Below are 144,179 nucleotides of genomic sequence, written 5' to 3' on the forward strand. Positions count from 1 at the left end.
GATTCGAAAGATCTTAATGCGCTTTCAAGTTAAAGCAACCTTACCATTAATCTGACAGTATTTCAGTAAGCACATTCTCACAGTTTGAATGCAGTTCTTATTACAAATGTGGTCTCACGCCTTGCACTATTGTCAGCTGTAGTTTTTCGTAATCCATTAAATTAAAGCAGGTTAAAGTGGGGGATGAGCGGTAAATTGTGCATGGGGGAGGGTCTGTTTGGATACAGTGTTTTTGATCCAAAAGAATATTGATAGTAGTTGTTATGGGTATAGGGAACGGTTTGCAGAGCTGTAGCAAACGGCATCCATACTGAAGACTATAGCAACAACGGATGAAAACGTGTCTACAGGAATTATCGGGAAACAACACGAACACTTCATTTGCTAACACAATGGTTTATTGTTCCTCTTCCTCTGGATGTTTTTCCAAACGGTTAATTTATTGGTAATTTTACGCTTTGGGTACTTTTTTTCCCCTCTGTGTTTACATGACGTAGTTTTCGAGTATCGATCGATACGGTTGCCTGATTCGCGGTCGGCGGCGTGTCCGCATTTTTCCCCTCGCTTTGTTAAATTTCCGATAGGACGGTGTTCAGTAAGCCGGAACCACGTGGTCGATACATCGGCGGGGCGAGCCGAGCCGAGCGGAGCTAAATCTGGCATTCCGCAGATACTCGCACCGAATTAAAACCGATACGACGCCTGATCATAATGTCGCCGAGAGGCGTTCTCCAAAATAAATGTCTCAGTTTTGGCGCGCAACGGCGCAGAAACCAAACTATCAGCCTTCATCGCCAAGACAGATTGAGGGCTTTGACGTCAGTGGATGCAGAGTGTGAGATACTTGTTGATAGTCGCGGCGTTCCAGGGAAATTCACGAAACTCTCATTAACCCAAAAGTTACGACATTTGAAATGGCAAAGGAGATTGTCTCAAAAATTAAACACTAAATTAAGAAAAATTCCACTTTCCTTACACGAAATTTGGTACAATTTATGTAGATGCAAAAAGAAAAAGAATCACTATCTCTCCGGCCGAAGTGGCCGACCGGTTCTAGCAGCTACAGTCTGGAACCGCGCGACCGCTACGGTCGCAGGTTCGAATCCTGCCTCGGGCATGGATGTGAGTGATGTCCTTAGATTAGTTAGGTTTAAGTAGTTCTAAGTTAAATCCCATAGTGCTCAGAGCCAACCACGATTTCAGAAAAATTGGACGATTTATTCAAGAGACTGAGATTCACAAGTTCTGTAAGTCTATAACGCATTGGCCCACGTCTGGCCCTCATACAAGCAGTTATTCGACTTGGCATTTATTGATAGAGTTGGATGTCCATCTAAGGGATATCGTGCCAAATTTTGTCCAATTGGTGCGTTAGATCGACAAAATGCGGAGTTGGTAGGAGGGCCCAACCAATAATACTCCAAAAGTTCTCAGTTAGGGCACAAAGGGCTTGGCAAGCACGATGTTAAGTTGCAGAAATCGTTCCGTGTGCGGTCGGTCTTTATCTTGCTGAAATGTAAGTCCAGGATTTCTTGCCATGAAGAGCAACAAAACAGGGCGTAGAATATCGTCGTCGTACCGCTATCAGTACGTGTGCTGCAGATGCAAAGCAGTTCTCCTATCAGGGGAAATGGACCACAGACGACCGCTCTCGTTTGTCACGCCGTATGACGGGCTACCATCAGGTTGGTACCCCACCGCTGTCCGAGGCGTCTCCAGACATTTCAGCAAGATAATTTCCGCCTCCGCACGACAAGAGTTTCTACAGGTTGCCTTCGTACTTGGCACACCCTACCTTGACCAGCATGGTCGCTGGATCTCTTACCAATTGAGAATGTTTTGAGCATTATGGGCAGGTCCCTCCAACCAGATCGGGAATTTGACGATCCAAAGCGCCAATTGGACATAATTTGCCACGATATCTCCCAGGAGGGCATTCTACAACTCTGTTAATAAGTGCCAAGTCAAATGACTGCTTGTATAGGGGCCAGAGGTAAACCAAGGCATTATCGTTCTCAATTTGTCAAACTCTATCTCTTGAAAAATTCATCCATTTTTTTTTAAATTGTGCTGACTTTTTTTGTATCTTTATATGTAAAGGGTGTTTCCAAAAGGAACTTCATAAATTTGAAAATTCATATAAATTAGTTCAAAGTACCTACAGAGGTGATTGTTGTGTCAATTTGTAGGGATATACATCAAGTTTTGTCTCGTGTAGCTCTCTAGTGCCGAATCGCACCGAAACGAGCGCTAGCGGCAGTTGCCCTAAAGATGGCTGCCTTCACTAGACCCCAGCATGCTAGCTGTTTATGTGTAAAGGGTGTTTCCAAAAGGAACTTCATAAATTTGAAAATTCATATAAATTAGTCCAAAGTACCTACAGAGGTGATTGGTGTGTCAATTTGTAGAGATATACATCAAGTTTTGTCTCGTGTAGCTCTCTAGTGCCGAATTGCACCGAAACGAGCGCTAGCGGCAGTTGCGCTAAAGATGGCTGCCTTCACTAGACCCCAGCATGCTAGCTGTGTGTTTTGGTTTCAAGAATCGAAGTCGCCGACAAGAGTTCAGCCTAATGTTCCGCACCAAGTACGCTAAAGATCCTCCTAGTAGGCCTACAGTTTACGTGTGGCATAAATGTTTTGGAGAAACAGGGTGCTCGGTAAGACATGGGCAACCATTAAGTCATCTGTGAGAGAACCATCAATGGGGTAGTGTATCTACATATGTTACAACAATTTTGTACACCACAGATCGATGAGGATGATCATGAACGAAATGTTTACCTCGTGTAAGATAGTGCACCACCCCACTGCCTGGCTGACGACCGGGATTTTCTCAGTGACCGCTTTCCAGGTCAAGGGACTGGCTGTGATGCGCCAATTGCATTGCCTCGACGTTCCCCGGACCTGACACCACTCGATTTTTTAAAATGGGGATTCATCAACGACATCGTGTTGGTACCTCCTGTGCCGGCTTCTCTACCTGAACTTTGAGCCAGAATTTATGCCGCCACTGGGCAAGCTTCACTTGCAATGCTACAGCGAATTTGGGAAGAAATTGACGTCCGATGGGATGTGTGCAAGATAATCCACTGAAACCACATACTGCATCTTTAGTTTAATATAGAAAAAAAACTTGGCGTGTTTCCCTACAAAATAACGCTAAACCCAACTCTATATCTTCTTTCATTAAATTTATATGAATTTCTAAAATTGTAAAGTCCTTTTCTAAACACCCTGTACATCGCAGCCACTGCTCTCCATACTATTCGGATAATTCCTTCGTGGTCTGTCGTCTTTCTGGTCTTAGAGTGTATTTCAGGAAGAGTTAAATGTAAAATAAACACACTGTTATTGAGTGTTTTGTTAAGATTAAATTATTATTTATCCAGTTCTGCCCCTTAACATCAAGAAATAAAAAAATAAAAATAAAAAAAATCGTGTAACCATCTGTCTGTCTGGCCAAGTCATTTCTTTTGTCAACAATGGAAAATTACTGTAGAGTTCTGAGTATAGTATTCCTCCCAACTCGGCAGTCACATGTTGGTACACGCAACATTGTGATATATACAGCATCGCCTTCAATGTTGTAAGACAGATTTCATTCTCTTACGAGAAGGGGTTTTCGACAAACGTATAATCAGCCCTCCATTCTCTTCCATTTCCAAACGAAGGTTGTATACGTGGAAGAATCCCGGAGATACTAAAAGGTATCAGATAGATTATATAATGGTAGAATCCCGGAGATACTAAAAGGTATCAGATAGATTATATAATGGTAAGACAGAGATTTAGGAACCAGGTTTTAAATTGTAAGTCATTTCCAGGGGCAGATGTGGACTCTGACCACAATCTATTAGTTATTAACTGTAGATTAAAACAGAAGAAACAGCAAAAAGGTGGGAATTTAAGGAGATGGCACCTGGATAAACTGACTAAACCAGAGGTTGTACAGAGTTTCAGGGAGAGCATAAGGGAACAATTGACAGTAATGGGGGAAAGAAGTACAGCAGAAGAAGAATGGGTAGCTCTGAGGGATGAAGTAGTGAAGGCAGCAGAGGATCAAGTAGGTAAAAGGACGAGGGCTAGTAGAACTCCTTGGGTAACAGAAGAAATATTGAATTTAATTGATGAAAGGAGAAGATATAAAAATGCAGTTAATGAAGCAGGTAAAAAGGAATACAAACGTCTCAAAAATGAGATCGACAGGAAGTGCAAAATGGCTAAGCAGGGATGGCTAGAGGACAAATGTAAGGATGTAGAGACTAATCTCACTAGGGGTAACATAGATACTGCCTACAGGAAAATTAAAGGGACCTTTGGAGATAAGGGATCTCTTGTATGAATATCAAGAGCTCAGATGGAAACCCAGTTCTAAACAAAGAAGGGAAAGCAGAAAGGTGGAAGGAGTATGTAGAGGGTCTATACAAGGGCGATGTACTTGATGAAAATATTATGGAAATGGAAGAGAATGTAGATGAAGATGAAATGGGAGATACGATACTGCATGAAGAGTTTGACAGACACTGAAGAACCTAATTCGAAAAAAGGCCCCGGTAGTAGACAACATTCCATTAGAACTACTGACGGCCTTGGGAGAGCCAGTGCTGACACAACTCTACCATCTGATGAGCAAGATGTATGAGACAAGCGAAATTCCCTCAGACTTCAAGAAGAATATAATAAATCCAATCCCAGAGACAGAAGGTGTTGGCAGATGTGAAAGTTACCGAACTATCAGTTTAATAGGTCACAGGTGCAAAATACTAGCACGAGTTCTTTACAGACGAATGGAAAAACTGGTAGCCGACCTCGGGAAAGATCAGTTTGGATTCCGTAGAAATATTGGAACACGTGAGGCAATACTGACCTTACGACTTATCTTAGAAGAAAGATTAAGGAAAGGCAAACCTACATTTCTAGCATTTGTAGACTCAGAGAACGCTTTTGAAAATGTTGACTGGAATATTCTCTTTCTAATTCTAAAGGTGGAATGGTAAAATACAGGGAGCGAAAGGCTATTTAGAATTTGTACAGAAACCAGATGGCAGTTATAAAAGTCGCGGGGCATGAAAGGGAAGCAGTGGTTGGAAATGGAGTGAGATAGGGTTGTAGCCTCTCCCCAATGTTATTCAATCTGTATATTGAGCAAGCAGTGACGGTAACAAAAGAAAAATTCGTAGTAGGAATTAAAATCCATGGAGAAGAAATAAAAACTTTGAGGTTCGCCGATGTCATTGTAATTCTCTCAGGGACAGCAAAGGACTTGGAAGAGCAGTTGAACGGAATGGACAGTGTCTTGAAAGGAAGATATAAGATGAACATCAACAAAAGCAAAACGAGTATAATGGAATGTAGTCGAATTAAGGCGGGTGATGCTGAGGGAATTAGATTAGGAAATGAGATACTTAATGTAGTAAAGGAGTTTTGCTATTTGGGGAGCAAAATAACTGATGACGGTCGAAGTAGTGAAGATATAAAATGTAGACTGGCAATGGCAAGGAAAGCGTTTCTGAAGCAGACAAACTTGTTAACGTCGAGCATAGATTTAAGTGTCAGGAAGTCGTTTCTGAAAGTATTCCTATGGAGTGTAGCCATGTATGGAAGTGAAACATGGACGATAAATAGTTTGGACAGGAAGAGAATAGAAGCTTTCGAAATGTGGTGCTACAGAAGAATGCTGAAGATTAGATGAGTAGATCACATAACTAATAAGGAGGTATAGAACAAAACTGGAGAGAAGAAAAATTTGTGGCACAACATGAAGAGAAGAAGGGACCGGTTGGTAGGACATGTTCTGAGGCATCAAGGGATCACAAATTTAGCATTGGAAGGCAGCGTGGAGGGTAAAAATCGTAGGGGGAGACCAAGAGATGAATACACTAAGCAGATTCAGAAGGATGTAGGATGCAGTAGGTACTGGGAGATGAAGAAGCTTGCACAGGATAGAGTAGCATGGAGAGCTGCATCAAACCAGTCTCAGGACTAAAGACCACAACAACAACAAATGCCATCTGCAGTGTCCATGGCAAGCAATGTAAAGTAATAAGACTGGTGTAGTACAATCAATGTGCCTGGAAGCAATCACTGCTAAAAGCTTCAAGGGGGCAACAAGAAACAACCCGTTACGTTATTCTGTTCCGTGTTGTCCGTATGCCAAAAAGATTCTTGCATGCTCCTGCATGCTGCGTGGCAGTTACACAGAAGTCATGAATACATTATGAATATATTCTTGATGAGTACCCACAATTAGAGTTATGTAGCATCTAATCATGGCATCAGGTTGTTCATGAAGGCCCAGGAAACTACGAATGGGAGCGTCGAACACGTGTAATTGTTTGAGCGACAAACATGAAAACAACGAAGGACCACTGGAAGATAAAACACGCAGCATGCAGTTCCTGATGTGAACGTTTATCTAAGTCCAGAGAGCACTGCGTCAGCTTTCGTCATGTCCGTGATGTCATTAAGTAGTTTAGCCGATCAGTTACCATCCTCCGCAACTAAATACGGGAGGCTCACCATTTTCACGACAGTCAGATTTATCCCCCTGAGTCACCGAAAGACTGAGATACTACCTGAATTTAAAGCGACAAGATAACCGAGAATTGGTTTCCCCAGTAGTTTCAATTGCTCTGGTGTTCTATAGCTGCCATCGCCTAGGGGACACATTTGACCACGAGCGCTCGGAACTGCGTGAAACTACGATTAGAATAACACTGGATCATAAAAAGAAACAGCGGTCTCTATCATTTCCATCCAAAACGTTGCATTCTATCACAAGTGACATTTTAATACAGAGAAACAAAGTAAGATAATATTAAGACGATACAAGGGAAACATAACTGAATGACGTCAGTGTATCACTAGATTTTCAATCAACCCTTGCTTAAAGTAACTATACTAGCGCAAAACACACAGGATCTACACACTACGTAGTGCTTCTATTATTCCTCATAGCGGTGATGTAGGATTTCGATGAAATGGTTAAAACAAAGTGAAAGAGACCAATGTCCATGCCTCACGAAAGCCACGCTTTTACGTTCAAAATCATTTTCGCATTCAAGAAGTCCAGTACCAAATTTCACAACAATTACATTATCAAATGATGATTTGCATATGTCAATTTCATAATCTGCCATTCGTCAAGCATATTGCTACATAGGCGTACATTTTGTGCAGAGAAATGACTGTAAATGTCCAACCATTTTAAACGCTTCTAGTGCCAAAATTTGCAGAAGCCCATAATGAACTTTGGAGCCACATGGCTTGCTCTATCAGATTACGATGTTACATGGTATTTTATCGTATAAGAGTGCGACAACCTGTTTGAAACAATCTCATGCTCTCCTTTTGCGAGACACATGATGTCGAATTAATCTGCAGTTTTATGTACAGTGCCTCCTAGTTTGCTATAGGAACTGAAGCCACGGTTGTAATAGTCTTCATGAATGTTCTCTAGTAAGCTGTCATCAGTACCTTCTACTACACTGGGCCTCGTCTGTTTTGGTGGAGACAGTTCGTACTCACTTCGACCGGACTCTTCCTGTTACTCTCAAGATGATCCTCGTGTACTGAATAGCCATCTTTCCTGCCCTTCAAAATCAGTATGTCTGTCCAGCGTAATGTCATTTATTCCTACGCCATCCCCACAACTTTACTGAATTACTATGTTGTACAGCATATTCACGAACTCTCTATCCTGGACCCCGTTTCATTTGAATATTAACACGCGCCCTTGTTTACGTGGCAAGATGTCTGGGTTGTCTGCCGCGGATGTTAACAATCTGCTCGGAACTGTGTGCTCCGAAACACTTGTGCCTACACCAGTAGCTTCACCGATACCGACATGCTCGTGGACCGTAAGTATCTGCACTTTGTCAGCCCCGCTCAGGATTCCGGCTTTTCCCATTTACTACCCGTATCACCACAGGGACTTGTCTGCTGTGCACCGAACGTTACTCAATCTCGCCGCAAGCTCTAGGTACGATATGTGGCTCATCCGTGTATGGTGATGTACGTGGTTACTCTATGTCCAAATTATACCTGTGAAGACTGGAAGCATAATGTCGAATTTCTAGACTTCTTTGGAGCAAGAATTGTTAGTAAACTGTTTAATGTTTCATTTTTTAAATGCAAAAGTGACAGCAAATAGGTGGAAAGAGTACACTGAAGGCATCTATGAGGGGGACAATATAATCGATAAAATGGTGTCAGGAGGATAATATAAAGAAAAGAACCAGGCGAGAACAATAGGAGAGGAAGAGCAAGAACGATGTGCGCGGATAAAGAAGGGCATGTGAGAGGATCGTAGACTTTCGCCTCTACTGTTCCATCCATACATCGAGGACGGAATGACGGAAATATTAGTAAGAGTCAAGAGGAGAATTAAAATTCAAGGTGCAAGGATACCAATGATAACATTCGCTGATGGCATTTCTGTCCTCAGTGCAAGTGAAGTAGAATCACAGGATTTGTTGGGTAAAAATTTGCTGGGTAAAAATTAGAGGTGAAGATAATATACACTCCTGGAAATGGAAAAAAGAACACATTGACACCGGTGTGTCAGACCCACCATACTTGCTCCGGACACTGCGAGAGGGCTGTACAAGCAATGATCACACGCACGACACAGAGGACACACCAGGAACCGCGGTGTTGGCCGTCGAATGGCGCTAGCTGCGCAGCATTTGTGCACCGCCGCCGTCAGTGTCAGCCAGTTTTCCGTGGCATACGGAGCTCCATCGCAGTCTTTAACACTGGTAGCATGCCGCGACAGCGTGGACGTGAACCGTATGTGCAGTTGACGGACTTTGAGCGAGGGCGTATAGTGGGCATGCGGGAGGCCGGGTGGACGTACCACCGAATTGCTCAACACGTGGGGCTTGAGGTCTGCACAGTACATCGATGTTGTCGCCAGTGGTCGGCGGAAGGTGCACGTGCCCGTCGACCTGGGACCGGACCGCAGCGACGCACGGATGCACGCCAAGACCGTAGGATCCTACGCAGTGCCGTAGGTGACCGCACCGCCACTTCCCAGCAAATTAGGGAGACTGTTGCTCCTGGGGTATCGGCGAGGGCCATTCGCAACCGTCTCCATGAAGCTGGGCTACGGTCCCGCACACCGTTAGGCCGTCTTCCGCTCACGCCCCAACAACGTGCAGCCCGCCTCCAGTGGTGTCGCGACAGGCGTGAATGGAGGGACGAATGGAGACGTGTCGTCTTCAGCGATGAGAGTCGCTTCTGCCTTGGTGCCAATGATGGTCGTATGCGTGTTTGGCGCCGTGCAGGTGAGCGCCACAATCAGGACTGCATACGACCGAGGCACACAGGGCCAACACCCGGCATCATGGTGTGGGGAGCGATCTACTACACTGGCCGTACACCACTGGTGATCGTCGTGGGGACACTGAGTAGTGCACGGTACATCCAAACCGTCATCGAACCCATCGTTCTACCATTCCTAGACCGGCAAGGGAACTTGCTGTTCCAACAGGACAATGCACGTCCGCATGTATCCCGTGCCACCCAACGTGCTCTAGAAGGTGTAAGTCAACTACCCTGGCCAGCAAGATCTCCGGATCTGTCCCCCATTGAGCATGTTTGGTACTGGATGAAGCGTCGTCTCACGCGGTCTGCACGTCCAGCACGAACGCTGGTCCAACTGAGGCGCCAGGTGGAAATGGCATGGCAAGCCGTTCCACAGGACTACATCCAGCATCTCTACGATCGTCTCCATGGGAGAATAGCAGCCTGCAATGCTGCGAAAGGTGGATATACACTGTACTAGTGCCGACATTGTGCATGCTCTGTTGCCTGTGTCTATGCGCCTGTGGTTCTGTCAGTGTGATCATGTGATGTATCTGACCCCAGGAATGTGTCAATAAAGTTTCTCCTTCCTGGGAGAATGAATTCACGGTGTTCTTATTTCAATTTCCAGGAGTGTAGTTAAAGCGTAGGTTCTGAATCGAATCAGAAAGAGAAGTAATTTCGGACGGAACTTGACTAAAAGAAGAAGTAGGTTTACAGAACGCATCATGACGCCTCAAGGAAACTTCAGTTTGGTGTTACAGCAAAGTGTGTGTGGTCTGGGTGCTGTGATGGGCGTGTAAAAATTGTAAATTTGTGGTAGGATCTTATGGGACCAAACTGCTTAGGTCATCGGTACCTAAGCTTGCACACTACTTAATCTAACTTACGCTGTGGACAACACTTACATCCATCCCCGACGGAGGACTCGAACCTCCGACGGGGGCAGCCGCACGGACCGTGACAAGACGCCCTAGACCGCACGGGGCAACCGCAAGGGTGTAAAACTTCCCTTTGAAAAATTTATACAAGACTGTGCTTAACCTTACAGACGAAACGTCCCCTTAGAAAAATTTTACAGGACTGAGCTTAAACTAACACACAATATTTTTTTTTAGCGCAACGCAATCTGACTTCCAATAATCCCTACAAAAGAATGGCCCTGACTAACATTAACCTATACCTTTCACAAATCACTTACCTCAGAAAAATCTTGGTTACTCGAACTACTGCAATACAGCGAGCGCCACTACTGCCAGCTAAATAAAAGATTCAAACTACGGAAGGCACTAACTACTGATAGGCATAGTTAGCAAATCAAAGATTATAATAGAGAACAAACAATGTATTTACCTCAATAGTGTTCAAAAGTCATAATGTATATAGCAGTTCATGATATCCAGTATTACAAATTTCAAAACTCCGCCATCCCTCTCCTCACATCCACCACTGCTGGCGGCTCACCTCCAACTGCGCAACGCTACGCGCTGTTCACATCCAGCTGCCCAACACTACAATAGCAGACAACAATGCAAACTAGCCACAGACTGCACACAGCACAGCCAGTGATTTTCATACAGAGCGCTATGTGGCTTTACCAATAGAAAAACCTATACAGTCTACTTACATAGCCCCCATCTGACTTCCAATAATCCCTACAAAAGAATGGCCCTGACTAACATTAACCTATACCTTTCACAAATCACTTACCTCACAAAAATCTTGGTTACTCGAATTACTGCAATAGAGCGAGCGCCACTACTGCCAGCTAAATAAAAGATTGAAACTATGGAAGGCACTAACTACTGATAGGCATGGTTAGCAAATGAAAGATTTTAATAGAGAACAAAGAATGTATTTACCTCAATAGTGTTCAAAAGTCATAATGTATATAGCAGTTCATGATATCCAGTATTACAAATTTCAAAACTCCGCCATCTCTCTCCTCACATCCACCACTGCTGGCGGCTCACCTCCAACTGCGCAACGCTACGCGCTGCTCACATCCAGCTGCCCAACACTACAATAGCAGACAACAATGCAAACTAGCCACAGACTGCACACAGCACAGCCAGTGATTTTCATACAGAGCGCTATGTGGCTTTACCAATAAAAAAACCTATACAGTCTACTTACAGGTGTAAAAATTTGTTGAGTTAGATCCGGGCTTGCCTACAGCACGCAGGTTAAAGCGGATTAGGCTCCAATAGTTATCCACAGGACAGACCATAGTGATGAGCGGCGTGAACCCAGTGTTCGGGAAGGAGCGCTCTAAACAGTGAGCTCGCCGTTAATCTCGCCTATCAAGCGCCCCGAGCAGTCCGTTGCGTAATTCCAAGGCTACGTATTTTATCTGCGCACGGCGGACCAACGCGTAGCGCCAGTCGCCAGTGTTGGCCTAGCAAACGGGCAGAGCACACGCGGGCTAAGGTGGTCCCCCTCGTCTGTTATGTCGCAGGAGACAAGTGGCGGCGAACCGTACACAACTTGCTGGCGGTCGGTTGGCTGCTTGTACGCCCTCACAGACTCCAGTGTCTCGGCAGCACCTGTGACGCTCAGTAGTAGCAATGACCTCCCGACTTTGACGAAGTGACTTCAGTGTACGCGCTAGTGGCTACATTGACAGGTGTCTCGTGAGACATCAAGTGTACCTCGGACTCTTTAGATCTGCCGTCTGGAAGCCATTGCTATTTAAGTCCGTGGTCCTCAGTTATTCTGGTGAAGATTCGGCTCTCTTCAAACATGTGGTGGTCTGTCAGTTTGTGGTTTACCCTCTCGATATCGACAGTCGTCATTGCTCTCCTGTACGCGTACCTGTCGTCGGTGAAAAACCACTGGAAGAGACTCGGCGTGCCCTACGTCAGAGGAGAGCTGTTATTCGGCAACGTCCGCCGCATGCTCTTCGCCCAAGAGGCGATGCCCGCCTTTTTCCACAGGATTTACCAGCAGCTCGGCGACGTGCCCTACGGAGGATTCCACATGATGCTGACCCCGTGCCTCATGATGAAGGACGTCAGACTCATCAATAGAATCCTGGTGGCTGACTTCGCCCATTTCACCAACAGGTAAGAGTGCATAAACTGCCGTGTCATCAGACCATACAGATTTCTACAGGTCATAAATAATCGCATTTTGTACACCGTCTCCGCCTACATCTGCATACATACTCCGCAAGCCACAGTAAAATTCACAGCTGAAGGAAGTTGGTATCACTGCTAGTCACTCACTCTTACGAGTTTTTCTTAGCGTGTCTTACAAATCTCACAATGACCAACATGGTACCAGTTCTGCTTATACTGTATTTGTGCTTTACAATGTGCGACATTAAGCAACACCTAGGGAGCGTCACATAACCTGAAATGCAAACTATAGCGCTAATTTAATTTGTCAGTAGTATGTTGTTGATGATGATGATGATGATGGCTGGTTTGTGGTGCGCTCAATTGTGCGGTCATGAGCGCCTGCACAAAGTCCCAATTTTTACGCAGTCCAAGCTTTGCACAGTCCAATCTAGTCACTGTCACGATGGAATGATGAGGGAATCATGAGGACAACACAAACACCCAGTCCACGGGCTCAGTAGTGTGTGTCATAGTATGTGGCTTGCTCGACGTAGGCACAGTCTTCGCAACGTCATGTGTCACACTCCGTGAGCGCTATTTGTTTCGAAACTGCATTAATAAAAAAAGTTAAAATATTGGTTTTAATGCTTCATGTACAGGGCGATTCAAAAAGAATACCACAACTTTAAAAATGTGTATTTAATGAAAGAAACATAATATAACCTTCTGTTATAGATCATTACAAAGAGTATTTAAAAAAGTTTTTTTTTCACTCAAAAACAAGTTCAGAGATGTTCAATATGGCTCACTCCAGACACTCGAGCAATATCAACCCGATACTCCAACTCGTTCCACACTCTCTGTAGCATATCAGGCGTAACAGTTTGGATAGCTGCTGTTATTTCTCGTTTCAAATCATCAATGGTGGCTGGGAGAGGTGGCCGAAACACCATATCCTTAACATACCCCCCTAAGAAAAAATCGCAGGGGGTAAGATCAGGGCATCTTGGAGGCCAGTGATGAAGTGCTCTGTCACGGGCTGCCTGGCGGCCGATCCATCGCCTCGGGTAGCTGACGTTCAGTTGATTGTGGAATTTGCAGCTCTCTGCTAGCTCTGCGAGTCTATTTTCCTGGGCTGCGAACAAATGCTTGCTGGATGCGTGCTACATTTTCATCACTCGTTCTCGCCCGTCCAGAACTTTTCCCTTTGCACAAACACCCATTCTCTGTAAACTGTTTATACCAACGTTTAATACACCACCTATCAGGAGGTTTAACATCATACTTCGTTCGAAATGCACGCTGAACAACTGTCGTCGATTCACTATTGCCGTACTCAATAACACAAAAAGCTTTCTGTTGAGCGGTCGCCATCTTAGCATCAACTGACGCTGACGCCTAGTCAACAGCGCCTCAAGCGAACAAATGTACAACTAAATGAAACTTTATAGCTCTCTTAATTCGCCGACAGATAGTGCTTAGCTCTGCCTTTTGTCGTTGCAGAGTTTTAAATTCCTAAAGTTGTGGTATTCTTTTTGAATCACCCTGTATTATACAGCAGTTCCCCTCACCCTTTTCAGCACACAGAAAATTCAAAGAACCAACTACGTTAAACTGTCAGAAAAGTCCTGTGGGATGTTGTTCAACACCCACATTACATTGCTCTCGATGTCGGTTATCTTGAAAAAGCTTTGACCCTCCACGTTAATGTGTGCACTTCGTCATTTTGTGGAATGTTCACATTGAAAACGCCAAGTCTCGTCACGCGCGATAATTTTTTTTCCAGAAAAGAATTGTCTCCGTTTTGAATTTCAGTCAAGTCACGGCAGTGTTCTCGCGTCGTTGTTTTACTTGGGGAGTCACGGTGTGCGGCAAAAAACTTTGCACACTCTTCTCTCTTCTTCAGAATACTCTGCAGTGTCTCTTGAACGCTTTATTTAGAGATCGTGCCGCAGTGCGATTTGCGTACACATCATCACTGACACACTATGGACGCACTGCTTGACACTGGCAGGTCAGAAATGACTAGTCTAACACTTGTCACCACCTAGCAGCAGTTAGTACCAGTCCTGGACCATTTTCTGAGCTTCAAAGCGAGCAGTGGCTACCTTTTGTTTCCGCCGGTCAGTTTGCACACTGTGTGTCCCTCCTAAGCGTTTCTCAGGTGTTTTGGCACATACAGGGTGTTTCAAAAATGACCGGTATATTTGAAACGGCAATAAAAACTAAACGAGCAGCGATAGAAATACACAGTTTGTTGCAATATGCTTGGGACAACAGTAGATTTTCAGGCGGACAAACTTTCGAAATTACAGTAGTTACAATTTTCAACAACAGATGGCGCTGCAAGTCATGTGAAAGATATAGAAGCAACGCAGTCTGTGGGTGCGCCATTCTGTACGTCGTCTTTCTGCAGTAAGCGTGTGCTGTTCACAACGTGCAAGTGTGCTGTAGACAACATGGTTTATTCCTTAGAACAGAGGATTTTTTTGGTGTTGGAATTCCACCGCCTAGAACACAGTGTTGTTGCAACAAGACGAAGTTTTCAACGGAGGTTTAATGTAACCAAAGGACCGAAAAGCGATACAATAAAGGATCTGTTTGAAAAATTTCAACGGACTGGGCACGTGACGGATAAACGTGCCGGAAAGGTAGGGCGACCGCGTACAGCAACCACAGAGGGCAACGCGTAGCTAGTGCAGCAGGTGATCCAACACCGGCCTCGGGTTTCCGTTCGCCGTGTTGCAGCTGCGGTCCAAATGACGCCAACGTCCACGTATCGTCTCATGCGCCAGAGTTTACACCTCTATCCATACAAAATTCAAACGCGGCAACCCCTCAGCGCCGCTACCATTGCTGCGCGAGAGACATTCGCTAACGATATAGTGCACAGGATTGATGACGGCGATATGCATGTGGGCAGCATTTGGTTTACTGACGAAGCTTATTTTTACCTGGACGGCTTCGTCAATAAACAGAACTGGCGCAAATGGGGAACCGAAAAGCCCCATGTTGCAGTCCCATCGTCCCTGCATCCTCAAAAAGTACTGGTATGGGCCGCCATTTCTTCCAAAGGAATCATTGGCCCATTTTTCAGATCCGAAACGATTACTGCATCACGCTATCTGGACATTCTTCGTGAATTTGTGGCGGTACAAACTGCCTTAGACGACACTGCGAACACCTCGTGGTTTATGCAAGATGGTGCCCGGCCACATCGCACGGCCGACGTCTTTAATTTCCTGAATGAATATTTCGATGATCGTGTGATTGCTTTGGGCTATCCGAAACATACAGGAGGCGGCGTGGATTGGCCTCTATTCGCCAGACATGAACCCCTGTGACTTCTTTCTGTGGGGACACTTGAAAGACCAGGTGTACCGCCAGAATCCAGAAACAATTGAACAGCTGAAGCAGTACATCTCATCTGCATGTGAAGCCATTCCGCCAAACACGTTGTCAAAGGTTTCGGGTAATTTCATTCAGAGACTACGCCATATTATTGCTACGCATGGTGGATATGTGGAAAATATCATACTATAGATTTTCCCAGACCGCAGCGCCATCTGTTGTTGAAAATCCTAACTACTGTTATTTCGAAAGTTTGTCTGCCTGAAAATGTACTGTTGTCCCAAGCATATTGCAACAAACGGTGTATTTCTATAGCTGCTCGTTTAGTTTTTATTGCCGTTTCAAATATACCGGTTATATTTGAAACACCCTGTATATGTAACTTCGCTTTTGCAACGTGCAGCTACAGTCAGTCCAATGAAATACTGCTCATAATGTCTTTCATGCAATGCCCATTGTCAACGGAAAGTACCGGTTTATTTCGCGTTACAGTGATAATTGTCTATAGCGACATTCGGTTTAGAGATGTGTATTAACAGAGAGCCAGTAAAGCACTGTAAAAACTTTGTTCGCCACGTCTTCGTTGCTCGTTTTACTGCGTGTCATCTTTCGCCCCGGCCCGTGACAACACTGCAACTGCCAAGCTGCAGTGCTGCTGATTGGCTACTGGAGCACTAGTCGTTCCACCAGTATTCCTTTCCCTGTCACTACAAGGTCTCTAGTGAAGGAGCACCTGATTTCTAAATTAAATATCTCAAAAACTAAGACCGACAGACGAGTGCAACAAACGGTATGTTTATTGTGAAAGCTGTAAGAATTTTAGACAGAAGTTATACAGAAGATTGGAAATCGTTTGGAAAATTGCTAAAAGAGGGCACTGTAATCGCAATACGTAGTGTCTGTACATAGTTCTCAGCATCTCAGAGCGATCAGTTCCACCGTTGAAACGAGAAAGCAGATTAACGTACCGAAGAAAGAGGTGAAAACAAGGTATTCCATTAACCAACGAATTTTTAACTTTTTTTCTGGTACTGACATACCACACTTTAGAATACATGCCGCGCCGGATTAGCCGAGCGGTCTCAGGCGCTGCAGTCATGGACTGTGCGACTGGTCCCGGCGGAGGTTGGAGTCCTCCCTCGGGCATGGGTGTGTGTTTGTCCTTAGGATAATTTAGGTTAAGTAGTGTGTAAGCTTAGGGACTGATGACCTTCGTAGTTAAGTCCCATACCATTTCACACACATTTGAACATTTTTTTTTAGAACGCAGTCCTATGGCGACAAGGCGAACTTTTCGCGAACACGATGTAATGCTCTAAAATGACTCGATGTGGAACCTACTTCCAAGCTCTTAGTGACATTCCAACGGAGTGACGGAGTGACGACTGATGAACCAATGGGGAATGTTACTCCTGAAAACGTCTCTGGAACTATTTAGCAAAATCCAAAGAAATCCGTCAGAAGAATTGCAGCAAAGACTAATATGATGCTTTCCAGAACGCAGAAAATACTGAGACAGAGCCTACATATCTTTATATTCAAAATCCAAGGCCACCAGGCTGTATCAAGCTGTCAGGTATAGCGCTGACTTTTCGAAATAGATTCTGGGAATGATTTGTACTGAAGGATTTGATGCTATCTACATTTCGTTCGTTCTCAGATGAAGCACACATCCATTTGAATGGAGTCGTGAATAAACAAAACTGGCAATTTTGGTGTCTAGTGTAAAGCGAGACCACTCTATACTCCAAAGGTTGCTATGTGGGCTGCACTATGCACAAGAGGCGTTACTGGTCCTATTCTTCATTTTTTTTATGCGAGAAGCGACTACCGGTGAACGTTACGTTGCAATTTGGTAACAGTTTGTTGCCACACAGCGTTGGAGGATCCACTAGGAGCCGAGTGGTTCACCTTAGATGGAGCCATACCACATCACACCCAACAAGTGTTTTGCTTTCTTGGTGAATACTTGGGCAACAGAGACTCTGGTCTGGATTACTGCACATTTACTGTCGCACGGACCTCCATATTCTCCCGATGTAACTCCTTGTGACTACATGTCGTTGTCCCCACTAAGAGATGTTGTCTACAAGAACTAACCCAGCAGGAGATTGAACCTGGAAATTCTGTGGCATCTGAATTCAGTTCCGTTCGGACACTGCAGGATGTGATGTCAACTTTCGTTGTTCGTCTGCGCGGCCTGTGTACTTGAATGGTGGACATTTCGAAAAGATTGTAGTGGTCGGGAAAGACAGCTGGCAGAGGACGAATTTAATTGCTAGCTTTGGTACTACACGAGCTGCACGGTGTACAGCGCTGTGTGGTAGCAGCTTTTCGAACTACGAGGGCAGTTCAATAGTTAATGCAACACATTTTTTTTCTCGGCCAATTTTGGTTGAAAAAACCGGAAATTTCTTGTGGAATATTCCCACTTCGTCTCGTATGGTTTCATTGACTTCCGACAGGTGGCAGCGCTGTACGGAGCTGTTAAAATGGCGTCTGTAACGGATGTGCGTTGCAAACAACGGGCAGTGATCGAGTTTCTTTTGGCGGAAAACCAGGGCATCTCAGATATTCATAGGCGCTTGCAGAATGTCTACGGTGATCTGGCAGTGGACAAAAGCACGGTGAGTCGTTGGGCAAAGCGTGTGTCATCATCGCCGCAAGGTCAAGCAAGACTGTCTGATCTCCCGCGTGCGGGCCGGCCGTGCACAGCTGTGACTCCTGCAATGGCGCAGCGTGCGAACACACTCGTTCGAGATGATCGACGAATCATCATCAAACAACTCAGTGCTCAACTTGACATCTCTGTTGGTAGTGCTGTCACAATTGTTCACCAGTTGGGATATTCAAAGGTTTGTTCCCGCTGGGTCCCTCGTTGTCTAGCCGAACACCATAAAGAGCAAAGGAGAACCATCTGTGCGGAATTGCTTGCTCGTCATGTGGCTGAGGGTGACAATTTCTTGTCAAAGATTGTTACAGGCGATGAAACATGGGTTCATCACTTCGAACCTGAAACAAAACGGCAATCAATGGAGTGGCGCCACAGCCACTCCCCTACCAAGAAAAAGTTTAAAGCCATACCCTCAGCCGGTAAAGTCATGGTTACAGTCTTCTGGGACGCTGAAGGGGTTATTCTGTTCGATGTCCTTCCCCATGGCCAAACGATCAACTCTGAAGTGTATTGTGCTACTCTTCAGAAATTGAAGAAACGACTTCAGCGTGTTCGTAGGCACAAAAATCTGAACGAACTTCTCCTTCTTCATGACAACGCAAGACCTCACACAAGTCTTCGCACCCGAGAGGAGCTCACAAAACTTCAGTGGACTGTTCTTCCTCATGCACCCTACAGCCCCGATCTCGCACCGTCGGATTTCCATATGTTCGGCCCAATTAAGGACGCAATCCGTGGGAGGCACTACGCGGATGATGAAGAAGTTATTGATGCAGTACGACGTTGGCTCCGACATCGACCAGTGGAATGGTACCGTGCAGGCATACAGGCCCTCATTTCAAGGTGGCGTAAGGCCGTAGCATTGAATGGAGATTACGTTGAAAAATAGTGTTGTGTAGCTAAAATATTGGGGAATAACCTGGTGTATTTCAATGCTGAATAAAACAACCCCTTATTCAGAAAAAAATGTGTTGCATTACTTATTGAACTGCCCTCGTATTTTGAAACTTCTGTATGAAATTCTTAAAGCTTCCACAATGAACATAACTTTAGTTCCACTCTTCTATCGATCTTGGTTTTCGAGATATTTGATTTTGAAACCAGGGACTCCTTCGGGGGACATACTGCTCATGGCGCTAACCGAATATCTTAAGCGACTACTGTTTGACTCTGTATCTACTGAGCATGCAAAAAGTTTTAAAAGTAATTTTGTTTGTAACTGGAAAAAAACCAGATGCTTTGACACTGGGCTTCATATGAAGAGACAAGCAATGAGCAGTAATCGTTGGCGCGACTCCACAACGCAAAAAGGAAATTGAGATATCTGGTGAAACAACAAAGATAATGAGCCCGAGAGGTCATCTGTTTCACAGTGTACAGTACGAAGCAACGGCTATAGAAAAAGTCAAACAAGCTGAAATGCTATCTGAACGGTTTATAGAATTTGTCAACTCATGCTTAACTCACAGTATGTGGCTTCCACGTAACCAATATAAGCCTATTCTTCGCAACGATATTCGCCCCATACAGAATACTTTCTTAACTGAAGAAGAGTTGTGGAACTCTATCTGACAGTGTGACCAGCCAAAAATATGTTTTCCGCTACGATCATACTCAAATGCCGCAACAATGTCACATATAATTTATAACGCAGCCTGTTGTTGTTGTTGTGGTCTTCAGTATTGAGACGGGTTTGATGCAGCTCTCCATGCTACTCTATCCTGTGCAAGCTTCTTCATCGCCCAGTACCTACTGCAACCTACATCCTACTGAATCTGCTTAGTGTATTCATCTCTTGGTCTCCCCCTACGATTTTAACCCTCCACACTGATCTCCAATACTTAATTGGTGATCTCTTGATGCCTCAGAACTTGTCCTACCAACTGATCCCTTCTTCTGGTCAAGTTGTGCCACAAACTTCTCTTCTCCCCAATCCTATTCAATACTTCCTCATTAGTTATGTGATCTACCCATCTAATCTTCAGCAATCTTCAGTAGCACCACATTTCGAAAGCTTCTATTCTCTTCTTGTCCAAACTATATACCGTCCATGTTTCACTTCCATACATGGCTACACTCCATACAAATACTTTCAGAAATGACTTCCTGACACTTAACTCAATACTCGATGTTAACAAATTTCTCTTCTTCAGAAACGCTTTCCTTGCCATTGCCAGTCTAGATTTTATATCCTCTCTACTTCGACCATCATCGGTTAATTTGCTCCCCGAATAGCAAAACTCCTTTACTACTTTAAGTGTCTCACTTCGTAATCTAATACCCTCAACATCAACCGACTTAATTCGACTACATTCCATTATCCTCGTTTTGCTTTTGTTGATGTTCATCTTATATCCTCCCTTGAACACACCATCCATTCCGTTCAACTGCTCTTCCAAGTCCTTTGCTGTCTCTGACAGAATTACATTGTCATCGACGAACCTCAAAGCCTACACACTGATAATATGCTATCTAAACAAAGAACTTAATATATAAATAAGTATATTCTACGCATTTCTAGCTTCGCCATTTGACAATCAATGAGACCATACTCGTTTAAATTGTTTATCTTCTTGCCACTGACGAGGCAACAAGGACGTCTGGAGAGTTTGGTGCCCAGCGGAAGCGTTTAAACTCTGTACCTGTGGGGTGTGCATTTTACTGTAGGAATTTCCCTAGTCCGTCGAAATGCACAATGGACATGATTGGATGCAGGTGATCAAACAGGATGCTTACGTACGTGTCACCTTTCAGAGTCGTATATAGACTAATCAGGGGCCCCAAATCACTCCAACTGCAAAAGCCCCACACCAATACAGAGCCTCTAAAAGCTTGAACAGTCCCCTACTGACATGCAGGATCCATGGATTAATGAGGTTCTCTCCATGCCCCTACACCTCCAGCCGCTCTATTTAATTTGAAACGATACTCGTCAGCCCAGGGAACATGTTTCCAGTCATCAACAGTCCAATGTGAAGAGTTGACGGCTCCAGGCGAGGCGTAAAGCTTTGTGAAGTGCAGTCATGAAGGGTACACAAGTGGGCCGTCGGCTTCGAAAGCCCATATCGGTAATGCTTCTTTGAATGGTTCGCACGCTGACACTTGTTGATGGCCCAGCATTGAAATCTGCAGCAATTTGCGGAAGCGTTGCAATTCTGTCACGTTGAACGATCCTCTTCCGTCGTCGCCGTTCCCGTTCTTGCAGGATCTTTTTCCGGCCGCAGCGATGTCAGAGATTTGATGTTTTGCGGGATTGCTGATATTCACGGTTGTTGTTGTTGTGGTCTTCAGTCCTGAGACTGGTTTCATGCAGCTCTCCATGCTACTCTATCCTGTGCAAGCTTCTTCATCTCCCAGTACCTACTGCAACCTACATCCTCCTCAATCTGCTTAGTGTATTCATCTCTTGGTCTCCCCCTACGATTTTTACCCACCACGCTGCCCTCCAATACTAAATTGGTGATCCCTTGATGCCTCAGAACATGTCCTACCAGCCGATCCCTGCTTCTGGTCACGTTGTGCCACAAACTTCTCTTCTCCCCAACCCTATTCAATACTTCCTCATTAGTTATGTGATCTACCCATCTAATCTTCAGCATTCTTCTGTAGCACCACATTTCGAAAGCTTCTATTCTCTTCTCGTCCAAACTATTTACCGTCCATGTTTCACTTCCATACATGGCTACACTCCATACAAATACTTTCAGAAATGATTTCCTGACACTTAAATCTATACTTGATGTTAACAAATTTCTCTTCTTCAGAAACGCTTCCCTTGCCATTGACAGTCTACATTTTATATCTTCTCTAATTCGACCATCATCAGTTATTTTGCTTCCCAAATAGCAAAACTCCTTTACTACTTTAAGTATCTCATTTCCTAATCTAATACCCTCAATATCACCCGACTTAATTCGACTACATTCCATTATCCTCGCTTTGCTTTTGTTGATGTTCATCTAATATCCTCCCTTGAAGACACCATCCATTCCGTTCAACTGCTCTTCCAAGTCCTTTGCTGTCCCTGACAGAATTACAATGTCATCGGCGAACCTCAAAGTTATTATTTCTTTTCTATGGATTTTAAAACCTACTCCGAATTTTTCTTTTGTTTCCTTTACTGCTTGCTCAATATACAGATTGAATAACATCGGGGAGAGGCTACAACCCTGTCTCACTCCCTTCCCAACCACTGCTTCCCTTTCATGTCCCTCGACTCTTATAACTGCCATCTGCCTTCTGTACAAATTGTAAATAGCCTTTCGCTCACTGTATTTTACCCCTGCCACCTTCAGAATTTGAAAGAGAGTATTCCGTCAACATTGCCAAAAGCTTACTCTAAGTCTACAAATGCTAGAAACGTAGGTTTGCCTTTTCTTAATCTTTCTTCTAAGATAAGTCGTAAGGTCAGTAATACCTCACGTGTTCCAGAATGTCTACGGAATCCAAACTGATCTTCCCCGAGGTCGGCTTCTACTAGTTTTTCCATTCGTCTGTAAAGAATACGTGTTAGTATTTTGCAGCAGTGGCTTATTACAATTTTGGTAATCATTTTTGGAAAGCAGTGATCAATTAATTGTTATATTTTGACTAAAGTTCAGTCTTGATCACTCATGTATGTTTTAATGATATAGGTAAACATTAAAACATACATGAGTGATCAAGACTGAACTTTAGTCAAAATATAAGTGGCTTATTAAACTGATTGTTCGGTAATTTTCACATCTGTCAACACCTGCTTTCTTTGGGATTGGAATTATTATATTCTTCTTGAAGTCTGAGGGTATTTCGCCTGTTTCATACATTTTGCTCACTAGAAGGTAGAGTTTTTTCAAGACTGGCTCTCCCAAGGCCGTGAGTAGTTCTATTGGAATGTTGTCTACTCCGGGGGCCTTGTTTCGGCTCAGGTCTTTCAGTTCTCTGTCAAACTCTTCACGCAGTATCGTATCTTCCATTTCATCTTCTTCTACATCCTCTTCCATTTCCATAATATTGTCCTCAAGTACATCGCCCTTGTATAGACCCTCTATATACTCCTTCCACCTTTCTGCTTTCCCTTCTTTGCTTAGAACTGGGTTTCCATCTCAGCTCTTGATGTTCATACAAGTGGTTCTCTTATCTCCAAAGGTCTCTTTAATTTTCCTGTAGGCAGTATCTATCTTACCCCTAGTGAGATAAGCCTCTACATCCTTACATTTGTCCCCTAGCCATCCCTGCTTAGCCATTTTGCACTTCCTGTCTATCTCATTTTTGAGACGTTTGTATTCCTTTTCGCCTGCTTCATTTACTGCATTTTTATATTTTCTCCTTTCATCAATTAAATTCAGTATTTCTTCTGTTACCCAAGGATTTCTACTAGCCCTCGTCTTTTTACCTACTTGATCCTCTGATGCCTTCAGTACTTCATCCCTCAAAGCTACCCATTCTTCTTCTACTGTATTTCTTTCCCCCATTCCTGTCAATTGTTCCCTTATGCTCTCCCTGAAACTCTGTACAACCTCTGGTTCTTTCAGGTTATCCAGGTCCCATCTCCTTAAATTCCCACCTTTTTGCAGTTTCTTCAGTTTTAATCTACAGTTAATAACCAATAGATTGTGGTCAGAGTCCACATCTGCACCTGGAAATGTCTTACAATTTAAAACCTGGTTCCTAAATCTCTGTCTTACCATTATATAATGTATCTGATACCTTTTAGTATCTCCAGGGTTTTTCCATGTATACAACCTTATATCGTGATTTTTAAACCAAGTGTTAGCTATGATTAAGTTGTGCTCGGTGCAAAATTCTACCAGGCGGCTTCCTCTTTCATTTCTTAGCCCCAATCCATATTCACCTACTACGTTTCCTTCTCTCCCTTTTCCTACACTCGAATTCCAGTCACCCATGATTATTAAATATTCGTCTCTCTTCACTATCTGAATAATTTCTTTTATTTCATCATACATTTCTTCAATTTCATCGTCATCTGCAGAGCTAGTTGGCATATAAACTTGTACTACTGTAGTAGGTGTGGGCTTCGTATCTATCTTGGCCACAATAATGCGTTCACTATGCTGTTTGTAGTAGCTTACCCGCATTCCTATTTTCCTATTCATTATTAAACCTACTCCTGCATTACCCCTATTTGACTTTGTGTTTATAACCCTGTAGTCACCTGACCAGAAGTCTTGTTCCTCCTGCCACAGAACTTCACTAATTCCCACTATATCTAACATTAACCTATCCATTTCCCTTTTTAAATTTTCTAACCTACCTGCCCGATTAAGGGATCTGACATTCCACGCTCCGATCCGTAGAACGCCGGTTTTCTTTCTCCTGATAACGACATCCTCTTGAGTAGTCCCCGCCCGGAGATCCGAATGGGGGACTATTTTACCTCCGGAATATTTTACCCAAAAGGATGCCATCATCATTTAATCATACAGTAAAGCTGCATGCCGTCGGGAAAAATTACGGCCGTAGTCTCCCCTTGCTTTCAGCCGTTCGCAGTACCAGCACAGCAAGGCCATTTTGGATAGTGTTACAAGGCCACATAAGTCAACCATCCAGACTGTTGCCCTTACAACTACTGAAAAGGCTGCTGCCCCTCTTCAGGAACCACACGTTTGTCTGGCCACTCAACAAATACGCCTCCATTGTGGTTGTACCTACGGTACGGCTATCTGTATCGCTGACACACGCAAGCCTCCCCACCAACGGCAAGGTCCATGGTTCATGGGGGGGGGGGGGGGATATTCACGGTACACTCGTGAAATGGTCGTACCGGGAAATCCCCACTCCATCGCTACCTCGGAGATGTGTCTCATCGCTCGTGCACCGATTATAACACAAGTTCAGGCTCACTTAAATTTGATAACCTGCCATTGTAGCAGCAGTAACCGATCTAACAACTGCGCCAGACACTCGTTGTCTTATATAGGCGTTGCCGACTGCAGCGCCGTGTTCCGTCTGCTTGCATACATTTGAATACCCAAGCGTATGCCTGTTTCATTGGCACTTCAGTTTAATATCTGTTGTTGTCATCAGTCATGACATATTGTATTTAATTAAATGCAATCTCTAGTGAAATTATTTACTATTATTTTATTAATGTTATTATTTGTGTCTTAAGAACGAATAAGCTCCACAACTACTCATTTTCTTACTAATAAGATCATTATAATTCAGCGTCAGACGATTCCAGCACCTGTCCGTCTTTGTTAGACAGCTCATACATACACTTTTTATATTTAAGGGGCTCCGGAACGCCCTATACTTGCAATGTTAAAATAACGCTTATAAATTACATCTTTGCTCACAAAGTATTTGAGGTAGGAAGTTGAACTTTTTACAGATTATTTATTGGAATATGGGCTACAACTTAACACAGGGATTTTACAAAATTTTAGTTCAGTTATTAAAGATGATCTTTTTTCAATTGTAATGAAAATTCACAACATTTTTTTGCAATTTTTTATTTATATATTCAAAAATATACAGTTTTTTGGAAAAAGGCTGTGTTAAATTATGCAGAAGGTACTGTGGAACATTTACTGGAAGTTTGAAACAAATATGTTTGGAAGATCCTTAGAAAACATGTAATTAGTATGAGAAAATAAAAGTTTTGGGAATCGAGCGACAAAGATTGGATTAACTTTTTAGTGCATTCCAGGTCCATAGGATGGATTATGTTCATCCTCTGCAAACTCCTCCTCCAGCTTCCTCTTGTACCTCCTCCTGTTTACTCTTGCTTGTATTTCTAGACTCTTTACAGCCCTGTCTGCAGCCCGAAGGCGTTCCTTGTCTAAAGCAAGCATCGCTCGTACCATGTTACAAACTATCTTCATTCCCATATTTCTAAATACCTTGCACCTTACAATGTTGCCATCATTGAAAGTCGCAACAGCATCATACACACCAAAGTGAATTGTTTCTATTCCAACAAATACAGTCTTGGGGATTCTCGACCATATAACACTATTTACACTTTCATTGGGGTTTTGAGTTTTTCCGTGAATACACTTTTTCAACAGTTCAGGTGCTGCTAAGTCTCTGAAAATAGGTTTAGCCACAACACATACTTTATCTCACATCACTAAAATGTACCTGATGAACACGGACGTTAATAATAACACCATTTGACAGCAGTTTAACAGCGCCACAGTGGGTCACGCCCATGTAGAACACATTTCAAACAAAATTTAAAAATAGTTGTAGTCTTCGGAATTGAATAAATTATATATCTATTAAAAGGTAATAGTCTGCAGATTCAGAAAACGCAAAAAAGTAAAAATTGAACTTTCCATGATTTTGAGCCTTTCCGGAGCCCCTTAAGGATATGTTCCTCCGTAGTTGCGTACTAAATACAATAACCGTAGTTGTTTTGCTTCTATAGTCGTACTTGTAACTAGCTTCTTTTCTGAGTCTATTACGTTTGTTTAGTTTTAAAGTTATCTTGGAGAAAGCGTATGCACTGAGGCAAGACTAGTAATATTTGTGCTGGTTTCTGAGTATTCGAAATAACATACTGGTCATCAACATTTTTTTTTATTTTACCTAGTGTACTTGAGAATTTGATGCTATTCTTAGAGCCTAACGCATCGTTTTCTCTACAGTAAATCTAAACCTTTATTTTGTTTAAAGCCCATAAGGCTCATAATGTTCATTGACTATCCTTTCATACTTCTCGAAATGTTCTGTTGTATTATATACGTTGTATCCGGAATGAGGACAGTTTTTGGATTCACAAATGACATGTTATTACATAAATAGCGGTTTACTGAAAACCTCTTGTAGGCATTACTCTCGCACTTCTGGTAAAATTTCATACAAACTAGCCTGAATTGTCTTCATCACCCTCGCTATTGTCTTACGGCTCTTCTACAGTTTATTCCATTCATTTATTACTTCATCACAGAGGAACACATCACAGTCATATAGTCATATTGCCTGATTTCTCGTCCGTGCGGAGGAAGCAAGGTCTGTAGAATCGGCCAAAATTCTTATGAATATTCTACTCTCTGTTCATACATCCTATTCAGAGATTTCCATTTACAGAAACATCACATTCAACTCACATTCAATTAATGGATCTTGAAGTTCAGAATAAATCATATCCCGTACATTATCCTTATCCTTGAATGCTGCTCCCATAAGCAGCTTACAACAACGTTCCATTGTGGCAGTACCCGATTTCTATATTGTATTCCGTTACCATAGTTTTAAAGTTCAGATTCATACATCCTATGCAAAGATTTCCGGTTACAGAAACATCACATTCGACTCACATTCAGTTAATGGATCTTGAAGTTCAGAATAAATTATATCCCGTACAGTATCCTTATCCCTGAATTCTGCTTCCCTAAACTGCTTACAACAACGTTCCATCGTTGCAGTACCCGACTTCACTATTCTATTCCGTTGCTATCCTTTTAAAGTTCAGATTCATAAGAAATGGCTTTAATAATAATGGTATAATAACAATAACGTCCATTTCCATAGGCTAAAGAGTACGAATTAAAAAGAAAATACTTCCTGTAACATCTGCCGATTTCACATTCGTCTTATGTCTCTGGGTTCAAATGCGGTTCATTAACTTACTTCTGGTGGCCACTAGCACATTACACTCTTTGGATTTCGCTTTCGCGTTGTCAACACTAACTGTCTGCATTTAACCATTCTGCGGAGATTAAATGTCCCGATTTTTTCTCATCTCGCCCAAGTTCACCCCTATATTCTGTTTTCTACTTTGGTTCTGAAGAGCCAGCTTTAGCACTCACTATTTAGTAGCCTCATGCCTTTAACGTTTCTATATTCTATTCACACTCCTACAATTCACACGACTTGTTGTCACGAATTAATTTAATAATATATAGACTGAGCATTAACGAAATCGACAAACAGCAGAGACCGATTCCTCTCTGGAAATGAAGGAAAAACGGTTCTATGAACATGTGGTGTCACCGCTAGGTGGTAGCCTTTAAATCGGCCGCGGTCCGTTAGTATACGTCGGACCCGCGTGTCGCCACTGTCAGTGATTGCAGACCGAGCGCCGTCACACGGCAGGTCTAGAGACACTTCCTAGCACTCGCCCCAGTTGTACAGCCGACTTTGCTAGAGATGGTTCACTGACAAATTACGCTCTCATTTGCCGAGACGATAGTTAGCATAGCCTTCAGCTACGTCATTTGCTACGACCTAGCAAGGCGCCATTATAATTCGCTATTTATCTTGTGATGCATGCACCGATGTTCACCAATTATGGATTATAGTTAAGTATTCCAGCAGCAACGTACCTTATTGGCTATATTAATTACATTGTCCTGTTCCAGACCTCACGCCAGCCTGCGTGAGCTTTAAACGCGTGCCTTTCGGCTACCGGTCATAGTGGCTTGGCTGTCTTGCCAAGTCACAACAGAACATGTGTCCGAAAATGCTTCGTTCCCATGGCAGACGGCGCTGACGAATGAAAATTCCTCCGACCATGTGCCGTGAGTTCCTTGACTGTTGCAGGTTGTGTGATTGACGCGGTCTACTTTAAGCAGTAGAAAGGTCCAGTGTTCATGTCAGGAACAGGCCAGGATGGTGTTTGTGTGCGGCCAAGCAGATGGAAACGGTCGAGAGTCAGCACAGCTGTACCAAAACAAAGAATCCTCACAGAGACAAACCACATCACACAACATTTCAAAGCCTTTTCGGGCGTCTGTGTGATCATTGGTTCCTTTCTTAGGAACAAACGTTTGGGCAGGCGGCGGACTGTGCGTGCACCTGATCTGGGGGACCATGTTCTACAGGATGTTGACACGAACCCTAGTACGAGGTCCAGGCAAATGGGCGCGCCCACGTGGTGTAAGCCGAAGTGCGATTATGTGTACCCTGTATGCCCCTTAGCACTATGGGACTTAATATCTGAGGTCATCAGTCCCCTAGAACTTAGAACTACTTAAACCTAACCAACCTAAAGACATCACGAACATCCATGCCCGAGACAGGATTCGAACCTGCGAGCGTAGCGGTCGCGCGGTTCCAGACTGACGCGCCTAGAACCGTTCGGCGTACCCTGTATGACAAGGCGTGCATTGCGTTCCATGGAAACTATTTTGAACATTTGTTGTGATGTGGATGAGATGCAGCTCTGTACTGTGATCTGGGCAGATTTGTTGTCGTTGTACGCACGCCGTCCATTTCCGGGCACATGTTCGTAGGACCTTCTTTCTTCCATATCCTGTCAGGAATCCATCCCTGCAGTTTGTCGGTTGTATTATGATTCAACCTGTATGTCGATACTGTCTCGTGTGTCAATTGACCCTTCAATTTATAGTTCCTGTTATCACCGTCAATTGGCAACTGTCGGCGGCATCCTTCAGTGTAGACCTATGCAGTATCTTAGGCACTATCGTCTCTGATCATTCATATCTGACAGTATGTTTTACGCCTGTATTAATCTGTAAATCAGATTAACGTAATAATGAATTAAATACTTCTAGTACGTTGAAATGGAAATTTATCGGGGTTCTACATTCAGGCTAGGAAGTTAAATTACGCTACATTTTTGACAGTTCTGGAATTCAACCGTTACGCCGCGAAGGTAAAACGTCTCCCCTAAGCGAATCGCAATTCCGCTATGTTTGGCGACACTGCTTTCTGACCTCCGAAAGACCCACAACAATGGTATCGGCACCGACTGGCGGAAGGAACGCAGTATGCGTTGTTGGAGGAATCCACCTGGTGGCAATGCAGCCGCGATGGGGCATATCTACATAAACCTAAATCCTGATGGAGGAGCCCTAGCTCCGCCGTCACAAATAATGTCCCAGAAACCACGCGCTGCACATATAATACACGTAGACTGTGGTGTCACCGCCAGACACCACGGCCGCGGTCCGTTAGTATACGTCGGACCCGCGTGTCGCCACTATCAGTGATTGCAGACCGAGCACGCCACACGGCAGGTCTACAGAGACTTCCTAGCACTCGCCCCAGTTGTACAGCCGACTTTGCTAGCGGTGGTTCACTGACAAATTACGCTCTCATTTGCCGAGACGATAGTTAGCATAGCCTTCAGCTACGTCATATGCTGCGACCTAGCAAGGCGCCATTGCCATTTACTATCGATGCTGTAAAACATGTACCGTCAAGAGCGATGTCCACAAATTATGGATTAAAGTTAAGTATTCCAGAAGATTCGTACGTTTTTTGCTAGTATCAATTCCTTGTCCTGTTCCAGACCTCACGCCAGCCTGCGTGAGTTTAAACGCGTGCCTTTCGGCTTCCTCATAGTTGGTTGGCTGTCTTGCCAATCGACAACATAGACATTATGTCGAAGGCAAAATTGTGCTCAACTAGTGGCAATTTATATTCTTGGCCGACATTTCGTGCGTATTTAGTACTACGTATGGCGCTACACCGTGACGTCCGTCCTCTGTAAGACTTGTTGCAATCGCAAGGAAAGCGATAGATCCCATACGTACGAAAAAGTAGTCATCTTTCACCCAGGCCAAGTGATTTCCTATTTTGACAGGGCGTGGGAAGAGGTCCTATATTCCCTTTTTCCTTAGATCTGGGGAGATTCTTGCGAAGAGTGTGCCAGCACATCGTGGCACACTTCAGACTGATTTTCCAGTAGACTCGAGAATACTTAACTGGACTGACACTGCGGAAACTTTAAGAGTCTTGGATTTCTTCACTCACCGAGTTGTAAATCCTTGGATTGTTCCAGATCAGGACAGTGCGTGAATATGTCCTATTCCACACTTGACTCCTGTAGATATATACCAATACTGTGGCATTTGGAAAGACGTTTTAAACCACTATACGCTGTAGAGGGAAAATTCATCATGGAAATAATTTCATTCGCTGTTGCTAAACCATCTCCATCAAAATATCTGTTCTTCCGAGAGTGGTAGTTCATTGATACATCCAGGAGAGTACTTGTAACTTTGCAATGTGGTAGGCAGTTACTGACAGGAGTGAAGCTATGTCGTCGGATTGTGTGGAGAAACTGGGCACTTCAGTTGACAAGGGAACAGCCCGCTTAAGTTATTCTACACGGTAGAATATACCCGTCTGGTACATAGTTCTAATCTACGATGTACTTTCACTGCTGGTAGTAAATTAAAATGCAGCAAAGCTGTTGTGGTCATCAGTGCGAAAACTACTTGTTACGGGTCTGTTCTGTGGGATCCTCTTCATATGTGCGTAGTTAAAGCAACCAACGGAGTATGGCACCTCTTCATCATCAACATCATGTGCAATGGAACATGGTTACTGTAATGAATACTTCGGTTATCTCTGCGTAAATGAATGAACCTGTGTCCAATTGAAACTGGCTTCCCACCATTATCAAACTGACGACTTTTTGGTGCCGTAGGACGTTTTATATAAACCGATCACTTCTTCATTCAAGCTGTTCAATAAATTTCCTTCTTCTCCAGTTCGATTCAGAACTGCTTCATTAACTATCCGACCAACTCACCTAATTTCTAGGACAACGTTTCAAAAGCCGCCTTTTCCTCCATGTCTGTAATCTCCAGAATGAGATTTTCACTCTGCAGCGGAGTGTGCGCTTATATGAAACTTCCTGGGAGTTTAAAACTGTGTGTCGGACCGAGATTAAGCTCGGGACCTTTGTCTTTCGCGGGCAAGTGTTCTACCATGTGAGCTACCCAAGCACGACACACGCCCGGTGCTCACAGCTTTACTTCTGCCAGTATCTCGTCTCCTACCTTCCAAACTTTACAGAAGCTCTTCTACGAACTTTGCAGAACTAGCACTCATATCAGAGCACACTCCGCTGCAGAGTGAAAATCTCATTCTGGAAACATCCCCCTGTCTGTGGCTATGCCGTGTCTCCGCATATCCTTTCTTCCAGGAGTGCTAGTCCTGAAAGGTTTGCTGAAGAGCTTTTGAGAAGTTTGGAACTTGGGAGACGAGGTAGTGGTAGAATTGAAGCTGTGAGGACGGGTCGCGAGTCGTGGTTAGGTAGTTCAGATGGTGGAGCACTTGCCTGCGAAAGGCAAAGGTCCCGAGCTCGAGTCTCGGTCCGGAATACAGTTTTAATCTGTCAGGAAGTTTTATGTCTGTTCTTTTTGACGTCTATATTTCACTTCTGTTCAAGGGTACATCTATATCTACACCAATACTCTGCAAATCACGTAACGCTGTGTGTTGGAGGGTACTTCTGGTACCACCAACTGATCCCACTTTATGTGTTCCATTCGCGAACGGATTATGGATACGCCTCTGCATTAGCTCTAAAGTATAGAAGTTTCTCCTCGTGGCCACTGCACGAGATGTATATGAGAGAATGTAGTTGGCCGACTCTACCTGTAACGTACATTCTCCGAATTGCGAAAGTAAACCGCTACGCGATTCAACGCCTCTCTTGTAGCGTCTGCCACTTGAATTTTTAGAGCATATACGTAACGCTCTCGTGCTGACTAAACGACCCTGTGACGAAACGCACTGCTCTTCATTGGGTCTTCTATCTCTTCTGTCAGTCCTACCAGGAAAGTGTCTCTGTGTGACGAGCAATACTCGAGAATCCTTGTTTTTGCTCTCTATTTTAGTGCGTTTCTTCTCCTCTTGTTTTGCCTCTGTATGTGAGGATTTGGAACTGCGTCAGGTCTGTGTCTTTTAGCCGTTCTCCTTGTTCGCTGTCCGTCTTCGTCCCTTCACCGCATGTCTTCCTGTTTCTACGCGTTTGGGCGCTGACGACCACGCTGTTTAGCGCCCGAAAACCTCAAAACACACACACACACATACACACACACACACACACACACACACACACACACACACACACACACACTCGAGAATCTGTCGGAAAATGGTCTTGTAAGCCACCTGTTTCGTGGACCATTTCTATAATATTCTTCCTATGAATTTCGGTGTAGCATCACATTCTCCCACTATTTGTTTTATGAGGTCATTCCACTTAAAGTTATATGGACAGCTACTTCTAGATATTTTATAGTAGGTACGGTTTCCAGCGCTTTGTCATCAGTGGCGTAATTGTAAAGTAGTGGCTTTCTTCCCCTATGTATGCGCAGTATGTAACATTTATTGACGTTCAAAGATAACTAACGATCGCTGCACCGTTCATTAACCACCTGCTGTTCCTTTTGCAAACTGTTAGAGTCTTGTGGGGTTGCTACTTTCTTGGACGCAGATACATCGTCTCCAAATAGCCTTGTGGAGCATCCGACGCTTTCAACTAGATCATTTATACAGGGTTATTACAAATGATTGAAGCGATTTCACAGCTCTACAGTAACTTTATTATTTGAGATATTTTCGCAATGCTTTGCACACACATACAAAAACTCAAAAAGTTTTTTTAGGCATTCACAAATGTTCGATATGTGCCCCTTTAGTGATTCGGCAGACATCAAGCCGACAATCAAGTTCCTCCCACACTCGGCGCAGCATGTCCCCATGAATGAGTTCGAAAGCATCGTTGATGCGAGCTCGCAGTTCTGGCACGTTTCTTGGTAGAGGAGGTTTAAACACTGAATCTTTCACATAACCCCACAGAAAGAAATCGCATGGGGTTAAGTCGGGAGAGCGTGGAGGCCATGACATGAATTGCTGATCATGATCTCCACCACGACCAATCCATCGGTTTTCCAATCTCCTGTTTAAGAAATGCCGAACATCATGATGGAAGTGCGGTGGAGCACCATCCTGTTGAAAGATGAAGTCGGCGCTGTCGGTCTCCAGTTCTGGCATGAGCCAATTTTCCAGCATGTCCAGATACACGTGTCCTGTAACGTTTTCTTCGCGGAAGAAAAAGTGGCCGTTAACTTTAAAACGTGAGATTGCACAAAACACGTTAACTTTTGGTGAATTGCGAATTTCCTGCACGAATGCGTGAGGATTCTCTACCGCCCAGATTCACACATTTTGTCTGTTCACTTCACCATTAAGAAAAAATGTTGCTGAATCACTGAAAACAAGTTTCACATTGAACGCATCCTCTTCCATGAGCTGTTGCAACCGCGCCGAAAATTCAAAGCGTTTGACTTTGTCATCGGGTGTCAGGGCTTGTAGCAATTGTAAACGGTAAGGCTTCTGCTTTAGCCTTTTCCGTAAGATTTTCCAAACCGTCGGCTGTAGTACGTTTAGCTCCCTGCTTGCTTTATTCGTCGACTTCCGCGGGCTACGCGTGAAACTAGCCCGCACGCGTTCAACCGTTTCTTCCCTCACTGCAGGCCGACCCGTTGATTTCCCCTTACAGAGGCATCCAGAAGCTTTAAACTTGCGCATACCATCGCCGAATGGAGTTAGCAGTTGGTGAATCAGTGATGAACTTCGTCCTGAAGTGTCGTTGCACTGTTATGAGTGCCTGATGTGAGTGCATTTCAAGCACGACATACGCTTTCTCAGCTCCTGTCGCCATTTTGTCTCACTGTGCTCTCGAACGCTCTGACGGCAGAAACCTGAAGTGTGGCTTCAGCCGAACAAAACTTTATGAGTTTTTCTACGTATCTGTAGTGTGTCGTAACCATATGTCAATGAATGATATCGCTTCAATCATTTGTAATAGCCCTGTATATATTGCAAATAGTAACCCTCATATCACACTTTCTAGGAGCACTCTGGAAATTACCTTTATATCAGTCGATTTTGTTCCATTAACAGCGACGTGATGGATTTTCGCTGCAAGAGACTCTTGAATATTGTCGCAAATATGGCCAGACACTCGGCCAGCTCGTATTTCTTTCACTAAACGACACCCCGAAACCGTAATAAATGGCTTCTGGAAGTACAGGAACAAGATGTCAACCATAGCACTGATATCTAAAGGACAACGGATCACATGGAGGAACAGAGCGAGCTGTATTTCGAAGGATCTCTGTTTGCGGAAACCATATTGATTTTTACGTAAGTAACTTTCTTTCTCCAAAAATGTCATAATACGTGAATATGAAACATGTTCCATATTTTTACAACAGATTTACGTCAGAGATATAGGCGTGTAATTAAGTGCGTCAGTCCAACGAAAATTATCCAAAATGTGAATGACCTGTTCTTTCTACCAGTGGCTAGCAAGCCTTCGTTGCTCGAGCGACCTATGATAAACAACTGCTAGTAAGGAAAGATATTCGTTTGCGCAATATCTGTAGAACCTTACAGGTATATCATCAGACCTTTATGGCTGTCCACTACTGAGCGATCATAGTTGTTTTTTATCCCGCAATTACTTACCTCAATAACTGCCATTTCTATATTTGTCCTACGATTGAAAGGAGACATCGTATTGAGATCTTCCGCTGTGGATCATCTGCGAAAGACCGAAATCAGTATTTCGATCTTGCGTTTTGATACCAGTATGATCGCCGAATGACTGAACACAGGAGTTCGAACAGCTTACCGATTTTTCGTGAGATCAGAACCTCTTAGCGTTTTTAGTCACGTCGTTTGGCAAAATTTTACTTTCAGAGTCCTTAAATGCTCCTCACGTTGCTATCCTTACTCTCATTTTCGCTTCGTTCAGCTTTTGTTTGTTAGCTAGGTTTTGACTTCTCTTGAACCTGTGCTGAAGCTGTCTTTGTTTGCGTAGGAGTTTCCTAACAGAGTTCTTAACTACGGTGGGTCTTTCCGTCCCTTAAGACCTTTCTCGGTACATATTTGCCTAAGGCATATTGAAAGATGCTTTTGAATATTTTCCATGTCTTCTCTACATCTTCGTGCTCAGCTCTGCATATTTGACATTGATTACATAGATAATCAGCAATTTCTGTCTTGTCATTCTCGTTACGCAAAAATATTTTTAAACCTTTCGTAACATCTCTTGTAAAACCTGTAGTCGTTGTAACTGTCACAGCTTTATAATCACTGATATCGTGCTCTGAGTTAACTGATTCGTGAACTTCAGATCTGTTTGTAGGAAGGACTTCTAAGACGTTAACATCACGAGGTTGTTCTCTGTCTGCTCGAAATAGATATCTGACAAGACGTTCAGAAAAATATCACACGAATACCTGTCTGTGGCACCAGTATTGAGAGCATGACACTTCCACTGTCTACCTTGCAAGCTTAAGTCGCCCGCTGTTACAATAACATATTCAGGAAATTTATTCACTAAATTCTGCTAGTTCCCTCTGTATAGCTGCACCACTACATCTGCTGACGCAGGTGGTCTATGAAAGCATTCGATTACCATTTTGACAGACCTTCGAACTTAACTTCACCCAGCTTAAATTCATATTCGGAATCCACGATACCTTCAGAATACAGTGTGCTTTAGAAGTGATGGTCAATATTAAGGGATGTGACAGGAATGAACACTCGAAACAAAAATTTCAAGTAAACATGGGCTCCAGAACGCATACATTAACAGCTGGAACCATTTCTTGATCTTCGATAGTGTGAGACAAATCTCTTCTACTGCAAGCTCTTCACTTTCCATATTTTGGTAAGTGATAGTATGGACCAAAACACGAGAAAAATGTCTGGTAAATACGTGCTCTAAAATGCATACATTAAGACCTATGAGCACCTGTTCATCTTCGGTACTTTGAAACACAACTCTTTTAATGAACAAGTGCTCATAGCCATTTACGTATGTATTTTAGGGCACATATTTACCGGAATTTTTTCCTTTCTTGGGCCGCACTACCATGTCCCAAAACATTGAAAGCAAAGAGAAAAGAGCTTGCAGTAGAAGAGATGTGTTTCACTGTATCGGAGATTCGCTCATAGCTCTTAAGGTAAGCGTTTTAGAGCCCGTGTTTACTTCACCTTTTTGTTTCGGATGGTCATCACTGTCATAGCCCTGAAAATTGACCATCACATCCGAAACACCCTTGTATTATCGAATTTCTTACTGCAATTATTACGCCGCGACGTTTTGGCGTCTAATCTATAAGTACGATAAATATTTACGTCTACATTTAGACTGTCCTTGCTATTCACTTCTGATTTCAACCAAATTTCTGTTCCTGATGGTATCTGGGATTCATCACCTCTAGAAACCGATTCCAACTCTGGGATCTTAGCACTGACGCTCCAGCAGTCTTGTACCATTATAGTAACCTTGTCCATTAATGATCTGTGTGGACGAGCATTCTCTGTGAACAATGTGGCTGATGCTTCATCGATACTCCAGATAAATACGTTTAAAAAACTTCTCTAAAAAATGCGAAAAAATAAAAATATACATTTTTTTTAACTTTACTTCTTACGATTAAATATCGCACGTGATGGGAGAGTACGACTGCATTTAAAAAGCTGGAATTTTACCATTCTATATCTTTGGTTCATAAGCTGTTATCAAGAAAATTTTCCCTCGTATGAAATGCTAATCAGATAAGATATTGTAATACTTCAGATTTTATGTTAAATAATGTCTTTCATGAAACAGATCCACTCCAAATCAAAGTTCTCTGTGATTTTGGATTGTGGGGTTTGAATAAGATCACTGAAAATATTTCACCCTGCCGCCTATCAGGAAAACCAACGAATTTTTTTAAGCCAAGTCGAAAATTGCAGTTTGCTTTTTCAGGTATGTGGTACGGTTAAATGTCGGAGAAGCCGACTCAAAACTTTACCGCAAAAACCTTGTCTTTAATACATGCCACCTGTCTCACAATATTTTTGAAATTATGTTATGTCTGGAGTTCCATAAATAATGCAGACGATATTGAATAACGCTTTTCCTTAAAATTATATTTTCAACATACACTTACATTAATTCTGCAATGAACAGCAGTCAGATTCAAATCACCAAAAGAATGCGAGGCTATTGCGAATGAGAATGCGAATGCTAATGAAAGAGTCTGCATTGTTTCGTCACTTACGCATCAATTATGAACAACACTCTCGTCACGTATGACGTGTTACGTCTCCGCCATTTAGTTTCTCCTTGGTCGTACGTAATCTTGAGCCAATATGCTTGAACATTAACTGTTACTACTTATGCATAACTAAGGAACCGTAAAACTACGTAAAAACTCCTAAACTTGAGGAAAGAGGCCCCACTCTCCCTAACTCCAAAATTTATATTGCATCTTAGTAATTTTCTTTCATATACGCTTTTGTTGGTACTACCGGACTGCATTGCGTATCCTCCCTACTTCAGCCATTTTCAGTTAATTTAATAACTAGCTGTTTTCAGCGTTTCACTTCTTCTGCTTTAATTTTGTTGACGTTCACAATATCACATCGACTCAAAACTTTTCCGCAAAAACCTTGTCTTCAACACAAGCCACCTGTCTCACAATATTTTTGAAATTATGTTATGTCTGGAGTTCCATAGATAATGCAGAAGATTTTGAATAACACTTTTCCTTAAAATTATACTTCCAACACACACTTACATTAATTCTGCAATGAACAGCAGTCGGATTCAAATCACCAAAGGAATGCGAGGCTATTGCGAATGAGAATGCGAATGCTAATGAAAGAGTCTGCATTGTTTCGTCACTTACGTATCAATTATGAAAGAACATTTTCGTCACGTATGACGTGTTACGTCTCCGCGGTTTAGTTTCTCCTTGGTCTTACATAATCATAGCCAGTGTGCTTGAACATTAACTGTTACTACTTATGCATAACTAAGGAACCGTAAAACTACGTAAAAACTGTGATGTTTAAAGCTTTCCCGGCGTACCGATTGGAACCATAAAAACACGGGAGAACTGCCGGATGTCAGTAACGTCGTGCCACGATATTTCGGCGCAGAGTCTTCTGGCCATCTTCAGGTGAGTGCCACTGTAGTAGTACTGGCGAGTACGCTTTTTTTTTTTTTTTTTAATATGTGGTGGTGCTGAAGTCTGATCAACTTCGTTGATTTTTACTTCTGTAGGGAATGGAAGGGGTAAAAATTTTCTCTTTATTTATTTATTCTTCTTTCAGCTTTAGTTTGGGCACACAGAAGGGTCCTTTAACTCGCTGCTTTTGGTGTGTATTTGAAAACATGTGTGGAGAAGTGCTAAAGGACGATATGTCCTTAAATTATGGAGAAGTACGTAGGGATATCATTTACGGAGGCTCAAATACTATCGCCTTCGGTACTTTATATTTGTGGTTGCGTAAGGGTTCTACCGTACCTACTGTGGTGAGTTGTGGTGTACTGTCACGTATCATGTCCAACTTCCGAAATAAGGTTCGTGCCTTCTCCTTGATCTTATCTGAGAGGTAAGATTCGCTTAAGGCTCGATGAATGTCATGATTTCGGATCCACCATTGGGCTCCTGTGATCCATCGTAGGCATCTGCTTTGTACAACCTGTAACTTCTTTTAGTTAGTGGCACACGTAGTACCCCAAGAGGTCGATCCATACAAAATAGATGGTTCGACTGTGGCATGGTACAACTGGAGTTTCGTGCGTTGGCTGAGGTATGAGCTCTTCAGAAATGGGAGGAGAGCTCCCAGCATTTTGAGGCCAGACGTCTTCTTCTCCATAATGTGATGACTAGACAACAGTTTGGCGTCCAGATGCACTCCCAGGTATTTTACAGTTGTTGCCCAGGGGAGTGGCTGGTCTGATATCCGTAGGCGTTCATTGACGATGGGTCTCCGACGTGTGAAGACAATAACTTTGGTTTTCTCTGCGTTGACCGTTATTTTGTTCATGTGGGTCCAGTGGTCCACCAAATCTAGTTGGCGCTGCATCCGTGTGACGAGGTGGTCCATTCTGGTGCCTGCAATCAGGAGCGCTGTGTCGTCGGCATAGAAACTGGCAGTAACTGGCGAGTACGCGCTGAGCTCCGCTATTTGAAGCCTTCTGAGGTGGTCATTGCGCATGCGCTGCTCAGCGTGCGCGTTCATAACAGCTCCGTGCGCTGCGCCTCGCGCCCTCCACTGTGAAATCCTTGCGTATCGATATCAGGTCGATTTCCATCTTTACGCAGATAACAACGTCGACTACGAAGTTTCTCTGTAACAGGATTCCAAGCAGAGTTCAGCTGATAACCGTTATCTCGATTGATGAGATTCTCGTTATCAGACAGTCTTATTTCCACAGATTCATTGACAATCGAGCTCCAAAAGTTTGATGTATGGGCCAAAATTTTTGTGTCGTTGTAATTCATGGAACGGTCTGTGGAAATACTATGTTCGGCTATTGCAGACTTGGTGGGTTGGAGAAGGCGAGTACGCCGTTGGTGTTCCACAATGCGTTCCTGCACAGTTAGTGTTGTTTGCTCTATATACGATTTGCCGCATTCACACGGAATTTTGTAAACACCTGGTTTACGCAGGCCCAGGTCGTCTTTAACGGATCCCACCAGTGATGAAATTTTGGATGGAGGGCGAAAGATGACTCTCACTTGATACTTTGTCAATATTCTGCCCATCTGTGAAGAAATATTCCCAATAAATGGTAGATAAACAGCCGACTTGAAGGCCTCTTCCTCTTCCTTGTTCCGTCGTTTGTAGGTCTTCATCACTCTGTTCACTTGCCTAGGTGAAAAGCAATTCTTCAAAAATACTTTTTTCTGGTGTTCCAGTTCCGCTTGAAGACTGTCGGCGTCAGAGATAGTATGGATGGTGGCAACTATTGGCTTGTAGATACAGGTCTGTATGAGTGGGCTTTCTGTGCACCGAATGACCAAGTGTGCCATCACTCTTCAGTCGCACCAAGACGTCTAAAAATGACATCTTTCTCTATCTCCATGGTAAACTTTATGTTTTCATGTATGGAGTTCATGTGACGTGAAAATTCTTGGAGACCGTCCAGACCATGTATACGCTTTTATTGGTACTACCGGACTGCATTGCGTATCCTCCCTACTTCAGCCATTTTCAGTTAATTTGATAACAAATGGTAAAACCCGTTAGCTGTTTTCAGCGTCTCACTTCCTCTTCTTTAATTTTTCAACACACTGTCCACTTCGATCGCCCGTTCATCTAATTTTTCGTGTCCATTGTCTTCTCTCACGGAGTTCAATGTCTTTTCAACCCTTCACTTTGTACTTCAATTATATTTTCGAATTTCCAAATTTTTTCTTTGATTTATTTTACTACTTTACTCTGATGACTTTTGATGCATGCCGATTTCATGATGTTGCCACTTTTAACTGTAAGAGTGCAAAAAACGTGCAATGCCTTACACACCGCAGGTTCAGTCAGGAGAGCATGGAAGTGGACCCGCTGGGCCAGCATCTGTTCAGCATGGGCGCCGCCCTCTGGAGGGAGATGCGGCCCCGCATGTCGGCCGCCTTCTCCGTCAGCTCGTGCCGGCGCGACTTCTGCCTGGTGCGGCTCTGCTGCGACCGCCTGCAGCTCTTCGTGCAGGAGGCCCTGCAGGGCCGCACCAGCCGCGACTTCGACCTCAAGGACCTGCTCGCGTCCTTCACCACCGACGTCATCGGCATGAGCGCCTTCGGCATCGAGTGCGGAGCCATCGACGACCCTCAGTCGCAGTTCCGGCGTATTACTGGAATGGTAAGTCGGCACGACGGCTGTCGCTCGACTCGGAGGTAGCCCGCTGGAATCGTGATTGCGAAAGAAATTCCCGTCACCAGTGAGGGGGCAATAAGAGGGAAACACTTGGGGTTATAAGGTCCAAGATCAACAGACATGTTGTTCGTTGTTGTGGTCTTCAGTCCTGAGACTGGTTTGATGCAGCTCTCCATGCTACCCTATCCTGTGCAAGTTTCTTCATCTCCCAGTACCTACTGCAACCTACATCCTTCTGAATCTGCTTAGTGTATTCATCTCTTGGTCTCCCTCTACGATGTTTACCCTCCACAGTACTCTCCAATGCTAAATTTCTGATCCCTTGATGCCTCATAACATGTCCTACCAACCGATCCTTTCTTCTAGTCAAGTTGTGCCACAAACTCCTCTTCTCCCCAATGCTATTCAATACCTCCTCATTAGTTATGTGATCTACCCATCTAATCTTCAGCATTCTTCTGTAGCACCACATTTCGAAAGCTTCTTTCTCTTCTTGTCCGAACTATTTATCGTCCATGTTTCACTTCCACACATGGCTACAATCCATACAAATACTTTCAGAAACGTCTTTCTCACACTTAAATCTATACTCGATGTTAACAAATTTCCCTTCTTCAGAAACGCTTTCCTTGCCATTGCCAGTCTACATTTTATATCCTCTCTACTTCGACCATCATCAGTTATTTTGCTCCCCAAATAGCAAAACTCCTTTACTACTTTAAGCGTCTCATTTCCTAATCTAATTCCCTCAGCGTCACCCGACTTAATTCGACTACATTCCATTACCCTCGTTTTGCTTTTGTTGATGTTCATCTTATATCATCCTTTCAAGACACTGTCCATTCCGTTCAACTGCTCTTCCAGGTCCTCTGCTGTCTCTGACAGAATTATAATGTTATTTCTTCTCCATGAATTTAATACCTACTCCGAATTTTTCTTTTGTTTCCTTTACTGCTTGTTCAATACACAGATTGAATAACATTGGGGAGAGGCTACACCCTCACTCCCTTCCCAACCACTGCTTCCCTTTCATGCCCCTCGATTCTTATAACTGCCATCTGGTTGCTGTACAAATTGTAAATATCCTTTCGCTCCCTGTATTTTACCCCTGCCACCTTTAGAATTTGAAAGAGAATATTCCAGTCAACATTGTCAAAAGCTTTCTCTAAGTCTAGGAATGCTAGAAACGTAGGTTTGCCTTTCCTTAATCTTTCTTCTGAGGTAAGTCGTAACGTCAGTATTCCCTCACGTGTTCCAACAGACATTTGGATCAAAAACGTAGCTCCTTCACATTGTGTGATGACCTGAGATCCTGTGACACTTTCGAAGGTGAGCCGTTCGTTGCATAGGAGCATTCAGGCAGGCGAACCTCCCAGAAAAATACGCCGGTCGCCGGCTGCACGTTTGACTCTCTTCCTCCTTCCGTCGTTGTACCAGACGAGCTTCACATCACACAATAACAACACCGTCACCCACATTCAACATATCCATTCGAGATACCGCTCTCACACACTACACGGAATATGGCCACTTTGTGGAGAGGAAGGAAGCCCATTCCGATTAAGCAGGTGAGTGACCGTCGGAATTTCCAGTCAACAGTAACAACAAACGATACTCCCTGTCTGTACAGAAGTTGTCAGAGGGCGCATAGGGCTTGAGTCATGTAACATGTTACATAAATCAAATTCACCATAAATAGTATGATTTGCGACGTGTCAGAAGAAGAAACATGTTGTTGTTGTTGTTCTTGTTGTTGTGGTCTTCAGTCCTGAGACTGTTTTGAAGCAGCTCTCCATGCTACTCTATCCTGTGCAAGCTTCTTCATCTCCCAGTACCGACTGCATCCAAGATACTTCTGAATCTGCTTAGTATATTCATCTCTTGGTCTCCCTCTACGATTTTTACCGTCCACACTGCCCTCCAATACTAAATTGGTGATCCCTCGATGTCTCAGAATACGTCCTACCAACCGATCCCTTCATCTAGTCAAGTTGTGCACAAGCTCCTCCCCAATTTAATTGAATACCTCCTCATTAGTTATGTGATCTACCCATCTAATCTTCAGCATTCTTCTGTAGCACCACATTTCGAAAGCTTCTATTCTCTTCTTGTCTAAACTATTTGTCGTCCACGTTTCACTTCCATACATGGCTACACTCCATACAAATACTTTCAGAAACGACTTCCTGACATTTAAATCTATACTCGTTGTCAACAAATTTTTCTTCTTCAAAAACGCTACATTTTATTTCCTCTCTACTTCGACCATGATCATTTATTTTGCTACCCAATTAGCAAAACTCCTTTACTACTTAGGGTGTCTCATTTCCTAATCTAATTCCCTCAGCATCACCCGACTTAATTCGACTACATTCCATTATCCTCGTTTTGCTTTTGTTGATGTTCATCTTGTACCCTCCTTTCAAGACACTGTCCATTCCGTTCAACTGCTCTTCCAAGTCCTTTGCTGCCTCTGACAGAATTACAATGTCATCGGCGAACCTCAAACATACAAGTAATATGGACCACTGAAATATGACTAAAAAATTGTACTTCTGCTGTGACCAGGCAGATTTTTTCTGTAAAAATGACTACTTATCACTTCCAGGACATTCTGCTATGCCATAAAAGGAACTGTTACAGAGAAATCTCTTTACATTTTGAAACACTTCTTCGATCTGTCAGATATTTTATTTCCTTGGGTAGACATTGAAAGAGTGTTATAGCTGCATATGTCACTGCTTTCTTTGCCGTAGTTAGACTCATTTAAAGACAATAAATATCACTTTTTGTTTTAGTGCTGTACTTGTGAATATTTCCGTTACTCTCAGACTTACATGGATTGTTGATAACAAATTTTATTAGTGAATAATAAATAAGTAACAATATTAATGTATATTAATAATATAGTAACAATATTAATAATAACAATAACAATAATAATAATAATTCCGTGTGGCTAAGTGGGGTGGTTCTAGTCTTTCAATCAGGCTCCTCTTCGGCGACTTGCGTGCCCCTAATCTGGGCTAGTTACCCAAATGTCGAAAAGAAATCTACCGTTCAACGCGGAATCCAAACCACGTATCGTTTCTGAGAATCTTCACATCGTTGCACCTTCTAAGTGTTCTACCAATGAATCGCAGTCTTTAGTTTGTTCTACCCACAGCATTATCTATGTGATAGTTCTAATATACACTCCTGGAAATTGAAATAAGAACACCGTGAATTCATTGTCCCAGGAAGGGGAAACTTTATTGACACATTCCTGGGGTCAGATACATCACATGATCACACTGACAGAACCACAGGCACATAGACACAGGCAACAGAGCATGCACAATGTCGGCACTAGTACAGTGTATATCCACCTTTCGCAGCAATGCAGGCTGCTATTCTCCCATGGAGACGATCGTAGAGATGCTGGATGTAGTCCTGTGGAACGGCTTGCCATGCCATTTCCACCTGGCGCCTCAGTTGGACCAGCGTTCGTGCTGGACGTGCAGACCGCGTGAGACGACGCTTCATCCAGTCCCAAACATGCTCAATGGGGGACAGATCCGGAGATCTTGCTGGCCAGGGTAGTTGACTTACACCTTCTAGAGCACGTTGGGTGGCACGGGATACATGCGGACGTGCATTGTCCTGTTGGAACAGCAAGTTCCCTTGCCGGTCTAGGAATGGTAGAACGATGGGTTCGATGACGGTTTGGATGTACCGTGCACTATTCAGTGTCCCCTCGACGATCACCAGTGGTGTACGGCCAGTGTAGGAGATCGCTCCACACACCATGATGCCGGGTGTTGGCCCTGTGTGCCTCGGTCGTATGCAGTCCTGATTGTGGCGCTCACCTGCACGGCGCCAAACACGCATACGACCATCATTGGCACCAAGCCAGAAGCGACTCTCATCGCTGAAGACGACACGTCTCCATTCGTCCCTCCATTCACGCCTGTCGCGACACCACTGGAGGCGGGCTGCACGATGTTGGGGCGTGAGCGGAAGACGGCCTAACGGTGTGCGGGACCGTAGCCCAGCTTCATGGAGACGGTTGCGAATGGTCCTCGCCGATACCCCAGGACCAACAGTGTCCCTAATTTGCTGGGAAGTGGCGGTGCGGTCCCCTACGGCACTGAGTAGGATCCTACGGTCTTGGCGTGCATCCGTGCGTCGCTGCGGTCCGGTCCCAGGTCGACGGGCACGTGCACCTTCCGCCGACCACTGGCGACAACATCGATGTAGTGTGGAGACCTCACGCCCCACGTGTTGAGTAATTCGGCGGTACGTCCACCCGGCCTCCCGCATGTCCACTATACGCCCTCGCTCAAAGTCCGTCAACTGCACATACGGTTCACGTCCACGCTGTCGCGGCATGCTACCAGTGTTAAAGACTGCGGTGGAGCTCCGTATGCCACGGCAAACTGGCTGACACTGACGGCGGCGGTGCACAAATGCTGCGCAGCTAGCGCCATTCGACGGCCAACACCGCGGTTCCTGGTGTGTCCGCTGTGCCGTGCGTGTGATCATTGCTTGTACAGCCCTCTCGCAGTGTCCGGAGCAAGTATGGTGGGTCTGACACACCGGTGTCAATGTGTTCTTTTTTCCATTTCCAGGAGTGTAGATTATTTGTAATTGTAATCCCTAAGTATTTAGTTGAATTAACAGCCTTCAGATGTGTGTGACTTATCGCGTAATCGAAATTTAGTGGATTTCTTTTAGTACTCATCTGAATAACTTCACACTTTTCCTTATTTAGGTTCAATTGCCACTTTTCGCACCATACAGATATCTTATCTCTATCATTTTGCAATTCGTTTTGGTCATCTGATGACTTTACAAGACGGTAAATGACAGCATCATCTGCAAACATTCTAATGCGGCTGCTAAAATTGTCTCCTATATCGTAAATATAGACCAGGAACAATAGAGGACCTATAACACTTCGTTGGGAAACGCCGGATGTTACTTCTGTTTTACTCGAAGACTTTCCGTCTAATACTACGAACTGTGACCTTACTCACAGGAAGTCACTTTTTTTATAGCGTATGGCAAGTACAAATTGAAGTGTTGGCAGAAGCGCCAACACTGTGTTGCTATAGGAGGCCGAAATGCACGCGTTTAATTACACGCTGACTGGCGTGAGGTCTGGAACAGTTAAGGGAATTAATAGTAGCAAATAAAGTACGTAGTTGATATAATACTTAACTTTAATCCACAGTTGGTGTAAAACTCTCTTGTTGCTACATAAGTACTATCTCAATATCTATACTGGTAATGGCGCCTTGCTAGGTCGTAGCAATTGACGTAGCTGAAGACTATGCTAACTATCGTCTCGGCAAATGAGAGCGCTATGTGTCAGTTCCATATCTAGCGAAGTCGGCTGTACAACTGGGGCGAGTGCTAGTACGTCTCTCAAGACCTGCCGTGTGGCGGCGCTCGGTCTGCAATTACTGACAGTGGCGACACGCGGGTCCGTCGTATACTAGCGGACCGCGGCCGATTTAAAAGCTACCACCTAGCAAGTGTGGCGTCTGGCGGTGACACCACACAAATCACGTTTATAGAGAAATAAGCTGCTGCAATAACTTTATAACTTTGGCCCTAAAAAACAAGACATAAGGAATTAAACACAGTTATGTCATAAACAACATATATATAATTACAAATTAACATTTAGGTTTTTAATATATTGAACTGCACTTCGAGTCGCATCTAGTAGGTCCGTTGTTTGACCTGAGTAGGCTCTCAGAGGGCACTCTGCAATGATGTGCCGCATCGTCTGCTTCTCAGCGCCGCAGTCGCACTTTGGGGATGGTGCTCTTCCCCATTTGTCTAGAGAGTCCGCACATCGACCGTGGCCCGTCCTGATCCTGTTGAGGATGGTCCAGGTTTCACGTGGTAAGCCAAAGCCTGGAGGTCTGTTCGACGGTTTTAGTGAGTTGTTTACCTGTGGTGGTGCTGATTCTTCCCATTCCACTTTCCTGTGTTCTTCAAGACAGAAGCCATTTTCCTCCAGATCTTTGGCCCTTATAAGAGGTGGATGTCTAGAGCGCAATCTATCTCTGTCAATGCCATTGCTCAAAGCGTGAATCGGAAGTTGCGGGTTGTCTTGTATTTTTTCAAATTCTCTGAGAAGCGCATGATCTCTTCGTAAGTTTGGTGGCGGTATGTGGCTCAGTACAGGTAGCCAGTGAATGGGGGTTGATGTTATTGTACCTGAAATAACCCTCATAGTTTGGTTCAGTACTGTGTCCACCATCTTGGTGTGAGCGCTCTTTAGCCAAACAGGGGAACAGTACTCTGCCGCAGAGTAGACAAGTCCCAAAGCAGAGCATCGCAAGGTAGAGGCGGAGGAGCCCCAGCTGGTACCACATAGTTTCTGAATGATATTGTTCCTAATACGGATTTCTGCAGCAGTGTTGATGAGGTGTTGTTTGTAGCTCAGGGTTCTATCTAATGTCACTCCCAGGTATTTTGGATTTTTATTATAAGGCAGAATATTGTTATCAAAAGACAGGGTGGTCCAAAAGTCCGGAAACACCCTGATAAAATCCAAATGGAGTAGGAAACAAGGAAACAGAGTCCCTACACACGAGAAACGGGAAGGGGAAAACTTTATAGGCTGTGCCACCAACATGGCGGCCATCTTGAAAGCCGCCATCTTGGATTAAACTCCAAAATTTCAAATGGGAATGTGGTCATGTGACATATCAAATAGATAGAGAATTTCACCAGAAAAATAATACCGTTGTTATTTTAAACATAGCTTTATTCATTCTCGGGTTATAGCCAATTACTTGCGGCAGCAGTGGGACGCTCGGCAGCATGTGTGTTATGTGCCGAAGAGACATTACGCCGATGTTACACAGTCCCAAGAGATCACCAACAGTCATAGGAATGGCTCGATATGTTGTCCATTACGTTGTATTGTTAATGCTATCCTCCGAACCCGGTCCTGATGCACCTTGACCAACACATCTGGCTGAATTTGACGATACGCATCAACAATGCGCTGCTTTAGATGATACAAATCCCGTATTTTCACAGAATAAACCAGTGCTTTGACATGGCCCCAAAGATAAAAATCCAAAGGAGTCAAATCTGGTGAACGTTGTGGCCACTCCACAGCACCCCTACGACCAATCAACTTTTCAGGGAACTGCACATCCAGGTATGCTCGCACATTGTGCCCATAACGTGGTGGTGCTCCATAATGCTGGAAGAATTCCGGAAATGTCCCGTCCTCTGTTAACAACGAGGGAAACACATCTTCATCCAATAACCTCAGATAACCGTTGGCTGTTAACGTACCATCAATAAAAAAAAAAGGTCCAACGACTTTGGTACCCCGCACACCACACCAGACCATCACTTTTTGTGAGTTGACCGTTTTGCGAGCATCAATCCAGTGTGGATTCCTGTCGGACCAATATCTGTGATTCTTCTTGTTCACTTCGCCATTGATATAGAAATTGGCTTCATCACTGAACAGCACCTGATAGGGGAAACGTGGGTTTATCTGCAGCTGCTGTGTCACCCATTCTGCGTACTGTACCCGACGGTCTGTGTCATCCTCGCCCAGGTGTTGGAGCGGCTGACTTTTGTACGGGTGTCATTTGTGCTGCGATAAAATTCGCATTATGGAGGTACGGCTAACCCCACATTCTTGTGACAGGCGACGAGTACTTCGTTGCGGGCTCTTGCTAAACGATGCCAACACGCTCATTGTTGTTGCTTCATCGGTGGCGGATTTTGGTTTTCCAGCCTTATGCTTATCTGCGACAGAACCTGTTGTTCGGAATTTGGCCAAAAACTTGGCAACTGCGCTGTGAGTGATGGGCTGTCTGGTTGGGTGACGACTGTTAAAATCCTCAGCAATGACCCGTGTGCTTCTTTCTCCTGATATCAAGATGATTTCAATGCATTCTTCATGTGTTAAGGACATTTTGTAAACTGTAAATAAGGAAACAATGATTAAAACGTTAGCATGAGTAAATAACAGTTAAACATATGTAACATATCAGGAATGTGATAGTCACTTTGCACCGTTTCAGACTCCATTTTAGGACTTCTCAGTACGTAATACTTACGCTGCCGAGCGTCCCACTGCTGCCGCAAGTAATTGGCTATAACCCGAGAATGAATAAAGCTATGTTTAAAATAACAACGGCATTATTTTTCTGGTGAAATTCTCTATCTATTTGATAATTCACATGACCACATTCCCATTTGAAATTTTAGAGTTTAATCCAAGATGCCGGCTTTCAAGATGGCCGCCATGTTGGTGGCATAGCCTATAAAGTTTTCCCCTTCCCGTTCCTCGTGTGTAGGGACTCTGTTTCCTTGTTTCCTACTGCATTTGGATTTTATCAGGGTGTTTCCGGACTTTTGGACCACCCTGTATATCTTAAGGCGTCTGTTAGCCAATTTATTATTCAGGTGAAAACACATAGCCTCAGTTTTAGTTGGACTAGGTTGTAGTCTCCATTCACGAAAGTACGTTCCCAGCAAGGACAAGTCGCTTGTCAGGACAGTCTCAGTATGCTCCATCATCTCGATGTTATGTAGCTATGGCCCAGTCATCTGCATATCCAAACTTTTCAGATTTAGTATTAGGCGTATCGGCTATATACATGCTGAAAAGTAGCGGTGCCAGGACTGATCCTTGGGGCAAGCCAATATTGAGCTTCATTGTTTTGCTCCTATAATTTCCAAGTATCACCTGGAATGGTCTGTTGCAGAGCATCTCGTTAGTAAGGTTAGCCAGTTTCAAACATGGCACGATGCGGAGTAGTTTGTAAATCAAGCCTTACCTCCATACAGTATCATAAGCCGCTGTCAGGTCTATAAATACCACGGATGTTTTTTCTTGTCTTTGGAAGCCTGCCACGATATAGGAAGTTAGTGAGAGGACTCGATTTGTGCAACTTCTGTTTGGCCGGAAGCCTGCTGTTCCATAGGGATACACTTTAGGATATCTGGACTTATTCTGTTACATATAAGTCTCTCCAGTAGTTTGTAAATCATGCTAAGAAGGGCAATTGGGCGGTAGCTGTTTGGTTGGTCATTCGGTTTACCTGGTTTCAGTATCGCTATGATTTTGGCTTTCTTAAGGGTATTTGGTATTCTTCGTTTCCATCGTGCTGGAGAAGAACTGTGCAAGCCATAATTTTGCAAATTTACCGCAGTGAATCAGAAACTCTGGATGAATTCCATCAAAACCTGCGACTTTCCGTGGCTTGATGTCTCTCAGAGCCAGTGTATCTCTTCGATTGAGAGGGGCTGCGAGTGTAGTGAATTCTTTCCTACTAAAGATTTCAACTTTTTAAGTTCCTTTTTAACTTTTATGGTTTGAGCTCGATCCCCTGGAGCTCTAGAGGTTTTACTGATGTACGCCGCTACTGTGTTTGGAGAAATAGAGCTGGTTGGTTCCTGCTACTGCCACCAAGCTTCCGAAGTAGCGACCACGCCTTTCTGATTGATTTTGTGAAGTCCATCTCCTCAACAGTCTCTATCCATTTAGTGCGCCTGGCAGCGTCCAGACTGTGAAATAAGTCATCTGCAATCTCCCTATCCCCATGCTCTAGGAAATCACTAATTCAGTCGCACAACTGAGGCGATATTCCATAGGCACGCAGTTTTGTTAGAAGACGCTTGTGAGGGACGGTGACGAAAGCATTCTGGAAATCTAAAAATATGGAATCAATTTGACGCCCCCTGTGGATAGCACTCATTACTTCATGAGTATAAAGAGCTAGTTGTGTTTCGCAAGAACGATATTTTCGGCATCGGTGCTGTGTATCAATAAATCGTTTTCTTCGAGGTACTTCATAATGTTCGAATACATGTTCCAAAACCCTATGCAAACGACGTTAATGATAAGGACCTGTAATTCAACGGATTACCCCTACTGCCCTTTTTGGGTATTGGTGTGACTTGATTAATTGGTTGTATATAATTGCTAAATATGGAGCTATTGTATCAGCATACTCTGAGAGCAAACCTGACAGGCATACAGTCTGGACTAGAAGCTTGTATTAAGAGATTTAAGCTGCTTTCCTACACCGAGGATATCTATTTCTATGTTTCTCGTCTTGGCTGCTGTTCTTGATTGGAACTGAGGAATATTTACTACATCTTCTTTGGTGAAGGAGTTTTGTAAAACCGTGTTTAACAACTCTGCTTCACTGGCACTATCATCAGTGGCTGTTATCGCGCAGTGAAAGTATTTATTGCGTCTTGCCACTGGTGTGCTTTATGTATGACCGGAATCTTTTGTGTTTTCTGCCAGATTCCGAGACAGAGTTCCCTTATGGAAATTATTAAAAGCATCTCTCTTTGAAGTACGCTCTATATTTCGAACTTCTGTAAAACTTTACTAGTCTTGGGGATTTTCCGTTCTTTTAAATTTGGCATGGTTTTTAGCTGCTTCTGCAACAGCTATATGACCCGTTTTCTGTGCCATGGGGTATCAGTAGCATCACTTATTAATTTATGTTGTATATGCCTCTCAATTGCTGTCGATACTATCTCTTTGAAATCATTCCACAACTTTTCTACGCTTACATGATCAGATCTGAAGGAGTGAAGACTGTCTCTTAAAAAGGCTTTAAGAGCATTTTTTCAGCTTTTTTAAATAGATGTACTTCGCGTTTCTTTTTGATCGTTATTGGTGTTACAGTGTTTAGCCTAGCAGCAACTGTCTTGTGGTCACTAATCCCTTTATTCGTCACAATGCTCACAATTTGTCCAGGATGATTTGTTGCTGAGAGGTCAGGTATGCTTTCGGCAACTATTTATGCTTCGAGTAGGCTCATGAAGTAATTGTTCAAAATAACTTTATGAGAAAGCTTTGAGTACAATTTTGGATGACGTTTTATGCCTCCGCCGGCTTTAAACGTATAATTTTTCCAGCATATCAAGCGTAGATAAAAGTCGCCACCGACTATAAGTGTATGAGTGGTGTATCTATTTGAAATGGGACTCAAGTTTTCTTTGAATTGTTCATAAATTATATCTTCTGAGTCGGCTCGTGGTAAAACGATCCAATTAATAATTTAGTACGATTGTCAAGTATAACCTCTACCCACACTATATCGCAGGAACTATCTACTTCAATTTCACTACAGAGAAAACTACTTCTGACAGCAATAAATGCTCCACCACAAACGGTATTTAATCTATCCTTTCTAAATACTGTTAGATTGTTTGAAAAATTTTCGGCTGCACTTATTTCCAGCTTTAGCCAGCTTTGTGTACCTATAACTATTTGAGCTTCAGTGCTTTCTACTAGGGCTTGAAACTCTGGTTCTTTCCCAACACAGCTTCGACAATTTACATCTACAATACCGATCGTTTCTACAGCTAACTTACTGTGTTTTACCTGTCCCCTTCTAGTCGGACGCCCTTTCTGTGGTTCCCTGAGACCCTCTAACCTAAAAAATCTCCCAGTCCCTTCCACACAGACCCCGCTACCCGTGTAGCCGTTTACTGTGTGTAATAGACTCCTGGCCTATTCGGCGGAACCCGGAAACCCACCACCCGATGGCGCAAGTCAAGGAATCTGCAGCCTACATGGTCACAGAACCTTTTGAACCTCTGAGTCAGACCCTCCACTCGGTTCTGCACGAAAGGACCACAGTCGGTTCTATCGACGATGCTGCAAATGGTGGGCTCCACCTTAATCCCGCAAGCAAGACTGGTACTCTTTACCATTTCCTCTAGCCGCCCGAAACCAGACAGAATCTGCTCCGATCCAAAGCGACACACGTCGTTGGTACCGACATGAGCCACCACCTGCAGTTGGCTGCACCCTGTACTCTTCATGGCATCCGGAAGCACCCTTTCCACATCAAGAATGACTTCCCCCGGTATGCACACTGGCTTCCTTCCCCTCCTTTGCAGACATGTTCTTAAGGGGCGCCATTACGGCCCTAACCCTGGAGCTCCCAACTACCATGATCGCCCTTGAACAGGACGTCCATGTTAAGCCAGTCCGTAACTCCTCATAGCTTCTGATTGTGCTCCCCATGTTTTTCCCTTTGATTTGCGTGCAACATTATTTCTGCAGGCACCTCTGAATGATGTTCTGATAGTGCTTTGGAAAAGATAAGTATCAGTTTATGTAACATCAAGGTAATTTGGCGAATAATACCGTAAAGGTACTTCTTTTTTCACAGGAGAAACTCCATTTAGCCGTTTGTTCTTCATATGAAAAACAAATGTTGGTATTTTCCGTGGGTTTATTTTCAATTGACACGTTCACTGTCTATAGGGAGAGCATTTAAGATTTTGTTTTCAACAGCTTTTGCTCTGATGTCAAATTTCCTACCTTCTGCTGTGATAACAATGTCGTCAATACAGAGGAAACCTCAGTTCACTTCAGGAGGTGTGTGATGTTAAATCAAGAAAACCTGCAGTATATCCCAAAGCAAGGCATTTTTATGTTTCTTCCATCTGGTTCTTTAGCCTTGGAAACCTACAAAGATTCTGGGGGGCAATTTTTATAATGTAATTTAATAAACTTTTGACTTGTGTTACACTTTGGCCCGAAAAAAAAAATATGACGGCTCACAGTAGCGTAAGCTGTTTCATGATCGTTGAATATAGTTCCTGTAACACTATTAATTTAATACAGTTCTTCTGCAGTCTGTACCATAGTTATTGTTTAGAATGTACAGCTCATTCAGCGGTAAAGTCTGTCTGTTCTCGGGAAACAAAACCATTCAACGATTGGCATTTGGTAATCTCAATATTGGCCTGGTTTTCATATGAGTTTCATATAAGCTTTGGATCCCTACCATAGTTTTGATATCTTGCAGGACTAAATGCAATTATTCAGCAACCATTATAGTCAGTTTTTTTTTTTTGCGAAATGCGCTTATGTGAGTGCTACATTTTCCATCAAGCGCTATTTTTCTTCCAGTATAACAGTATTTAGCCCAACCAAACTGGATTCCATTCGATACTGGTGGTGCACAGGAACAGTTGAATATTCAAATGCAAAGGAGAGCGAGCAGTCGAAGAATCCGTATTTTATTGCAGGTCTAGACTTAGAGTATAATATAGTCATCATCGATGCATTATTATACGAATTACATGTTATTATCGAAATTCAGATCTTTAGTAAATTACGGATTCTAAGACTGACTGCTGACCTTCTTTACATTCGAGTAATCGTTCTATTGTCTACATTCCTGCGTGGAACTTCAATTTTATAATTTTAGATAATTTAGTTTTTTGCTGTTTTTCGGCACTGTTGTCATTCTTTGATTTACTCCGAATGTAATCTGTCCTCAATGTATGTCCCATTTTCTGAGAACACAGCAGTATCATCCGCGACTATTATCACCGATAACCTTTCAGCATTGACTCTAATGCCATTCCAGTATCTTTATTTTTATTTCTTGCATTTATTCTTCTATACAAGTGTTAAGCGGAAGAGGAGGGAGACAGCACCTCATTTAACCTTCCACCCCTCATTTAGTCATCAATGTTTAATTTTTTATCTTGGTTTTTTTCTACACGATTAACATGTTCGATGTAAATTATTCACGTTCTCCTAAACACCATAGCATCGATAATGCACTGATAAAGGTACGGCCATGATACTGACATTAACTGTCTTAACAAGAAACTTTATTGTGGGAAAAGAATCTATTTTGCTCACACTAAATGGGAGTTAAATTTTGCTGTTGATCACTGGAGTGCCTTTGCAATATACTTTAGACAAACTGCTCTGTTTTGTATATGGAAAATAAAAGGCGTCCTAGAGTGTTCCTTAAGTAGAGATTTAGATTACGTAGCTAGCTGTAATACGTAGACAGGCTGGACAGTGAAGGGGAAGGCGTGTTTATAGCGATAAGAAGTGCAATAGTATCGAAGGAAATTGACGGAGATCCGAAATGTGAAATGATTTGGGTGAAGGTCACGGTTAAAGCAGGCTCAGACATGGTAATTGGATTTCTCTATAGGCCCCCTGGCTCAGCAGCTGTTGTGGCTGAGCACCTGAAGGATAATTTGGAAAATATTTCGAGTAGATTTCCCCACCATGTCATAGTTCTGGGTGGAGATTTTAATTTGCCGGATATAGACTGGGAGACTCAAACGTTCATAACGGGTGGCAGGGACAAAGAATCCAGTGAAATTTTTTAAAGTGCTTTATCTGAAAACTACCTTGAGCAGTTAAACAGAGAACCGACTCGTGGCGATAACATATTAGACCTTCTGGTGACAAACAGACCTGAACTATTTGAAAAAGTTAACGCAGAACAGGGAATCAGCGATCATAAAGCGGTTACGGCATCGATGCTTTCAGCCGTAAATAGGAATATTAAAAAGGGTAGGAAGATTTTTCTGTTTAGAAAAAGTGACAAAAAGCAGATATCAGAGTACCTGTTGGCTCAACACAAAAGTTTTGTCTCAAGTACAGATAGTGTGGAGGATCAGTGGACAAGGTTCAAAACCGTCGTACATTATGCGTTAGATGAGTAAGTGCCAAGCAAGATCGTAAGAGATGGAAAAGAGCCACCATGGTACAACAACCGAGTTAAAAAACAGCTGCGGAAGCGAAGGGAACTTCACAGCAAACATAAACATAGCCAAAGCCTTGCAGACAAACAAAAATTACGCGAAGCGAAATGTAGTGTGAGGAGGACTATGCGAGAGGCATTCAATGAATTCGAAAGTAAAGTTCTATGTACTGACTTGGCAGAAAATCTTAAGAAATTTTGCTCTTATGTCAAAGCGGTAGGTGGATCAAAACAAAATGTCCAGACACTCTGTGACCAAAATGGTACTGAAACAGAGGATGACAGACTAAAGGCCGAAATACTAAATGTCTTTTTCCAAAGTTGTTTCTCAGAGGAAGATTGCACTGTAGTTCCTTCTCTAGATTGTCGCACAGATGACAAAATAGTAGAGATCGAAATAGACGACAGAGGGATAGAGAAACAATTAAAATCGCTCAAAAGAGGAAAGGCCTCTGGACCTGATGGGATACCAGTTCAATTTTACACAGAGTACGCGAATGAACTTGCCCCCCTTCTTGCAGCGGTGTACCGTAGTCTCTAGAAGAGCGTAGCGTTCCAAACGATTGGAAAAAGGCACAGGTCATCCCCGTTTTCAAGAAGGGACGTCGAACAGATGTGCAGAACTATAGACCTATATCTCTAACGTCGATCAGTTGTAGAATTTTGGAACACGTATTGTGTTCGAGTATAATGACTTTTCTGGAGACTCGAAATCTACTCTGTAGGAATCAGCATGGGTTTCGAAAAAGACGGTCACGTGAAACCCAGCTCGCGCTATTCGTCCACGAGACTCAGAGGGCCATAGACACGGGTTCACAGGTAGATGCCGTGTTTCTTGACTTCCGCAAGGCGTTCGATACAGTTCCCCACAGTAGTTTAATGAACAAAGTAAGAGCATAGGGACCATCAGACCAATTGTGTGATTGGATTGAGGAGTTCCTAGATAACAGGACGCAGCATGTTATTCTCAATGGAGAGAAGTCTTCCGAAGTAAGAGTGATTTCAGGTGTGCCGCAGGGGAGTGTCATAGGACCGTTGCTATTCACAATATACATAAATGACCTTGTGGATGACATCGGAAGTTCACTGAGGCTTTTTGCAGATGATGCTGTGGTGTATCGAGAGGTTGAAACAATGGAAAATTGTACTGAATTGCAGGAGGATCTGCTGCGAATTGACGCATGGTGCAGGGAATGGCAATTGAATCTCAATGTAGACAAGTGTAATGTGCTGAGAATACACAGAAAGATAGATCCTTTATCATTTAGCTACAAAATAGCAGGTCAGCAATTGGAAGCAGTTAATACCATAAATTACCTGGGAGTACGCATTAGGAGTGATTTAAAATGGAATGATCATATAATGTTGATCGTCGGCAAAGCAGATGCCAGACTGAGATTCATTGGAAGAATCCTAAGGAAATGCAATCCGAAAACAATGGAAGTAGGTTACAGTACGCTTGTTCGCCCACTGCTTGAATAATGCTCAGCAGTGTGGGATCCGTACCAGATAGGGTTGATAGAAGATATAGAGAAGATCCAACGGAGAGCAGCGCGCTTCGTTACAGGATCATTTAGTAATCGCGAAAGCGTTACGGAGATGATAGATAAACTCCAGTGGAAGACTCTGCAGGAGAGACGCTCAGTAGCTCGGTACGGGCTTTTGTCAAAGTTTCGAGAACATACCTTCACCGATGAGTCAAGCAGTATATTGCTCCCTCCTACGTATATCTCGCGAAGAGACCATGAGGATAAAATCAGAGAGATTAGAGCCCACACAAAGGCATACCGACAATCCTTCTTTCCACGAACAATACGAGACTGGAATAGAAGGGAGAGCCGATAGAGGTACTCAAGGTACCCTCCGCCACACACCGTCAGGTGGCTTGCGGAGTATGGATGTAGATGTAGATGTAGATGTAGCTCTCACGCCTTGTGAATGGAAGTGGGGATTCAGAGCTGGCTCTGAAGTGTCTTCTTCGAAAAACCAACTCTGTACCAATCAACTCTATTCTTACTTAAGTATTCATCACTCTCAATAGAACAACACCCACAATAAACGCAGCACATAAACATTAGTCATAAAAACGGGGAAGAATTGATGTGGAAGAAAAATATTTCTTAGATGTATAAAACTTTGAACATAGCTGCTAAGGTTCAGTGACCGTGTCAGAATTATATTGGAACAATTAACCCCTCGGTCACAAATAATAAGTCAAAATTGACCTGGTTTCGACGCTACTATGAGCGTCTTCTTCAGAATTAGACTAACTGTATTAAAACATTAGGTATACAGCACATTAATAAAATTAAAGTTTGTACTGACTGGAAAAGATGCAGTACTTACAAGTCAGATATTAAAAAAGATCTAAGCCGGAAAGGCGACGTCATGAACACTTGTGAGATGGCGAGCCGCTAAGGGCTGCTCGTACTGTGAACGAGGTTTGCAACCCTTGTTGCAGAGTCATGAAAGGATCTTATCACTGATATTCTTTCGGCCTAAATTTTAGCCCTACTCTTGAAGCACTCTGTTATCTCTGTTATTGCTTCTTAGATGTGTAAACTATAGCTGGGAAAACTGCTTGCCTGTCTTAAACCGCATTTAATCCGAACACTTCATTCTTGGTCTTCCATTTTTATTACTGCCTCTTTCCTGTTGTTCATCTTGTAGATTACTGGTATTTCCATATACTTTACTCCTACTACCGGCCGAGATGGTCTAGCGGTTCTGGCGCTGCAGTCCGGAACCGCGGAACTGCTACGGTCGCAGGTCCGAATCCTGCCTCGGGCATGGGTGTGTGTGATGTCCTGAGGTTAGTTAAGTTTAAGTAGTTGTAGGTTATAGGGGACGTATGACCTAAGATGTTGAGTCCCATAGTGCTCAGAGCCATTTGAACCATTTTTTTGTTACTCTTACTTTTCTCAGACTTCTCAGCATCCTGCACCAATTTACCTTGCCAAGCGCCTCTACAAGACGACAAATTTTATGACCTTGCAGTGATTTTTCTTAAGTTATGCTTCCATTATCAGTCACAATCTCAGAACTGTCGGTTCTGCATCTTTACTTTTCGGAAAGCCATTATTCTGTACAAAATCATTGTTAGAAACTTGAATACATAAACTTTCAAACTCACTGGACGACAGCACTCGGACTTACCTACCGCCTGCTGTCTTCGGAACTGTGTGGTTGATATTTTTTTCAGTAAGTCTGATGGTATATTTGCAGCCTCGATTGACTTCATAAATTCTAAAACAATTATTGAATATGATGTTCACCTGCTATGCAAGACACTGTTTTTCCATACGACCCAAATGTGTTTCAGCACCTCTGAGCGATCATCAGTGGGTTTTCTTTATTCAACTCTGTGAAATCTGAACGTGTTTTAGGTGATAATTAATTTACGAAAATAATGTGAAAGTCAAGCCTAATGACAAGTTTTTGTTTTATTTTCGTCACTGCCTTCATTTTACATTATGCGGTTATGCAGAACCGATCGTACATTAGCATGTACTGTTAGTTTATCACTTACAACCGGATGATATTAGTATGAAACTGGTTGCCAAGTCGACACGTCACTTCACGTTTCAACATAATGTTGTTGTGTCGAGATATTAACTGAGAACGTGGCAAATGCAAGAGCAGCAAATCCAAATTATGAATTATCCGAAGGAATGTTACTTATACCTTCTATCTTAGTTGGTTGCAAGTCTTCCAAAGCTCTGTTAAACTGTGACACTGGACCCCCTATGCCTTCCATGTCGACTCACATTTCATCTGTCACGTCATCAGACAATTTCTCTCCCTTGTTGAAGCCTTCGCGTCCTTCTTACACGTTAAAATGTGTTTATTCCTATCGTGTTATTGATGTTGACGCCCTTGCTCTTAATTTTAACTATACTTGTTTTCCCTATTGTATAGAGATACTTCGCTTTGCCTCCCTGCGCTTTCGTATTCATTTTATTCCTATATAATTTACAGTACTGTATTCCTATTTGGCATTGAACTTTTTTGCACTATCTTCTTTCACTGACAATTTGAATTACTTCTTCTTTTATCCAAAGTTTACCCCCAGTTTCCTTCTTTGTAGCTATGTTTGTCTGCCGCATATCTGCGGTTGCCCGTATAAAATATGTCCATTCCTATTCAATTGAGCTGCATAGTCTGCAATTCATTATCGCAGTATATCCATCTTTAGATAATTTCAAACGCGCCTTCTCATTCCTCAGTACTTCATTATCTCGCTTACTTCCACAGTGATTCTTCCAGACGATCCTCTTAAACCTCACTGTAATCTCCTTCAGCAAAAAATTTTTGCCTCAGTCTACATTTGTGCCAGTGCATGCCTTACATTCCAATATCTCATTTATGAATATCTGTCCGAGTGTAATGTAATCCAGATGGAATCATCCCTTGTGTCTGAACATTCCCCAATTAAACCTGCTCCACTTGCTATTTTTGAATAATGTATTCCATATCGGTAGTTGTAATTGATTGGAAAATTGGATTAATCATTCTCCTTATTCATTCCTGGTACAGAACTTACATTCTCCAGTAACTTTTTCTTCCTCTCCTCCTCCTGGTAACAAGTTCCAATCTCCCATGATTAATAGATATCCTTAACACAATAAACAACCTGTTCCATATCCTCATATTTTCTGTCTCATCATATTCTGCTCGTGTTATTGGCATGTTGTTGTTGTTGTTGTCTTCAGTCCTGAGACTGGTTTGATGCAGCTCTCCATGCTACTCTATCCTGTGCAAGCTTCTTCATCTCCCAGTACCTACTGCAACCTACATCCTTCTGAATCTGCTTAGTGTATTCATCTCTTGGTCTCCCCCTACGATTTTTACCCTCCACGCTGCCTTCCAATACTAAATTGGTGATCCCTTGATGCCTCAGAACATGTCCCACCAACCGATCCCTCCTTCTGGTCAAGTTGTGCCACAAACTTCTCTTCTCCCCAATCCTATTCAATACTTCCTCATTAGTTATGTGATCTACCCATCTAATCTTCAGCATTCTTCTGTAGCACCACATTTCAAAAGCTTCTATTCTCTTCTTGTCCAAACTATTTACCGTCCATGTTTCACTTCCATACATGGCTACACTCCATGCAAATACTTTCAGAAATGACTTCCTGACACTTAAATCTATACTCGATGTTAACAAATTTCTCTTCTTCAGAAACGCTTTCCTTGCCATTGCCAGTCTACATTTTATATCCTCTCTACTTCGACCATCATCAGTTATTTTGCTCTCCAAATAGCAAAACTCCTTTACTACTTTAAGTGTCTCATTTCCTAATCTAATACCCTCAGCATCACCCGACTTAATTCGACTACATTCCATTATCCTCGTTTTGCTTTTGTTGATGTTCATCTTATATCCTCCCTTCAAGACACCATCCATTCCGTTCAACTGCTCTTCCAAGTCCTTTGCTGTCTCTGACAGAATTACAATGTCATCGGCGAACCTCAAAGTTTTTATTTCTTCTCCATGGATTTTAATACCTACTCCAAATTTTTCTTTTGTTTCCTTTACTGCTTGCTCAATATACAGACTGAATAACATTGGGGAGAGGCTAGAACCCTGTCTCACTCCCTTCCCAACCGCTGCTTCCCTCTCATGCCCCTCGACTCTTATAACTGCCATCTGGTTTCTGTACAAATTGTAAATAGCCTTTCGCTCCCTGTATTTTACCCTGCCACCTTTAGAATTTGAAAGAGACTATCCAGTCAACATTGTCAAAAGCTTTCTCTAAGTCTACAAATGCTAGAAACGTAGGTTTGCCTTTCCTTAATCTTTCTTCTAAGATAAGTCGTAAGGTCAGTATTGCCTCACGTGTTCCAGTATTTCTACGGAATCCAAACTGATCTTCCCCGAGGTCGGCTTCTACTAGTTTTTCCATTCGTCTGTAAAGAATTCGTGTTAGTATTTTGCAGCTGTGGCTTATTAAACTGATTGTTCGGTAATTTTCACATCTGTCAACACCTGCTTTCTTTGGGATTGGAATGATTATATTCTTCTTGAAGTCTGAGGGTATTTCGCCTGTTTCATACATCTTGCTCACCAGATGGTAGAGTTTTGTCAGGACTGGCTCTCCCAAGGCCGTCAGTAGTTCTACTGGAATGTTGTCTACTCCGGGGGCCTTGTTTCGACTCAGGTCTTTCAGTGCTCTGTCAAACTCTTCACGCAGTATCGTATCTCCCATTGGCATGTATAAGTAGATTATTGTTGGGGACATTGGTTAGCTGCGGAATTTGCTGAGCGCAACCTCACCACTAAAATATTCACAGCAACTCATTTTCTGCCAAACATTCCTATTTATATTGAATCCTACTCAAATTATATCCATCTCTGCTGCTGTTGATAGCAACATAAATCCTTACTTCTTTTCACGTCACTTCATTGACTCCTAAGTTGTTACATGTTATACGTTTGGATAATTACAAAGAAAAGAACCTAAACACTAAAAGACAAAATAATATATAAAAATGACAGCTCTTTGTAGCTCTACATGTGGAATTACTTGTTGCCAGCATGCGGTGCATTCAAACGGAGAACAGATAAAAGCGACTAGACTAATCCTTTCTAAATCTAGGGTTAGCCCTTTCTTCCGTCGACCCCTTCGTGTCGAGGGTGAGTCTTTACATTCCTCTTTTCAGATATCCTAGCTGCCTCACACATTTAAACTTCTGATATTCCACGCCTTTTCTTGTATAATGTTACCATTCCGTTGGTTGTTAACTAACTCTCTCTCATGGCTACCTCCCTCTAGGTAGTCATCTCCCGGGGTTCTGTATTGGCACCTAGTTTAGAATCTCTTACCAAAGGAGAGCTCTTCACGGAACATGGCCACATGTCCTATGGATATTAACTTAAGTGTCTTTAATGCAGTGATTTCCACTGCCTTCTGCATCTTCAGACCCTCAATCTCTGCTGATTCTTCCGCATTTTAGGGACAGTTTTCCATTACAAGGAGAAGAGGATGTTACGAACCCCTGTCCGCTCCTCCGTCCTCTCTGACAACGCCATTTGAAGGCTCGGGGGAAGAAAGTAGGTAAGCCAATTTTTGTGAAACTCGAGAAAACACGACTTTGATGTTTCAACTGTGATTACACCAATAGATAAGTACGTACAAAATTTTTTATTTCATAAAGTAAACATCTGGGGTGTAGCGAACGTGGAAGTAGTATTGTTGCCATGCTGCGTGTTCCCGGAATGAAGCACTCTCTCGAAATGCAGTGATCTGACAACCTGCAAGGGAAAGAAAGCGGTAAATCAAGCAAAACAGACGTAATAATACCATAATAATTACATCCAAACGAATTTATGTTTGTATTAATACAGAGCTAGTATTGATGTCATGCGTATTTAGCTATGGAGCAGCTGACAGAAGAATTCACAGCACCAGGATGGCAAAAATTCATCGGGCTTTGCAGATATTTATATTTTAGCTAGGAAATTGGAAGCAGCTCTAGAATAAACAATGGAATAGCTCGAGTTAGATTACAGCGAATAGATCGTAGAATAGATCGTAAGTGCAAAGCTGTTGTGCACGAGACAAGTAAGGTATTAAGACGTTAAACATACCGTTGTAAGCAAGTAAGGGCAGTTCGAACAGCCCATCCATTGGTCGACATTGTCGTTATGTCCTTGTGAAGCCAGGTTGCCCTTCTCGGTGATTCGTGGTCTGATGTTTCATTATACTGCAGTGGCTGGATTCAGATGATATTGTCGTAGTCGGCTGAGTTTAGAAAAGGCATTTGGCTCCTTACTTTGAGTTCAACAGTATTTTCCAGTCTAACACTATTTTCACGCAGTGCCTAATCGCCGGGATTCGAATATATACACTCCTGGAAATGGAAAAAAGAACACATTGACACCGGTGTGTCAGACCCACCATACTTGCTCCGGACACTGCGAGAGGGCTGTACAAGCAATGATCACACGCACGGCACAGCGGACACACCAGGAACCGCGGTGTTGGCCGTCGAATGGCGCTAGCTGCGCAGCATTTGTGCACCGCCGCCGTCAGTGTCAGCCAGTTTGCCGTGGCATACGGAGCTCCATCGCAGTCTTTAACACTGGTAGCATGCCGCGACAGCGTGGACGTGAACCGTATGTGCAGTTGACGGACTTTGAGCGAGGGCGTATAGTGGGCAAGCGGGAGGCCGGGTGGACGTACCGCCGAATTGCTCAACACGTGGGGCGTGAGGTCTCCACAGTACATCGATGTTGTCGCCAGTGGTCGGCGGAAGGTGCACGTGCCCGTCGACCTGGGACCGGACCGCAGCGACGCACGGATGCACGCCAAGACCGTAGGATCCTACGCAGTGCCGTAGGGGACCGCACCGCCACTTCCCAGCAAATTAGAGACACTGTTGGTCCTGGGGTATCGGCGAGGACCATTCGCAACCGTCTCCATGAAGCTGGGCTACGGTCCCGCACACCGTTAGGCCGTCTTCCGCTCACGCCCCAACATCGTGCAGCCCGCCTCCAGTGGTGTCGCGACAGGCGTGAATGGAGGGACGAATGGAGACGTGTCGTCTTCAGCGATGAGAGTCGCTTCTGGCTTGGTGCCAATGATGGTCGTATGCGTGTTTGGCGCCGTGCAGGTGAGCGCCACAATCAGGACTGCATACGACCGAGGCACACAGGGCCAACACCCGGCATCATGGTGTAGGGAGCGATCTCCTACACTGGCCGTACACCACCGGTGATCGTCGAGGGGACACTGAATAGTGCACGCTACATCCAAACCGTCATCGAACCCATCATTCTACCATTCCTAGACCGGCAAGGGAACTTGCTGTTCCAACAGGACAATGCACGTCCGCATGTATCCCGTGCCACCCAACGTGCTCTAGAAGGTGTACGTCAACTACCCTGGCCAGCAAGATCTCCGGACCTGTCCCCCATTGAGCATGTTTGGGACTGGATGAAGCGTCGTCTCACGCGGTCTGCACGTCCAGCACGAACGCTGGTCCAACTGAGGCGCCAATTGGAAAAGGCATGGCAAGCCGTTCCACAGGACTACATCCAGCATCTCTACGATCGTCTCCATGGGAGAATAGCAGCCTGCATTGCTGCGAAAGGTGGATATACACTGTACTAGTGCCGACATTGTGCATGCTCTGTTGCCTGTGTCTATGTGCCTGTGGTTCTGTTAGTGTGATCATGTGATGTATCTGACCCCAGGAATGTGTCAATAAAGTTTCCCCTTCGTGGGACAATGAATTCACGGTGTTCTTATTTCAATTTCCAGGAGTGTAGAAGGAAGTACTGCGTCATGGTACACAGAAATGATATGTCTGCGTGATTCTCTTGGTTTGTTGGGACATTGCTAGGAGAAGTATGAATTCCACACGTGACGACAAAAGAACCTGTATTAGACGTAAGAAGAGTTTTTGCTTTGCAAGATGGGGAGAGCAAAGCTGACAATAGAATTGGAAGAAAGGAACAGTGTAGCACGTGGTAGGACAAAATACGCCTTTAAAAGTAGAATAATAAAAAAGAATGACCTCTCATTACTAATTTACATCACTGCACTTTCTTTGTACAACATGCATCCTCATTACTGTCCAGTGATTTAAAATCCAAATGCCATGCCACGGACATGAAAAAAGGCGAATAATAGGAAACACTGATATTTCCAGAAGCACACCCTGCAACTGGAGTTACCAAACTGTATATTCTGTCAACTGAACTAACTGATTCTTTTCCATGGCGTAATCTTGCAACGGATAATATCGTCTTGAATGAAGACACTATTCGTGCGGCGATGGAAAACTACTCTTCTGGATGTCTATTCTCTACCTAGAATATCTTTGGTAGTTATACAAGCATCTTAATCAATCCCAAAAGAAAGGCAACAAAAGATATACAGTAAAAGATACGTAACTTCACGAAAACTTCATTCAGTTCTGTAGAATGCTGCATATCCACACAAATTATAAAAATGGAAGTACGTATATGTGTATGCTCCAGTTCTTCTCCTAAACAACTGGACCAATTTCAACCAATTTTGGCAAACATATCATTTCCTACGTGGACAGAATTACTGCCGGATGTGAGCTAGCAACCGGAGAACAAGTGCATTTAGAGTCTTGCAACAAACTATACATACAATTTCAGAACCCTTACGAAATATTTTCTATCTGAAGATCCCAACAAAATGATGAAAGGGAATAAAAGTCTGTCGCTTACTACACTACTGGCCATTAAAATTGCTACACCACGAAAATAACGTGCTACAGACGCGAAATTTAACCGACAGGAAGAAGATGTTGTGATATCCAAATGATTAGCTTTTCAGAGCATTCACACAAGGTTGGCGCCGGTGGCGACACCTACAACGTGCTGACATGAAGAAAGTTTCCAACCGATTTCTCATACACAAACAGCAGTTCACCTGCGACGCCTGGTGAAACATTGTTGTGATGCCTCGTGTAAGGAGGAGAAATGAGTACCATCACGTTTCCGACCTTGATAAAGGTCGGAATGTAGCATATCGCGATTGCGGTCTATTGTATCGCAACATAGCTGCTCGCGTGGGTCGACATCCAATTACTGTTAGCAGAATATGGAATCGGTGGGTTCAGGAGGGTAATACGGAACGCCGTGCTGGATCCCAACAGCCTCGTATCACTAGCAGACGAGATGACAGGCATCTTATCCGCATGACTGTAACGGGTCGTGCAGCCACGTCTCGATCCCTGAGTCAACAGATGGCGACGTTTGCAAGACAACAACCATCTGCACGAACAGTTGGACGACGTTTGCAGCAACATGGGCTGTCAGCTCGGAGGCCATGGCTGCGGTTACCCTTGACGCTGCATCACAGACAGGAGCGCCTGCGATGGTGTACTCAACGACGAACCTGGGTGCACGAACGGCAAAACGTCATTTTTTCGGATGAATCCAGGTTTCGTTTACAGCATCATGATGGTCGCATCCGTGTTCGGCGACATCGTGGTGAACGCAAATTGGAAGCGTGTATTCGTCATCGCCATACTGGCGTATCACCCGGAGTGATGGTATGGGGTGCCATTTGGTTACACGTCTCGGTCACCTGTTGTTCGCATTGACGGCACTTTGAACAGTGGACGTTACATTTCAGATATGTTACGACCCGTGGCTCTACCCTTCATTCGATCCCTGCGAAACCCTACATTTCAGCAGGATAATGTACGACCGCATGTTGCACGTCCTGTACGGGCCTTTCTGGATACAGAAAACGTTCGACTGCTGCCCTGGCCAGCACATTCTCCAGATCTCTCACCAACTGAAAACGTCTGGTCAATGGTGGCCGAGCAACTGGCTCGTCACAATACGCCAGTCACTGCTCTTGAAGAATTGTGGTATCGTGTTGAAGCCGCATGGGCCGCTGTTCCTCTACACGCCATCAAAACTCTGTTTGACTGAATGCCCAGGCGTATGAAGCCCATTATCACGTACAGAGGTGGTTGTTCTGGGTACTGATTTGCGTGAAAATGTTATCACATGTCAGTTCTAGTATAATATATTTGTCCAGTGAATACCCGTTTATCGTCTGCATTTCTTCTTACTGTAGCAATTGTAATGGACCGTAGTGTACATTTTCTGCGTTAAAGCTGTAAAAACTGCCATTTGGAACACCACGTTTTAATTTATTAGTTCTTTACTACTAAATGTGTCCGTGGCACATTCTGCAAACAGTATTCACATATACCACTGGATGTAGCAGAGAAATTACATTATTTTTCGAGGGAAGACACGACGTTGTAAAAACGCGTGAAAACCTACTGCGTAATGCAAGACTTTTTAATATGTTAGTTTGTTGCTACTAATTCTATCGCAACACTTTTCACAGACAATATCCACATTTATCGTTGAACGTACCTACAGAATTATTACATCTTCTGACGACACACAGTTCAGGAGATACGACGTCAAATACTCAGATGCGAGGAAAAACTTGCCGCATCATGCTTGACATTTTAATTAATTTTTTAGTTTTTAGCTCTGTTCGCAGCACTATTCCCAGACAGAGTCTCACATACGCCGCTGAATGTACTTAGAAAACATATCACTGCATGACATATAGATCTGGAGATATGAACTGACACACACTGAGATGCGTGAAATACTTCCGCATGACGTTATAATTTCTTACTGCCTTACTACTAATTCTCTTCACAACACACCACGCAGATAGTAGGCACATATGAGACTGGACGTGGCTGCAAAATGATTCCATTACACAGCACATTGTTCAGGATATACGATGTCATAAACACTAAGCTGCGTGAAAATGTGACTGCAGTGCGAAATTCGCTAGACATACAGGTGAAGTGTGTGTACAAATAGGTGTGAAATATGTTAAATATGTGTGTAATATATCCGACTTGTGCGTACGCGAGAAAAAGTCGCGGTTAAGAAGTCCAACCTAAACCTCTGAAACTATTTAAATCAAATTTGGTACACACATTAGTTACTATCTGGAAATAAATTCTACAGGGGTAAGAACCCTCAGCCTTCAATTGTGGTGATTGTGATAACTTGTAGAGAGAAGGGAGGACGAGGAGATGGACAGACAGCAAAGGGGAAGGAGGAGTCAGACACAGATAGGATCAGGAGATAGGAAGAGATAGGGAAGACGCAAATTTACAGTGAGAGGGAAGAGGAAGAAATGGTCAGAAAGGGAAGGGAAGGAGACGAACAGGTAGCAGGAGGTGAACAGAGAGGAGAAGGAGATGGACAGATGTAGAGGAACGAGGAGATTGATAAAGAGAGGCGGAGGAGAACTTGAACTAACGAAAAAAATTAGGCATCTCGAATGTATGAGTTTAGAAACATCTGTTCTGCATGTACTTGTTGATTGAGAAAATACAAGCATTAGTAAATTAATAACCTTTGCATACTTCCTCTCATGATAACGTACGAAGTAATCTTCTGGGCCTTTCCACATCTATGCAAATATTAATTGCATAAAAATGTGATCTAAGGATAATATCTTGTGTCCATCCTGGTTCACTGCAGAGACAACTATTGAAAAAACCTGGGTGCACTAACAACATCCTACCAAGACATTTCCTCTGAAACTTCCTGGAGGATTATAACTGTGTGTCGGACCGAGACTCGAACTCGAGACCTTTGCCTTTCGCGGGCGAGTGCTCTACCAACTGAGCTACCCAAGCACGACTCACGATCCCTCCTCACAGCTTCAATTCTGCCAGTACCTCGTCTCCTACTTCACAGAAGCTCTTCTGCAAAGCTTGCAGAACTAGCATTACTGGGAGAAACAATATTGCGGAGACATGGATTAGCCACAGCCTGGGGATGTTTCCAGAATGAGATTTTTACTCTGCAGCGGAGTGTGCGCTGATTTGAAACTCCCTGGCAGATTAAAATTGTGTGCCGGACCGAGACTCGAACTCGGGACCTTTGCCTTTCGCAGGCAAGTGCTCTACCTTCTGAGCTACCCAAGCACGACGCACGACCGGTCCTCACAGCTCAGTTAGCAGAGCACTTGCCCGCGAAAGGCAAAGTTCCCGAGTTAGAGTCTCGGTCCGGCACAGGAGTTTTAATCCTCCAGTAAGCTTCATATCAGCGCACACTCCGGTGCAGAGTGAATATCTTATTCTGGTAACATTTACTCTGTTAACAAGATAGTGGTGAAGAATCAGGTAGAATTGCAGAATTGCGGTAGGTGGATCGAAACAAAGTGTCCAGACACTCTGTGACCAAAATGGTACTGAAACAGAGGATGACAGACTAAAGACCGAAATACTAAATGTCTTTTTCCAAAGCTGTTTCACAGAGGAAGACTGCACTGTAGTTCCTTCTCTAGATTGTCGCACAGATGTCAAAATGGTAGATATCGAAATAGACGACAGAGGGATAGAGAAACAATTAAAATCGCTCAAAAGAGGAAAGGCCGCTGGACCTGATGGGATACCAGTTCGATTTTACACAGAGTACGCGAAGGAACTTGCCCCTCATCTTGCAGCGGTGTACCATAGGTCTCTAGAAGAGCGTAGCGTTCCAAAGGATTGGAAAAGGGCGCAAGTCATCCCCGTTTTCAAGAAGGGATGCCGAACAGATGTGCAGAACTATAGACTTATATCTCTAACGTCAATCAGTTGTAGAAATTTGGAACACGTATTATGTTCGAGTGTAATGACTTTTATGGAGACTATAATTCTACTCTGTAGGAATCAGCATGGGTTTCGAAAAAGACGGTCACGTGAAACCCAATCGCGCTATTTGTCCACGAGACTCAGAGAGCCATAGACACGGGTTCACAGGTAGTTGCGTGTTTCTTGACTTCCGCAAGGCGTTCGATACAGTTCCCCACAGTCGTTTAATGAACAAAGTAAGAGCATATGGACTATCAGACGAATTGCGTGATTGGATTGAAGAATTCCTAGATAACAGAACGCAGCATGACATTCTCGATGGAGAGAAGTCCTCCGAAGTAAGAGTGATTTCAGGTGTGCCGCAGGGGAGTGTCATAGGACCGTTGCTATTCACAATATACATAAATGACCTTGTGGATGACATCGGAAGTTCACTGAGGCTTTTTGCAGATGATGCTGTGGTGTATCGAGAGGTTGTAACAATGGAAAATTGTACTGAAATGCAGGAGGATCTGCAGCGAATTGACGCATGGTGCAGGGAATGGCAATTGAATCTCAATGTAGACAAGTGTAATGTGCTGCGAATAAATAGAAAGATAGTTCCCTTATCATTTAGCTACAAAATACAGGGTCAGCAACTGAAAGCAGTTAATTCCATAAATTATCTGGGAGTACGCATTAGGAATGATTTCAAATGGAATGATCAAATTAAGTTGATCGTCGGTAAAGCAGATTCCAGACTGAGATTCATTGGTTGAATCCTAAGGAAATGCAATCCGAAAACAAAGGAAGTAGGTTATAGTACGCTTGTTCGCCAACTGCTTGAATACTGCTCAACAGTGTGGGATCCGTACCAGATAGGGTTGATAGAAGAGATAGAGAAGATCCAACGGAGAGCAGCGCGCTTCGTTACGGGATCACTTAGTAATCGCGAAAGCGTTACGGAAATGATAGATAAACTCCAGTGGAAGACTCAGCAGGAGAGACGCTCAGTAGCTCGGTAGGGGCTTTTGTTAAAGTTTCGAGAGCATACCTTCACCAAAGAGTCAAGCAGTATAATGCTCCCTCCTACGTATATCTCGCGACCATCTCCTCGACCATGAGGATAAAATGAGAGAGATTAGAGCCCACACAGAAGCATACCGACAATCCTTCTTTCCACGAACAATACGAGACTGGAATAGAAGGGAGAACCAATAGAGGTACTCAAGGTAACCTCGGCCATACACCGTCTGGTGGCTTGCGGCGCATGGATGTAGATATAGAAGTAGAAAGATCATTGTAGCATAGATATTGCTAAGGACGACGTGTTAGGTTATGCACAACTTAACATTACTCAGTCACAGACAGGTTAAAATTTTTAGCCGTAAAATATTTAACCAAATACTTTGTGAACTGATAGTCCTTGTGGATAATGTGAGTTCTAAAAACGCATTGAAAATATTTCTGTTTCTCGTTTTCTATCATACAGGTAAGTTTCTCAGTAGACAATATCTGCATGGTGATGGACCGAATTTATCTAATTTATTGTAAACTAAAAATTAAAATTGCGGTATCTAGCTACCTAATGGCTATAATGTAACCACGTTTTCGCCCGAGCATGCCGACATATTCTACGTCGTTTGCCGTGAATACGATATGTGCATTTTGCTACTCACGTTTTTGTACTCCTGGTATCTGAAGATTTGGCTCATTAAGAATGAACTCGGAAACTTTTCTTGAGTAAATTACGACATGTTATACAGGGTTATTACAAATGATTGAATCGATTTCACAGCTCTACAATAACTTTATTATTTGAGATATTTTCACAATGCTTTGCACACACATACAAAAACTCAAAAAGTCTTTTTAGGCATTCACAAATGTTCGATATGTGCCCCTTTAGTGATTCGGCAGACATCAAGCCGATAATCAAGTTCCTCCCACACTCGGCGCAGCATGTCCCCATCAATGAGTTCGAAAGCATCGTTGATGCGAGCTCGCAGTTCTGGTACGTTTCTTGGTAGAGGAGGTTTAAACACTGAATATTTCACATAACCCCACAGAAAGAAATCGCATGGGGTTAAGTCGGGAGAGCGTGGAGGCCATGACATGAATTGCTGATCATGATCTCCACCACGACCGGTCCATCGGTTTTCCAATCTTCTGTTTAAAAAATGCCACACATCATGATGGAAGTGCAGTGGAGCACCATCCTGTTGATAGATGATGTCGGCGCTGTCGGTCTCCAGTTGTGGCATGAGCCAATTTTCCAGCATGTCCAGATACACGTGTCCTGTAACGTTTTTTTCGCAGAAGAAAAAGGGGCCGTAAACTTTAAACCGTGAGATTGCACAAAACACGTTAAATTTTGGTGAATTGCGAATTTGCTGCACAAATGCGTGAGGATTCTCTATCGCCCAGATTCGCACATTGTGTCTGTTCACTTCACCATTAAGAAAAAATGTTGCTTCATCACTGAAAACAAGTTTCGCACTGAACGCATCCTCTTCCATGAGCTGTTGCAACCACACCGAAAATTCAAAGCGTTTGACTTTGTCATCGGGTGTCAGGGCCTGTAGCAATTTAAACGGTATGGCTTCTGCTTTAGCCCTTTCCGTAAGATTTTCCAAACCGTCGGCTGTGGTACGTTTAGCTCCCTGCTTGCTTTATTCGTCGACCTCCGCGGGCTACGCGTAAAACTTGCCCGCACTCGTTCAACCGTTTCTTCGCTCACTGCGGGCCGACCCGTTTATTTCCCCTTACAGAGGCATCCAGAAGCTTTAAACTGCGCATACCATCGCCGAATGGAGTTAGCAGTTGGTGGATCTTTGTTGAACTTCGTCCTAAAGTGTCGTTGCACTGTTATGATTGACTGATGTGAGTGCATTTCAAGCACGACATACGCTTTCTCGGCTCCTGTCGCCATTTTGTCTCACTGCGCTCTCGAGCGCTCTGGCGGCAGAAACCTGAAGTGCGGCTACAGCCGAACAAAACTTTATGAGTTTTTCTACGTATCTGTAGTGTGTCGTGACCATATGTCAATGAATGGAGCTACAGTGAATTTATGAAATCGCTTCAATCATTTGTAATAGCCCTGTATATATATCTTCAACCAATTCAATCATTAAATGATGTGGTGGCCTCTTCGAGTCGTGGATTCAGGTAGGCTTTCAGCAGTCTTCTCCAAGTGGGACGGTCTTGGGCAGTTCTCTGCCAGGTGTTACCAGCGATCTTCTTGATGTCTTTGTCCCATCTGTCTGGTGGTCTTCCTCTAGGCCTCCGGTGCTCTCTCGGGCTCCACTCCAATACTAGCTTCGTCCATCTGTTGTCTTTTCTTCTTCCGACGTGGCCAGCCCACTGCCATTTCAAGGAACCTGCTGTCTCTAAGATGTCATTAACCTTCGTCATAGACCGGATGTGTTCTGCCCTTTTCCTGTCCTTTCTTGTATAGCCCAGCATTGATCTCTCCATTGCTCTCTGTGCTGTCCTAAGTTTCCCTTTTGTGTATGAGTTCAGTGTCCATGTCTTACAGCCATACGTCATCACAGGAAGAATGCATTGATCAAATACTGCTTTCTTCAGATTTACTGGCATTTTTTATCTGAATACCACTGAATTCTTCCCAAAAGCTTACCAGCCAAGTTTGATACGTCGATAGATTTCTGACTTTATGTCTCCTTTCATATTTATAATCTGGCCAAGGTAGACATAGTCACTGACCTCTTCTAATAGACTGTCCTTGACTTTCACATCTCCAGCTGGGACCCATTTGTTAGACATTACTTTTATTTTGGAAAGGTTCATGTTCAAGCCAACCAGCTGACAATCCGATGCAAGATCTGTACGTTTTGGAGCTCAGTTAAGTCTTTGGCCAGTAAGGCAATATCATCAGCAAATCTCAAGTTGGTAAGCCTTCTTCCATTAATTCTAATTCCCTTACCTTCCCACCTCAGCTTTGACATAGCCATTTCCAATACAGCAGAGAACAGTTTTGGGGAGATGGGTTCGCCTTGCTTGACACCCTCGTGACGCGGAATTCTTGAGTTGATTCGCCGATGTTAACATAAGCTGAAGAGTTCTCGTAGATTTTCCTGAGCACTTCAATGTATGCTGCTCCCACTCCTTGCTCACTCAAAGCTTGGAGGACAGCTACCTGGCTAACGGAGTCAAATGCCTTTTCAAAGTTAACAAAGGCAATGCAGAGAGTCAGTTGGTATTCATTCGCTCTGCTTTTCACCACTTCACTAACGGTCAGAATGTGGTCAATAGTGCTAAAATTGCTTCGAAATCCTTCTTGTTCTATAGATTGGGCAGAGTCTAGGGTGGAACTAATTCGGTTTAACAAGATCTTTGTGAAAATTTTGTACAAAATTGAGAGCAAGCTGATAGGACGGTAGTTTTTAATATTGTGAATACTTCTTTTCTTTTGTATCAAAATATATATTACGTCTTATCTAGTTCTCGCACCTTCTAACTAGTCCTCCTGGGAGCGGGTAGGCTTTTCACGATGTTTATGCCTCGATTGATATGCAACCTTGAGTATTTGTTTAGGCGTGTATTACCTTGTGCGACCCGCTTCAATTTCACCCGCTGTATCAAATCTTCACCCTTCAGCTTGATTTTCATCTTGAGGATTAGTACGGTGTGCCGGAAGTGATTCTCATATTGTTCTTAATAAAAAATTCCTAAAAATGAAGGTCGTATGCGGTCACGCATTCTCATGGAGGAAAACCCTGAAATTCGTACGCCATTTCTGTGGACGTATCCTCATCGTGTCTTCCTTCTGACGTATTTGGACCCCTTCATACAATTCCATACTGATCACATAACCAGGAGGGACAAGCACCTTATGAACAAAAAAATTCTGTCAGTAATAATGGAAGCAGATCAAATTGAACTTAATGTTGTTCTTGACTTGTCGAGTTTATTCTGGCCAAGGTGAAGAATGATTATTTCATTGCCACGATTTCTGCTCGGGGTTAGGGTCACAGTTATAAAGCAAACTTTCGTCCTCAGTGACAAACTTTGAAAAAAGAAACTGGGTCGTCTTGAAGCAGTAAAGTTCGCTGCAGACTTTTTTGCGATGTTGAGTCTGACCGTCATGGACGAGTCGTGACACAGACTTCACCGCAGTCCTACACGTGTTCCGTATTTCTGATAGAGAGTTCAAGTTCAAGTGGTTCAGGTGGCTCTGAGCACTATGCGACTTAACATCTGAGGTCATCAGTCGCCTAGAACTTAGAACTACTTAAACGTAACTAACCTAAGGACATCACACACATCCATGCCCGAGATAGGATTCGAACCTGCGACCGTAGCGGTCGCTCGGTTCCAGACTTTAGCGCCTAGAACCGGATAGAAAGTTAACTTGCATATCTTACTCTCAAGGCGTTGCACAGGTCTTCGATAATCAGTCTACGACTTTAAACAATCGGATCCCTCACTCTCCGAATACTTTCTTGTTTCATTCCAGCTGATAGAAGAGCAGAATCAGTTGATGTACGGTCGTTTCTGGAACTCGGATACCAGTTTAGATCTGCACCTCACATAAATCGTATTGAAAGACTGGATTCAACGTTTGGTGTGTTCCAACAACGATTTTTCCAAGTGTAAACAGTGCTTTATACCAATACGCTACTCTTTCATCTCAAATTTCACAAAATTCGAAATTCAAGAAAACATGACAATGGAAATATATTAACAACAACTAAGCAAACCACTTAGCTGGCATCGAATTTTCAGACTGGTTGAAAATAGAAGTTCGGGGGTCACCTTAGGGACATTTAGCATAAACATATCGAATTGGGCGGAGAATTCTAATTTCAGTTACTTTCGGATACCACCTCGTATGGGTTTGAAGCTTACGTTATAGACAATGTCCAATATTATTTTGCGAAAACATAATGGTAAGAGTTACAACCATTTCAGTAAATACCGCAACTGCCCACATTTCCCACAATCTCCCAGCATACGGGGGCGTAGCTCTGATTCCAAAAGTCCTTCCACAGATGACCGCGACCATTCGATATTCAGGGACACTCACTTTACCTTTATCTTCTTCCCAGATTCTTCCGCATTCGAAGAAAGAGATTATCGGCGCGATGCTGGCCTTTATGCTTCCAAGACTCGGGGCTGTACTGAGAGTGAAGTACTTCAGTTCCACGGTGGCGGAGTTCTTCGACCGGATAGTCCTGGAAACGATGGATTACAGAAAGAAGAACAACATTCGTCGGGAGGATCTTGTACATTTTATGATGGAACTGAAAGATCAAGGTTTCACGTCTGAGGAAAGCAGCGAAAAAATAGGTAAGTGGTTTAGATATTTTAAGAGGGATAGATGGACGTAAGTAATTAGGTTACACAAGGCGATCGAAAATGGAAATGAATTCTGTAGAATCAGAGTTGGAACGTATCAGTTAGCATGCAATTTCATATCAACGTATATCCGGGAATTGAAGGCTGCTTTCGACGAAGCTGTCAATGAAGCAGTTGTCATTTGCTTCTTAAGGATTTTTGCACAACATATTTCCTAATAACTTGAATGATATTGTAGTTAGCAGCCTGTCGATGCATGTGGCCCATGCTCACGTGAATTTCAGTGTGGGTGCACTAGCGTACCTTACTGCGTACAAGGCAGATCACTGAATACGTAGAGGTTGACTACTAACTACTTGACATCTACGTGCACCATACCTAACGTCCAGACACCTGGCGACAACTGCACACCTCATTTCAAAGCGAGCAGTCGGTAATATGGTTTTGGATCCATTTATCAGAACATATCTATGAACACAGTTTTCGGGTATTTACATATATATTTTTGCAAGCTATGTATGTTATATCATACCTCAGATTGCTAACGGGACAATATGTCACTCACGTAAAACCAGTATCAGATTATGTCAGTTTACCAGTATCGGACAAACTTCTTTTCACGCCATGAGATGCACAACATTTTTGTTATCTCTCGTCATTTACTGAGAAATAGGAAATTTTCTGTAGTGTAACATGTAGGTTTCGTATTTCAATGCAACAACCAAACTGTAATATTCTATATGGTATGTAACTTCTTGAAATAATTATCTTCTCAAATAATGCTAAAGGCTGGCTCACACATTTACATCAGGCTTGAGGAACATCCTCGCTTAAACCTTGATCTGCTCGCCTTTCAGACCCCACTTATGGTATGTGCAAAGCACCTTAATATACCTTTGCTGTGGGGTTAATGGCAGAATTGACATTACCTTCTTTTAGTTTATCCCTTAGGCCAAATTCATGTTCCTCGTTCTGGGATTTACTGTCATGAGGCTTTCACTTTGAGAACAAAATAAAATATTGTCACAAATGCCGTATAAACACTGTAAAATCCTGTCGACTGTCAGTTGCTCCTACGTGAATGAAATCTAGGCTGAGAGACCCAACATATAAAATACAATGGACATCACACTTGTAGGGAAGCAGCCTACTCACGCCTTATAAAATTCTCATCAGTCTTTCCATTGTGTGCCAGCCTAGTCCGCTGTAGCTAGCTCTGACGTCATAAATGTTGCACAATACTTAAAAATCAAGTAAATAACGTGAAACGGTTCTAGCATGCCAGGAGTAATACTAAATCAATATGTGTTGAATATCAGTTCGATAACTTTAATCATTTTCGAAATTTGGACATTTATCTGTAAAAATCATTGGCGCAACAGAAAAGAGCTAGAAACTTAAAAATTTATATTTAGATTCCTTTTTCATAATAATTTAATAGAAACAGTACTTTGGATCTCACAAATTAAGATTTTAGTTGAAATTCATGATTTTCAGGTTTTTGTCTCAAAAATTAAGGAAGCAGGATAGATTAAGTAGGCTAATAAATAAGGCTAGGATGTTTAAATTTACGTAGAATGGAAATCCGCTATAATCATAAATATGTGAGAAGTTTCAATTGAATAACTATATAACTATAGCGATAGCGTATCTCGAAAGGGCAAGTTCAGAGATCGTCTACTGCGTGTAGAGTAATTAAATTAATTCTCTCGCCCAAAATATTTGACTTAGCCACGTCAGAGTTTTATTATGGTTACTTACCTGTGTGCTGATTGCACATGTAAATTGAGAGCTTCATCGGCCATCAGCAAAGGAAGCGATGATTTATTCAATAACTTAATGTGGTGCATTACTAGCCCAGCGGCTAGTCGGGAGAGCCGATTTGATCAGGCGTTCCCTTAGCCGTCCGCACCGCGGCTTTATATATAAGAACGCTGCGGAGAAAAGAGGCCCCAGTTCTCTCCAGACGCTGAATAGCACACCATCTGTGTCGGGAGTCGTGTCGCGTCGGTATCATTGCTATAAACAGCCTCAGATGCCGTATTAAGTTACTCGGGATACGCGTAACCATGAAATCGTTTTCGAGTCAAGTGTTAATTCTGGGATAACTTTAATTATATATCTTCAGTTTGCGTATGTCGTATTTTCACGTGCCGCCGCGGGACAGACATTCTACCATTATTTAGCGTGGCGTTTGATGAACATTATCATCAAGTTATGGCGAGCATTCACTTAAACATTTAATTTGGACAGTTATAGTTGCATCAGCGCATTAGACTCTGAACTGCTCTCGTAGTTGGAGTGTGTGGATGCTTTTTTCTTTTATCTGTGGCTTTCAAAATATAGCGAACGTTTTTATGGGATCGTTTTTGATTATGAATCCCAGACAATCTCCTAATTCCTCAGAGCTATAAGCTGTAGCTATAAGTGTATTTCTCAGATGAAGTGGGCACTAGGAACTCTAATTACAGGCTTCACGTTTTGCTAATCACTTTCTGGTTGCCAAAATTGTAGTTAGAGAGCCAGTGTTGAGAACGGCAAAATACAGCATAATTAATAGGAACATTTATATAACAATAAATTCCACCCGCCGCCCCACAATTGGAGCATAGGCCGGGAAATGCATCTTTTCTACATTACATTCTACATTTTAAACAATTAACAATAATCCACCCGCCGTCTCACACACTCAAGCCCAGAGGACCACGCCTTGAGATCGGATTGCCATGTCATTCTCTCCCTTTCGCCATCATTACGATGCGGCTTGGACGGATGTGGGGTAAGCACGCCATTCTTCGGGTCGTTGTTAGCTCTCCATATGTTGGAGCTGCTACAGTGCGTCCGCGAAGTCTTCCCGCGGCGGCGAGCTCCGTGTATCTCTCCTTGCGGGCCGCGTAAGGTTGGCAGCACGTTCATGTCACTGTGTGAGCTGGAGCCCGGAATTCACTGCTAGGGGACGCAGCTATGTTGGGAGTGGGGATGAAACATTGTTAGAATTAATACAACCAAATTAATCAATTGTATTAATTACAGTTGAATTCACTGTACTCAAAAATACACTACTGGCCATTAAAATTGCTACACCAAGAAGAAATGAAGATGATAAACGTGAATTCATTGGACAAATATATTATACTAGAACTGACATGTGATTACATTTTCACGCAATTTGGGTGCATAGAACCTGAGAAATCAGCACCCAGAACAACCACCTCTGGCCGTAATGACGGCCTTGATACGCCTGGGCATTGAGTCAGAGCTTGGATGGCGTGTACAGGTACAGCTGCCCATGCAGCTTCAACACCGTACGACAGTTCATCAAGACTACTGACTGGCGTATTGTGACAAGCCAGTTGCTCGGCCGCCATTGACCAGACGTTTTCAATTGGTGACAGATCTGGAGAATGTGCAGGCCAGGGCAGCAGACGAACATTTACTGCATCCAGAAAGGCCCGTACTGGACCTGCAACACGCCGTCGTGCATTATCCTGCTGAAATGAAGGGTTTCGCAGGGATCGAATGAAGGGTAGAGACACGAGATGTAACACATCTGAAATGTAAAGTCCACTGTTCAAAGTGCCATCAATGCGAACAAGAGGTGACCGAGACGTGTAACCAATGGTACCCCATACCATCACGCCGGGTGACACACCAATATGGCGATGACGAATACATGCTTCCATTGTGCGTTCGCCAAACACGGATGCGACCATCATGATGCTGTAAACAGAACCTGGATTCATCTGAAAAATGGCATTTTGCCATTCGTGCACCTAGGTTCGTCGTTGAGTACACCATCGCAGGTGCTCCTGTCTGTGATGCAGCTCAAGGGTAACCGCAGCCATGGTCTCCGAGCTGATAGTCCATGCTGCTGCAAACGTCGTCGAACTGTTCTTGCAGATGATTGTTGCGTTGCAAACGTCCCCATCTCGTGACTCAGGGATCGAGACGTGGCTGCAAGATCCGTTACAGCCATGCGGATAAGATGCCTGTCATCTCGACTGCTAGTGATACGAGGCCGTTGGGATCCAGCACTGCGTTCCGTATTACCCTCCTGAACCAACCGATTCCATATTCTGCCAACAGTAATTGGATCTCGACCAACGCGAGCAGCAATATCGCGATACGATGAACCGCAATCGCGATAGGCTACAATCTGACCTTTATGAAAGTCGGAAACGTGATGGTACGCATTTCTCCTCCTTATACGAGGCATCACAGCAACGTTTCACCAGGCAACGCAGGTGAACTGCTGTTTGTGTATGAGAGATCGTTTGGAAACTTTCCTCATGTCAGCATATTTTAGATGTCGCCACCGGCACCAATTTTGTGTGAATGGTCTGAAAAGCTAATCATTTGCATATCACAGCATCTTCTTCCTGTCGGTTAAGTTTCGCGTCTGTAGCACGTCATCTTCGCGGTGTAGCAATTTTAATGGCCAGTAGTGTATTACGGCAGCTGCTGGAAATATTTCCCTCTTTCTTGTATGCTCAGTTTAACACGTTTACATTTATTTGCGAACCAATGTTCATCGTCTAATCGATTTCAGATAATCAGTTATCCCTTTCTTCAATTCATTGGTTGTCTTTGGGTTAGTTTGGTGCACACATGTTTTAGACGTGCTCCAGAGAAAGTAGTCGGACGGAGACGGATCCAGTGAGCGCGGGGGCCAGAGACCTTTCACAATTACTTTTTCTCCAAAGATTTCATCTGAACGTAGTACGCACTGATATGCCGTATAAGCAGTATCGTAGTCTTGTTGGAAACATGAGTGGTAGATCTCATTTTCATTCAGCAGAGCAATAAATGGATAAATTATCTGGGAACAATACATACCAGAAGTGATGGTAGTATCGAACAAGATCGGCCCTATGATTCGCGCTCACGTTATGGCAACCCATACTCCGATTTGCTTTGCGTACAGTGGAGTTTCTGTTAAGGCATGTGGATTTTCTGATGGCCAAATCCGACCATTTTGGGATTCAATGTAGCCAGACAGGTGAAACCAACCCTCATCAATGAAAAACTTAGATCTAAAACGCCAACTCCATGTCGATTAACAAATCGCTGAAACAGTACGCTATTCGTTTCACATGGCACGTACAATGTAAATTTTGGACAGAAGCAATTTTATACGGATGCATCCTCAGTTCTTCTGTTATAGCCTTGTAAGTAGGCTGTTTATGTTTTCTTATCGGCAACGTTACGTAGCGCTCGGTATGAAAATCACTGGCTGTGCTGTGTGCAGTCTGTGGCTAGTTTGCATTGTTGTCTGCCATTGTAGTGTTGGGCAGCGGCAGCTGGATGTGAACAGCGCGTAGCGTTGCGCAGTTGGTTGTGAGCCGCCAGCAGTGGTGGATGTGGGAAATGAGATGGCGGATTTTTGAGTACAGAATGGATGTCATGAACTGCTATATATATTATGATTATTAAGGTGAATACATTGTTTGTTCTCTATTAAAATCTTTCATTTGCTAACTATGCCTATCAGTAGTTAGTGCCTTCCGTAGTTTGAATCTGTTATTTAGCTGGCAGTAGTGGCGCTCGCTGTATTGCAGTAGTTCGAGTAATGAAGATTTTTGTGAGGTAAGTGATTTGTGAAAGGTATAGGTTAATGTTAGTCAGGGCCATTCTTTTGTAGGGATTATTGACAGTCAGATTGCGTTGCGCTAAAACATATTGTGTGTCAGTTTAAGCACAGTCGTGTATAATTTTCCAAAGGGGACGTTTCAGCCTTACAAGCTGTCGTACGAGACACTTTAGTCTCTTGCGATAATCTCGTCACAGATTTCGTTGGACTCCGCAACATGATGTCCGAAATGTCATCATGCTTGCGTTGTGTTAGAGTTGTGAGCCTACCAGTGCATCACGAATTGAACCTGTCGTCTGGAATTTGCGAATTAAATCGCGTACAGTGTCACGATGTGGACGGCTCGAAGCAGGAAAACGCAATCTAAACTGCCGTATCACACCTTCCGTAAAGTTTCCGCCTGCCCGGGAACCCCCCCCCCCCCCCCTCCATTAAAAACACTCTTCATAAGCAAGCATTGTCACACCGGTAAGCTTACACAAGAACTAGACAATAACACAATTAACAGCTGTAACTAGTGCTGCCGCTAAAATATCGTTATATCGATATAGTTTCCAAAAAAGTTCGATATATACAGGCGATATCTTTTTCACTGGTACATCGATGTACCGATATCGAAATGGCTGTATCGAGTGCCAATATTTTTATTTTATTTTATATTTTGTCTCAATTTTCGATAAATACAGAGGTATTACAAATGATTGAAGCGATTTCATAAATTCACTGTAGCTCCATTCATTGACATATGGTCACGACACACTACAGATACGTAGAAAAACTCATAAAGTTTTGTTCGGCTGAAGCCGCACTTCAGGTTTCTGCCGCCAGAACACTCGAGAGCGCAGTGAGACAAAATGGCGACAGGAGCCGAGAAAGCGTATGTCGTGCTTGAAATGCACTCACATCAGTCAGTCATAACAGTGCAACGACACTTCAGGACGAAGTTCTACAAAGATCGACCAACCGTTAACTCCATTCGGCGATGGTATGCGCAGTTTAAAGCTTCTCGATGCCTCTGTAAGGGGAAATCAACGGGTCGGCCTGCAGTGAGCGAGGAAACGGTTGAACGCGTGCGGGCAAGTTTCACGCATAGCCCGCGGAAGTCAACGAATAAAGGAAGCAGGGAGCTAAATATACCACAGGATGGTGCTCCACCGCACTTCCATCATGATGTTCGGCATTTTTTAAACAGATTGGAAAACCGATGGATCGGTCGTGTTGGAGATGATGATCAGCAATTCATGTCATGGCCTCCACGCTCTCCCGACTTAACCCCATGCGATTTCTTTCTGTGGGGTTATGTGACAGATTCAGTGTTTAAACCACCTCTACCAAGAAAGTGCCAGAACTGCGAGCTTGCATCAACGATGCTTTCGAACTCATTGATGGGCACATGCTGCGCCGAGTGTGGGAGGAACTTGATTATCGGCTTGATGTCTGCCGAATCACTAAAGGGGCACATATCGAACATTTGTGAATGCCTAAAAAAACTTTTTGAGTTTTTGTATGTGTGTGCAAAGCATTGTGAAAATATCTCAAATAATAAAGTTATTGTAGAGCTGTGAAATCGCTTCAATCATTTGTAATAACCCTGTATATGAAGTTGCTCTTTTGAACTTCACTGTGTTGAGGATTCCTGCTACTTTTTGAGCATTCGTCACATCCAGTCTTTCTATTTGACGGTGTGAAGCAACTACAGATATCACAAACAAGAAAACCGACTGCACTGGGGTTGGTGGTGTGAATGAAATAACTAGAATTCCGTAGTCAAAGAACAGCGCACCAGTTGCGATAAAAAACAATTTTATAATGCAACTAGTGTACTATTTCTTCACATCGGCATTCTTCAAAAATAGTAGCTGAAACTGATGAAGAAAAATCTAATTGCCAAGATTGGTCTTCGCGTTGGTCAGGGACGTGTGAGGCGAAATGCTTACGTAATCGGCGCTCAGCGCTACTAACAGAAACTACGGCGTTTAATTTCACCACACTTCGCTAAAATTGCCAGGTCGCTGGCGCTTGCAGAAATGGAATAACAAGGAAGTCGGCATGAAGTGTTCCAGATAAATCCGATATGTGACGAAACAGAACGACGGACCCAACGGACACGTTTATTGTGCCACTTACTAGCAGTTACCATTATTAGCAAAGTGGTTGTCGCCAGACGTGAAAATGCATCGTTTTCCTTTCAGTTCTTGCTCTGAGAGGAATAAGCAGGCTGCTTTTTTTTGGTGCTTTTCATTCCCTTCCCTGATAGGGAAGGGGGGGCTGTGTGAGGGTCTGCAAATTCCCTTTTTGGATGTATGAGGATAAATTTTATTATTCTGTTACATTTTATTTGTTGCATCAGTGCAAATTTGTCATTTCTTAAAACCAGTTTTTCAACTTTACATTTACAATTTTACATGCTAGTTTAATTTTCAATTTTATATTTACAATTTTACTCCTACATTTAGAAAGAGAACAATGAAGATGAGGAAAAGGAAGGAAAGATAACCAGTTGATTTTATTGGTTGTGAGTTACATTAATTGTATTAGGTGTTAATTTCATTAATTGGTTATTGGTAATGTTTAGTATATTCGCATTGTGAAGGGAAAGATCAAGATAAGGTGGATAGTTTTTATGAGGCACTCAGTGATGTAGTTGTTAGAGTAAAGGACAAGGACAGTGTTCTGCTCATGGGTGATTTTAACGCCAGGATTGGAAATCGAACAGAAGGGTATGAAAAGGTTATGGATAAATTTGGAGAGGATATGGAGGCCAACTCTTGGATTTCTGTGCCAGTATGGGCTTAGTAATCACAAACTCTTTTTTAAACATAAGAACATTCACCGGTGTACTTGGGAAGGCAGGGGAACCAGATCTGTCATTGACTATATAATAACGGATCAGGAATTCAGGAAGGCTGTGAGGGACACACGTGTATTCAGGGGATTCTTTGATGACACTATCATTCTTTAATCTGCAGTGAAATTGGGATTGTGAGGCCGAAAGTGCAGGGGGTCAGGTCCATATGTAGGAGGATAAGAGTGGAGAAACTTCAGGATAAGGAAATCAGGCACAAGTACATAAGAGCTATCTCAGAAAGGTACCAGTTAGTTGAATGTAGTCAATTACAGTCATTGGAAAAGGAATGGACAAGGTACAGGGGCACAGTACTAGAAGTGGCTAAAGAATGTCTTGGAACAGTAGTGTGTAAAAGTAGGATGAAGCAAACAGCTTGGTGGAATGATACAGTCAAGGCAGCCTGTAAAAGGAAAAAGAAGGCGTATCAAAAATGGCTACATACCAGAACCCAGGTAGACAGAGAAAGTTATGTTGAAGAGAGAAACAAAGCCAAACATATAATTGCAGCATCGAAGAAGATATCGTGGGAAGACTTTGGAAACAGGTCGGAGACTATGGGTCAAGCTGCTGGAAAACCATTCTGAAGTGTAATTAGCAGTCTTCGAAAGGGAGGTAAGAAGGAAATGACAAGTATTTTGGACAGGTCAGGAAAACTGCTAGTGAATCCTGTGGATGCCTTGGGCAGATGGAGGGAATATTTTGAAGAGTTGCTCAATGTAGGTGAAAATTCGATCAGTAATGTTTCAGATTTCGAGGTAGAATGGGATAGGAATGATGATGGAAATAGGATCACATTTGAGGAAGTGGAAAAAATGGTCAATAGATTGCAGTGCAATAAAGCGGCTGGGGTGGATGAAATTAAGTCGGAACTCATCAAATACAGTGGAATGTCAGGTCTTAAATGACTACACAGGATAACTGAAATGGCCTGGGAGTCAGGACAGGTTCCATCAGACTGGACAAAAGCAGTAATCACACCAATCTTTAAACATGGAAACAGAAAAGATTGTAACAACTACAGAGGTATCTCTTTAATCAGCGTTGTGGGTAAAATCTTCGCAGGTATCGTTGAAAGGAAAGTGCGAATATTAGTTGAGGACCAATTGGATGAAATTCAGTGTGGGTTTAGGCCTCTTAGAGGTTGTCAGAACCAGAACTTTAGCTTACGGCAAATAATAGAGAAGTGTTATGAGTGGAACAGGGAATTGTATCTATGCTTTATAGATCTAGAAAAGGCATATGACCGGGTTCCTAGGAGGAAGTTATTGTCTGTTCTACAAGATTATGGAATAGGAGGCAAACTTTTGCAAGCAATTAAAGGTCTTTACATGGATAGTCAGGCAGCAGTTAGAGTTGACGGTAAATTGAGTTCATGGTTCAGAGTAGTTTCAGGGGTAAGACAAGGCTGCAACCTGTCTCCACTGTTGTTCATATTATTTATGGATCATATGTTGAAAACAATAGACTGGCTGGGTGAGATTAAGATATGTGAACACAAAATAAGCAGTTTTGCATATGCGGATGACTTAGTTGTGATGGCAGATTCGATTGAAAGTTTGCAAAGTAATATTTCAGAGCTAGATCAGAAATGTAAGGACTATGGTATGAAGATTAGCATCTCCAAAACCAAAGTAATGTCAGTGGGAAAGAAATATAAACAGTTCGAGTGCCAAACAGGAGGAACAAAGTTAGAACTGGTGGACGGTTTCAAGTACTTAAGATGCATATTCTCACAGGATGGCAACATAGTGAAAGAACTGGAAGCGAGGTGTAGCAAAGCTAATGCAATGAGCGCTCAGCTACGATCTACTCTCTTCTGCAAGAAGGAAGTAGGTACCAAGACTAAGTTATCTGTGCACCGTTCAATCTTTCGACCAACTTTGTTGTATGGGAGCGAAAGCTGTGTGGATTCAGGTTACCTTATCAACAAGGTTGAGGTTACGGATATGAAAGTAGCTATGATGATTGCAGGTACTAGTAGATGGGAACAATGGCAGGAGGGTGTCCACAATGAGGAAATCAAAGAAAAACTGGGAATGAACTCTATAGATGTAGCAGTCAGGGCGAACAGGCTTAGATGGTGGGGTCATGTTACACGCATGGGAGAAGCAAGGCTACCCAAGAGACTCATGGATTAAGCAGTAGAGGGTAGGAGGAGTCGGGGCAGACCGAGGAGAAGGTACCTGGATTCGGTTAAGAATGATTTTGAAGTAATAGGTTTAACATCAGAAGAGGCACCAATGTTAGCACTGAACAGGGGATCATGGAGGAACTGTATAAGGGGGGCTATGCTCCAGACTGAACGCTGAAAGGCATAATCAGTCTTAAATGATGATGATGATGATGATGATGGTAATATTTAGTAAATTTAATATATTTAATACAGACATAGGCAATTGTAATTGTGAGTGTAAACACCTACTGGACTTTGATTTGGTTGTGTAAGTTGTTTCTTTTGGGGACTTAAGTTTTGAGTTTTACGTTGTTCCTTTTTTCTGATTGAAAAGTTAGGCGGTTTTTGATACACATTAAAATTTAGAGTGATTGTAAAGTGAAGTGAGAATAAATATAATAGATTTAATATGCTAGAGTTACAGGATTATATAGTAAAATAGTTTTGCAGTACTGGTGGCTTTTGCTGACATCTGTATCTGGTTGTCAGAGCATACAATTGTTGTTGTTTATGAGGGTAGGTTGCGTGCTTTACATATTTTACATTTGGCATTTGGCAGTGGTGCCTTTTGCATTAGTATTGTACATTTTCCCTCTTTTTAACATTTGCCACCTTCATCCTCCTATGGTGCTTATTGTGTTTACAGCCTATTGCCTATAATTAACTATAATTAGAATTAACTTGGTGCTAGGGTGTGTGGGTGTTGAATCAGGTGTGGTTGTGAGTGTAGGTGTAGGTAGGAGCTCGGGAGTTTGTGTGTGTGTGTGTGTGTGTGTGTGTGTGTGTGTGTCTTGAGTGTAATGATTGGTTCTCTGTGATGTGTGTTTGGTGTTATTGATTGTTCTGTCTGCGGTCCAGGTGAGGGAGGAGTGGGATTTCTCGGATTAAGGGTTCCATAGTGGGGGTCAGATCCCGGAATTCTCTGCTGGTGTTGTGGGCTATTGTACGTGCTAGTTGGGCGTATTTGTACTTGGGTCGTCTGGTAGGTCCTGTTCTTAGCTGCTAGCTTTTTGATGTACAGAATATCTAATAATAAATCGGTACTTAAATATACAGCTCTAAAACTGGCAGTATATTTACGATGTGCAGCCAATATATTTTTTGTCCGGTATGTCAATACATTTTCTGTAGATATATCGATATACAGACGTTTATTCGATATATCGAGGTCCTATAATGATACTTTTAAATAGCGATATTTTTTAAATTATCAGCAGTCGCCGGCCGCGGTGGCCGTGCGGTTCTGGCGCTACAGTCCGGAACCGCGAGGCTGCTACGGTCGCAGGTTCGAATCCTGCCTCGGGCATGGGTGTGTGTGATGTCCTTAAGTTAGTTAGGTTAAAGTAGTTCTAAGTTCTAGGGGACTTATGACCACAGATGTTGAGTCCCATAGTGCTCAGAGCCATTTGAACCATTTTTTTTATCAGCAGTCCTAGCTGGCACTCACACACAACGCTACTGCCCCCACTCTACCACTGCAGGTCACAGAACACGTGCAGGCGGGACTAGACTGTGGTGCGAACCCTAAGCGCCCCTAGGCGAGACACGCAACGCTAGCCTCTGCGAAAAGACTCATGAGGCTGCTCGAAGACCTTTCAAGTACTACGATCAAGAAAAATCCCCTGACCGTACCGGGTATTGAAATTGGGGTCATCCACATAAAGTCGAGACACACTGATTGCTATGGAACCGAACGTTGAATAAATATAGAAATAGGTAATAAAATAAAAGAAAGCAAGGCTCGACCGAAGAAAACGACGTGCTACAGTTTGCTTCCGGCATCTATCAGTAATTTTTCGAATGACAACTTACTGCATTTTCCAATAAGATGAACCCTACATTCATGCAAAATACAGTGCACTTTGATACCAAACATAAATTTAGCGCGTGTTTGACACATTGTAACTTAAAGGGACACTGGAGGCCACGTTGCTGTTTCAGAGGTAACTGACAACTTGGTGGTGGCGCAGTTGCTGTTGGCGTTCACTCTTGGATTCGAGATGACGTCGTCGGCTATGAGTTTCTGTCTGCACGAGCTGTCCACCAACCCCGTGCTGCAGACACGCGCCCACAAGGAAGTGGACGCGGTTCTCTGCCGCCATGGGGGTGAGATCACCTACGACGCCATCCAGGAGATGACCTACATGGACCTGCTAGTGGCAGGTAGGTTGTGGTTCACCGCCAAAGTTACTCGAAGAGATACTCAACATGAATAAGTCATAACTAAAGTTGGTTCAAGAGATGCCCTACATGGATGCACAGTTGACAGGTATGTGGCGGGTTACTCTCAGTACTGACAGATGACCTACATTAACACATCGGTGGAAGCACAGTGGCTCTTCACAGTGTGAAGTGTCAGTTGAACTGTATATCATACACTTAACGATGATAGAAGTCCGATACCCAGTGACCAAGAGGAAAAGGAAAGCTCCCCATAAGATTATATAAATTTAAGATAAATTATGTCAGGCAAGAGCCCAATTAAGTAAAAAAGTACAGATACCTTACCTCATATGCATTTATTAATGATGCAGGTCATCTAACTACAGAAGGAAACTAGTAGGTACTATTACAATTTGATTAATTACCATAATACACTGTATAAATAATTTACCTACGGAATTAAACAGGTGGACATTTAATAAGTAAACAAAGGGTTCAAATTATGAAACATAGCCTTGTTTCCGGTGGGTGCACACATGGAAATATAACATGGAACCACAACAAAGATACGGCCAACGGCTGCAAAAATGGTTGGTGGTTTAAAGAAAGAACACTGGAAAATCTAGTACAAAATTCAGCAGAATCGCCAAAGCGCATGGTGGGAGCAACTACCTGGCTGAGAAGGTTAAAACTGCACAAATGACCCTGGCGTAAATTAACTAGGCACACATACCCCTTAGCTGAGTGATTACATTCACGGCCTATCCTTTGCTCCCCTGAATGGTGTGTGTGTGGATGATAGCAGCGTTGGCAGCTGGAAATTCTGCATATTGCTCAGCCTGTGTACTTGGCTCTAACATGGAGACATCTCTCATGGCCACATACGGTGAAGTTCATTCTCGATGGAGCCCGTGAAGCAAATGTCTACTCACTGATCTCAAGGTAGCAAGTATTCTCTCTATGCCACCTTCCAGCAAGTCTCCTTTAACTTTATTCTCAAAAAACTTTGCTGCCGGCCGCGCTCTGGCGGTTCTAGGCGCGCAGTCCGGAACCGCGCGACTGCTACGGTCGCAGGTTCGAATCCTGCCTCGGGCATGGATGTGTGTGATGTCCTTAGGTTAGTTAGGTTTAAGTAGTTCTAAGTCCTAGGGGACTGATGACCACAGATGTTAAGTCCCATAGTGCTCAGAGCCATTTGAACCATTTTTGAAACTTTGCTGAATCTGCCCACTAACCAATTTGCAGGTGATTTAGGAAGTTCTGAGCAACAACAATTTTATAAATAAGTTGAACATATTCCTACTCTTGCAGAATTTGTCATGGAATAACAGTAGTGGCCAGGCAAAGGAAGGAAGGCAGCAAATTTCTCCCACTACATGACACGTTTCTAATCCCAGCCAACAAAAAGGCATGCGCATAGATACATTCAGGAAAGCACATGAATAGTTGTTGTGAGCCCGTCAGAGTCCCTGTTATTCGGATTTAAACGAAGAATCCTTTTTGATGTGGCTGCGGACAATGCCTGCTCATATGGATCCAAGTTCTGAGTGATATACACGGCTTTTTCGATTATTATCTCTCTAAAAATGATTCGTCGCAACTTCTTGCCAATGTACACTACTGACCATTAAAATTGCTACACCACGAAGATGACGTGCTACAGACGCGAAATGTAACCGATAGGAAGAAGATGCTGTGATATGCAAATGATTAGCATTTCAGAGCATTCACATAAAATTGGCGCCGGTGGCGACACCTACAACGTGCTGACATGAGGAAGTTTCCAACCGATTTCTCATACACAAACAGCAGTTGACCGGAGTTGCCTGGTGAAACGTTGTGATGCCTAGTGTAAGGAGGAGAAATGGGTACCATCACGTTTCCGACTTTGATAAAGGTCGGATTGTAGCCTATCGCGATTGCGGTTCATCGTATCGCGACACTGCTGCTCGCGTTGGTCGAGATCCAATGACTGTTAGCCAAATCTGCAATCGGTGGGTTAAGGAGGGTAATACGGAACGCCGTGCTGATTCCCAACGGCCTCGTATCACTAGCAGTCGAGATGACAGGCATCTTATCCGCATGGTTGTAACGGATCGTGCAGCCACGTCTCGATCCCTGAGTCAACAGATGGGGACCTTTGAAAGACAACAACCATTTGCACGAACAGTTTGACGACGTTTGCAGCAACATGGACTATCAGCTCGGAGACCACGGCTGCGATTGCACTGGACTCTGCATCACAGACAGGAGCGCCTGCGATGGTGTACTCAACGACGAACCTGGGTGCACGAATGGCAAAACTTCATTTTCTCGGATGAATCCAGTTTCTGTTTACAGCATGATGATGGTCGCATCCGTGTTTGGCGACATCGCGGTGAACGCAGAATGGAAGCGTGTATTCGTCATCGCCATATTGGCGTTATCACCCGGCGTGATGGTATGGGGTGCCATTGGTTACACGTCCCGGTCACCCCTTGTTCGCATTGACGGCACTTTGAACAGTGGACTTTACATTTCAGATGTGTTACGTCCCGTGTCTCTACCCTTCATTCTATCCCTGCGAAACCCTACACTTCAGCAGGATAATGCATGACCGCATGTTTCAGGTCCTGTACGGGCCTTTCGGGGTACAGAAATTGTTCGTCTGCTGCCCTGGCCAGCACATTCTGCAGATCTCTCACAAATTGAAAACGTCTGGTCAATGGTGGCCGAGCAACTGGCTCGTCACAATACGCCAGTCACTACTCTTGATGAACTGTGGTATCATGTGGAAGCTGCATGGGCACCTGTACCTGTACACGCCATACAAGCTCTGTTTGACTCAATGCCCAGGCGTATCAAGGCCGTTATTACGGCCAGAGGTGGTTGTTCTGGGAACTGATTTCTCAGGGTCTATGCACTCTAATTGCGTGAAAAGTAATCAAATGTCAGTTCTAGTATAATATATTTGTCCAATGAATACCAGTTTTCATCTTCATTTCTTCTTGGTGTAGCAATTTTAATGGCCAGTAGTAAAGTTATCACAGAATGCAGGCTGCGGCCAGTCCGCTCGCTGTGGGAAGACAACACACTGTGAATTCCCTGTCATACACAGTCTCTGGGTCTGCTTTCAGTACCGAACGTATTTATGACCCACCAGTCCTTGTAAGTCGTGAGCCTGCTAAGATGACTCCCAAGGCTGCAGAAAATAATAGGTCCCCTCATTGTAGTAATACGAAAGGAAAAGAAGTAATTAGGTGCATATTTAATGGTAGTAGTGAATGTTGTTTGCAGTTACCATGAAGCAGTAACAGATCGAGTATACTGACTATTGTGACAGGCTTATTATAATATAAAATAGGTTGCTTCACAGTTTGGGCATAAGCAGGCACATAACATCTGCCAAAGATCGTCCAGAAGAATAGCAACGTTTTGTTCAGGCTGTTCTCTATCAAAGCTGGTCTGGGAGTTGACCTACATGGACATTCTGATGGAAGGTCAGCCACCTTTCTCTGTCAAAGCCGGCCAAAGTGATAATCTACACGGACATGGTACTGGAATATCATGTTGCTCTTCAGTTACGCAGCTGGTCCAGCTCAGTGGCTGTTTTCTGTCAAAGCTGGCCTGGTCTGGCAGGTGGCATACATGGAACTGTTAGTGACAAGTCAGTGGTTGTTTATGGTCAAAGCCAGTTCAATAGATACCCTATACTGATTTGGATATGAAAGGACATTTTGGATTTAATCAATACATATTAATTCTCATCTATTTTACTAAACTCACTATCCTCTCAAACTGTATCAGTATGTCATAGTAAAATGCTGCAAGGGTCTACACACTTGCATCCTTAGGAAGTAACTAACTGTAGAATGTGTGGACCATTTGCAACCAAAATTGGGAAGTATATGATTTACTGTCTCGTACTATTAGGGTCGAAAATTCTGACTGCCTTAAGGATAAGGCTTTACTTTCATATACATAGTCATTATTATTATTATTATTGACTTTTTTTTCTCAGACTTAAGTCTGGTTAAAAATGGAACGTGACGCGGACCTCGGTCAAGCGTGACTTCCTTGTAACTGTATGGTATAGGTTATATTGCATTTAGGAACTTTCGGGTAATTGAACATGTATCAATAATTACAGATTTTTGTAGTTGTATATATATGTTTGGATGTAGCTGTATTGCATTGATGTACTGGTGAATATTGTGAGGTATGACTCCTGTAGTTGATAGTATAATTGGGATAATGTCTACTTTATCCTGATGCCACATGTCCTTGACTTCCTCAGCCAGTTGGATGTATTTTTCAATTTTTTCTCCTGTTTTCTTCTGTATATTTGTTGTGTTGGGTACGGATATTTCAATTAGTTGTGTTAATTTCTTTTTATTGGTGAGTATGATGTCAGGTTTGTTATGTGGTGTTGTTTTATCTGTTATAATCGTTCTGTTCCAGTATAATTTGTATTCATCATTTTCCAGTACATTTTGTTGTGTGTCCTTGTATGTGGGAACGTGTTGTTTTATTAGTTTATGTTTTATGGCAAGTTGTTGATGTATTATTTTTGCTACATTGTCATGTCTTCTGGGGTATTCTGTATTTGCTAGTATTGTACATCCGCTTGTGATGTGATCTACTGTTTCTATTTGTTGTTTGCAAAGTCTGCATTTATCTGTTGTGGTATTGGGATCTTTAATAATATGCTTGCTGTAATATCTGGTGTTTATTGTTTGATCCTGTATTGCGATCATGAATCCTTCCGTCTCACTGTATATATTGCCGTTTCTTAGCCATGTGTTGGATGCGTCTTGATCTATGTGTGGCTGTGTTAAATGATACGGGTGCTTGCCGTGTAGTGTTTTCTTTTTCCAAGTTTCTTTCTTTGTATCTGTTGATGTTATGTGATCTAAAGGGTTGTAGAAGTGGTTATGAAATTGCAATGGTGTAGCTGATGTATTTATATGAGTGATTGCTTTGTGTATTTTGCTAGTTCCTGCTCGTTCTAGAAAGAATTTTCTTAAATTGTCTACCTGTCCATTATGTAGGTTTTTTATATCTATAAATCCCCTTCCACCTTCCTTTCTGCTTAATGTGAATCTTTCTGTTGCTGAATGTATGTGATGTATTCTATATTTGTGGCATTGCGATCGTGTAAGTGTATTGAGTGCTTCTAGGTCTGTGTCACTCCATTTCACTACTCCAAACGAGTAGGTCAATACTGGTATAGCATAAGTATTTATAGCTTTTGTCTTGTTTCTTGCTGTCAATTCTGTTTTTAGTATTTTTGTTAGTCTTTGTCTATATTTTTCTTTTAGTTCTTCTTTAATATTTCTATTATCTATTCCTATTTTTTGTCTGTATCCTAGGTATTTATAGGCATCTGTTTTTTCCATCGCTTCTATGCAGTCGCTGTGGTTATCCAATATGTAATCTTCTTGTTTAGTGTGTTTGCCCTTGACTATGCTATTTTTCTTACATTTGTCTGTTCCAAAAGCCATATTTATATCATTGCTGAATACTTCTGTTATCTTTAGTAATTGGTTGAGTTGTTGATTTGTTGCTGCCAGTAGTTTTAGATCATCCATGTATAGCAAATGTGTGATTTTGTGTGGGTATGTTCCAGTAATATTGTATCCATAATTTGTATTATTTAGCATGTTGGATAGTGGGTTCAGAGCAAGACAGAACCAGAAAGGACTTAATGAGTCTCCTTGGTATATTCCACGCTTAATCTGTATTGGCTGTGATGTGATGTTATCTGAATTTGTTTGGATATTAAGTGTGGTTTTCCAGTTTTTCATTACTGTGTTTAGAAACTGTATCAATTTAGGATCTACTTTGTATATTTCCAAAATCTGTAGTAACCATGAGTGGGGTACACTATCAAAGGCTTTTTGGTAATCAATGTATGTGTAGTGTAGGGACCTTTGTTTAGTTTTAGCTTGATATGTCACCTCTGTATCTACTGTATTATCAGTTGCTCTTTACATCCTCATGCTCCTTTGCAGCAGCCTTTTTGTTCTTCATTTATAATTTTGTTCTGTGTTGTATGTGCCATTAATTTCTGTGTGATGACTGAAGTTAATATTTTGTATATTGTTGGTAGGCATGTTATGGGGCGATATTTAGCTGGGTTTGCTGTGTCTGCTTGATCTTTAGGTTTCAGATAGGTTATTCCATGTGCAAGTGTATCAGGGAATGTGTATGGGTCTGCAATGTAACTGTTAAATAATTTAGTTAGATGTGAATGTGTTGAGGTGAACTTCTTTAGCCAGTAATTTGCTATTTTATTATTTCCAGGGGCTTTCCAATTGTGTGTAGAATTAATTGCTCGGGTGACTTCATGTTGCAAAATTTTCACTTCAGGCATTTGTGGTATCATCTTGTATGTGTCTGTTTCTGCTTGTATCCACCGTGCATGCCTGTTATGTTGTACTGGGTTTGACCACATGCTGCTCCAGAAGTGTTCCATGTCTGTTATGTTTGGTGGATTGTCTATTTTAATGTGTGTTATCCATTGTTTGGTAAAATCTCTTTTGGTTTGTGATGAATGTTTGGTTTTGTTTCCTTCTATTTTCACTTTTTTTGTATCTTCTAAGTCGTTTGGCCAATGCTTGCAATTTCTGCTTTTTTTCGTCTAATTGCTCTATTGCTTCTTGTTGTGAGATTTTACCTAACCTTTTTCGTTTTTTGTCTGATATTTCATTTCTTATAAATTGTGTTAGCTGTCCGATGTCTTTTCTCAGTTTATCTATTCTGATCTGTAACCTGTGTTGCCATGCTGGTTTTGTGCGTTTCTTCTGTGTGTTGGTTTGTTCTGATCTCTGCCTAGTGTGTATATTTAGTGTAGTGAGTGCTCCTATATAAACCAGTAGTTGTAACTCTTCCATAGTTGTGTTTTCATTTATTTTGTTGTACATGATTGTGTTGATAGTTTTTATTGTTGTTTCGACCTGTGGGTTATTTGGCGGTCTATGCAAGAATGGTCTAATGTCTGTATTTGTGTCTTTGTGTTCTGTATATGTCAGCTGAAATTTCTCTTCTATATCTGACACGTGTCTCTCTTTGTGTTCTATTTGTGCTTGTTCTGGTGGCTGTCTTAAGATTTCGTTTTCCTCTGATTGTTTAATTGATGTGTGTTGGTCTTTGTTTGTTTGCTCTGGGATGTTTGAGTCCATTACTGTGTTTTCTTCCTCTTCTGATTGCACATTATTTTGTTCCAGTATTTGTTGTACTTGTTGTTTGATGTTTTCTAATTCTGACTGGGGTATCCTGTTATTTTTGATTATTACACGGATCTGATCAGCTAGTCGTTGTTCTGTTAAAAATTTTAATTCCGGGTATCTGGTAATAAATGTTGTGTATACTTGTGATCTGTATCCAGTTGTGTTGGTTCCTAGGTTTGTTGCTTCGTAATAACAGAACATGAGGTGTCGATTAACTTCATCTGACCATCTCATCCTCTGTCTTTATTTTCCTTCTAGGGTGGTTGCAGGAAGCATATCTTGCAAAACACCTCTATTCGGATTTAAATCCTTTTCCAGTTGGCTAGCAGTGTCGTTACCATTGTGGGCGGGCATAGGGTTCAAGCGTCGTCCCCGACCATGACGGCACTTGTCCGAGGCTTCTTTAGTTCTGTCCTGAACCAAGTAATCACACTAAAAGGGGGGTTAGCCCTATTAGTGGTTTGTTCTTTTCGTCGCCTTTTACGACTGGCAGAACATACCGGAGGCCTATTCTTTTCCCGGGCCTCCACGGGGTTTATTATTATTATTATTATTATTATTCTTGATTGTTATAATTATTTTTTGATTGTTATAATTATCATTGTACTACTTTTATAATCTCTATTTTTTTCTTTAACATTAATACTGTATAACATGTTATATGTCCTTAATGTTCTGTAGAAACTGAAATTCGTTGAATCTGAGTATGCCTGGTTAGGTGTAAGAGAGGGCCTGAAGGCCCTAATCTTGCCATGTAAAATAAATGCATAAATAAATAAATAAATAAGGTGTGAGTGAGTGTTAGTTAAATGTGAACCTAATAAATCACCAGGTGCTTTGCATGTATATCTGATAGTTCGACAGTTTTGGGGGTCACTAAGCTGATTCTTGTGTCTTGAAAGGAGGATGTAAGATGAACATCAACAAAAGCAAAAAGAGTATAATAGAATGTAGTCGAATTAAATCGGATGATGCTGAGGGAATTACATTAGGAATTGAGATGCTTAATGTAGTAAATGAGTTTTGCTATTTGGGGAGTAAAATGATGGTCGAAGTAGACAGAGTATAAAATGTAAACTGGCAATGGCAAGGAAAGCGTTTCAGAAGAAGAGAAATTTGTTAACATCGACTATATATTTAAGTGTCATGAAGTCGTTTCGGAAAGTATTTGTATGGAGTGTAGCCATGTATGGAAGTGAAACATGGACGATAAATAGTTTGGACGAGAAAAAAATAGAAGCTTTCAAAATGTGGTGCTACAGAAGAATGCTGAAGATTAGATGGGTAGATCACATAACTAATGTGGAAGTATTATCTAGGATTGGGGAGAAGAGAAGTTTGTGGCACAACTTGACTAGACCAAGCCATCGGCTGGTAGGACATGTGTTGAGGCATCAAGGGATCACCAATTTAGTATTGGAGGGCAGTGTGGAGGGTAAAAATCGTAGAGGGAGACCAAGAGATGAATACACTAAGCAGATTCAGAAGGATGTAGGTTGCAGTAGGTACTGGGAGATGAAGAAGCTTGCACAGGATAGAGTAACATAGAGAGCTGCAGTCTCAGGACTGAAGACCACAACAACAACAACAGCTGCATGACGCTATCAGTACTTTCATTGGACGACACCAATGGTAAAATTACATTGGTAGATCACATAACTTATGAGGAGGTATTGAAAAGAATTGGGGAGAAGAGAAGTTTGTGGCACAACTTGACTAGAAGAAGGGATCGGTTGGTAGGGCATATTCTGAGGCGTCAAGGGATCACCAATTTAGTATTGGAGGGCAGCGTGGAGGGTGAAAATCGTAGAGGGAGACCAAGAGATGAATACACTAAACAGTTTCAGAAGGATGTAGGTTACAGTAGGTACAGGGAGATGAAGAACATTCACAGAATAGAGTAGCATGGAGAGCTGCATCAAACAAGTCTCTGGACTGACGTCCACAACAATATATATGAAGATGGTATCCGTTTTGCCTACAGCTTTGTTCTGTAATGGTTCAAAAGCGTGACATGCTGTGCTGTAACCCTCGGGCTTCGCGGCGCTTCAAACGACAAGCTGTCGACACGTGAAAGTAAAAAAAAAAAAAAAAATGTACAGGCACATTATTAAAGCGATCAACAAATGTGGGTGGGTAACAACGAGAGAGTTTCCGAACTGGGTGGTCTTCATTAGAGGGAATCTTTGCCGTTTTATTGCCGCATCTCCAGCCCCCTCTCCCGCCCCCAGTGATAAGGTCACATGAGGACGCGAAACAAGAGAACAGCAAAAGCATTCTTTGCCCCTTTGGAACACATTCAGATTTCATCGAATGGTTTTGAACGATCCCAAGAGGTTCTGTCCTGTACTCTAGGATAGAAATTGCTGTCGCACAGCAAAGCAGAGGTCTGCGGTCACGCACAAGGAAGTTTCTGGCCCAAGGTATCCTTGGAGAAGGTTTGAATCGTCCGGAGAGTATTTTTATGCGGGTCGTTCTGCTTCTCATTGTACTGCGTACTGTGGTTTCGACGGCGAAAGGTATGGCAGTCAGAGCCCAACTTGGTTGATTTCATTTGTGTCCTTTATGCCAGGCCGTGATACCTCTTCGTATCGGTTCTACATGGTCGTGTGAAATTTTTTCTCGACCATTCGAAAGAATACCGCGTTATTTCCAAGCAGGGCAACGCGGATCGGATCTTCATCACAGAGACGTCAAGAGAAGGGATAAAATGTGAGTGAGAAGGAGTATGACGATCTTCCAACCGTCCCATCATGGGACACGTCCAGGACGGGATTCGGCGGAATTATAATGAAATTTGGTGCCAATATGACATCACTAACCCACCTTCATCCTCACATGAATTTCTGACCTTTGGAATTTGTTTAGCATGTGCTTACACCATGCTATTTGTAGCGTCAGCGAGTCTAAGGATGACGTCGCTTTAGCCCCATTTCAGAGGAAGCCTTTCGGGACCTTTGAGCCAGATTTCAAACTTATGTTTCGCAATGGGAGACAGTTACGGGGTTTCGAAAACGTGAGCCTTTAATTGTTTTAAGCAACATATATTCCTATCGACATAATCAACGTACATTATTTTGTGCTTACTGGTAATCATCTCCAAGCCTGTTATCATACTTTCTCGGCTATGTTCCTCTGTTATTTGGTGAATTTTATGTGTGTCCGAAGAAAAAAGTCCTATAGGCAAATTGAACGTCTCTGTTTAATGGTATAAAGAATTCTTCTAGATACTTGTGCACACACTGCGGTAACAATGGGGTTATAAGGAGTGGTGAGGAGGTGGAATCTGGGGAAAGAATCAGTCTCCCTCCTGGGCGGTTTTCCTGTGTTCTGAAGTTATTAAAAACGAAACGAGTCTTACAAGTTGCGTTCATAAGGACTTCGGACTTAACTACTTTCATCTCCTGAAAGATGTATTTTGTACTTTGGATGATAATGGATTTAGAGTTTACCATAGCTTGCAAAATATAGATTTTCTCCTTCCTGAGAGATGATAGTGGATTTACAGTTCCGCATAGCTTGCAAAAAATAGGTTTTCTCCTTCCTCTCATTGCTATTCTACACAATAGTCATATTCGTAAGAGGATAACAAATGAAAGGAGTATACTGATACCTGTAACCGGGAACGTAATTTAGACTGCTTTAAAAATTCAATTTTCTATGCGCAGTGACAGGCAAACAAAACAAGAGGCATCCAGAATACTAACATTACACACATTACACACAAAAACCTCTAGTGCATGAACTACTGACATAGAAAACTAAAATCCCAGCTAATTCACGCATCAGAAAAGTTTTACATCAGCCCGGTTCCCAGACCTCCTGAAAATAGGTGTTGACTGTGGATATTGTATCACAGACACGTCCCTTTCACTGTTCAGAGACGTCGCTAGATCCGCCCAAAGATGTAAACAACCATGCATGAGCAGCGCCTATTAAACTGAGGGAGGCCGGCAGCTGATCAGTTCCAGTCATTCCACCGGGAAGGAGGTACACTGCTCGTCATGCCTAGACGGTCAGTACCGCGGTTCGATCGCGTCCACATTGTTACTTTGTGCCAGTAAGGGCTCTCGACAAGGGAAGTGTCCAGTCGTCTCGGAGTGAACCAACGCGAAGTTGTTCAGACATGGACGAAATACAGAGAGACGGGAACTGTCGATGACATGCCTCGCTCAGGCTGCTCAAGGGCAACTACTGCAGTGAATGACCGATAACTACGGACTATGGCTCGGAGGAACCCTGACAGCAATGCCACCATGTTGAACAATACTTTTCGTGCAGCCACAGGACGTCGTGTTACAACGGTGCTCAATAGGCTGCTTGACTCAAATGGCTCTGAGCTCCATGGGACAACATCTGAGGTCATCAGTCCCCGAGAACTTAGGACTACTTAAACCTAACTAACCTAAGGACATCACACACATCCATGCCCGAGGCAGGATTCGAACCTGCGACCGTAGCGGTCGCGCGGTTCCAGACTGCCGGCCGGTGTGGCCGTGAGGTTAAAGGCGCTTCAGTCTGGAACCGCGTGAGCGCTACGGTCGCAGGTTCGAATCCTGCCTCGGGCATGGATGTGTGTGATGTCCTTAGGTTAGTTAGGTATAAGTAGTTCAAAGTTCTAGGGGACTGATGACCACAGATGTTAAGTCCCATAGTGCTCAGAGCCATTTGAACCATTTTTGGTTCCAGACTCTAGCGCCTAGAACCGCTCGGCCACCCCGGCCGGCCAATAGGCTGCATGATGCGCAACTTCACTCCCGACCTCCATGATAATCATTGCAACCACGACACCACGCAGCGCCGTACAGATGAGCCCAAGAACATGCCAAATGAACGCTCAGGTTTATCATCACGTTCTTTTCACCGATGAGTGTCGCATATGCCTTCAACCAGAGAATCGTTACAGACGTGTTTGGAGGCAACCCGGTCAGGCTCTGAAAGCCTTAGAAACACTGTCCGGTGAGTGCAGCTAGTTGGAGGTTCCCTGCTGTTTTGCCGGCCGATGTGGCCGAGCGGTTCTAGGTGCTTCAGTCTCGAACAGCGCGACCGCTACGGTCGCAGGTTCGAATCCTGCCTCGGGCATGGATGTGGGTGATTTCCTTAGGTTAGTTAGGTTTAAGTAGTTCTAGGGGACAGATGACCTGAGATCTTAAGTCCCGTAGTACTCAGAGCCATTTGAACCATTTGAACCCTGCTGTTTTGGGGTGGCATTATGTGTGCCCGACGTAAGCCGCTGGTCGTCATGGAAGGCGCCGTAACGTCTCTACGATGGGTGAATGCCATCCTCCGGCCGACAGCGCAACTATATCGGCAGCATACTGCGACCCATTCGTCTTCATGGACGACGATTTGCACCCCCATCATGCACATCTTGTGAATGACTTCCTTCAGGATAACGACATCGCTTGACTAGAGTGGCCAGTGTGTCCTCCAGACATGAACCGTATTGAACATGTCTGGGATAGATTCAGAAGGGCTGTTTATGGACGACGTGGCCCATCTACCACTCTGAGGGATTTTCGCTGAATCGCCGTTGAGGAGTGGGACAATCTGGACCAACAGCGCCTTGATGAACTTGTGGATAGTACGTTGTGGATTGTACGCCACGACGAAAACAGGCATGCATCAATGCAAGAGGACGTGCTACTGGGTATTAGAGGTACCGGCGTGTACAGCAGTCTGGACTGCACCTCTGATGGTCTCGCTGTATGGTGGTACAACAGGCAAGGTGTGGTTTTCATTAGCAATGAAAATGGCGAAAATGATGTTTATGTTGATCTATATTCCAATTTTCTGTACAGGTTCCGGAACTCTCGGTTCTGAGGTGATGCAAAACTTTTTTTGGCGTGTGTTATGTACAGGGTGTTTCAAAAATGACCGGTATATTTGAAACGGCAATAAAAACTAAACGAGCAGCGATAGAAATACACCGTTTGTTGCAATATGCTTGGGACAACAGTACATTTTCAGGCGAACAAACTTTCGAAATTACAGTAGTTACAATTTTCAACAACAGATGGCGCTGCAAGTGATGTGAAAGATATAGAAGACAACGCAGTCTGTGGGTGCGCCATTCTGTATGTCGTCTTTCTGCTGTAAGCGTGTGCTGTTCACAACGTGAAAGTGTGCTGTAGACAACATGGTTTATTTCTTAGAACAGAGGATTTTTCTGGTGTTGGAATTCCACCGCCTAGAACACAGTGTTGTTGCAACAAGACGAAGTTTTCAACGGAGGTTTAATATAACCAAAGGACCGAAAAGCGATACAATAAAGGATCTGTTTGAAAAATTTCAATGGACTGGGAACGTGACGGATGAACGTGCTGGAAAGGTAGGGCGACCGCATACGGCAACCACAGAGGGCAACGCGCAGCTAGTGCAGCAGGTGATCCGACAGCGGCCTCGGGTTTCCGTTCGCCGTGTTGCAGCTGCGGTCCAAATGACGCCAACGTCCACGTATCGTCTCATGCGCCAGAGTTTACACCTCTATCCATACAAAATTCAAACGTGGCAACCCCTCAGCGCCACTACCATTGCTGCACGAGAGACATTCGCTAACGATATAGTGCACAGGATTGATGACGGCGATATGCATGTGGGCAGCATTTGGTTTACTGACGAAGCTTATTTTTACCTGGACGGCTTCGTCAATAAACAGAACTGGCGCATGTGGGGAACCGAAAAGCCCCATGTTGCAGTCCCATCATCCCTGCATCCTTAAAAAGTACTGGTCTGGGCCGCCATTTCTTCCACAGGAATCATTGGCCCATTTTTCAGATCCGAAACGATTACTGCATCACGCTATCTGGACATTCTTCGTGTATTTGTGGCGGTACAAACTGCCTTAGACGACACTGCGAACACCTCGTGGTTTATGCAAGATGGTGCCCGGCCACATCGCACGGCCGACGTCTTTAATTTCCTGAATGAATATTTCGATGATCGTGTGATTGCTTTGGGCTATCCGAAACATACAAGAGGCGGCGTGGATTGGCCTCCCTATTCGCCAGACATGGTTCAAATGGTTCAAATGGCCCTGAGCACTATGGGACTCAACATCTTAGGTCATAAGTCCCCTAGAACTTAGAACTACTTAAACCTAACTAACCTAAGGACATCACACACACCCATACCCGAGGCAAGTTTCGAACCTGCGACCGTAGCAGTCCCGCGGCTCCGGACTGCAGCGCCAGAACCGCTAGACCACCGCGGCCGGCCGCCAGACATGAACCCCTGTGACGTCTTTCTTTGGGGACACTTGAAAGACCAGGTGTACCGCCAGAATCCAGAAACAATTGAACAGCTGAAGCAGTACATCTCATCTGCATGTGAAGCCATTCCGCCAGACACGTTGTCAAAGGTTTCGGGTAATTTCATTCAGAGACTACGCCATATTATTGCTACGCATGGTGGATATGTGGAAAATATCGTACTATAGAGTTTCCCAGACCGCAGCGCCATCTGTTGTTGAAAATTGTAACTACTGTAATTTCGAAAGTTTGTCTGCCTGAAAATGTACTGTTGTCCCAAGCATATTGCAACAAACGGTGTATTTCTATCGCTGCTCGTTTAGTTTTTATTGCCGTTTCAAATATACCGGTCATTTTTGAAACACCCTGTAAATGCGATGGTGTAATTATTGGTTTTCTTTTCACGAATAAGTGCCGAGCCAATTTCCATAAAATCTGGTTTGGAGCTAGCCCAAACGCTGAGGAAAGAAGGCTACTTTAAAAATTAAAAAAGAAATCGATGCCTAAGAGGGTGAAGTAGGGAGTGGAACATCTTTTTTTTTTTAATTCAAATGGTTCAAATGGCTCTGAGCACTATGGGACTCAACTGCTGTGGTCATCAGTCCCCTAGAACTTAGAACTACTTAAACCTAACTAACCTAAGGACATCACACACATCCATGCCCGAGGCAGGATTCGAACCTGCGACCGTAGCAGCAGCGCGGCTCCGGACTGGAGCGCCTAGAACCACACGACCACCGCGGCCGGTTTTTTTTTTTTTTAAATCAGTGAACAGAAGCATGTTCAAAAATTATTAAGTTTATTGCATGAATTTCACCTTTTACAATGAATAGATACTTCAATAGCACAATGCGTACGTGCGTGTTCGTACCCACGCCCATATGCCCGCACCGTTAAGCTGCTCAGCGGGAACGTTGCGCCTGCTGCCACCTTGTCAGGCGTTGTAGCTCTTGGGGAGGGCGCGGTGAGGGGGCTGGGGGCACAACACGAGCGATGCTTACCCAAACAGGCAGACGCGTAGAAACATGTGAGCAGCTGACGTCACGGCACATACAACAGCTTAGTCACTCTCCATCCCTCAACATGGCAAAGTTACTGATGTGCAAGCACGCGTGGTAACAGCTAGTGAAGCCACAAACACGATCATCTGACCAGTCCTGACCTAACGAATGGAAATGTAGTGTTTAACTAAAATGAAAGAACACCAGTTACAAATCTTTGAATATCCATAGGAGCATCTTTAATCCATACTGTGATAATAAATCATGAAGTTATATGAAAAGAACAACATAATGGTTCACATGCTATCACTACAAGCAAAAACAGTAAGAATAATAAATTCCAGATGACTTCAGTGACCGGACCATCTGATGAGAATAAAACAGGATAAAGTGGTTTCAAGAATATTCATGGTAGAATATTTTATTAGGAGACAAAGGAGAAAATCATGGATTACATGCTTTATTTTTATTTTTGTTAGTCAACTGATAGGTGTCATGCGGCCCACCACAAATTCTTCTCCTGGTCTGTTTCTCCATCTCAAAGTAGCACTTGTACTTTACATCCTGAGTTATTTTCTGGATGTACTAAAACCTTTGTCTTCCTTACAGATTTTTCTCTCTGCAATTCCCTCTAGTACTGTGGATGTTATTCCTTGATGCCTTGACATATGTACTATAGTCCTGTCCCTTCTTTTTGTCACTTTCTTTTTGCGGAGGACCTCCTCATTGAATACCAGTTCTCCTAATTTTCAAAATTATTCTGCACCACCGCATCTCAAACCCTTCGATTCTCTTCTGTTTCGGTTTGCCAACTGTTCATGATTCGCTACCAAACAATGCTGTGCTCCAAACGTATTTTATCAGAAATTTCTTCTTCAAATTAAGGCCAGAGTTCTCTTGGCCGGGAATGTCAACCTCACCTCTTCTTTTCTCCTTGATATGTCCTCCTTCCTTCGTCCGTCATGGTTAATTCTGATTCCTGGGTAGCAGAATTCCGTAACTTCATCTATTGCATGGTCCCGATTGCTGATGTTGACTTTTTCACCATTCTCGTCTCTGCTACAAGTCATTACCTTTGGCATTTTTCGGTTTACTCTCATTCCATATTCTGTAGTCATTATATTGTACATTCCATCCAACAGATTCTTCCATTTCACTGAGGATAGCACTAACATCAGCGAATCCTTATATAAATATCCTTTAAACGTAAATTTCAATCCACCCTTGAAACTTTCTTTAATTTCCGTTATTGCTTCTTCGATGTATAGATGGAAGAGTGGGGATGGAAGACCGCATCTCTGCCTTACAACCTTTTTATCCAAGCACTTTGTCCTTAATCTTCAAGTTTTATTGTTCCGTCTTCTTTCTTGTACATATTGCATAGCACACGTCTTTCCATTGGCCTTCGTCTGTGCGAATACGCACAGGTTGCCCGAACTCTTACGGGATTCGTCACCTTAGTTGGCGCGAGTAACGAGTGGATGGGCAAATATCTATTAGGTATATACGTGTGTAGATTGTGGAGAGTTGGGAACGAGGGTCTCACGGGAAACGTGCAAGAGATAAGTCCCTGCAGTCGCGCTATTCATCTGTGTCCTCGGTGGCTCAGATTCATAGAGTATCTTCCATGTAATCAGGAGATCCCAGGTTCGAGTACCAGTCGGGGCACAGCTTTTCAGCTGTCCCCATCGAGGTATATCAACAATACCTGTCGGCAGCTGAAGGTTTCAATTAATTATCATTTGTTCATTGCTTGTTCTCCCTCTACCATTTTTATCACCCACACTTCCTTTCCAGTACTAAACTGGTGATCCCTTGACGTCTCACAGTGTGTCCTATCAACCGATCCTTCCGTATGATCAATCTGTGCCTCAAATTTCTGAATTACCCAGTTCTATTGAGTACCCCCCACATTAGTTACATGATGTGCCCATCTAATCTTCAACATTCTTCTGTTGCACCACATTTCGAAAGCTTCTGTTCCGATTTTGGTTAAACTGTTCATGGTCCATGTTTCACTTACATATATGGCTACGCACCAGACAAACATTTTCAGAAAAGATTTCTTAACATTGAAATCAATGTTAACAAACTTTCCATCTTCAGAAATGGTTCTCTTGCCACTGTCAGACTACATTTTATAGTCTCTGTACTTCGGCCACCTTCAGTTCCTTTTCTGCCCAAATAACAAAACGCATCTACTACTTTTCGCGGTGTCGCTTTTGCTAATGTAATTCACCTTGCATCATCTGATTTAATTCGACTATATTCCGTTATCCTTGTTTTGCTTTTGTTGATGTTCGTCTTATATCCTTCTTTCAAGACACTGTCCACCCCGTTTAACTGCCCTTTCAAGTCCTTTGTTGTCTCTGACAGAATTACAATGTCATCATCAAACCTGGAAGTTTTTATTTCTTTTCTTAGATCTTTAATTGCTACCCAGAAGTTTCCTTTGGTTTTGTTTAACCCTTGTTCAATGTAGAGATTGATTAACGATGGAGAAAGGCTATAATCCAGTCTCACTCTCCCTTCTCAAACACTGTTTCCCTTTCGTGCCCTTCGACTCATACAACTGCTGTCTGGTTCCTGTACAAGTTGTAAATAGCCTTTCACTCCCTCTATTTTACCCCTGCTGTCTTCAGAATTTCAAAGGGGATACACCTAACGCTGCAAATGGTATAAGCACAGGTTTACGTTTTGTTAACCTATCTTCAAACATGTATCTCTGTACCTAACGGTCACAATTGGCGCTCATTTGATCTCAACAAGATTTCCAAAGCAGCTTTCCTGCATATATTTGTAACGTAACAGTCGAGTTAAATAAACGGGGTGAAACTGCAAGTGGGTCAGTACAGTGAGCTGAACTTCCGTTCTAGCGATTTACAATTACTCTGTTTACATAGCTGATTAATTTTTTTTTTCATCCAGGCATGAGCTACTCCTAATTGTTTGACATTTAGGTATATGTACTTGAATATTTGTGGTATCTCAACTGCAGATTTTTCGGCGCTCATTTAACTTTAGGACTCTGTATCTCAGAATAGACAAAAATGGACTTGTACCACTATTGAAATAAGCCCTTCATATATATATTATAATGGCCAATATTAGACCACTACAGTCAGTGACCGGCTTCTTATTAGCCCAATACTTTTTCAAAGATCGTGCAGTTCTCTCCTCATCCGAAATCACCATCCCCATTCTCTGTTGTTAAATTTTTTTGTGGTGGTGTGATATGTTTTGCCTGAAGTATCTGAGCTCTGCGATCCGTCTAATGCCGTTCTTACTATTCCATTCCATTATCCATTGTCCTCATCAGACGTCCTAGGAAAGATATCCGTTTCTTTTTCATTGCACTTGTTACTGGTTCTATTTCTTTATAAATTGTTTCCTTTGAAGCTATTCTCCAAACTCATTGGGTCTACTTCTTCATAAACTGTTTTATTTGAAGCTATTCTCCAATCTCCAGCTATCCTCCAAACTCACTGGGTCTACTTCTTCATAAACTGTTTTATTTGAAGCTATTCTCCAATCTCCGCCTCTTTGGTAATTTTTATTTATCCATGTTCTGGCTGTCGTTTTTTTTATTTTGATTAATGTGTATATTGCTACATTGTTGGTTGATTTAAATATAGTTTCGATAGCAATTATTATTTGGTGGCTGTGTGTCTGTTTTGCAGTGTTTCAGTTTGTGGCTATTGAGAGGTATTTTTGTCATGTGTATTCTTGCAAACATGATGTATTTAATCCATTTCTATAATTAAGTTACGCTGTGAGTTTTAAAAGTGAGCAAAGTCCCTCGCACCTGTTTGGTGCTGGATAGATAATTCATGGACAGCGGAAGGCAGACAATTGCTGTTGTTGCTGTGATCTTCAGTCCTGAGACTGGTTTGATGCTGCTCCCCATGCTACTCCATCCTGTGTAAGCTTCTTCATCTCCCACTACCTACTGCAACCTACATTCTTCTGGAACTGTTCAGTGTACTCATCCCTTGGTCTCCCTCTAAGATCTTCACCCTCCACGCTGCCCTCCAATACTAAATTGGTGATCCCTTGAAGCCTCAGAACATGTCCTACCAACCGGTCCTGTCTTCTAGTCAAGCTGTGCTAAATTGCTAAGAAATCAAAATAATGGGACACATGTAGTGAAACATGTTCGATGAGGGTGTGTTGTAAGAACGTATGTATCTACAGAAAGAGTCTTTTTTGACTGAAGATGTACTGTACCCTTGTGCAGAGACGCTGCGGCTGTACCCGCTGCAGTCATACCTGATGCGGCAGTGCACCCAGACGTACCGGGTACCGGACAGCGAGCTGGTGGTGCAGCCGGGCACCATGGTGTATGTGCCGGTGCTGTCGCTGCACCGCGACCCCCACCACTACCCGGACCCACTGCGCTTCGACCCGCAGCGCTTCGCCGACAACCAAGGCAGTGCCACAGGCGCCCCTTACTGGCCGTTTGGCGATGGTCCCAGGGCCTGTCTGGGTATGTACACACGAACGGAGTTAACGACATAGTCTGAGCTTCTGAGCTGATACAGCATGTAGGATATCTCGTTACTCTCAGGAAGAACTTTTCTAAATTTCCAGAAGCCTTCAAACACCCTTCCTCTCAAGCAGCTTCCATTCATATCGTGGGTCTTTGGAGTGTTGTCTCAGTTGTGCCACTATATTCGTCATTTCCTGCCACTGCCACTTTACCCCGTTCGTGGTGTCAACACAGTTCTCTGTCACCTCCATACAGTACGATGTGTTTACTTGGATAGGTCTCGTGCATCCGCAGATGGGGCATGGTGAATGCTGACTTCTCTGAAGATATGCTTCGCTGTTCAGTCATCCTGCTTCCAGTGCACTGTTCATCTACATTTCATCTACATTTTTACTCCGCAAGCCACCGAACGGTGTGTGGCGGAGGGCACTTGACGTACCACTGTCATTACCCCCCTTTCCTGTTCCAGTCGCGTATGGTTCGCGGGAAGAACGACTGCCGGAAAGACTCTGTGCGCGCTCTAATCTCTCTAATTTTACATTCGTGATCTCTTCGGGAAGTATAAGTAGGGGGAAGCAATATATTCTATACCTCATCCAGAAACACACCCTCTGGAAACCTGGACAGCGAGCTACACCGCAATGCAGAGCGCCTCTTGCAGAGTCTGCCGGTTGAGTTTGCTAAACATCTCCGTAACGCTATCACGTTTACCAAATAAACGTGTAGCGTAACGCGACGCTCTTCTTTGGATCTTCTCTATCTCCTCTGTCGACCTGGTACGGATCCCTCACTTATGAACAATACTCAAGTATAGGTCGAACGAATGTTTTGTAAGCCACCTCATTTTGGTGATGGGCTACATTTTCTAAGGACTCTCGCAATGAATCTCAACCAGGTACCCGCCTTACCAACAATTAATTTTGTATGATCATTCCACTTCAAATCGTTCCATACGCATATTCCCAGATATTTTACAGAAGTAACTGCTACCAGTGTTTGTTCCGCTATCATATAATCATACAATAAAGGATCCTTCTTTCTGTGTATTACCAAGCCCATACGTTAAGGGCATTACAGCCAGTTCTTTGTTTGAAATTGTGCGTGGAGCCATTGCAACCGCAAACTGTGTCTGCTGTTCAGTGTGGGAACTGACACATTGGAGTTAAGGCGGTGTTTATGCTGCAGTCTCGCTGATATCTCCGGCATGGCACAAAACGTGAGCAACAATTACTTGCATTAAGGTCAACCTTCGCTTCACACCAATGGAACTAATTTCTTGTTACCGTTGGCAGTCCTAGGTCCTGTTTCATAAACTCTTCCTGACACTTTACCTAGTACAACTAGTATCTCTAAAATTCTTCCTGTCTCCCCTTACATTTCCCTTCATTATTAAATTAAATGATACCGCAGGATGTGTCATATCATGCTATATCCTGTTTTACACAGCTAGACCATATAGCCCCTTCCTCCATGATTCGCGCAAGTACCTCTCTAATGACCTTGTCGTGGATCCACTGCCCAGTCACATTAATGTGACCATCGCCTATGTTTGACCCCAACTTGCAATTACGACTCACACACGTCTGGTGGCAGGATCAGCAGTGGCAGCTATTAAATTGTCGGGGAGACGCAGGAACAGTGCAGTTGTTATCAAATAGTAGATATGGCTCTGAGCACTATGGGACCTAACATGTGAGGGCATCAGTTCCCTAGAACTTAGAACTACTTAAACCTAACTAATCTAAGAACAACGCACACATCCATGCCCGAGGCAGGATTCGAACCTGCTACCATAGGAGTCGCGCGGTTTCGGACTGAAGCGCCTAGAACCGCTCGGCCACCGCGGCCGACCAGTTGTTGTCGTAATGCGGTAATGGAGCAATTTGTCTGACGTCCAAAAGGGCATCATCATTGGCTATTGGGCCAAGGATAGAAGCATTTCTGAAATGGCTAAATTTGTAAATTGTTCATGCGCCAAAGTTGTTAAAGTATACCATGTGTGGCAAAATGGCGCTATCCAAAACTAGCGCCTAGGCAACTGTGATACACCGCAGGTCACAGATGATAGCGGTGAACGACGGCTGCAGGGATGTTACGGGTTAATAGACGTTCAACAGTTGAGCATCTGACGGCACGGGTGAACCTAGGGGCTACCAAAAGTCTCTCCCTAATGGCCGTTCAGCGAACATTGCTGCGTATGGGCGTCATCCTGGTTCAAGCATCCGGTGACGAAGGCTGGAATTTGTACAACTATACCACAGCTGGACTTCCACTGACTGGCAGCAGCTTGCCTTTTCAGATGAATCACGTTCATGCTCCATCAGACTGTTGACTGTTAACGAGTACATCACGAAAGGTCTGGAAACAAACCCCTGCAACCAGGAGGAGCGTTGATTTTCACGGGTTTGCAGCCGGGTTCCATCGTCCTGACGACAACACGATATTTCGGTGGACCATCTGGCCGCCATCTTCAGGCGAGATTGAGTGCACAATCACGCCCGAACTGAAGAGACCTCATTTTTTTCTTTATTGTGATTTCATTCCCCTGCTCCATAGAGGCAGGGAAGGGCTGTCAGCGGCACAATCCGCCGCTCTTCAGCCGAGTGACATGGACTTAAAATAATAATAAAAAGTTTCATACATAAGGCGATAAAGGAAAACTTAAAACAGAATAATGGGAGAAAATGGAGGTAAAAAGTATAGACTAACATGGAGACGTACATGGAGGACAGTTAAAAAAGGTCACCAGAAAGTTAAAAACACAGTTGGCGATTATTCAAAACTCAGAGAAGACACTGAATGGACATGCACACACTAAAAGTCGGCCATAGTAGTAAAAACACCCTGGAACAACACACTTAAAACCCACTCAGAGCACACACGATGAAGAAAAAAACTGCCAGGCTGGACCTGCTGAGGGAAAGGGCAGGGAGGATGGAAAAGGAGGGGAGAGCAAGGGGCAGCAGGGGAAGCCGCACATGAAGAAAGGAGGGTCATCTGTGGGTACACGAAGAGGCAGGAGACACGTGGGGTGGGAGATAAAGAGGGAAGACACGGCAGGAGGGACTGAAGAGACTGTTTTTTTTTTCTTTATTGTGATTTCATTCCCCTGCCCTATATGGGCAGGAGAGGACTGTCAGTGGCACAATCCGCCGCTCTTCAGCCGAGTGACACTACAACTAAAACAAGAATAAAATGATACATACATAAGGAAAGAGACCTCAGATTTGGCGGCTCCTTTATACCACGGGTACTGGCCGTTGCGCGTGCGTGAGCAATGGAAGAGCTGCCCTCTGTGAGGTGAAGAATTGCAGCGGCACCAGTGGTGAAAATTGTCAAAAGCGAGGAATCGCAAAATTAAAATTCAGCTGGTCGGAAACCAGACCGTTGTTGTATTATCTGTGATAAAATAGGATTCCACGACTTACTTAAAGGAAACCTTTATCTCTGTTAATAATATCATCAGACAGTTCCGGCGTGATTGTGCACTCAATCTCACCTGAAGATGGCGGCCAGATGGTCCGCCGGAATATCGTGTTGTCATCAGGACGATGGAACCTGGCTGCAAACCCGTGAAAATCATCAGTATTTGATACGCCGGCTGGCCGGAGTGGCCGAGGAGTTCTAGGTGCTTCAGTCTGGAACCGAGCGACCGCTACTGTCGCAGGTTCGAATCCTGCCTCGGGCATAGATGTGTGTGATGTCCTTAGGTTAGTTAGGTTTAAGTAGTTCTAAGTTCTAGGGGACTGATGACCTTAGCTGTTAAGTCCCATAGTGCTCAGAGCCATTTCAACCATTTTGATACGCCGGGAAAATCTACGTTATCACAGGAGGAGAGTTATCGTCTGAGGAATGTTATCGTAGCCTTCCCTGGGTGAACTAGCCATTCGGAAAGGTCAATGTATTAACACAAGCATGTTTCTATCCATAGATACCACGCTCACCGCGGCACGCAATTTTTTTGTTCCTTGGCACGATGGCATCTACTGACTGCCCAATGCAACAAGTCACACAGCTTGCAGTGTACGTGCGTGGTTCGGAGAGCACTGTAATATGTTTACTGTACTGCCCTGGCCACTAAACTCACCGGATTTGAAGCTAATCGAGAATCTGTTGGCTCACATCCACAGGGCTGTTCACGCCGTGGATTCTCTATGCACCCTCGAGAACCACACTGACTGTCTTCCTGTACGTCTCTCGCTGCAGAAGTTGGTAATTCAGGCTTTTGATAGGTGGTCACATACATGTGATTGGACAATGTATTTATTCCTTTTTTCGACCCAGCACCTCTTTATTTGTTACTCAATTTACTCGTGACTCTTGAAATATTCTTGGACGTTTAGCTCTTCTTACATGCACTGTTTGTCGATAGCAAATAACTTCCATGTAGAACAACACACAAAATGTATCAAAACAGTATCAGTACAGCTTAATTTTACTATCGATGTCACCTCAATTATCTTCTTCAAGAAAGGTTTCATGCTACTGCCGGCCTTTATTTGTACCATCATTAGTCGTTTTGCAGCCCAAGTAGTCAGGTTCGAGCACCATATTCAGCGTATCAGTTCATCAGCATCACCACAGTGAAGTCGAATACACTCCATTATCCGCGCTTCACTACTGTCAGTCTTCCATAATACTACACTTAAGCGCTAAATAAACGGGGATAGGCATCCGTATTCACACACAGAAATAGGTGAACTGGCAGAATACAGCGCTGGGATGGATAACGCATATACCGTATAAGACAACAAGTGTCTGGAGCAGTTGTTAGATCGGTTAGTGCTGCTGTAATGGTCAAAATTTAAGTGACTTTGAACGTGGTACTATAGTCTGCGCATTAGCGATAGGACACAGCATTTCAGGGGCAGCGATTAAGTGAGGATTTTCCCGTACGATCATTTCACGAGTGTGCAATGAATATTAGGAGTCCGGTGAAACATCAAATCATCGATATGGCTGTGGCTAGAAAAAGATCCTACACGAACGGGACCAACGACGACTGAAGAGAATCGTTCAACGTGACAGAAGTGCAATCCTTATGCAAATTGCTGCAGATTTCAGTTCTGGGCCATCAACAAGTGTCATTGTGGGAACCATTCAACGAAACATTATCAATATGGACTTTTGGAGCCGAAGGCCCACTCGTGTACCCTTGGTGACTAAACGACACAAAGCTTTACGTCGCGCCTGGGCACGTGAACACCGACTTTGGACTATTGATGACTAGAAACATGTTGCCTGGTCGGACGAGTCTCGTTACAAATTATATCGAGCGGATGGACGTGTACGTGTATGGAGACAACCTCACGAATGCCTGTCAGTCTGATGGAGGCTCTCAAATGGAGAGGAGGCGTACGCAGTTGGAGTGATATGGAACCGCTGATAAATCTAGACACAACTCTGACATGTGACACATACGTAAGCATCCTGTGTGATCACCTTCATCCATTCATGTCCTTTGTGCGTTCAGACGGACTTCAGCAATTCCAGCAGGACAATTTGACACGACACGCTTCTAGGGTTCTCACAGAGTGGCTTTAGGAACACTCTTCTAAGTTCAAAAGCATCGGCTGGCCACTAAACTCCACAGACATGAGCATTATTGAGCATACTTGGAGGCCTTGAAACGTGCTGTTCAGAAGAGATCTGCACTTGAAACGTGCTGTTCAGAAAAAATCTCCACCCCCTCGTACTCTTGTGGACTTGATGACAGCACGGCACGAATCTTTACGGCTCGCCTGGGCTGTTCAACACCTACATTAGACTCTTCATGTTGGTCAGACGAGTCTCGTTTCAAATTGTATCGAACAGATGGAGGTGTACGTGTATGAAGAGAACCTCATTAATCCATGTACCCTGCAAGTCAGGGACTATTCAGATGTTGATGGCTCTCTAATGGTGTGGGGCATGTGCAGTTGGAGTGATGTGTGACCCACGATGCGTCTAGATACGACTCTAATAGGTGACAGGTACGTAAGAATTATGTCTGAGCGTGCATTCCGACGGACTTGGGCAATTGCAGCAGGACAATGCGACACACCCCACACGTCCAGACTTGCTACAGGGTGGCTCCAGGAATACTCTTCTGAGTTTAAACACTTCCGCTGGCGACCAAATTCGCCAGACATGAACATTATTGAGCATATCTGGGATGCCTTGTGCTGTTCAGAAGAGATCTCCACCCCCTCGAGCTCTTACGGATATATGGACAGCCCTGCAGGATTATTCGTGTCAATCCTCTCCAGCACTACATCAGGCATTAGTCGAGTCCGTACCACGTCGTGTTACAGCACTTGTGCGTGGTCATGGGGGCCGTACACGATATTTGACAGATTTACCAGATTATTTGGGTCTTCAGTGTATAACCAGTTACGAAGACACTTTCGGTTCCATTCAGATGAACCTGACGAAGTCGCTATTCTCAAACTACAAAGATTTTATTTCTTCTCTCTGAACCTTATCTATGTTTCCTGATTTCTCCTTAGGTCTATTTATTCTTTCCACAGTGTGTGTAAGGTACAACAATCCTGTTCACTCTTTCTATTTGACTTCCGTCAGTTTTTATTCATAGTCTTTCTGTTCACAGATTTTCAGCATTGATATTTGGGTTTTACTTTACCTGTGTTCCTCTCTTTTAGTTACTGCAATAATTTTCAGATTTCATTTCACTTCCGTGTGCTCGCTCCGTCTGTTTGCAGGACAGAAATACGCACAGGTGGTGGTGAAGGCGGGCCTCGCGGCGCTGCTCTCGCGCTTCGAGTTCCGGCCGTGCCCGCGTTCCTCCGGCAGGCCGGCAGAGTACGAGCCGCACAGGATTCTGGGCTCCCCGGCGGGGGGGCTGTGGGTCCGCATCATCCCCAGGCCGTGGCTGCCAATGCACTGAGGCCGGCCTGCGCTCCGCACCCTGCGGGCGGCGCTCCCGGCCAGCTCGTGGTCGTGCCCGTGAATCCATTGGAGCACGGAACACTTCGAGACTCTCAAGGTGGTCTGTGGATCAGTCCCATGTCCATTTCGTTGGTGTTTCTCCAGTAAAGACAGGCCACACTCCATATCAATGTCGGCATACTTAGAGTTCCGGTGGTGCACGAGATTTTCTGGAAGGCCAATGGAATTAGAGGCCGCCAGTACTCCATGCTCCCCCCATTCCACTCCCCCTACAGATGAGCTTTTGGGCCCGTGTCATCCGCAGACGACGGCTGCTTCTCAACCGAAAATGGGTCACACTTCATACCGCATCAGGCGGCTCTACCTGGACATTTGGATCTCGAGGTGTGCCTGAGTAATGTGCGAGGCCGATGGACTTCCAGCTGCTGTTGACCTATGTGACCGTGTAATCCTCAAGCCACGGCTGGATCTTATCACAGTAGGGGCTCAAAACAGCTTTGGGGAATCCGAAGGTAACGAGGGCGGTTCAATAAATACTCGTCTTGGGAATGAACGCGCGGTTGTAACAAAGCATTTACTCCTTTCAGTATCTTCCATGGACGAATGTACACGTTTCCCAACTCCTGTGCCGTTCTCAGAATTCTAGTAAAATAGAATTAAGTTATCTAAAACACAAGCGTCTGTGTCTTGATGATGCTGTAGACTTTGAACTGAATTTATTACCTACACGAAATTCATTCCATAGCAAGAAGAAGTTCTCCGTTGGGTGACTATGTGGATGGAGGATAGGAGGATGGCAAGGTGACTGTCAACAATTCAAAACCAATTGGGCGGGCTTTCGGTGACCACTTCGGAAGATGAAGCTGGCGCTTGGTCTTTGTGCGAAAAGTACTTTCTTCTTTGAATGCCCCCTCCCCCACCCTCCGCAACGCAAGCAATCGTCCCCAAAACTTATCCAACCGACGAGTCTGACTATATTTTCATTTAGGCTGACTCATCGGAAGTTGTTTGCTTCGACTGCTCTTTGGTTCGCGGGGTAAAATCATGACTTCAGGTATCGTCACCGGTGACAGCTCGACGCAAAATGTCCCTCTGGTCTCACTTCAACGTTTCCAAACGTAGCTTCGAAGTGGAAAGCTGTCGATTGTCGTCCACTACTGCTAATCGCGCCGTACGTAAGCCAGTCAAGTGAGTTCATTTTCACCAAGTCGTGTATAACATTAACCACAGGTACCGTGGACAAACTTATGGTCTCTGCTACCTCGTACACTCTCTCTCACTGAATGGTCAGCGAGACTCTGCAATGATTTCTTTGACGGCTGTGTCTACAAAGCTTCCTCGGATGTTCGATCACCTTTAGAAACGTTGGAGCAATACAATCATTTTCGCTGTTACGTAAGGGTCACCATAAAGAGCATATCAGATCAGCTTTATATGATCACACGTTCTGCGCTATTAGTGAATGACACTACATCTGGGCCAGAAAGTTGTTATCACCATTTACTGCAATGACTGTCAAATGCAAACAAACTTATGAGTCATATTAATTTTTGTTTTCGCCCCATATAATGATTCGGACACGAGCTGCCTTTAGAAACAGCACATCTCTTGGAACACTCGTAATTCCTGAACCGCACAAGTGGACCCATGACACGCCACTGAGGGATAATCAACTCCTCAGCCGCTTCTGCTGGTGTGTGCTTGTCGTCTGGTAACGAGGTTGCATGGCAAGATAAGGAAGGGATCGTGATCACACGAAAGATAAACCATCTTTGTGGTTGAACAACCATACTCACGTACCATATCAGTGGACCTTGAGGGATAAACTTTTATGTCCAGTACTAATCACACTACTCGTAAACAGAATTGGCGAAGTTCCTTTCCTTTTGTCATTCCTCTGAATGAAAACTTTACATATTAAAGAAAACGTTATAAAGTCGAACTTGTTATTTTATTTATCTCTTCCGCTGTCAAATAAAAACACAATAGGATATTTCCTTTCTTTCACTGATATAAATTTCCCAAATCAGTGTCTTATTCCTTTAGCTGTTTATCTATGATAACTGACCTATTTATTGAATCTTTAGGCTTTATACAACTGCGACCAACAAGCGGTCGGTGTCCTCATCACAATTATACTAATATTCAGAATGTAGAGATTAAAAATCAAACATTTTTTCACAGTCACAAGTGTGTTATTACCGCATACAAAGATAAATGTTACTATTTGTGGGAATGTCACAAATTTACTGCAGGAACGCGCCAATAATAATACAGAGATGATCATTGTCTTACCGCAAGGGCAACTATTTCACCTCTGTCGTTCGACCAGTACACAACATACGTGGCGAAGATGCCATCTATAATACTGTAAAAGTCGATGACAACGTCGTGGCATACAAGAGAAACGCTTCGAAAACATTGCGATCCAATTTTAATGATCTGTAGAAACTACATGTTTATGTACAACACGTCCCAGCTATTAGCCTTCCGGCAAATGTTCTCTGGTGTTACGGTGAATTATTTATGGTTTTGTTTCCGGAGTGTACAGCTTTACTCAGCTCAAACGAACAATGATTTCCGCGTCTTTCATGGCACTCACAGTGACGACGGAAAGCGTTGGTTAATTTCCCGTTTCAAACAAACTAATTTTTTAAGCGTAATTTTTCGTGCCGACTCGATGTTGTTGTGGTCTTCAGTCCTGATACTGGTTTGATGCAGCTCTCCATACTACTCTATCCTGTGCAAGCTTCTTCATCTCCCAGCACTTACTGCAACCTACATCCTTCTGAATCTGCTTAGTGTATTCATCTCTTGGTCTCACTCTACGATTTTTACCCTCCACGCTGCCCTCCAATGCTAAATTTGTGATCCCTTGATGCCTCAGAACATGTCCTACCAACCGGTCCCTTCTTCTTGTCAAGTTGTGCCACAAACTCCTCTTCTCCCCAATTCATTCAATACCTCCTCAATGGTTATGTGATCTACCCATCTAAAATTCAGCATTCTTCTGTAGCACCACACTTCGTAAGCTTCTATTCTCTTCTTGTCCAAACTATTTATCGTCCATGTTTCACTTCCATACATGGCTACACTCCATACAAATACTTTCAGAAACGACTTCCTGACACTTAAATCTATACTCGGTGTTAATAAATTTCTCTTCTTCAGAAACGCTTTCCTTGCCATTGCCAGTCTAAATTTTATATCCTCTCTACTTCGAACATCATCAGTTATTTTGCTCCCCAAACAGCAAAATTCCTTTACTACTTTAAGTGTCTCATTTCCTAATCTAATTCTCTCAGCATCACCCGACTTAATTCGGCTACATTCCATTATCCCCGTTTCGCTTTTGTTGATGTTTATCTTATATCCTCCTTTCAGGACACTGTCCATTCCGTTCAACTGCTCTTCCAGGTCCTTTGCTGTCTCTGACAGAATTACAATGTCATCGGCGAACCTCAAAGTTTTTATTTCTTCTCCATTGATTTTAATACCTACTCCGAATTTTTCTTTTGTTTACTTTGCTGCTTGCTCAATATACAGATTGAACAACATCGGGGAGAGGCTACAAACCTGTCTCACTCCCTTTCCAACCACTGCTTCCCTCTCATGTCCCTCGACCCTTATAACTGCCATCTGGCTTCTGTACAAATTGTAAATAGCCTTTCGCTCCCTGTATTTTACCCCTGCCACCTTTAGAATTTGAAAGAGAGTATTCCAGTCAACATTGTCAAAAGCTTACTCTAAGTCTACAAATGCTAGAATGCCGATTCGATAGAGTGGTCAAAAATGAGTGGAATACGATATTCGATTTATCGACGTGTATTAAAAGGGACAGTAACACAGGAAGAATGAGCGGTACTGCAGCATCGTCGGAACTGCTTTGCTCCGCAATGACTGCTACTGCAGCAGCGCTATTAAGACGCTCTTGGAGTACCGGTCATTCTTCCTGTTTTACTGTCCATTTTAATACACGTCGATAAATCTAATATCGTATTACACTCATTTTTGACCACTCTATCGAAGGGGAACGAAAAATTACGCCTCAAGAATTAGTTTGTTTGAAACGGGAAATAAACAGATACTTTCCGTTGGCAATGGGTGTCGCATGAAAGACGTGATGAACAGTATTTGCTTCGACTGCCTCCAGCTCTCACACTGCAAAAATCAAATTGAAAATATATGGCGAAACCCCAGACAAAATGCACCTGACGACTCTTATATCGGACACCCTTCTTTCAAAAACCTGGTTTCGCGTTATTATGCAGTCCAAGTGAAATTTATTGAATGCTGTACCACACTTCAAAGTGAAATAGATGAATGACACCATTTCCCACCATAAGCACCAAATCTCTGCAAACAGAGATCGGAACGTCCTATCAATCGTTCAATTCCTCGACGACAGATATCCGTTTGTTGCTCACGGAACAGTTCGGTAACCGATGTCTGAGCGTCCTCATCGTTGAAAAATCTCCTCTCTCCCAAATCTACTTTCAGTTAGCCGAAAAGACCGAAATCGCATGGTGCACGTTCTGGAGTTCCCGATCATCAACGCTCACGTCTCCACGGCCTTGGTTAAATTGTTGGCACCGTTTCAAAACTGCTGAAAGCGACATATGGACCTCATATAGCAGGAATTTCACATTCAGTCTGTGAACAATTTGGACGGTTGTCCACAAGACTCACACTTTTCCGCTTACTTCAGCTTTAGAGTATGTTTCCAATTAGTCCGTTATGTCAATCGCACACTTTGATAGGGCTGTTATCCGTACCGTAGCACAACTGTCTCTGCAGGAGAACGGGAAAATATCCTCCATCCTGATAACGCGCGAGTCTTGTTGCGCAATAATCTTGGCTTGAGACGTCACGTGTAACTTACTTTCTGAAATCTCTTCGTATTAGAACAAGTGTGCCTGAGATAGTAAATGCTGGGCCGTACATTCAGAGTCAATGCTAAATCAAATTGTACTACTTTTATAATCTCTATTTTTTTCTTTAAAATTAATACTGTATAACATGTTATATGTCCTTAATGTTCTGTAGAAACTGAAATTTGTTGAATCTGAGTATGCCTGTTTAGGTGTAAGAGAGGGCCTGAAGGCCCTAATCTTGCCAGGTAAAATAAATGTATAAATAAAGAAATAAATAAATGAAACTCCGTCGTATAAAGAGTGTAACCAAAATTACGAAATTTCTGAGGTTATTTACGGATATTTTGGAAGTATTTTGGTGGCACGTTATATTACATAGAAGCACCAAAGACGCTGTTATACGTATGTGTATTCAAATTGAGAGATCTGTTAGCAGCCAGGACATTACGCGTGGGTCGGCAGCGCCTACACAAGATAACAAGTGTCGGGCGCAGTTGTTAGTCGGTTGCTGCTGCTACAATGGCAGGTTATCAATATTTACGTGAGTTTGAACGTTGTGATACAGTCGGCGAGTGACCGATGACACACAGCATTTTTGAGGTAGGGATGAGGTGGGCATTTTCCCGTACGACAATTTCAGGAGTGTGCCGCGAATATCAGGAATCTGGTGAAGCATCAAATCTGCAAAATCGCTGCGGCCGGAAAAAGATGCTGCAAGAACGACGACTGGAGAGAATCGTTCAACGTGACTGAAGTGCAACCGTTCCTCTAACTGCTGCAGATTTCAATGCTGGGCCATCAACAAGTGTCACATGACCGATATGGGCTTTCGGAGTCGAAGGCCCACTCGTGTACCCTTGATGACTGCACGACACAAAGCTTTACACCACTCCTGGACCCGTCAACACCTACATTAGAATCTTGATGACTGGAAAGATGTTACCTGGTCGGACGAGTCTCGTTTCAAATTGTACCGAGCGGATGGAAGTGTAGGGGTATGGAGACAAGCTGATGAATCCATGTACCCTGCATGTCACCAGTGGACTATTCAGGCTGGTGGAGGCCCTCTAATGGTGTGGGGGCGTGTGCAGTTGGAGTGATATGGGACCCCTGATACAGACACATACGACACTGACAGGTGACAAGTACGTAAGCATCCTGTGTGATCACCTGCATCCATTCATGTCCATTGTGCGTTCCGACAGACTTGAGCAATTTCGGGAGGACAATTCGACACCCCACACGTCCAGAATTACTACAGAGTGGCTCCAGGAACACTCTTCTGAGTTTAAAAACTTCAACTGGTCACCAAACTCCCCAGAATGAATACTATTGGGCATAGCTGTGATGCCTTGCAACGTGCTGTTCAGAAGAGATCTCCACCCCAGCCTCGTACTCTGATTTATGAGCAGCCCTTCAGGATTCATGGTGTCAGATCCTCCAGCACTACTTCAGACTTTAGTCGACTCCATACCACGTCATCTCGAGGCACTTCTGCGTGCTCGCGTGGGCCCTACACGATATCAGGCTGGTGTACCAGTTTCTTTGGCTCTTCAGGGTATAATTGCTGTTGACAACAGTAATGTCCACTTTCCTCTTCGACCTCAAGCTGACTCTTAGTACGGATGATGTGACTGCAAAGCACAGAGGGGCTCTCGAGAGAGGGAGGAATGACATTGGGTCTGTCACATATCCAAAATCAACGAGTCGTATACCGCTGATCGACCCAAATTGTACGATTAGAGGCTTCAACATCTTTAGAAATTTCTGGATGGCTTTGAGTTGGAGAGAGGGTGGTTACTGACGGAACTGCGTAGGGTTACAAGATTGTCTCTGCGTGATCACAGACAGTTGGAATCCAAGAGACAGTTTCCGTAGTACGGCGTATCTCGGTTCCACAGAGACCTACCAAAGCTGAACGACTGCCGCAGCGAAGTGTTTGAATGGTTATATGAAAATCAGGTGAAAACCATTCAATTTATTATGGGCCCCTTAAAATACTGCCTGAATTATGGAATTCGTGCTTCGTCAATTACTTGTATGCTTTTATGTTACCGAACAAGTAAATGACTATATAAGCAATGATGGCAGTACCAAATTTCTTGAGTATCAAGTTTTAATTTCTCCAGTGGTAACTCATGTTTTTGTTTTCACTGTCTGAGTATTATTTGACAGAAAAGGTCCTGTGGTAAGAAAGAGGAAACATACATGGCTCGAAAATGTTGTTGGATACTGTGATAATGTTTTTGTTTTCACTGTCTGAGTATTATTTGACAGAAAAGGTCCTGTGGTAAGAAAGAGGAAACATACATGGCTCGAAAATGTTGTTGGATACTGTGATAAACTGTGTTTCATTTGATGTTGTTTGCAAAGTTTATTTAAAACAGTGCTTTAGGAACTTTGAAAACCTATACTTGAAGACTGGCCAGAGTGAAACTGATTGTATCCGCTAATAATCTCAGCTTTCGGGTAACCTAGTGATAACGTCATTCTGCTTATCGAAGATAGCGTATCGATAAACTCTCCTGTGATGTAACGAGCACAAGGGGCAAGGCGACATATGAGTCACGCTCGAATACAGACGCCTCTTCTCAGATAAATATATTCCCATGGACCATCAGGAAACGATGTTTCTGAAATGACTTGCACGCGTACAAAACCTACCATCATTTGACGTTCTCCAAAATTTTCAATAAAGGGTCGATTCACACACCATCGTTTTAGGGGATAAGATGATAATGCATCAGCTTCTACAATATAAAAATGTAAATGATGTTACTGACTATAGCTTTTCATTAGTTTCAATTTTAGGCCTCTGTTCGACTGTGACAGTAGTGTTTCATATTACCTACACGATAAACACAATCGAAGTACTAACTGAGCAAGAATGTTTGCAAGTCCTCACACTATTATAGGTAGCTGTCCAGTATTTCCATCGCAGACCTACAACAGGTACAAGCAAAACTTCTATGGAACAACAAACAATGTGGAATGTCATTTGATTCCAATTACATTAATGTAAACGTAAGTAGTGAGTCTTAAGAAGCACACAAAGCTAATTTAGGAGCACATAGATATTGATCAATTAATGAAATTAGGCAACAGGACGCTAAAGACCATGAAGTAAACAAAGAAATCACCCATTCTGCACCTGCAGATAACAACTTACTTGAATGATTCGACAGTCGTTTGCGTAATCAAAGTTAGTTATGGTAGATAAAGCAAAACGGATAGTTAAGAAAAGTCAACTAAACAACAGGACACTGAAATGAAATGTACTCATGAGAAAACGCACACCCACCCACCCACCCACCCACACACACACACACACACACACACACACACACGCACACACAGAGTCAAGACTTGCAACACGCATTTTGCCGAGAGTAATGAATCTTACTAACATATAACTGAGTGAAGCGGAAATATACTTGATATAGAAAGGTCATAAATATAAAATGAAGATGAACAACTTGAGAAATACAAACATTTGGGATTACATAATGGAAACTGAACATTTTGTAGCACAAGAGGGCAAAATAACGACGTACATAGAGGATTGATCAGAAAATAGACAGAAAAACAGGTAAGTGGCTTAATCAGAAACGAGAAAACTCATAGAAGCGCACGGAAATACAGGGTGTTACAAAAAGGTACGGTCAAACTTTCAGGAAACATTCCTCACACACAAATAAAGAAACGATGTTATGTGGACATGTGTCCGGAAACGCTTAATTTACATGTTATAGCTCATTTTAGTTACGTCAGTATGTACTGTACTTCCTAGATTCACCGCCAGTTGGCCCAATTGAAGGAAGGTAATGTTGACTTCACATGCGAGTCATTGCTCTACAGTACTAGCATCAAGAGCATCAGTACGTAGCATCAACAGGTTAGTGTTCATCACGAACGTGGTTTTGCAGTCAGTGCAATGTTTACGAATGCGGAGTTCGCAGATGCCCATTTGATGTATGGATTAGCACGGGGCAATAGCCGTGGCGCGGTACGTTTGTATCGAGACAGATTTCCAGAACTTAGAGAAAGCTTTTGACAATGTTGACTGGAATACCCTCTTTCAAATTCTGAAAGTGGCAGGGGTAAAATACAGTGAGCGAAAGGCTGTTTACAATTTGTACAGAAACCAAATGGCAGTTATAAGAGTCGAGGGGCACGAAAGGGAAGCAGTGGTTGGGAAGGGAGTGAGACAGGTTTGTAGCCTATCCCCGATGTTATTCAGTCTGTATATTGAGTAAGCAGTGAGGGAAACAAAAGAAAAATTCGGAGTAGGTATTAAAATCCATGGAGAAGAAATAAAAACTTTGAGGTTCGCCGATGACATTGCAATTCTGTCAGAGATAGCAAAGGACTTGGAAGAGCAGTTGAACGGAATGGACAGTGTCTTGAAAGGAGGGTAAAACAGAACGAGGATAATGGAATGTAGTCGAATTAAGTCGGGTTATGCTGAGGGAATTAGATTAGGAAATGAGACACTTATACTAGTAAAGGAGTTTAGCTATTTGGGGAGCAAAATAACTGATGATGGTCGAAGTAGAGAGGATATAAAATGTAGACTGGCAATGGGAAGGAAAGCGTTTCTGAAGAAGAGTAATTTATTAACATCGTGTATAGATTTAAGTGTTAGGAAGTCGTTTCTGAAAGTGTTTGTATGGAGTGTAGCCATGTATGGAAGTGAAACATGGATGATAACCAGTTTGGACAAGAAGAGAATAGAAGCTTTCGAAATGTGGTGCTACAGAAGAATGCTGAAGATAACTAATGAACAGGTATTGAATAGGATTGGGGAGAAGAGAAGTTTGTGGCACAACTTGACTAGCAGAAGGGTTCGGTTGGTAGGACATGTTCTGAGGCATGAAGGGATCACCAATTTAGCATTGGAGGGCAGTGTGGAGGGTAAAAATCGTAGAGGGAGAACAAGAGATGAATACACTAAACTAATTCAGAAGGATGTAGGTTGCAGTAGGTACTGGGAGATGAAGAAGCTTGCACAGGATAGAGTAGCATGGAGAGCTGCATCAAACCAGTCTCAGGACTGAAGAGCGCAACAAACAAAACAAACATTATTGTCTGAACAATTGAGCCTTCTTTACTACTTGAACAGAGTTAAATACCAGAATACGTAACAAACCAAACAGCCATGTGCTCCAAGCTATATGTAAAAATAAATAAAACTTCGGCACTCTTAATTTGAGCATTTCTTTAGATTTGGATTTTTTCCAGTGATTGATTCTGAAACTTGAAAAATGAAATTGCTTTTCTTTAGTCGTGTACTGAAGCCTCTGTTGTAAAATAGTTAATTGAAAGAAGACTGAGGCTAAAATTCTTAAAAGAGAAACTATTCATTAATAAACTGACTCTAACTATTCAATTTGTTCCTTATGACACTCAGTTAGCATATTAGAAAAAAAAGGAACAAGGATCTTGCTTGGTAACAATGTCTGGGGGCAATGGGGACACAACCGCCCTAAGTTTAACTGATTACTATTTAAATAAATCTTATTAATCAAATCACATTCAGTTGTGCTGCTGGGTTTGCCGTTTCTACCGCTGAATATTCTTACTTCAGTGCTGTGTAGACTTGGCCACTGTTTCTATGTTTCGATACAGTGTATCGATACGTGGAACAGTTTCAGTGTTTCGGTACGGCTGTGGTTCACTGTTTCGAAACAGTGGTGTTTCATTCTGCCCCTGTCTCGGCTAACCGGACCAGACTCGATCTCGAGCCAGACACAGAAACTGTGTCGTTGTTTCAAAATAAGGCTGTTTCAGTCCACCTGTGCTTGGAACGGACTAATTGTATCGAAACAGTGATGTTTCATTCCGCTCTGTGTCGTACGAGATTCGGGCTCGGCACAGGTACTGAAACACAACATAACACTTCATGAAACACTTTCAAGAGTGTCGAAATCTTTTTGACAAGCAATAGCATGAAGCTTAAGATATCCGAAAATAAAGCTTCGTTTCTAGCTGACCATCCTATTACGAAATGGCGTACCATCTGCTTTATAAACACTAACCAAACAATAAAACAACATTCAAAAAAATAAATATGTGAAAATCATTCGATTAAATTACACTTTTTTTATAACATACTCTTCTCTTTTCATGAACAATAATCATATTAAGAAACCCAAGTAAGCCTACAACATTTTGAATAAAAAAAGGCGCAGAGTGACAGTTAGACATATACATAAATTTGATGTAGGTATAATTGCAAGCAATCTGTTTGACATATCACTGATAATGTAATGGAGAACGGGAAGGGCTGGAGAGCATGGTGAATTTATAATAACGGTTCGAAACACCTTGAAAGACAAAAATTTTTTCTGTTATATTTTGTTATTTATTCGAATTATTTGGCGTTATTTGTGAGTCTATAGTCGCTGTGCCTATTATCCACAATGATTCCCTTTGTGTGCATGTAAATTAGTAGGATGGGTATATTACCCATACTAACGGAATGTGGGAATCCCAGTAGCATATCCGTGTTTCTGCAGTTTGCTCCCACCCTCCAGTTCCGTTCGTGGTGGTTGTTCTGTCTTCAGCTATGGGCTGTCCTCAGCCAACTGAAAAGTATGAAAGTCACACAACACGAAAGCAACGCATTTGCTGCAGGAAATACGAAACTGTCAAGATTTATTAGATTACAAAACACAAACTGTCCCACTGTTTCGAAACAGCGTATCGAAACATTACATTGTACTGTTTCATTTGTTTCGAAACAGTTACTTGTTTCAGTTTGCCCATCGCTAGTGCTGTGCATACGGCGAAACTCAGAGCCGACGACGAAACTGTGCTGCTGGAACTGCTGCTGTTGTTGAAGATGGTAGCATATTGTGGAGCCATAGCTAATTATATGAACGGGCAGTCGTAATTAATAGAGCCTTTTCCACCCGTCCACTGTCCGTACTCCTGCTTTAGACATCTGGCCCGGTGCGCGTACATTATGCCGCCGAAAATGGTACTCTCTGCTGCGAGAGCGTTTAATACCACACTTCCGCACACTACAAGCGCTGGAACCCATCTCTCTCTCTCTCCGCACGCCCTGCGCAACAACTCCCTACCCAAAGATTTTACAATGCACAAGTACTTCTATTATCGTTGCTAGTCGCTGCAAATAACAATTCCTTTTGCTTTTTCCCAAAGTCTACAAGTTTCACAGTAAAACACAGATACATACAATGAAACGTCATCAGATTTCTACCTAAATGTACACAAAAAGTGAAGCAATGTCATTACTTATTAAAAGAAAGCATTTAAGTTACAAATATTTGCATACAATTCCAAAACAAAATTATATATCTGTAGCAGGTGCCATGCATCCTACATTTTCGGTGTTACAGAGAGACATAGCACTGCACTGTGGACCCTTAAGACCAAATAAGATGTCTTAAATTTCCTCCAACATATCAGTTTTATATATCAAAGTCTTAAGAAGGATGTGCGCTACAAAACAGGCACAGTTTTGAAAAATCGATTATTTTAAATTTTTTACATCCTATCTCAAATGTTGTGGAGTTTTTATCCAGGTTTCGGATATATCGTACAACAGAGGCTACCTAGCGTTAACACAGAGGCTAAAAGCTAAAATAGTTTAATTTTTCATTTAAATATTTCAATCAGTGTAGACACGGATATAACATATGCAAGCGAAATTAAGTCGCTATCCATTGCAACAGACGCATTCAAATTACGTTAGTTTGAAAAGTGCCATGCATTTCGCGTGAGCTTCTTTTATATCTTCTTCGATACAGCCTGCGCAACGAAAGCTTCGGCTTTTACGTGGCCAACTGTTTGAGAAGACCGGACTAACAATGCAGATACAGTAGAAGCCCAATTATTCGGACTCCAACGTTCCGAGTAATCAGTCATCCGGGTCATTTTGAGGAAAAATAAATTTGTACTATATGACTATAAGTGTTGGTTTTGAGCGATAGTTATTACAGTGCACAATACTTTACCATTTTAAATGCAATCCGCATCAAATGTATTAGAAGACTAAATTTCAGTGAATAATGAATGCAATACGTCCGTTGACGTAGGCGCAATTCGCTCACCTTTGTGTCTGTGGTGCCCGTCATTCAGTATGGCCTATATCAATCTGTGTCGTCACCTTGTCTCTGATTTTCACTATATATTCCGTCATCCGCATCTTTTGTTCTAATTTGTATATACGTCTTCGAAAAGGAATCGCTTGGTCTTACCATTTGCAGACAAAATAAAAGTCTCTGAACAATTACAGAAAGGTGTGAGTGGTAAGCAGTGACATAAGAGGTTTAGCACAATAATTTCAGACATAAGGAAAACAAGTCCTCAGTTTTAAACTTCGCGTCTGTCCTTGAGAATGAAGACGGGAGTTTGTCGAGAAAAGCGAAGTAAACAGTAAAAATCCAAAGGCTTCAAGAGGCCTTATTCAAGTCGTTTTTGCAGTGATTAGTATTTGGAAACCCTCTTTCATGGCCTATTGTTTGCGAGAAAACAAAACGTTTAGCCGAGAAAATCGACAGTTCGTCTTAATTTAAAGCGAGCAGTAGCTGGATACAGAATTTCAAAGCCGGGCACGGTATTCGTCAGTTGCATCTCAGCGGTGGAAAACTATAAGCAGACACAAAATCAACAGAAAAATTTATTGAAAACAAACATGAAGCAGAATCTCAAGACCTAAAATTTTGTACAAGGCAAATGAGACAGACCTTACTTCGAAAGCCTTGCGCAGATCAACTTTAGATTCTAAAATGAAAACTAGGGCCCTGGCCACAATGTTAGTAAGGACAGTGATACCATGCTGAACTGTACTAACTCTACAGAAAACCACAAAATACCGTTCCTGTAGTAGAAAGAGTCCTGGGTTAACCAAAATTTAAAAAAAAACGTTCTGACTTTTTACGAGAATTGTCAACTGCCTAGATGCTTGTTAATTTGTTTTGCGTATGGCACGATTCACGTTTCACGCCTGAAGTAAAAAATATCAAAAAGGCTACCGGGAAAGTAGGCAGTAAGTTGTTAATTCTGGACAACAGTCGCACCCGCACACCCCACAGAAAGCGTTCTTGAAAGAGAAGATGGATGTTGAAATGGTTCAAATGGCTCTGAGCACCATGGGACTTAACATCTATGGTCATCAGTCCCCTAGAACTTAGAGCTACTTAAACCTAACTAACCTAAGGACAGCACACAACACCCAGTCGTCACGAGGCAGAGAAAATCCCTGACCCCGCCGGGAATCGAACCAGGGAACCCGGGCGTGGGAAGCGAGAACGCTACCGCACGACCACGAGCTGCGGACATGGACGTTTAAAAGCTCTGCTCCTACCACCAAACGTAGCGAGTTAAATGCAGCCAATGCACTGATATGCTGTAGAAAGTATGAAATGACGTTATAGAAGACAGCTGTTGAAAAGTAGTGAGTGCTATAGACAGGGGATGTCAAAATGATTCCATATTTTTAGACTTCCAGAACACTCTCGACACTGTTCCTTCTAAGCAAACTGCATGCCTATGGAAAAACGCCTCAGTTGTGGGAGCAGATTCATGACTTCCTGTCAGAAAGGTCACAGTTCGTAGTAACAGACAAAAAGTCATCGACTAAAGCAGAAGTAATATCCGGCATTCCCCAAGGAAATGTTGTAGGCCCTCTATTGTCCCTCACCTATATTAAGGACTTTTGAGACAATCTCAGTAGCCCTCTTAGATTGTTTGGACTTTTACAGTCCTACAAAGTCATCAGATGACCAAAACGAATTGCAAAATGATTTAGATACGATATCTGTATGATGCGAAAAGTGCAACTGACTCTGAATTAAAAAAATGTAGGAAGTTGTTCACAAGAGTGCTGAAAGAAATCCGCTTAACTTCGATTACGATATAAGTCACAAAAATGTGAAGGCTGTAAATTCAACTAATTTGGGTAAAGGAAACCAAAGACTACGATTCATTGGCAGAACACTCGAAACATCTTCTAAAGAGACTGCATACACCATGCTTGTCAGGCCTATTCTGGAGTACTGCTGTGCGATGTGGGATCCACATCCGGTGGGACTGACGGATGACATCGAAAAAGTTCAAAGAAGGGCAGATCGTTTTTTACTATCGCAAAATAGCGAAGATAGTACCACAGACATGATACATGAACTAGTGTGGCAATCATTTAAGAAAAAAGGCGTTTTTCGTTGCGACAGAACCTTCTCATGAGAAGTCAATCACCAGTTTTCTCCTCCGATTGCGAAAACATTTTGTTCGAACCATCTACATAGGGAGAATTGATGATCACGACAAAATAAGAGAAATCAGAGCTCGCACAAAAAAATTTAAGTGCTCGTTTTTCCCGCGCGCCGTTCAAGGGTGGAACGGTAGAGAGACAGCTTGAACGTAGGTCAATGAACCATCTGCCAGGCAATTTATTGTGAATAGCGGAGTAATCACGTAGTTGTAGATGAGATGATAGATGATAAATATGAAGAAAACTTAGTGGATCATCACCAAGAAATGAATTTAAAACACTGCTACCAGGTGTCGTAAGCACGAATTTTGTGCAGACAACCATTTTAAAAATAGCTCTGCAGTAAGTTGAAAGTCATTGCAACCAAGGATGAGGTAAGAAAAGCGAAAAGGGAGAGAACATATGAAAGATCCTTCTGAAAATTCTTGGACGTTCCAGTTGCGGTGCAGAAGATATACGAGACTCGCTTGCTTGTGATTCTTCCAACAATGGATTCCTAATCATCGACGACGTTGACATCATTCGAAACTGATGGCCAGGAGAATGATACAGTCAGTGGACCAGATACGGGACCGTCAGCTGGTGAGGTATTTGCTAGACTTGACACTGCGCTGACATGGGTGGAGCGGCAGTCTGTGTTTGACAATGTACATTTGCTCACCGACAAGCCGATGCGACACTTGGTTGCACGTAAAGGATCGAAGACATCAATGGAACTGACTCTGATCTATATGTTCAAGATCTAACACTGTTAAGTACAGAGCCGCACGGGATTAGCCGAGCGGTCTAAGGCGCTGCAGTCACTGACTGTGCGGCTGGTCCCGGCGGAGGTTCGAGTTCTCCCTAGGGCATGGGTGTATGTGTTTGTCCTTAGGATAATTTAGGTTAAGTAGTGTGTAAGCTTAGGGACTGATGACCTTAGCAGTTAAGTCCCATAAGATTTCACACGCATTTGAACATTTTTTGTAAGTACAGAACTGTACAAAATGTAAACAACATTGTTTCTCAGTCATTAAATTAATGTTACAGTAGTATGTATACACAAATTTAGGTAGTTTTTTTAAAAGAAATGTCCTGTTTTCATGATTTATCCAATCACCTGGATGATTGATTGTCTGGCCCGGTCCCACGTCATTCGGGTAACTGGAGTTCTACTTCATCTATACGGCCTGATTTCGTGACATTCTGTATTCTTATAAACACGTTGATGACCTAATAAATAACTTCGTAAAACAGTTTTGACTTTTAAAACGGATGAGAAATTTACCGACCAATTCACACTTACAAAATAAATCTCACACATATAAAGTCAGGCTAAGCTTTTATAACAGAAAATTAATCGTTGTGAAAATCACATGTGGAATCATATGTAGATTATGACAGTTGGGCAACTTATCGTTGAAATACCGTGAAGTGGCATCTTGGTCCCGATTTGCTATCACTTTATTTAGATATGGGACTGACTAACTGCAAGTCATACTTCACCAAGTTATTTAAATAACGACGTTGTTCGAACGAACTGATTTCAGAAGAAGCATTATCGACTACTGAACTCAGCAATGCAAACTCAGCAATGCAATGCGTTATGCCAGTTACTGATACAAGTTCTAGAAAATCTGACATAGCATTACTGCATTCAGCAACTGACGACAAAACATACCTTTGCACTTGAAAGTTTGCGTGCAAAGAAAGGGGTATTTATTCCTCTTAATATGGGAAAACTACACTCCTGGAAATGGAAAAAAGAACACATTGACACCGGTGTGTCAGACCCACCATACTTGCTCCAGACACTGCGAGAGGGCTGTACAAGCAATGATCACACGCACGGCACAGCGGACACACCAGGAACCGCGGTGTTAGCCGTCGAATGGCGCTAGCTGCGCGGCATTTGTGCACCGCCGCCGTCAGTGTCAGCCAGTTTGCCGTGGCATACGGAGGTCCATCGCAGTCTTTAACACTGGTAGCATGCCGCGACAGCGTGGACGTGAACCGTATGTGCAGTTGACGGACTTTGAGCGAGGGCGCATAGTGGGCATGCGGGAGGCCGGGTGGACGTACCGCCGAATTGCTCAACACGTGGGGCGTGAGGTCTCCACAGTACATCGATGTGGTCGCCAGTGGTCGGCGGAAGGTGCACGTGCCCGTCGACCTGGGACCGGACCGCAGCGACGCACGGATGCACGCCAAGACCGTAGGATCCTACGCAGTGCCGTAGGGGACCGCACCGCCACTTCCCAGCAAATTAGGGACACTGTTGCTCCTGGGGTATCGGCGAGGACCATTCGCAACCGTCTCCATGAAGCTGGGCTACGGTCCCACACACCGTTAGGCCGTCTTCCGCTCACGCCCCAACATCGTGCAGCCCGCCTCCAGTGGTGTCGCGACAGGCGTGAATGGAGGGACGAATGGAGACGTGTCGTCTTCAGCGATGAGAGTCGCTTCTGCCTTGGTGCCAGTGATGGTCGTATGCGTGTTTGGCGCCGTGCAGGTGAGCGCCACAATCAGGACTGCATAAGACCGAGGCACACAGGGCCAACACCCGGCATCATGGTGTGGGGAGCGATCTCCTACACTGGCCGTACACCACTGGTGATCGTCGAGGGGACACTGAATAGTGCACGGTACATCCAAACCGTCATCGAACCCATCGTTCTACCATTCCTAGACCGGCAAGTGAACTTGCTGTTCCAACAGGACAATGCACGTCCGCATGTATCCCGTGCCACCCAACGTGCTCTAGAAGGTGTAAGTCAACTACCCTGGCCAGCAAGATCTCCGGATCTGTCCCCCATTGAGCATGTTTGGGACTGGATGAAGCGTCGTCTCACGCGGTCTGCACGTCCACCACGAACGCTGGTCCAACTGAGGCGCCAGGTGGAAATGGCATGGCAAGCCGTTCCACAGGACTACATCCAGCATCTCTACGATCGTCTCCATGGGAGAATAGCAGCCTGCATTGCTGCGAAAGGTGGATATACACTGTACTAGTGCCGACATTGTGCATGCTCTGTTGCCTGTTTCTATGTGCCTGTGGTTCTGTCAGTGTGATCATGTGATGTATCTGACCCCAGGAATGTGTCAATAAAGTTTCCTCTTCCTGAGACAATGAATTCACGGTGTTCTTATTTCAATTTCCAGGAGTGTATATGAAATCCATATTACTTCATCATCTGCACTTTTTGCTATAGACAAAGGAGGGTGCCTTGCAACATGTGTGCACAGTATGTAAGTGTAACATTCTCTTCCCATTAAAACATGGGGTACCTGAAAATGCTGTCATCAACTGATCAAAAGTGTGCAAATGACGTGTTAAGAGAACATTATTGACGGAAACATGTAGGTGAATAATTCCACTTTGCATCAGAACAACGTTTATTATTACCTTACGTGAAGTGCGCTTACAAATCCTCCACATTACTAGGATTTTGCTTGTGTTTTTCACATGAGTGAATTTGCTCAAGGAACTGCTTATTGCATGACAATCAGTCCTACAAGATATGCTTCGATTGAGACTTGAAAATCATTGGCAACTGCACCATGGCAAACATTTGTTTTATTACAGACCAATAATGATTCAGTACTGTAAACAAACGCTCGATTCCTGAATTCTACGCCAACATGCACGGAGAAAGTTTTATAGTTTCAGGCAGGACTGCTGGTTTATACATTTTTTTCTTTTAACTCTTTAAATATTCCTGAAACATATATTATTCACTTCTTCATTGGAACTGTTCCAGTGATTTAATTTTTGAACTGCAGCTGGTCTGACAACCAAATATTCATTAAACAGCTCTGTACTACGAATTTTTACACTGTTTACTTTTTGGATCATTGGTACACTTGATTCTATATCGCTCCACTGTAGCTCCATTTCCCAAGTAGTTCAACATAGTGAACCTGAAAACTATAAGCAAACATTCAAGTGCTACATTACAGAATGAATGAAAATACGACTAAAACCTACTCTGAGCTGCTCGATCACCGACGCACGGTACTTTCAACATAGGTTTAACCTTAAAACTCACAAAATTATTTTCGTTGTATGAGTAATTCACAACAAGATGTTTTAGCTGCAAGGTAGGCATTCTGCTTTTCAATTTCTCGAATGCATTTTTCAAAAAGATTGATCTATGAGCAGATCACAATTATAGTCCAGATCCCTATTTGCTGGAAAAGGATTGCAAACATAAAGGAAATCCGATTCACCAAGGATACATTATTTTGGAGCAGGATAAAAATTCAAAATTTATGCAAGAGTAGGAAGCAATGCCAGCAACCTTTCACTGCTGTAACACAGCTACTGACAGTAACTGACATTTACAAATCAGGTAACTTCTTTGAGACTTTCAGTGTAAATATGGAAATACATCTTTATTTTTCAACTGTTATTCTCTATACCAACTGGCAGCTTCCCAGCGGCTGTTTTCACTCTGTTGTGAATGATATGTGCCGTGCGTCCACGCCTAAAAGATAATTGCTGCCCACCAACGCTTGCTTGTAATTTAACAAAAATATTTTCTGTGTCATTTCTATTTATTCCACCAGATAGTCTATTCGTATTGTCAGCATTTAAACGCACCAACTTTGATTCGAGGCGTTGTTTACTCAGAACCGACATCAAATTTTTAGATATTCGGTTAGAACTTCCGTTTTTAATGGAAATGAATTCTTTATTTTTCAACTGTTATTCTCTATACCAACTGGCAGCTTCCCAGCGGCTGTTTTCACTCTGTTGTGAATGATATGTGCCGTGCGTCCACGCCTAAAAGATAATTGCTGCCCACCAACGCTTGCTTGTAATTTAACAAAAATATTTTCTGTGTCATTTCTATTTATTCCACCAGATAGTCTATTCGTATTGTCAGCATTTAAACGCACCAACTTTGATTCGAGGCGTTGTTTACTCAGAACCGACATCAAATTTTTAGATATTCGGTTAGAACTTCCGTTTTTAATGGAAATGAATTCTAGTATTTTTTACAATACCCTCCTTTCTGAAATGAAATATTTACCTACTACTGGATAAAACTTTTTTATTTGTGATTACTGGTATTAATGGATAACCTTACAAAGCTCTTATTACCAAGATAATCTTTAAGAAGGCGCTTGCACCAAGGCGTTAACACGTGAGTAAGGGTGGCGTTAGCTATCGTATGTTTACCTACATCGTAATGGTTTTTAATGACATTAATTCTGCAAGCCATGCAACTGTAGCAATGATTATGTCACCTTGCACAGTATGCAAAAATTCTTTCTGCAGCAGTCTACGTAGCCTCTTCATTTTCTGAAATTTCCAAAATTACGCATTTAGTATTTACTGTACGTGTTCTGTTTTGATAAAAATTAAACCTCATACTCGTACCTATATAGAGCAGACTTTGTAATGTGTTGAGGTAATTGTGGTGAAGTACCAGATCAAGCCTCAACGATAATATTACGTATTACGTTATTATAATTAATGTAAAATCCTTATGATCATGAATATGAAGGATCTGATTTGATGACAGCTCTTTAGTAAAGAATTTTGACTCTGGAATTGATTTACATTTAGGTAAAGTAGCCACTGATTTTAAATGTTGTTGCAACAACAGCAAATGAAGCCAGCTTATATTTTTATTATTTAAGATGTCCAACAATATCCGAGATCACACCATGTGCTTTAAAAAATGTCGCATTGCCGAATTTTGCCGTGAACATCATAACTAAGTTTCGTCTCTTCGAGGAAATGATATTTTCCCTGTAACTTGGGAAAAATGTGCATAATAATTCACACAGTTAACAACACACAACATTAACTGCCAGCACTTCACTAAGCAAAATTTCGTCTGTCTCCACTGTTCATAGAACGCGCAAAACAGTGCCAACCATATGCGGGATAAGCGCCGATTCAGCATTCCTCACTACAAGGAATGGCAAAAATGAATTTTTTTATACAGTAGGAGAGAACCAACAAAATACCGGACCTATTCGCGTCCCAACAAAACTTGTGGGGACGCGGTACACACCAAGAAAAAGATGGGACTTCTCGTTTTTTTACGGGACAAGGCGTCACATAAAAACTGAGCTAGAAATCTTTCTGAATATTCAATTAATGACTTAGGAAAGTAGAAATGAGTGATAACATATGGAAGTAAATGATCTGTATTGACTTTAAATTAAGAAAGCAAAGCACATAAGCTCGTCGGCTTTCAACAGATAGAGTGTACGTCAATAATTTCAGTAATCACGCAGATGCTAATCTAAATTCACGATAACCGCAAAATACATAAATTGTACGAGAGATTAATGAAAAAAGTGCATAATGTTTCAGACTCAATGATCCCATAACCAGCTACGACCTGACGAGAACCACACAGACTCAGAATTTTGGAACGTGTCGCACCCAACGAAAAGATCGCCAATCATCACAAGTTTACCAAGTAGTATTAATGAAGAATAACCATGTGATACAAGTACCGCAGTCGTATATTCACTGTAACATCTGCCTGTTTCCTACTACTTGGAATAAGTGGAATGTTGATAAAGTCTTCTCGGGTTGACAGTGGAGTCAATGCCTCTCCGGCAACGTTTCAGCAGTTTCCTACTTGCCATCTACAGGCGGAGGGACTGTCCTGCACAGCAAAGTGAAAGGCTCTCTTTTTCGAAACCTCGCAATCGTCTTCAGTTCCGATGCACAGTTTGAAATTTGGTTCAAATTTGTCTACAACCTTCCACAGCAATGGTGCAAAAGCATGGAGCCCTGTGAAGTCACCCTGACCTTCGGCGATTCTTCGAACATCACGGTGTAGACATTTGCAACAACATGGTACCACTCAGAAATTCATGTGAGCTGTAAGGCGGTTTATTGGTGTCACATTGGCAGGAAAATACACTAAATGGTGGTCGAAGGGGTTGCGTAAACTAGAGCAGACGAGTGGCTGAATATGTGTCCAAGTTCTACATCTACATCTACATCTACATCCATACTCCGCAAGCCACCCGACGGTGTGTGGCGGAGGAAGTTCCTGACAGGAACGTTAGTAGCATCCTCAAATAAGGTGCTTGGATGGCACCGAGGGTGTTGCCGAAATGGGGGGGGGGGGGACGTATTAGTGTATTAATGGCAATAATGGCCGTTTAATTGACAAAAATCTTAATACTGCATCCCTCCTCAAGATCAAGCCACAGGAGGACACTGAAAAGGAGGGATGAGAAAGCAAATTAATTCTTTGCGGCTTCGAATCACGTTCAGATTTCATCGACGAAGATTTGACATTCCCTAGTAATACCAAGCTGTACAGCAGAGCAAAAATTACGGTCGCGCTACACTCCAAATGTGCCAGATTACGTTAAATGTGGCTGCAGCTCCGAGATCTTTAGTCTGTTGGCTTTCAGAAGAGCCTTCTTCGATGGTAGCATTCTTATTTTTCTTGTTTTGTCGCTGTGTGTGGCCGTGAGAGATCAATGATCTAGTTCGGCCGCCATGTGTGTAGACTTTCTGCAGTCTGGCATTCGAGCACTCATACTAAGAAAATCGACGTCCAGTTTAACTAGGGTATGAGGATAATAACGGGTACTATTAAATCCACCCCAGTCCCCCGGCTACATACCCTAAGCAATATCCCACCTCCACAATTGAGAAGGCAAGAAGCAGCAGCAAGAGAGTGGTCAAAAATTCATGACTCAGATTACCCACAGAATCTACCAATCCATGATGTTTTGAACGAAATACCATCGACCCGGTTGAAGTCACGGAAGCCTATATGGGTTAATACACAAGAACATCAACCTGACATCAAGGAGCATTGGCGGCACTTTTGGAATGATTCTCGAATTAATAAACTAGGTATCCAAGATCCTACTCTGGAATTGTCGGGCTTTGACCTGAAGAGGTGTACCTGGACTAAATTAAACCGTATCAGAACGGGCCATGTAAGATGCAATGCATTTAAGTACAAGTGGGGTCTGTGCGACCCACCAGCCTGTGACTGTGGAGCACCAGAACAGAACGTCCGCCATATTACTGAGGAATGCCCCTTAAGAAGATACGCCGGACCTGTCTCTGAGGTTATATGTGTGAAACCCTGTACTTTGGATTGGCTGTGCAATCTAGATATTGAGCTTTAAATATATGAATGAGTTTCTAGTCAGGCTTGCCAAGCTTTTAGCGTGTAGTTATTTTGTCTTGAGTGTTTGTACTTTATCCTTTTGTGCTATTGCTTGCTTTGTATACATGTGCTATATACACATTGTTTTCTTTTATACATTTCGTTTACATATTGTTGTACTTATATAAAATATTGCCGCTGTATCCATACGCAAAATAAAAATAAATAAAATAACGCTCCAATATGTCTTTAAAGAAGTGTTAGAGCAACCAGGGGGTGGCAGCAGTATCAGACGTTTTCAAGGACGTCGCCTTGTCACTCACTGCACCGCCAACTGTCGTTATCGACGGCAAAACTTGTGGGAATCAACGCCTAATGGTAGGAGTGGTTTCACTGACTCCCCATATGCCACTCCCTCAGGTCTTTTCGTGTCGATTCTGAGCGGACTGTGTGTCTGACATATTTCCCTCAGCTACACGTCCACGGTATCGTTCGATAGAGCTATGTTGGAACTTCTACATCTACATCTACATTTATACTCCGCAAGCCACCCAACGGTGTGTGGCGGAGGGCACTTTACGTGCCACTGTCATTACCTCCCTTTCCTGTTCCAGTCGCGTATGGTTCGCGGGAAGAACGACTGTCTGAAAGCCTCCGTGCGCGCTCTAATCTCTCTAATTTTACATTCGTGATCTCCTCGGGAGGTATAAGTAGGGAGAAGCAATATATTCGATACCTCATCCAGAAACGCACCCTCTCGAAACCTGGCGAGCAAGCTACACCGCGATGCAGAGCGCCTCTCTTCCAGAGTCTGCCACTTGAGTTTGTTAAACACCTCGGTAACGCTATCACGGTTACCAAATAACCCTGTGACGAAACGCGCCGCTCTTCTTTGGATCTTCTCTATCTCCTCCGTCAACTCGATCTGGTACGGATCCCACACTGATGAGCAATACTCAAGTATAGGTCGAACGAGTGTTTTGTAAGCCACCTCCTTTGTTGATGGACTACATTTTCTAAGGACTCTCCCAATGAATCTCAACCTGGTACCCGCCTTACCAACAATTAATTTTATATGATCATTCCACTTCAAATCGTTCCACACGCATACTCCCAGATATTTTGCAGAAGTAACTGCTACCAGTGTTTCTTCCGCTATCATATAATCATACAATAAAGGATCCTTCTTTCTATGTATTCGCAATACATTACATTTGTCTACGTTAAGGGTCAGTTGCCACTCCCTGCACCAAGTGCCTATCCGCTGCAGATCTTCCTGCATTTCGCTACAATTTTCTAATGCTGCAAGTTCTCTGTATACTACAGCATCATCCGCGAAAAGCCGCATGGAACTTCCGACACTATCTACTAGGTCATTTATATATATTGTGAAAAGCAATGGTCCCATAACACTCCCCTGTGGCACGCCAGAGGTTACTTTAACGTCTGTAGACGTCTCTTCATTGATAACAACATGCTGTGTTCTCTTTGCTAAAAACTCTTCAATTCAGCCACACAGCTGGTCTGATATTCCGTAGGCTCTTACTTTGTTTATCAGGCGACAGTGCGGAACTGTATCGAACGCCTTCCGGAAGTCAAGAAAAATAGCATCTACCTGGGAGCCTGTATCTAATATTTTCTGGGTCTCATGAACAAATAAAGCGAGTTTGGTCTTACTTGATGCCAATGCGACAGCAATAGCCAACGTTATCACTGAAGTGTCAAAGAAACTGGTACACCTGCCTAATATCGTGTAGGGCCTCCGCAAGTGCAAAGTAGTTCTGCAGCACGACGTGCTATCGACTCTACTAATGTCTCAAGTAGTGATGGAGGGAATTGACGCCATGAGTCCACAAGAGTGCGAGGGGGTGGAGACATCTTCTGAACACCACGTTGCAAGGCACCCCAAGACATGCTCAATAATGTTCATGTCTGGGGAGTTTAGTGGCCAGCGGAAGCTTTTAAATTCAGAAGAGTGTTCCTGGAGCCATTCTGTATGAACCCTAGATGTGTGGCGTGTCGCATTGTCCTGCTGAAATTGACCAAATCCCTCGGAGTGGACATGAATGGATGCAGCTGATCAGACAGGATGCTTACGTATGTGTCACATGTCGGAGTTGTATCTAGACGTATCAGCGGTTCCCTATCACCCCAACTGCACACGCCCCGCTCCATTACAGAGCCTTCACAAGATTGAACAGTCCCCTGCTGACATGCAGGGTCCATGCGTTCATGAGGTTGTCTCCATATATGTATACGTCCATCCGCTCGATACAACTTGAAACGAGACTCGTCCGACCAGGCAGCATGTTTGCAGTCATCAACTGTCCAATATCGGTGTTGACGGGCCCAGGCGAGTCTTAAAGCTTTTTGTCGTGCAGTCATCAAAGGTACACAAGTGGGCCTTCACCTCCGTAAGCCCATATCGATAATGTTTCGGTGAATGTTTTGCACGCTGACACTTCTTGATGGCTGAGCTTTGAAATCTGCAGCAACTTCCGCAAGGGTTGCACTTCTGTCACGTCGAACGATTGTCTTCAGTCGTCGTTGGTTACGTTCTTGCAGGATCTTCTTCCGGCCGCAGCGATGTCGGAGATTTCATGTTTTACCGGACACCTGATGATCACTGTACGGTCGTACGGGAAAATCCGCACTTCATTTCTACCTCAGAGATGCTGTGTCCCATCACTCGTGCGTCGACTATATTACCACGTTCAAGCTCACTTATACGAGGGCTATCCACAAAGTACATTACGTTTTGGAATTAAAAATAAATAAAGTATTGGAATTTTTTTTAATTATATACAGATGAAAGCCACACTTAAATACTACTTTTCTACATAGTTGCCATTTAAATTAAGGCACTTATCGTAGCGATGGACGAGCTCGGAAATTTCTTCGTCGTAAAATTGGGCCGCCTGCGCCTTCAACCACGTTGTTACCTCTTCTTGAAGCTGTGCGTCGTCATCAAAACGCTGCACAGCCAACCACTTCTTCATTGCCGGCCGAGGTGGCCGAGCGGTTATAGGCGCTACGGTCTGGAACCGCGAGACCGCTACGGTCTCAGGTTCGAATCCTGCCTCGGGCATGGATGTGTGTGATGTCTTTAGGTCAGTTAGGTTTAAGTAGTTCCAAGTTATAGGGGACTGATGACCTGAGAAGTTAAGTCCCATAGCGCTCAGAGCCATTTTTGAACTTCTTCATTGCTGGGAATAAGTGGAAGTCGCTCGGTGCCAGGTCGGGACTGTACGGCGGATTAGGAAAAAAACTCCCACTTAAAAGATTCGACAACTTCACGTGTGGCATGTGCGGTGTGGGCCCGGGCGTTGTCGTGAATCGGCAAGATCTTTGAGCCCAACTTCCCCATGCGCTTGTCTTGTATTGTTCTTCTGAGGTTGCGCAGAGTTTGGCAATACCTTTGAGAGTCTATTGTAGTACCTCTTCCCAGGAAATCCACAAAAATCACACCTTTTCTGTCCCAAAAAACAGTCATTACGTGGTTGAAGGCGCAGGCGGCCGAATTTTACGATGAAGGAATTTCCAAGCTCGTCCATCGCTACGATAAGTGACTTAATTTAAATGGCAACTTTGTAGAAAAGTAGTATTTAAGTGTGGCTTTCATCTGTATATAATTAAAAAATTTCCAATACTTCATTTATTTTTAATTCCAAAACGTAATGTACATTGTGGATAGCCCTCGTATGTTGATAACCTGCCACTGTAGCAGACGTAACCGATACACCAACTGCGCCGGACTCCTGTTGTATCACGCAGCCGTTGCCAACCGCAGCGCCGTAATGTGTCTGTTTAAACATCTCTGTTTTTAAAAACGCAAATTGCTTCAGTGTAGCTCACATTACTTCTCAGTTGTGACCTTTTGTAGCATAATTTAAAACTTATGCGTGAGAATGGACAAAAATTACGGTGTTTCGAAAAAGAGATCCGTTAATTTTGTTTCGCAGTGTATATGCTAGCACAGTCCAACTACCTGCTAGCTGTATGAAGAGAAGAGGGCACTAAAGTCACCAGAGGTAACTTACCTCTGAGGCGCTGTCGTACAGAGGTATAAATAAGAGATTCCTGCACTGCTTATCGATAGTGGATGCACAGCGACTTTACGAAATGTTCGCAAAGGGTACTTCCCGAGCTACTGAAAGCAAAATTATTGAGGAGTTGAAAGTACCATTTAAAACGCAACATACGAGCGATTCTGTACTTCTCGCAATAACCGTTGTTTGTCGGGAGCAACAAGTAGCAGTTGGTTTCCTAAAAATCAAGGGTGACATGACAAAAAAATGTAGCTTTATTTACTTCTAATGCAGCTTTATTTACTTCTGAAACTGTGTTGTTTATGTTCATACATTTTCCTGATTGTCATCAGTAGCGCAGAAAAAGGAATATGAATACGTTTTCTGCTCTGAAGTGCCTTTGATGTAATGAATACGAGGAATTGCACATTTTAGTTCACCGAGTCTTTTTATTGGATTACCAGTGATCACGGCTTTCATTACACACAAATGTGAGTAACGCAGCTGTGATACTTACAAACCAGTCCATCTCAATTTTAGCATGTCGGTAGCGGACACAGGCCAAATCGTTGGTAGCAAGGAGGCAGTACGACCTAACACTG

The 144,179-nt window shown here is 43.2% G+C and overlaps 1 protein-coding gene across 1 annotated transcript; it reads left to right on the forward strand.

Moving 5' to 3' along the window:
* The first annotated feature begins 11,712 nt into the window (after positions 1 to 11,712).
* Positions 11,713 to 116,596, forward strand: LOC126141632 (cytochrome P450 6a2-like). Its single transcript, XM_049915270.1, has 6 exons — positions 11,713 to 12,373; positions 41,441 to 41,765; positions 76,483 to 76,723; positions 89,285 to 89,506; positions 109,206 to 109,454; positions 116,159 to 116,596. Exons 1-6 carry the CDS (start codon positions 12,051 to 12,053, stop codon positions 116,341 to 116,343), a joined length of 1,545 nt encoding a protein of 514 aa, XP_049771227.1. The 5' UTR covers positions 11,713 to 12,050; the 3' UTR covers positions 116,344 to 116,596.
* The last annotated feature ends 27,583 nt before the right edge of the window (positions 116,597 to 144,179 follow it).

This window comes from Schistocerca cancellata, unplaced genomic scaffold, assembly GCF_023864275.1.
Source record: "Schistocerca cancellata isolate TAMUIC-IGC-003103 unplaced genomic scaffold, iqSchCanc2.1 HiC_scaffold_732, whole genome shotgun sequence".
In the NCBI taxonomy this organism is placed as follows: domain Eukaryota; kingdom Metazoa; phylum Arthropoda; class Insecta; order Orthoptera; family Acrididae; genus Schistocerca; species Schistocerca cancellata.

Coding starts and splice junctions, on each gene's coding strand:
- LOC126141632 (XM_049915270.1), top strand. CDS start 12,051: ATGTGGTGGTCTGTCAGTTTGTGGTTTACCCTCTCGATATCGACAGTC. Junction 41,766..76,482: donor TCCGGCGTATTACTGGAATG/GTAAGTCGGCAC, acceptor TCTTCTTCCCAG/ATTCTTCCGCATTCGAAGAA. Junction 89,507..109,205: donor CATGGACCTGCTAGTGGCAG/GTAGGTTGTGGT, acceptor ACCCTTGTGCAG/AGACGCTGCGGCTGTACCCG.